General features: G+C 50.6%; 13 protein-coding genes across 32 annotated transcripts in view; 6 read left to right on the top strand and 7 right to left on the bottom strand.

The window, feature by feature from the left end:
* The window catches only part of Vps52 (VPS52 subunit of GARP complex), a 9,858-nt gene extending 7,474 nt beyond the window's left edge, over positions 1-2,384 (bottom strand). The window contains exons 1-3 of the mRNA XM_070023997.1: positions 2,060-2,384; positions 1,177-1,261; positions 108-160 (exon numbers count right to left, since the gene is read on the bottom strand). Of these exons, the coding sequence (XP_069880098.1) occupies positions 108-160; positions 1,177-1,261; positions 2,060-2,149 (228 nt within the window). The 5' untranslated portion in view covers positions 2,150-2,384. The remainder of the gene's footprint in view (positions 1-107; positions 161-1,176; positions 1,262-2,059) is intronic.
* A 109-nt stretch (positions 2,385-2,493) lies between these two features.
* On the top strand, positions 2,494-7,214 carry Rps18 (ribosomal protein S18). The gene is made up of 6 exons (XM_070023998.1): positions 2,494-2,588; positions 3,071-3,169; positions 6,387-6,473; positions 6,553-6,654; positions 6,880-6,971; positions 7,102-7,214. The coding sequence occupies exons 1-6, from the start codon at positions 2,586-2,588 to the stop codon at positions 7,175-7,177; spliced, it is 459 nt and encodes a 152-aa protein (XP_069880099.1). The 5' UTR covers positions 2,494-2,585; the 3' UTR covers positions 7,178-7,214.
* Positions 7,215-8,179: 965 nt separating this feature from the next.
* Positions 8,180-9,719, top strand: B3galt4 (beta-1,3-galactosyltransferase 4). The gene has a single exon (XM_070023995.1). It carries the CDS (start codon positions 8,320-8,322, stop codon positions 9,451-9,453), a length of 1,134 nt encoding a protein of 377 aa, XP_069880096.1. The 5' UTR covers positions 8,180-8,319; the 3' UTR covers positions 9,454-9,719.
* Positions 9,720-9,975: 256 nt separating this feature from the next.
* Positions 9,976-17,760, bottom strand: Wdr46 (WD repeat domain 46). Its single transcript, XM_070023994.1, has 15 exons — positions 17,624-17,760; positions 17,329-17,532; positions 17,139-17,219; positions 16,884-16,996; positions 16,681-16,768; positions 16,495-16,556; positions 15,892-15,996; positions 15,634-15,784; positions 15,378-15,513; positions 14,698-14,797; positions 11,124-11,437; positions 10,879-10,973; positions 10,602-10,697; positions 10,359-10,472; positions 9,976-10,241 (listed from the first exon to the last, which is right to left on the bottom strand). Exons 1-15 carry the CDS (start codon positions 17,690-17,692, stop codon positions 10,134-10,136), a joined length of 1,836 nt encoding a protein of 611 aa, XP_069880095.1. The 5' UTR covers positions 17,693-17,760; the 3' UTR covers positions 9,976-10,133.
* Positions 17,761-18,025: 265 nt separating this feature from the next.
* Positions 18,026-19,343, top strand: Pfdn6 (prefoldin subunit 6). Its single transcript, XM_070023385.1, has 5 exons — positions 18,026-18,122; positions 18,273-18,423; positions 18,651-18,721; positions 18,806-18,930; positions 19,122-19,343. Exons 2-5 carry the CDS (start codon positions 18,360-18,362, stop codon positions 19,249-19,251), a joined length of 390 nt encoding a protein of 129 aa, XP_069879486.1. The 5' UTR covers positions 18,026-18,122; positions 18,273-18,359; the 3' UTR covers positions 19,252-19,343.
* A 1,116-nt stretch (positions 19,344-20,459) lies between these two features.
* Positions 20,460-29,400, bottom strand: Rgl2 (ral guanine nucleotide dissociation stimulator like 2). Of its 5 annotated transcripts, none has more exons than XM_070023984.1 (18): positions 29,294-29,400; positions 28,865-29,061; positions 27,511-27,594; positions 26,583-26,761; positions 26,403-26,453; positions 26,019-26,316; positions 25,513-25,764; positions 25,318-25,421; positions 25,128-25,212; positions 24,979-25,047; positions 24,726-24,800; positions 22,797-22,829; positions 22,556-22,677; positions 22,372-22,467; positions 22,173-22,284; positions 21,774-22,067; positions 21,244-21,358; positions 20,460-21,136 (listed from the first exon to the last, which is right to left on the bottom strand). In XM_070023984.1, the coding sequence occupies exons 2-18, from the start codon at positions 29,018-29,020 to the stop codon at positions 20,928-20,930; spliced, it is 2,334 nt and encodes a 777-aa protein (XP_069880085.1). In that variant the 5' UTR covers positions 29,021-29,061; positions 29,294-29,400; the 3' UTR covers positions 20,460-20,927. The 5 variants fall into 5 exon arrangements, with proteins under 5 accessions (XP_069880085.1, XP_069880084.1, XP_069880088.1 ...); XM_070023983.1 differs by having other exon boundaries at positions 29,287-29,389; XM_070023987.1 differs by lacking the exon at positions 28,865-29,061 and having other exon boundaries at positions 29,287-29,379.
* Positions 29,401-32,607: 3,207 nt separating this feature from the next.
* Positions 32,608-39,078, bottom strand: Tapbp (TAP binding protein). Its single transcript, XM_070023993.1, has 8 exons — positions 38,873-39,078; positions 37,940-38,110; positions 36,835-37,095; positions 35,460-35,858; positions 34,794-35,135; positions 34,621-34,710; positions 34,466-34,500; positions 32,608-32,785 (listed from the first exon to the last, which is right to left on the bottom strand). The coding sequence occupies exons 1-8, from the start codon at positions 38,907-38,909 to the stop codon at positions 32,774-32,776; spliced, it is 1,347 nt and encodes a 448-aa protein (XP_069880094.1). The 5' UTR covers positions 38,910-39,078; the 3' UTR covers positions 32,608-32,773.
* A 167-nt stretch (positions 39,079-39,245) lies between these two features.
* Positions 39,246-42,695, bottom strand: Zbtb22 (zinc finger and BTB domain containing 22). The gene is made up of 2 exons (XM_070023992.1): positions 42,615-42,695; positions 39,246-42,010 (listed from the first exon to the last, which is right to left on the bottom strand). Exon 2 carries the CDS (start codon positions 41,932-41,934, stop codon positions 40,030-40,032), a length of 1,905 nt encoding a protein of 634 aa, XP_069880093.1. The 5' UTR covers positions 41,935-42,010; positions 42,615-42,695; the 3' UTR covers positions 39,246-40,029.
* A 647-nt stretch (positions 42,696-43,342) lies between these two features.
* Positions 43,343-48,595, bottom strand: Daxx (death domain associated protein). 3 transcript variants are annotated; one of them, XM_070023990.1, is made up of 8 exons: positions 48,436-48,595; positions 47,323-47,605; positions 46,338-47,166; positions 46,009-46,223; positions 45,502-45,742; positions 44,877-45,348; positions 44,475-44,700; positions 43,343-43,586 (listed from the first exon to the last, which is right to left on the bottom strand). In XM_070023990.1, exons 2-8 carry the CDS (start codon positions 47,551-47,553, stop codon positions 43,527-43,529), a joined length of 2,274 nt encoding a protein of 757 aa, XP_069880091.1. In that variant the 5' UTR covers positions 47,554-47,605; positions 48,436-48,595; the 3' UTR covers positions 43,343-43,526. The 3 variants fall into 3 exon arrangements, with proteins under 3 accessions (XP_069880091.1, XP_069880090.1, XP_069880092.1); XM_070023989.1 differs by having other exon boundaries at positions 48,402-48,489; XM_070023991.1 differs by having other exon boundaries at positions 46,338-46,968; positions 48,402-48,489.
* Positions 48,596-70,573: 21,978 nt separating this feature from the next.
* Kifc1 (kinesin family member C1) lies at positions 70,574-89,757 on the top strand. 3 transcript variants are annotated; one of them, XM_070023982.1, is made up of 11 exons: positions 70,574-70,866; positions 79,587-79,724; positions 79,912-80,011; positions 81,254-81,307; positions 81,410-81,469; positions 81,671-82,068; positions 82,717-83,493; positions 84,046-84,336; positions 84,430-84,503; positions 84,626-84,701; positions 89,562-89,757. In XM_070023982.1, exons 2-11 carry the CDS (start codon positions 79,698-79,700, stop codon positions 89,604-89,606), a joined length of 1,902 nt encoding a protein of 633 aa, XP_069880083.1. In that variant the 5' UTR covers positions 70,574-70,866; positions 79,587-79,697; the 3' UTR covers positions 89,607-89,757. The 3 variants fall into 3 exon arrangements, with proteins under 3 accessions (XP_069880083.1, XP_069880081.1, XP_069880082.1); XM_070023980.1 differs by lacking the exon at positions 70,574-70,866 and adding an exon at positions 74,713-74,853; XM_070023981.1 differs by lacking the exon at positions 70,574-70,866 and adding an exon at positions 74,713-74,853 and having other exon boundaries at positions 79,584-79,724.
* Positions 89,758-90,383: 626 nt separating this feature from the next.
* Positions 90,384-96,135, top strand: Phf1 (PHD finger protein 1). Of its 4 annotated transcripts, none has more exons than XM_070023975.1 (15): positions 90,384-90,817; positions 91,544-91,723; positions 91,805-91,886; positions 91,995-92,090; positions 93,043-93,143; positions 93,251-93,399; positions 93,520-93,615; positions 93,776-93,844; positions 93,960-94,083; positions 94,192-94,259; positions 94,416-94,523; positions 94,644-94,833; positions 94,920-95,014; positions 95,263-95,340; positions 95,510-96,135. In XM_070023975.1, exons 2-15 carry the CDS (start codon positions 91,565-91,567, stop codon positions 95,796-95,798), a joined length of 1,704 nt encoding a protein of 567 aa, XP_069880076.1. In that variant the 5' UTR covers positions 90,384-90,817; positions 91,544-91,564; the 3' UTR covers positions 95,799-96,135. The 4 variants fall into 4 exon arrangements, with proteins under 4 accessions (XP_069880076.1, XP_069880078.1, XP_069880075.1 ...); XM_070023974.1 differs by having other exon boundaries at positions 90,392-90,817; positions 95,260-95,340; XM_070023977.1 differs by lacking the exon at positions 94,644-94,833 and having other exon boundaries at positions 95,510-95,668.
* A 101-nt stretch (positions 96,136-96,236) lies between these two features.
* Cuta (cutA divalent cation tolerance homolog) lies at positions 96,237-97,822 on the bottom strand. Of its 2 annotated transcripts, XM_070023978.1 has the most exons (7): positions 97,731-97,749; positions 97,595-97,648; positions 97,116-97,324; positions 96,915-96,974; positions 96,758-96,803; positions 96,598-96,647; positions 96,237-96,456 (listed from the first exon to the last, which is right to left on the bottom strand). In XM_070023978.1, exons 2-7 carry the CDS (start codon positions 97,634-97,636, stop codon positions 96,330-96,332), a joined length of 534 nt encoding a protein of 177 aa, XP_069880079.1. In that variant the 5' UTR covers positions 97,637-97,648; positions 97,731-97,749; the 3' UTR covers positions 96,237-96,329. The 2 variants fall into 2 exon arrangements, with proteins under 2 accessions (XP_069880079.1, XP_069880080.1); XM_070023979.1 differs by lacking the exon at positions 97,595-97,648 and having other exon boundaries at positions 97,731-97,822.
* Positions 97,823-99,787: 1,965 nt separating this feature from the next.
* On the top strand, positions 99,788-132,947 carry Syngap1 (synaptic Ras GTPase activating protein 1). 8 transcript variants are annotated; one of them, XR_011372215.1, is made up of 20 exons: positions 99,789-99,970; positions 103,157-103,278; positions 105,681-105,786; positions 111,989-112,080; positions 112,532-112,653; positions 114,519-114,672; positions 114,785-114,883; positions 117,373-117,996; positions 118,095-118,239; positions 118,440-118,584; positions 120,039-120,275; positions 120,416-120,617; positions 120,812-120,990; positions 121,627-121,668; positions 122,014-123,085; positions 123,467-123,640; positions 125,796-126,007; positions 127,143-127,233; positions 128,049-128,128; positions 131,005-131,085. XR_011372215.1 is itself a non-coding variant. In XM_070023967.1 (19 exons), exons 1-19 carry the CDS (start codon positions 99,904-99,906, stop codon positions 131,149-131,151), a joined length of 4,026 nt encoding a protein of 1,341 aa, XP_069880068.1. In that variant the 5' UTR covers positions 99,788-99,903; the 3' UTR covers positions 131,152-132,947. The 8 variants fall into 8 exon arrangements, 7 of the variants coding, with proteins under 7 accessions (XP_069880068.1, XP_069880069.1, XP_069880071.1 ...); XM_070023967.1 differs by lacking the exon at positions 128,049-128,128 and having other exon boundaries at positions 99,788-99,970; positions 125,802-126,007; positions 131,005-132,947; XM_070023966.1 differs by lacking the exon at positions 128,049-128,128 and having other exon boundaries at positions 131,005-132,947.
* Positions 132,948-133,197: the final 250 nt, after the last annotated feature.

The raw sequence follows: 133,197 nt of genomic DNA, 5'->3' as shown, positions 1-133,197 counted from the left end.
ACACACACACACACAACACCAAGGTGATATCACAAGAACAGGAGATTTTTTCCTTCGTTTAGGAGAGAAGGGAAAGGGGTACTGATTAGTATAATGAAGAGCCTCACCGTTTTAAGAGCTTCCTTTACTAACTCATCCTCCAGATTTGCCTGAATATGAACTGTAAATAGAAGTTTATCACAGAGTCAAACACCACAGTTCCCTCTCCACCCTATTCAGCATTTGCACACCAATCCCTGACTTATTCCTCCTGGCCGGAGGCCTCCATGCCTCTCAGATTATAGGTAAAGTCCTCTTAAGACTGACTTGGTTTCCGGCTGGGAAGATGGCTTAGTGGTAGAGCGCTTGCCTTGCATGCATGAGGCCCTGGGTGCGATTCCTCAGCACCACATAAGCATAAGAAAAAAAAAAAAACTGGAATGGGGCTGGGAAGGTGGCTCAGTGGCAGAGTGCTTGCCTTGCATGCATGAGGCCCTGGGTTCAATTCCTCAGCACCACATAAGCAGAAAAAAAAAGCTGGAAGTGGCGCTGTGGCTCAAGTGGTAGAGTACTAGCCTTGAGCTGAAGAGCTGAGAAACAGCACCCAGGCCCAGAGTTCAGCCCAAAAAACAAAAGAAGACTTGGTTTCACTTTTGTTTTGTTTCAGTTAGTCATGGCCAATCACAAGTCAAAATTTTTAAATGGAGAAACTCTGCAAATAAATAATTGGCACTTTAAATTTCGGCACCATTCTGAGTAGCTTGAACTCTCATGTCATCCCATTCCATCCACTTGGAATGTGAATCATCTCTTTGCTGAGTGTATCTATGCAGGCTATGCTATTAGTCTCTTTGTTAATCCCTTAGTAACCTTCTAAGTTATCACATCAGTTGTTTACATATGGGAACACTTATGTCCAAATAACCCTTCCTTTACTTAATAATAGGCCCAAAGTGCAAGAATAATGATGCTGACAAATTTTGTCACAGTATATTGTCCTAGCTGCTGTTTTGATACTAATCATTATTGCTCATTTCTTTGTGCTTAATTTAGAAATTAAATGTTATCATAGGTATATGGAGAAACAGTATAGGGTTTGATGTTATGGGCCATTTACTGGGGATCTTGTAACAAATTCCTTGGAGGGAGTATCTGGGAATATTCTATACTCTCCTCCCACCCCACATCATCACTTACCATCCACTTCATCCAGGATAAATTCATCAGAGGTGATGTCCAACTCTCCAAGTTGCAGTGGCTCTTGGAGCCCAGGACCAGCCCCCTGAGGACAGATTAATGGAAGAAGGGATACAGAGAGAGAGGGAGGGGGGGAGAGGGAAGAACAGAGGGGAGAACAGAATATAATGGGATGAGAGTGTTCGTATGGAGAATCAAAGGTACTGAGTAAAAAAAAAAAACTAATTCTTACAGTGCACTCAGTCTACTACTTTGGGCTAATGGATAGAGAATAAAACAAGAAGGCAATTCATTAAGACTTGTGGTGTCCAAATGAGGAAAATTAGGAATTTGCCGAGGACAGTTTAGGACACTCAGACTCCTGTTATCTCATGTGTTCTATTATACCTCTGAGGAGCTTCCAGACTTTCAAGAATTTTCAGCTAACATGGTGTGTATACCTGTATGTCATCTACTCATCCATCTAATCATAACGAAAACCTATCCGGTTGGCCCTAATATCTTCTCACTTTATGGATGTGGAAAGTGGTAGCACAGGGAGGTTATTTTGTTTGCCTAAGACATGCATAGCGTGTAAGTGGCAAAACTAGTCTGGTCCCAGAGGCCATACTCTCTATCTATATTCTCTCTACCACTACAGGGGGAAAAAAAGTGAGTGGGAAATTGAAACTGTGCCCCCGGAACCTGAGTTACAGCCACTTTGGTCCCCGCTGAAGCTCAGGTCCTATTCCAAGGAAAACCATGGCAAGCCAAACAAGGAGCATCGCCGTAGCAGGGGAGCTGACTTCAAGGTGAAGCCCTTGGATCTGAACACGGCAGAGTCCTTTCTGCGGCAAGGATAACCGGACGAGACTACACAGTACAAACAGCCCGGCGCTCTCACCAGCGGGCCCTCCTCCTCCTCCATATCTGCGGTCCCCGCCCGCAACACCAGCTCCCGGGCAGCAGCCGCCATGGTCGCCGCGGCAGCCATTCCCTGTAGCCTCACTTCCGGCAGCTGTCAGTCACGGCGAGTCTGTCTCCCGAGGTAAAACTACAAGTCCCAGAGTTTCTCCTATAGAGCGACAATTCCTAAATATCCTAGTTAAATTGTTCGGTTCCAGTCTTCCTCTTTCAGCTCTGGCCAACCACGCCGGAGAGCAAATGGAAATACGAAAGTCTCCAGCATAGTCTCACACCGGAACCTTTGTTGCCCGCATACCCGGGAACCCGGGACTGAAAGGAGGACTGCACCGGAAGTTGCAACACCCAATACGGATTCTCAGAAGTAAACTCCCGCGGAAGCAGTTTCCGAAAGCGCTTAGCCTAGATGGATCCGCCTCTTCCGCCTAGAAGCTATAAAAGGGATTAACGTCACTTCCGCTCTCTCTTCCACAGGAGGCCTACACGCCGCCGCTGGTGCTGCCGCCATGGTAAGACTGGGATCCGCGCTGGGATCCGGCGACATCGGAACTGGGACAGGGAAGGTTTGCTGTCGGGACATCGAGAACACCATAATTTGAGGGCCTGCAACTTTGTATGTGGAGCTTTGGATCGTACCCCTGGGAAGGAACGACCAAAAACTTTCAGTTCTGGGGAGCAGGGCTCCTGGAAGGGTCACTGCCCCGGCACTTGAACGTTGCCAAGGCTTAGGCGTGTGTGGGGACTTCCGGCCATCGCCACTAAGAGCACACTTTTGGAAACCTCCATTGTGCGTCCTGTTGCCAGTAGTTGGCATTTTCTCACGCTTGAGTGTTTCATGTTCTTGCTGTCTGAGGAGTTGTATGCTAAACTAAGGGGAGGGGATCGGGACCCGTTGTGTGACAAGCTTAACATACCTGTTGGAGCTGGTTGCATTGCCTTAGCGACTTTTTGGGTTGATAATGGTGTCCGACTTCCTCCCCTATACTTCTAGTCTTTAGTGATTCCTGAGAAGTTCCAGCACATTTTGCGAGTACTCAACACCAACATCGATGGGCGGCGGAAAATAGCCTTTGCCATCACTGCCATTAAGGTAAAGCAGGGTAAGGGGTAGAGGTTAAGACACTTCAGTGAAGGCCTAAGGCTCTCGAAGAGGCTAGGTTAGGAGGCCTAAGTCTTATCCAGATCTCCTCTCCCCCTGAGTTTAAAACATCACTGCTTAAATGAATGACTAACCCCCTTAACACATTTGCCATAAAAGGAAAACAGTAAGAGCCAGAGAGTGGTCTAAACCCAAAGCACTTCATGTGGAAAAAAGGAGTATGGTCACCTTACTACATGAAAATTTCCCTTAACTATCAGTTTCTAAAGTCTCCTTTCTAGGTTTATGTTGTCCTTATCCCCCAGTGAATTGTATCTCCTGTGAAATTCCAGGATGCTAAAAATTAGGTGATTATTTTGGGGGAAATTTGCCAACTGATAAGATAATCAGAAGTGAGCAGGGTGTTTCATTGCCAGAGGTGAATGCCAATGCTCTTTCTTTCTTTTTTTTTTTTTTGTCTTTTTTGGTACTGGGGATCGAACCCAGGACATTGCACTTGCTAGGCAAGCGCTTTGCCACTGAGCTACATCCCAGCCCCCAATACTCCTTTCTAGTTGAAATGAGAAACATTTCTACTTTGACTTGTTGCAATGGGTGAATGTGGTATTGGATATTTCTCCTCACAAATCTAATGAATTTCCAGATGGGGAATTGTGGAAGTAGCTGAATGTCTTGTCTTGCCTATCAGTATGTGTGTCCTCCAGGAGGGGTTGACTTCCCCCTAGCTTCTAGTGTGGAACATGCTGTGCAGTTTTAGAGTAAATGGTATTGGGCAGTACTGCTGTTTGTGTCTTGAGCTTACAAGAAACTGATAGTTTTTATAAAGAAGGAACACACTTAAAGTCCTTTTAAGCTGAAGGGGATGCTCAAGAATTAAAGGTGGATTGATCCCAAAACGATGACTTAGAGTGAGGTGTGACAGCACTCCTGTAATGCTAGCACTGAGGCAGGAGGAGGGACCATACTTTCAAGAAGAGTTTGGTCTACATAGCCTGTCTTCATTACTTACTTCTAATGCTATACTGCAGGAAAGACCGCAACCATTCCTTCTTGTACTAGTATTTAGTGCCTATTTACTTGGGGCAAACCAAATGCGTTAGTAGAAAGGATGTATGTTAAGAGCATGTTCGTGCTGCACTGGTCATCTGCCCCTTTAAATTGTGTAGCTATAATGGGTCAACTAAAAATACATAGAAAAGTAGTTGGGGTAGCTTAGTGACAAAGCGCTGCCTAGCAAGTGCAGTGTCTTGGGTTCCATCCCCAGTATACCAGCCCCCTCCCCCAAAAAAAGGAAAAGCAGTTTTATCCGGGTATATATTGCTACATCTCTTGGAGGTCCTAGTGTATTGAGTACTGCAACTTGCTGACTGCGTGGGGACCCCAAAAATGAACATTTCTCTGGGAAAGGTGATGGGAATTGGGTAGAAATTTATATGGGATCAGTTGCTTCTAGAAGTGTTTTGGCAATTCAGGGAGTTGGACTTGGGACCTCAGGGTTGTTAGGTAAATACTCTGCCACTTGAATCATATCTCCAACCCTTTTTGCTTTATCAGGTAGGATCTTGCCCCTCCCTTTTTCCCCCTCAGGCTAGCCTGGAGTCTTGATAGTGTTTAGGGGTGGGTACACCTCACTCATAAATAATCGTTTTGGGATCAATCCACCTTTAATTCTTGAGCATCCCCTCCAGCTTAAAAGGAATTTAAGTGTGTTCCTTTTTTATAAAAACTATCAGTTTCTTGTAAACTCAAGATATAAGCAACAGTACTGCCCAATACATACCTAGGCTACCCTCAAACTGATCCTCAGTCTGTCCTTGGAGTTGCAAGGACATGAGCCACTTCACTTGGCCTGCTATGTTGTTTAAGGATAGTCTCTTTTCCTTTCCCTTCAGTTGGACAGACCACTGCTTTTGTTTTTTGCCAGTCCTGGCACTTGAACTTGGCCTGGGCATTGTCCCTGAGCTTCTTTTGCTCAAGGCTACTAGTGCTTTACTACTTGAGCAACAGTGCCACTTCTAGCTTTTTCTCTTTATGTGGTACTGAGAAATAGAACCCAGGGCTTGGTGCATGCTAGGCAAGCACTCTACCACTAGGCCACATTCCAAGCTCAACCACTGCTATTTATTGGGTTGGAAACATTTGGGGTTTGAATTTTCAGGTCATATTGTTTGAATATAAGTTGCCACAAACACAGTTGTTTTAAAGCAACTTCTATTTCCTCAGCAGTAGGGGTTGAAAGTCCAAAGTAAAGTCAGCAGCACCATACCAATCCCTCAGGAGGCACTGAAAATCCTTCCCTGGGCTGATCTGGTTGTCACCTGAAACCCTTTGCTGTCCTTGGTTTGTAGCTACATCACTGTATGTGGCTGTTTATCTCTAGTATGTGTCCCATCCTCTAAATTCAACAGTCGTATTAACTATTGAACCTAGTACACAATTTCCATTATCCTAGTTGGTTTGGTTTGAATTTAGACAGAAAGGGGTGCAGTGTTGGTATTTACTATTGACATAAGCATTTGTTTGGCTTAGGGGAGAAATTTAACTATCTCTGTGGTGATGGGAAATATTGTCAAGTTGCCTCCAGAACTGTAGACCTGACTTAGTGGCTTAGGCCACCAATTATTTTTTATTTTTTTGTCCGTCGTGGGGCCTGAACTCTGGGCTTGGGCACCGTCCCTCAGCTCTTCAGCTCAAGGCTAGCTCCTTAGCACTTAAACCACAGCGCCACTTCTGGCTTTTTCTGCTTATGTGGTGCTGAGGAATTGAACCCAGGGCCTCATGCATGTGGGGCAAGCACTTTAACACTGAGCCACCTTCCCAGCCCCAGGCCACCAATTTCTAGCTGCTCAAATGGTTGAGGTTTAGATGGTCTCAGTTTGAGGCCAACATGTGCAGTAAAGTCCATAAGACTCCAAAATAAGCAAAAGGCTGCGCTGGGTCATGATGTGAGTGGGAAGAGCATAGCAAGCATAGGACCCTGAGTTCAACACTGGTACCCATAAGCTCCCCTCTCCCTCACTGTTGTGGAACACTTAGTTATCTTTTTCCTTGAGAGCTTATTTGGGATGATAGGTGAGGGGAGACTGGTCTGGGAAGCTACAAAGTGCTGGATTATTGCAAATCCTACCTTTGTGGGATCTTGGAATAATAGGATCATCAAGGAAAGCAATGTTTTTTTTTTTTTTAATTCTAAAATCTCTCATCTTAGGGTGTGGGGCGAAGATACGCTCATGTGGTGTTGAGGAAAGCAGACATTGACCTCACCAAGAGGGCTGGAGAACTCACAGAGGATGAGGTGAGAGCCCTGACTGGGAAGGGAATTGGGACCACCTCTAAAAAGAGAAACCTACATCTCACTTCATACCCTCTGCTAGGTGGAACGTGTGATCACCATTATGCAGAATCCACGTCAGTACAAGATTCCAGACTGGTTCTTAAACAGACAGAAGGATGTAAAGGATGGAAAATACAGCCAGGTATGTGACTGAAATGTTGGGGAATGGGCTTAATATCTCCAATTAACTGCCAGAAAACCAGAAGTGGTGCTGTGGCTTGAGTGGTAAAGCACTTGCCTTGAGCTAAAGAGCTCAGGGATAGCACCCAGGCCCAGAGTTGAAGCCCCAGGACCCACTAAAAACTGAAAGAAAAAGAAATGGGCCCGGGACGTCAGGAAGTAAAATATGCTCCTCATCCAAATCCAGGTTTTGGCCAATGGTCTGGATAATAAGCTCCGTGAAGACCTGGAGCGGCTGAAGAAGATTCGAGCCCATAGAGGGCTGCGCCACTTCTGGGGGTGAGTTGGGGTGACCCGTACCTGCCTGTCGCTACACTATCAGCAGTGATTCCTTGTGCTGTCTTCAATTTTTTTTTTTAATATTTTTCAAGTGTTGTACATACACTGATCTTTCTCTTTTCACCTGCAGCCTTCGAGTTAGAGGCCAACACACCAAGACCACTGGACGCCGTGGTCGCACTGTGGGTGTATCCAAGAAGAAATGAGTAGGCCTTTTCTGTTAATAAATAGTTTATATACTGATGGCTTCTTGCTTTGTGCTTCATTTTTTTTCTCCTGATAGAGGCGATGCTGAACCCTGTTGGTTAATCATTTAGCAGAATATTGCCCATGCTCCATAAAATGGGGTTGTATTAAACGCAGTAGCAAGTGTTTCACATCAGAAATAGCGGAAAGTAAGCCGGGCGCTGGTGGCTCATGCCTATAATTCTAGCTACTCAGGAGGCTGAGATCTGAGGATCCAGGTTCAAAGCCAGCCCGGACAGGAAAGACTCATACCTCCAATAAACCACCAGAAAACCAGAAGTGGCACTGTAGCTCAAGTGGTAGAGCACTCACCTTAAGCTGAAGAGCTGAGGGACAGCGCTCAGGCCCAGAGTTCAAGCCCCACGACCGACAAAAAAAAATAGGGGAAACTTTTGCCAACTTCTATTTCACCTCCAGAGTACTGCCACACCTAAATAATGAGGGGTGCGGGGGAGAGGGGGCTGTATGGGCCTTGAATGCAGCTTTTATACTTCCCCTGGGTATTTATGCTCAAGGCTATTGCTCTGCCACAGCTCTGCTTCCAGCTGTTTGTTCCTCCGGTGTGATTGTCTCACAGACTCACATGCCTGGTCTGGCTTCCAAACAGTATAACCAGAATTACCAGACCTGAACCAGTGGCACCCAGTCTGAAAAACAATACTTTTTATGTGAAAGCTTCCTCCTGCAGCTTGCGAACAGAGCCAACAGTTTGAAGGTGGCCTGGGGGTTGGGCTGCACAGCTCTTGTGGGGATGGGGTTCATAGTAAAACCAGGTTCTGCTTGGGTGAGTTGCCCTGCGTCTAGAATTGGGGCTCACTTGCGGGAAAATCACCCCGATGGATGTACAGTTCCCTCAGGACTAGAGAAGTGACATAAAGCAGAAAGGTGGTTTTCGGGAGCGCCGGCCGCGCCACTTCCGGCACGGGGGGATGATGGGAGTGGGTGTGGCCTGGCAGCCAGTCACGGAGCACAGCCAGCAACGGTCCTGGTGGTCCCGGCCGCGTCCAAGCGCCTGTGGGCACAAGCACGTGCCCCCTGCAGCCCACCCTCATCCCGCTGGAACAGGGCGGCGTGAGCCGGTCTCCGCCCTCCAGACGCCGCCATGCCCCTCAGCCCCTTCCGCCGCCTCCTACTTGCTTCCCTGCTGCTGGTGATGTTGTGGACGCTCTTCGGGCCCTCGGGGGTTGGGGAGGAGCTGCTGAGCCTCTCGTTAGCATCTTTCCTCCCGGCCCCCGCCTCACCAGGACCTCCCTTAGATCTGCCGCGCCTTTTGATCCCCAACCAGGAGGCGTGCAGGGTTCCAGGCGCCCCACCTTTCTTGCTGATTTTGGTGTGCTCTGCTCCAGAGAATCTGAACCAGAGGAATGCCATTCGGGCCTCGTGGGGTGGGCTGCGTGAGGCACGGGGCCTCCGGGTGCAGACGCTCTTCCTGCTAGGAGAACCCAGCAGGCAGCAAGAGAACTACTTGGCCCAGGAGTCAGTGGCCAGGGCGGACATCTTGCAGGCTGCCTTCCAGGACTCCTACCGCAACCTCACCCTCAAGACCCTCAGTGGGCTGAACTGGGCAGATAAATACTGCCCCATGGCCCGCTACATCCTCAAGACCGATGATGATGTTTATGTCAACGTTCCTGAGCTGGTGTCTGAACTGATTCTGCGAGGGGGCCCTCCGGAAAGATGGGACAGAGGTCTGGAACCCCACCAAAAGGGCAACGTTATAAATGAACAGCAGAAAGGTGGCCAGGCCTCAAGGAGAGAGAAAGTGCCTCTCCTGTACCTGGGCCGAGTGCATTGGAGAGCTAGTCCCTCTCGGGCCCCAGGGAGCCGGCACAGAGTGTCCGAGGAGCAGTGGCCTGACACCTGGGGTCCTTTTCCACCATATGCCTCAGGCACAGGGTACGTGCTGTCTGCTTCTGCTGTACAGCTCATACTCAAGTTGGCCAGTGGAGCACCCCTTCTGCCACTAGAGGACGTGTTTGTAGGGGTAAGTGCTCGCCGAGGAGGCCTCACCCCAACCCATTCAGTCAAGCTGGCTGGTGCCACCCACTACCCCTTGGACAGGTGCTGCTATGGGAAATTCCTTCTGACATCCCACAAGTTGGATCCCTGGAAGATGCAGGAAGCCTGGAAGCTACTGCATGGATTACATGGGGAAAGAACTGCACCTTTTTGCTCCTGGCTTCAGGGATTCCTGGGGATCCTGCGGTGTCGGTTCATGGCCTGGCTTCATAGTTGACAATGCTTGGAGCTGTCAGAGTAAGGAGTCACCTATCCAGCCAGCACCAAGACCTCTTTCAGGCCCTAAGGGCTCTTGTTGGCTAAAGCAGATTAACTTCCTCGTACCAGACTGAGTCTGTCTCCAGATAGGAGCTTGGAGTTTGGCTTTCCAGCCCCAAAGATGGTCACCAGATATACAATAATAAAAATCCTGGGATTGTTCCATTTCCTGAGCCAGGGAAAAAGAGGGGCATGTGCTCCTCAATAAAACTTGCTTCTCCACCCTTTTAAGTGCCATGTGTCCTCACCAGAACTCCCAAGACATACCTAGAAAACTGAGGGACCAACCCTGCTGAGTAGGAAGAGCACTCCCCCAGGGACAGAGAGGAGAAAGCACATAATCTGGAGAGGAAGGCCCTGAACAGGCCACTACCACAAGGTTGTGAAGTAGGGAAATGGAGGCAGGACACTGACCCCTCTGGGCCTAGATAGTCCCATGTTGGCAAAGGGCAGTAGAGGTCCACAGGACATTTGAGGCATATTACAAAAACCTTGTTTTCTTTAATACCAGCCCACACAAGGAACCAGTTGTCTACACAGTTGGGAAAAGGGACACATGTCCCCTCATTGCAGGAAATAGTTACTTCCCTGCAGGTGATCTTAGGAAGAGGTTGTTCCCAGGCCACCCTGGAGCCTGGCTCAGCGCACAAATCTGTCCAGTGCAGATGGTCGGGCCCCTGTGGGCTTAGCTTTCTCTTGTTTCTGCTGTTGCTTCTGTTGCTGCTCAAGACTCTGTCTGACTTTGTCCTAGAAACAAGTGAGGGGACACAGGGAGAGGTGACCAGTGGCTGCTAGCAAGATCTGACATATAAGCAGGAGAAAGATGCAGACTGGGAGGCCAGGCGAACCCCAAGGTTCCTTTACCCTGTGCTCCTTGTCCATGACCTTCTTCTTCCTCTTCACCAGACTTGCTGTGGAGCTGCGGCCCTTCTGCTTCAGCTTGGGCTGGAAGGGAGCCTTGGCATCTGGGTCATAACCCTGAGGGGGTGGACAGGAGTAAAATTAGTAACAACTATCTCCTGAGACATAGAACCGGGGGCAAGCCCAGAGTAAAGGGAGGAATGTAGGGTGGGAGAAGGGTCTCGAAGCTCAGGTGCTACTCCATACCAGCCTCTCTATCCGCTCCTTCTTTGCTTGCTCCAAAGAGATGACATCTACCTCTGCCAGAGCTCGGGGGTCCAGACAGATGAGCTCTGCAGGTACCTGAAAGTGTCACAGAGGGACAGGTATGGATTAATGAGCCACAGGAAGGTAACACCAGGAAGGCACAAAGGCCAAAGAGACTGCTGAACCCTATCTCGCCAAAAACCCCAGATATGGGATCACTGAGCTCTCTTTTTCTCCTAGCCTGAACCGAAACACTTGGCTCCAGCAGGTAGCTCACCTTCTCCAACAAGGCCTTCACCTCCCATTCCTGGCGCTGTTTCCGGCTCCTGTATGGGTTATTCTCCAGGCCATCAAAGTTGGGCTCAGCAGCCCCTGGCAGGGAAGGAGAGGAAACCATAAGGAAGAATCTAGTCCTTTAGCTCCAGCCTAACCATGTTCCCTACCCACTCTTGACTGTTTCAGGCCCACATACATTTTACCCAGTTGTCACTTTCTGCATTGTCTGTCCCCTAGCCCACTTACCAGGGACCAGCATGCTGGTGATTCCCCCACTGTGCCCAACTCCCAGCACATCTTCAAAGGAGCAGAACTGAAGATCATGCACATGGCCTGAGAGCCGGTGAGTGAGGTAGGGCTGCTCCAGGGAGGGTGGGCTGGCCTTGCCCTGCCCTGCCCATATGTTGACAACGTCACCCATGCCCGCAACCAACAGTCCCCGCTGGGAAAAGGCCACGTGCCCTGCTCCCTGGGGCAAGGTCCGAGCACTCAAGGGCTGGAATGTCCCTCGCAAGTCAAAAATCTTCAGCTGGTGGTCCAGGCCAGAGGTAGCCATGTATCTGGGGGGAGAAGAGGGAATCAATTCATCTGTCAGCACTAAGGCCTGCAGCCATGTAATTGTAACCTCTCCGTACAGTATTTTCACAATAAAAATAAAAAATAAAAATTTTTAAAAAAAGAAAGTAGCAAAGTACAACTCAGCTCACTGTCTCTGCTTTCCCTGCAACACTGGTTACCAAATCTTTTCCAAGAATAATTCACTATGTAAGTAGATTACTTTCAGAGATTGGAAGTTCTAGTTCAAGTTGTTCTGTGGAGAAGGAAGCTGAAAAGGGGAATTAACCAGGCCAGAGGACGTGTTTGTCAAAGGGCCAATGATTCTTTCCTTAGGCCTCTGTTGTGACCCAGGAAGGGACCAAACAGTTACTGTGAGAGAGATTCACCTTGGAAGTTACCAGGGACCCAAGAGGGCCAGCTGTGTTTCTGACAGGACAACCTGAGCAAAAAAGCCAGTAGTACAGTAGTGCGGAACTGAAGATCATGCATATGTAGTGAAAACCAGGAATGACTGTGGGGTCCAGCAAAACTCTTGGGCAAACCAATGGCTCAACTCCAGGGCAAATACCAGTTTGTGGGAATCTGTAAATGCTGAACCATGAGCTCTGTTCATAAGAATTAATATGCCATTTTCTTAATTCCCAGAAGGCTGGGAATAGTCTGAAAAATATCGATCTCTTCTAGCATTACAGAGATTTAATCAGAACCTAGACTTTCCTGGACCTTGGTTGTTTGCTGCCTGCCTTTACTTTCTAAGCTCAGGAAGTCACTCATCCTAGGAATGTTTCACATGCTGGTGTCTGTAACTTCAAAGAAATCGCTACCTGACTTTCTGCATCTACTACCCTGTCCCAAAATCAATAAAGACCCTTTTAATGGGATCTTGGGGTGTCTGTTGCTAGCGAGAGGGACAGGCCCCCTGGTGCCCCAAAACCAGTTTCACGGTCTGGCTTCTGTCACTGCCTTGTTCCCAGCGCCCAGTCACAGTGGGTTAAGGTGGTCGCAATGGGTTAAGGCGCTTGCAGCAGTTTGCAACACAGGTTCTCCTCAATAAATAACCCACCCCAAGGTAAATACCAGCCCAGCAACTAGATAGCATTCAAGGTCACACTGCTAGACTACTAAATTGCAAATGGCAAGTTGGTCTTGACAAGCCAATCCACTTAGATGCCACTGTAAACTTCAGAAAGCACCTTGAGGAATTGGAAAAGGCCAGCTTCACCCAAAGCCCATGGCCTGCAGAGCCTGCCAGAAGAGCTGCTGATGAGGACCAGGGATAAGCAGAGACAGGCCTAAGATCAAAGACCAGAGCTGTCCAGAATCACAGTGTTGAAAATCCTATGTCTCAGTGAACTAAGTGATCAAGACTTGGGCACAGTGGCTAGCCCAGGCAATCTGTGCACAAATAACAGAAAGCTTAGATAAGATTCTTCACTCTCCAGAGCCAAGCGAGCACAGCTAGGAAGTAAAAAGGACAGAACCAAATCATTTTTCCCAAAGATACAATTATGAAAGCCAAGGGGTCTTAACCTGAAAGGATCATTAAGTTGGTAGCCACCTGCCTTTGTTTGGCAGTACTCTGATTGAACACAGCCTCAGATGGGTTTCTTTTTTTTTGGGTCCAGACGTGGGGCCTGAACTCTGAGCCTGAGCGCTGTCCCTCAGCTCTTCAGCTCAAGGCTAGCACTCTACCACTTGAGCCACAGCGCCACTTCTGGCTTTTTTCTTTTTGCCTATGTGGTGCTGAGGAATCGAACTCAGGGCCTCAAGCATGCAAGGCAAGTGCTTTACCACTGAGCCAACTTCCCAGCCCTCAGATGGGTTTCTTCAGAGATTCACATTAACAGTAACGTTTGAAGATTTTGATCCGTCAGTTGGACACTGGTGACTCACACCTGTAATCCTAGCTACTCACAAGGCTGAGATCTCAGAATCACAGTTTGAAGCCAGCTGGGACAGGAAAGTCTGTGAAACTCTAATCAGCAAACTGCTGGACTGGACATGGCTCAAGTGGTAGAGAAAAAAAAAACAACAAAAAACTAAGACTTCAAGACCTGTAGTTCAAACCCCAGTACTGGAAAGGAAACAAAAAGAGAGAGAAAAAGAGCCAGGTGCCAGTGTAACCCTAGCTACTCAGGAGACTGAGATTAAGAATCATGGTTCAAAGCTAGTCTAGGCAGAAAAAATCCATTGATAAAAGTAAGATGCTTATTTCCAATTAACCACTCAAAATCAGAAATGGAGTTGTGTTAGCTTTGAGCAAAAGAGCTCAGGCCCTGAGTTCAAGCCCTACAACTGACCCTGCCCCCGCCCATCCCCCCCTCCCCCCGAAATGGAGTCTAATATTCCAAGAATAGAGATGGTCATTATATTTTAAATTTTCACCATTTAAAAGACTTCTTGTTTTTTGGGGGGTCTGGTCATGGGGCCTGAACTCTGGGCCTGGGCACTGTCCCTCAGCTCTTTAGCTCAAGGCTAGTGCTCTACCACTTGAGCCACAGTGCCACTTCTGGCTTTTTTCTTTTTGCTTATGTGGTACTGAGGAATCGAACCCAGGGCCTCAGGCATGCAAGGCAAGCGCTCTACCACTAAGCCACCTTCCCAGCCCATAGAGTGCTTGCTTAACATGTGTAAAGTCCTTCAATTCCTCAATACCACATAAACCGAAAAAGTTGGAAGTGGCGCTGTGACCCAAGTGCACTAACCTTGAGCACAAGGAGCTCAGGGACAGTGCCCAGGCCCTAAATTCAAACCCAGGACTGGCAAAAATTAAAAGAAAAAGATATTTTAACAATTACTTTTTCTACTGCTATTTAAGTACCTCTTTGTTGAGCAAAGCCTAAAATATTTATCTTTCTAAGATGACCCCGAATTAGACTCATATCTCCACTCAGGATTAGGAACTGGCACACAGAGGTTAAAAGCTATGTGCCCAGGGCTGGGAAGGTGGCTCAGTGGTAGAGCGCTTGCCTTGCATGCATGAGGCCCTGGGTTCGATTCCTCAGCACCACATAAGCAAAAAGAAAAAAGCCAGAAGTGGCACTGTGGCTCAAATGGTAGAGTGCTAGCCTTGAGCTGAAGAGCTGAGGGACAGCGCCCAGGCCCAGAGTTCAGGCCCACGACTGGACCCAAAAAAAAAAAAAAAAAAAAAAAGCTATGTGCCCACACTTATATGACTGGTGAGTGGTAACCCAGAACCTATGCCCAGCAGCCAAAGTGAAGTCCATGACCCAAATACCTCATCTTCAAACAAGTGACTTACGTGCCTGTAGAATCTACTGCCACAGCCCGGACTGCACCACGGTGACAAAGAATCTTTGCCAGTGGCTCCTTCACAGCTGGACTCCATAAAGACACAGTACCTGGAAAAAAAAGAATTAGGATTATCAACACAACACCTTTGACTATTAAACAGGTAAAGGACCAGGGGTTGGTGGATCACACTTGTAAATCCTAGCTACTCAGGAGACTGAGAGCTGATGATCAAAGTTCAAAGGGAGCCTGGGAAGACAAATCGGAGACTTACCTCCAGCTAGCCAACAAAAAGCTGGAAATGGGGCTTAGTGATAGAGTGCTTGTGTAGCATGCATGAAGCCCTGGGTTCAATTCCTCAGTACTATAAACAGAAAAGGCTGGAAGTGGCACTGTGGTTCAAGTGGTAGAATGCTAGCCTTGAGCAAAAGGAGCCGAGGGACAGTGACCAGGCCCAGAGTTCAAGCCCCAGTACTGGCAAAAACAAAAGTTGACAAGACTCCATCTCAATCTGTGGCTGGGCACATCTGTCATCTCTAGTGACATGGAAAAGCACAAATTGGGGAATTGCAGCCCAGGCTTGGTAGGCCCAAAATAACCAAGGCATAAAAGGAGCTGGAGATGTGGCTTATATGACAAGATGCTTAATCTCAAGGACTGTCCCCCCAAAAAGCAAGCCACAGGACTCACCATTACTGTGTCCAAGGTGGATGACAGCATTGTAAGGGTTCTGAGCCATGACACTCAGCCGTCCAGCCCGAGCATTCAGAGCTGCCACAATCTTCCCCACTGACACATCCAAGTAGGTCAGAAATCCTGTCTCTGACTGAGAACGAGGGAATAACTGAGTTGGGGGGGGGGCTGTATTGTCTTCCCTCTACTGAAGCCCTAGAGGAAAAAGATTCCCAACGAGTGCCATCAGGCCCTATATTCCATAGCCACTCACAGCTGTGGCCAGGAGGAAGTGGAAGGGCAGGAATTCAAGCCGTGTAACTCGGTCACAGCGGCGGATGCAATGGAGCTCGATGCCCTGGTTGTCATAGATGTAAAGCCAGCGGTTCTGAGCAACAGCAAAGAGTGTCTCAGAATGGAGAAACCTGGGGGGAAAAGAAGAGTGGTTCAATGGGAAATGGGATCCCAGGTTGTCACTCAATGGAATGGCTGTTCTCACCCCCCACTGACCAACAACAGAGAAGACACTGACTGGATGTCCCGCACTGCCTCCATGACGTTGATTTCACATGTGAGCTTCTTTGTCACCCAATCGAGGGCAGCCACATGACCCCGACGCCCTCCAAAAGCCAGGTGTCTATTGGAGATGAAGGAAAGGCATGGTATGAATGCAAGGCAGCACTGTGACTCAAATATTTTGAGGTCTTCCTCATGCTAGCTTCTCTCCAGGGAAGAGGAGATGTGTTCCTGTAGATGTTCAATCTCCTCATCAACAATCGAAACACATATGGCACAGCCAGTGAGGTTAAGGAAACATGACAAGTTCAAGAGTCACTGAAGGCTAGGAAAGTAGCTCAGTGGCCCAGCATCTTTATTATGAACAAGACCCTTGGCTCAAGTCCCATCACCACTACCAAAGAAAGAAAGGGAGAAAGAAGGAGGTGGGGAGGGAAGGGGGAGAAGGAGGGGTGCTGGTGGTTCATGCCTGAGATCTGAGGATTGTGGTTTGAAGCCAGCCCAGGAAGTAGAGCTGTTGCTCAAGTGAAAAAGCTAAGGGTATGTACCCAGGTCCTGAGTTCAAGCTCCAGCACTGACACAAAAAAGGAAAAAGAAAAAAGCCAGAATTCAACTTTACCTCCCAGTCTGAGAATAGTTCAGTCTGTAAGGTCCAAACTGTCGAAGATTCAAATTAAAGTGCTAAGAAAGAGTAGAAAAAAGAAAAAAAAAAAATCAAGAAAAGAATGGCTTCCCCTCAGTAAACCACCGTGCTATTCTTTTTGGTGTTGCGCTCATGGACTATCCTCCTCCTCCTCAGACCCACCTTGGCAGCACTTGCAATGTCCACAGCCTCCACAATGTCAGTCTGGAGTATCTTCGCTGTGTCTTCCCCATCCTCGCCTTCTAGAAACCTGAAAGCCAAAATGGAAGGCAGTAAAGCTTCTCAATATGAAATCTGCAAACCAATATATAAATGAGAAGTCATGTAAACTGGGGTGAGCAAGGCCCAGATTAGGGTGGACTCACCCAGGTTCCTCAACAAGCAGCAGTTCAGAACGAGCAGCTCTGACACTTGCCTCTTCTTCCTCAGCTTCAGCCACCTCAAGTTTGCTTCGGGTTTTGGTCTTAGAATGTGGGATCTATAACATTGTTGATGGGAGATAAGTAGAAGTACCTGAGGACAGGCAGAGTCACAGGAGAGCCTCCTGGCCCAGTCTCCAAAGACACTCATCCAAAGACACTCCTCCTTCAACCCATTCCCACACTATAACTGGTCCTCACCTTTTTTGATTTGTCAATACGACGGAACTTCTGGGCCTCCTCCACAGGGGCGGGGGCGGGGCCTGGGAATGGGTCCTGGGCCTGGTGAAGGAAAGTGACAATTAACTAGCAAGTTATGGGTGTCCCCAGAACTCTCACTGTCAAAGCACAAGGCGTCTTGCTTCACAATCTCATCAGGTCCCAGGCTCACCCCCGACAGACTGCGCTGTGGCTTCTTCTGATCACGGGCCTTCCTGGGGACCTGGGGCGTCTTGGAGATCCGAGACTTCTTTGAGACACCACTATTCTTTGGCCTCTGGGGACGGAACTCCTGATTCCTCTTCTTAGCCGGAGGCCCTGGAGAAGCCCCGGTAGCGGTCGGAGTGCTCTCTTCCTCCCAATATCGCCGCGGTTTCTAAGAGCAGATCAGACGCTCTAGTACTTCGTAGCCCACGTCACGAACCTCAAACCCCGCAACTAAAAAAAAAAACATCTAGGGCCTCTACCTTTCTCTTGGCCTGAAGTTTGTCTTTCTTGGGTGGAACATCCTTGCCGGGCGCGGGGGCTGTCTCCATCTCGCCCACCCGAACAACGATCCACGTGCAAAAACTCCCCAGAGCAGTAACACCGTCCGCTTTTGCAAACTTCCGGAAGTCCTCTGGCCTTCACCCAATCAGCGCCTTGCCAGGACTGAAGGCATCCAGCCGCCATCCTGAGTGAGGGCATGCCTTTGACAGGCGGGGCCTGCGCTCCCGAGCTACAATTTACGACTGAATGGATAAAAGGCCAGTCGGTTGCCAGGAACAGGACACAAGGCAGCCTCTTCTTTCAGATTAACTTCATTACCTCACCTAAAGCAGCTCGAGTCCCCTCTCTTTGGTAGAATGACACTCGTTGAACATGTTAGAACTACATTTCCCAGCATCGGTTCATAAAGCAGCTTCAGGCGTGGTCTTTTCCCAGCATTCCCTGTTTACTTCCGGGTTCTAATACAGACGGGAGAACGTGAGTGGGATAGGGTTTGGGTCGGAGGGTTTGGGGAGGTCTGGCTTCGCTCCTGCTGTCCCGAAGCTGGGATAGTGTCGAGATCCAAGGCGAGGAGAGCCCTCGGTGTTTCCAAGGGTCTGCTCCTCACAAGAGCTGTCATTTCTGCAGGCCAGTCCAGAAAAGGGACCTCGGGTACCTTCCTGATCTTCAGACCCAGCGCACCCCTCCCACTCCCCGCAGACTTTCATCCTCGCCATGGCTGAGCTGATCCAAAAGAAGCTGCAGGGAGAAGTGGAGAAATACCAACAGCTACAGAAAGGTAAGGGGCGTGGCCCCATCCCAATCCACTCAGACCCCAGAGCCATGTCAAGATAAAGATTCCTGTCCCGTCCGGGTCCCCGCCTGCGCTTGCTTCTCGCCTCAGTATTCATCCACCGCTGACTTCGTCTATCTCTACTCCCTCACGTCCATTTTCTTCGGGATGGGATTGTGGGGGTCTCTGACACATTTCATGTTCCTAATCACTTTTCTCCCCCAATACCTCAGACTTGAGTAAATCCATGTCAGGAAGGCAGAAGCTTGAGGCACAACTAACAGAAAATAACATCGTGAAGGAGGTGAGAAACTGGGATTCCGGGGGGCGAGAAAGACTTACCTGTGCTGGCTATGGTTCAATCGGCCGTGTTCTCTTCCTCCATCAGGAGCTGGCTCTGCTGGATGGGTCCAATGTAGTGTTCAAACTTCTGGGTCCAGTGCTGGTCAAACAAGAGCTGGGAGAGGCTCGGGCCACAGTGGGAAAGAGGCTGGACTATATCACAGCTGAAATGTAAGTCTGTCCCACCAACCTGTGCTCACCTCACCTATATATTGTAGTTCTCCATCTGTCCCCAGCAGTCCAGTTTCCCCTTCCCCTCCCTTAGACCTCCAGTTTTCCACCAATGACTTTCTTGCCTTCAGCTCTCTCAATGAGCCCCACTAATTTCAATTTTTCTGCTTGTCTTCCTTTCTTCTCCTCAGTAAGCGATATGAATCCCAGCTTCGAGACCTTGAGCGGCAGTCAGAGCAACAGAGGGAGACCCTAGCCCAGCTGCAGCAGGAGTTCCAGCGAGCCCAGGCAGCAAAGGCAGGAGCTCCTGGGAAGGCCTGACCCCCATAGTGGGGGGAGGGGAAGGGAGGGGTGGGAATGAGGCAGCTTTAGGGACTATATTATAGTAGCTAATAAAATTTTTAAACACCTGGCTTTGTTTTCTGTCTGGCCTCTTCAGTCATATTTCCATCCATTCCTCTAGCCCCTTCCACCATAGATATAATACACCACTTACATTCCTCCCTAGGTGTCTTTTTTTTTTTTTTTTCTGGTCCTGGGGCTTGAACTCAAGGCCTGGGTGCTGTTCCTGATCCTCTTTGTGCTCAAGGCTAGCACTCTACTGCTTGAGCCACAGCACACTTCTGGCTTTTTCTGATATTGAAGACAAGAGTCTCACTGACTTTCCTGCCCAGGCTGGTTTTGAACCTTGATCCTGAGATCTCAACCTCCTGAGTAGCTAGGATTACACCAGGGCCCAGCTATCTTTCTTGAATCTAATTTGAATGTTTTAAACCTGCTTTTTCCATATATGACATATATGGCCTTTTTTGGGCCATATTAGGGAACTTAGGGTCTCCTGCTTGCTAGACAGATGCTCTATCACTTGAGCCAAACCTCCATCCCTTGTTTTTGTTAGTTGTGGGGCTTGAACTCAGGGCCTGGATGCTGTCCCTCAGTTCTTCTGCTCAAGGCTAGCACTCTACCACTTTGAGCTACAGCACCATTTCTGGTTTTCTGGTGGCTAATTGGAGATAACAATCTTATGCACTTTCCTGCCCAGCCTGGCTTTGAACCTCAATCCTCAGATCTCAGCCTCCTGAATGGCTAGGATTACAGGCATGAGCACCAGCACCCAGCCAACCCTGACATCTTTTCTTTTCAGCCTCTCTTCCTAGAATATTTTGAATGTGACTTAAAATCCCTTCTAAATATGTGTTGTCCACAAAGGTGTTCTTTATCTTGGTGCTAGAATTGTGTCTTACAAAGGTGACTCCAAGGAAGTTCTTCATAGCCATCATTTTCATCTGGTGGCTTCTGCTTCACATGGGTCTATGAAAGGTGAGAGGCAGTAAGCAACCGAGAATGAAGAGGTCACGAGAGGAATGAACTGTTCTGAGGAAACTATTTTTCATACATTGCTTTGAGCTCCTCATGGGAGTAGAAGACATTGTACCCGTTCATGTTCCCTGGCTTCTACCCTCAGCCAACTCTCCACCCCCATTCCCACGCCCAGCAACCCGTTCAAGGATGTGTTGCAAGAATAGAGATAAAGTCAGGTAGTGTTTTGGTTTATTATCTTAGTGTCACAGTGACAGTAATCCCCAGAATGGGGAAAGGGAAGTATTAGAACCTACTGGCCATTCCTCTCTGCCCTGGGGCTCAGAGCCTCTAGGCCTTTCCTTCCCCTGCCCTACTCTAGGCCTTTCCTTGGCCCTTCACATGCTAGAATGTGGCAGGAATCAGAAACCAGTGCATTTTCCCATATTATCTGTGTGCCACATTCATCAGAGGTGAGGAGCTGCCAAAGGTATCCATCTTGTGTACAAGATTACCCGCTCCCACATGGGTTTATTCTTAGCAGTTTGGTAAACAAGTGGCACTTCACTGCCCCAGGGTAGCTGGCCACCTCTCAGAATTTCTGTCTCATGAGTTACAACTGCCACCTTTCAAGATGGCTCCCCACATCTGGTATGAACACCATCCATGACTTCTGTTAAGTCAACAGGGTTTCCTCATCAGAATAGCGCGCGTGCAATCTTCCTCCCTGTAGCCTTGATCCGGGGAAAGGAGCCTCCTCCTCCCTCACTTGGGGGAGTTCCTGAGGCAGAGGGGCCACTGGCAGAGCCCGGAGTGACAGTAGAGGGCCTTCGCCGCCGTAGGAGGAAATCATGGGATGCTCCATCCATGGCATAGAAGACGTTAGCTGAGGGCGGAATGGTCAGCTCTGCAGGTTCAGAGAAGAGTGTCAAGCACAGTCATCAGACAACTGCCCAGATGTGGAAACAATGGTACCACCCCCCATCCCACCTGCTTTCCCTCCTGCCCTCTGACCTCGCTCCCCTGGTAGCAGCTGTACCAGTTCAAACTCTGAAGCCACGGCAGAATCACGATTGTTTTTCTTAAGGACACGGCTGATGACACTTGGGGCCTTGTCCTGGCTTGTTACCTGGCAGGACAGGAAACCAGAAGAGCAATAAATTGGCCATGATGATCTCTAGTTCCCATCCTTCCAACCTCAGTCACCTACCCAAGCAAAAGAAGGTTACCTGTGTCTAATGCTTTAAAATGAACAGGAAACCCCATATGGTGGCTCCCCGAACCCCATAAGCCAGCCCACATAGTGCCCAGTGTAACAGGGCTGCTTCCCTGTGGGGAAACTGCTGTTGGTCCTGGAAGTCTCATAGAACCCCCAAAATACAAGACATAGCTGTTAGTGCAAAGTAGCCACCAAAATAAAAACAGCTGCTAAAGCCAAAGGTCAGAATTAAAACTAGAATCAACTCTACTTGGCTGCCTAAACCTAAGACAACATTTACACTCCACCCTCCTTTTCCCCCAGCCCCAGCCTCAGGCTCCCTCACCAAGATGCTCTTGTAGACACTGCCATCTTCGCCCAGCTCCATCTGGACTCGGATGATTCGGCAATCAGAGGACCCTGGCCCAGATCCCCCTCCCCCACATCCAGTCCCCCTGAAAGGCCCTTCTCCTGTACCCCCGCTCAGTGGGGAGCCACAGGAGGCTGAGCGGCGGTGACCCCGAGAAGGCCGAGGGGAGGAGGCTGGGGGAGAGAGGTGGCTAGGATCCGTTGGAGTGTGCAAAGAGGGACTGTTTTCCAGGGCAGAGTCCAGAGATGAGACAGATGGCCATTTCATATGCTAGGGTCAAACAACATAGAAACTGTCATGAAGTCAGAGAAGTTAAGGAAGAAATAATCAGAGTCAGGATCAGTGTTGAAATCAGTGATCAAAAGCAGTGCTCACCTGGGCCAATCGGGTGAGCAAAGGAGCAGGGGTTCCAGATACCTCATCGCCCCCTACACTGGGCCTGTCCCAGGCCACAAGGGGGGTGGGGCCTCCAACAGAGCCTAAAACGCTGGAGTGGCAGGAGATGGAGAGAATCAGAGGAAAAGTGACAAATCCCAAGAAATGCCCTCCCCTCCCCAGCTGCTGCCTCCCTCACTCTGTCCACTGTGAGATGACTAGTGTTGGACGGAGCACCCTTGGAGCCGGAGGATCACTGGTTCCAGATGGCTCCACCTCACAGGACACACGGTGACTGGAGCGGGGAGCAATAGACAGAGGTCAGGACCTGCCACCAATCCCAACATCCAGCCCTACAACCCCAACCTCGCTCAGCTATTCACCTCTGAGCCTCCGTCAGCGGCCGGAGTCCCTGGAGCCATTGTTGGATATCAGAGTCAGGTCGGAGGTCATAGCCTCGACATTCATTCTGGAGCCGCCTCAACTCAGAAAGGACAGCAAACTCCTGGAAAAGAGTCCTCAGACTTCAGAAGCCCAAACATAAAGACTCCCAGCTTTCCCTCCCCCTCCCCTTCTTTGGACACTGATGGGACATCCAGCATCCAGTGCATGCAGAACTCTCACCTTTCTCCGTTTGTCAAAATTGATGTAGCCATTCTGCAAAGACCATGGGATAGGAGTGAAAGTGGGAATCCCACGTAGGGTAACAGAGTGTCTCTTCTAATCACAGGGCTCTCTGACTCCTCCAGGCATCCTTTCCCTTCCCCTCATATCTCTCATTTCCAAGCTCTCCACTTCACCTCCCCCCACCCCACCCCACCCCCAGCACTTTTTCTTAGGTTTTTACACTCAAGGCTAGGGCTCTACCACATGAGTCACAGCTCAACTTGTGATATTTTAAATTTATTTTTGTCAGCCATGGGGCTTGAAATCAGGGCCTGAGTGCTATTCTTTTACTCCAGGCTAGTGCTATACCCACTTCTGATTTTCTGGTGATTAATTGGAGATAGAGTCTTGCAGACTTTTCTGCCCAGGCTGGCTTTTTTTTTTTTTTTTTTTTTTGTCGGTCGTGGGGCTTGAACTCTGGGCCTGGGTGTTGTCCCTCAGCTCTTCAGTTCAAGGCAAGCGCTCTACCACTTGAGCTACAGAGCCACTTCCGGTTTTCTGGTGGTTTATTGGAGATAGGAGTCTCACGGTCTTTCCTGCCCGGGCTGGCTTTGAACCGCGATCCTCAGATCTCAGCCTCCTGAGTAGCTAGGATTACAGGCTTGAGCCACCAGCGCCCGGCTGCCCAGGCTGGCTTTGAACCATGATTCTCAGATCTCAGCCTCTTGAGTAGGTAGGATTACAGGCATGAGCTACCAGCGCCCTAGTCACTTCTGACTTTTTTTGGTACTTAATTGGAGATAAGTCTCACAGACTTTCCTGCCTAAGCTGGTTTCAAACAGATCCTCAGATCTCAGCCCCCTGAATAACTACAGGCATGATCACCAGCACTCAGTACTTCACCCTTTATTTCTTTTCTTTTCTTATTCCAAGACAGGAACTCAAACTCAATACCTAACATTTGCTCATTGGTTAGCACTCTACCACTTGACCATGCCTCCAATCTTGTTTCTTTCCTTTTTCGTTCTTGGGTTTTTTTTTTCCCCCCTCAATCATGGGGCCTGAACTCAAGGCTACTCTACCACTTGAGCCACAGCACCACTTTCGGCCTTTTCTGCTTAGGTGGTGCTGAGGAATCGAACCCAGGACCTCATGCATGCAAGGCAAGCACTCTACCACTGAGCCACCTTCCCAGCCCCTGGTTGTTTTTTTTTTTAACTTCACCTTTTAAATTGGAGTTGAGGTAGAAAATGGAGCTAACCTCACAGATGATAAAATGAGACTCAAAGAAGGTAAGGAGCCTGGTACCATCAGTAGCTCAGCTTGTAATCCTAGCTATTCAGGAGGCTGAGATCTGAGGATCTCAGTTTGATGCCAGTCTAAGGAGAAAAGTCCCGTGAGACTTATCTCCAATTAAGTACCCAAAAAGTCAGACACAGAGCTGTGGTTCAAGTGGTAGAACATTAACAATTATCAAAATAATTCAGGGACAGCATCTGGGCCCTGAGTTCAAGGCCAAGGACACACACACACACACACACACACACACACACACACACACACACACAAAGGTAAGGAACTTTTAGTTTTCCAGTATTCAGGAATGAACCCAGGGCTTTTCGCATGTTAGGCAGGTACTCTACTCCTGAGTTATATCCCTTCAATATTTGTTTTAGCAAACTCTCTATGCAGACATTTTTGCCAGGTTCTAAGCACTTGAATACAAATTCATTTGCCTCAACAGACTGCTGTTAGCGTTTCTAGAGACCACGGAAGCCCAAGAGGTTAGGCCACTCACTACAGTAACAAAATCCATCTGGCCCAAGAGCCCAGTTGTCAGCCCCTTAGGCCTTACAGCTGCTTTCTGAAGGGAAGTTTGCTGACCCTAAGGCAAACCTATTACATCATCACAGTGAGAACATTATATACACACATATACACACCTACCTCTAACTCATCCTTAGAGGCTGCATCCAGCATCACAAGATCCTTTAGGAAGGTGCCAAGGTATGGAACCACCCCCTGCAGTCAGAGGTCAGGATCAGACACCCTCTGTCCCTCTACATTTTCCTCCCCACAGCCTCTGAGCACAGATATCATTCTTCTCACCCCTTGGGCCTCATCTTTCAAGCCCAGTCTGTTCTCGTTCATACATACTCCAGACTCTTTCCAGGTCCCTCCCAACAGCCCTGTCACTCACCCCACCCCGAGAGCCAGACCTCGGGGCTTTCTTGGAGTGTGGTTCCAGAGAGGACTGTGGTTTCACTTCCTGGCAATGACAAAGCAAGAAGATATGGGGGGAAAAGTAGGCAAAGGGAAGGCTGAGAGAACCAGAAAGCAGGGTCTCACCTTCATGAGGAGTTCCCGGCTCTGGGAATAATTATCCTCCTCGGAGAAAATCTGGCAGAGACTGGAAAAGACTCTCAGACTATCCCTGGGGAGGGAGAACAGTGGCCCTGAAGACAAGCCTGGCTCAGCCAACCCCTGCCTCAATTCTCAGGAGAACTTCCACCCTCTGTTCTGTGCCATGCCCTCATACCTGGCTGCCTCCCCCCACGCTGACCGAAGCCTGTGGATGGGGCTAGACTGCAAGGCGGACACAACCGCGTAAACTGAAGAAAAGTTTCGGAGCAGTCGGCACTCCTGTGAAGGTCCAAGAGGAAAACTGAAGCTGTGGAACACCCCACCCCGCCTTCTCTACATCATGGTTCCCAACAGGGCAATCTCCTCTCACCTCTGCCACACGGATCCATTTCTCCAGGAGCCGGGCCCTCTGAGGGGGCCGGAGTGGCCGAATGGTCACCTCTCCAGGCCCATCTCCAGTGGGGGTGGCCCCCAGGACAGAGCTAACCACTGCCCCTGCCACCTTGTTGAACTGTGTGACAGTAGCTCGGACAGATGGGCAGAGGTGGGAATGTCCTGGCCGGTCTCTGTGACCCCACAAGCCCCCCAAGCACTGGGAAGGCACCAGGTTCAGAAACAGCTCCTGCAGGGTAGAGGGCAGAGGTTAAAGTTCATAATCAAGTGAGGTGAGCCTTCCAATATCAGGGACATGAGGATCTCAGGTGGCCAGAGAACCAGAGGGTGACAGGATTTGAGGGGTAACAACCCAGGGGAGATGGGAAAAGGTCAAAACAGTAGATGGAGGAGGCTGGGAACTGGATCAGGAAGGGTTAGAACCAAGGGAAGGATCTAGAGTCAAGGAGAGGCTAGTAAGGGGTCAGGGTCATGGGGTCTCACCGCATCTAGCAGGGTCAGCTGTTCGGCCAAGTGGTCAGCGAGGAACACCAGGACATCCGTGGGGTCAGCAGGGGGGTCGCCAGGGAGGGCCGGGGGCTTAGGAAGGTCAGGGGTGTGGGGGTCCACCCGGGACCGGAGGTTGCGGATGAGGTCAGCGGTGCCCTCCCCAACACCCTGCCCTGCTGCATACCCTGTCCGAAGCAGGAAGCTCTCAAGCCGGTCAAGTTGACCCTTGACCTCAGAGCCAAAATCCTCAGGGTGAGAGGCCAGCCAGGTTGACAGTACAGAAATGGCTACCCTGGGAGAAAGGGAATCAACCAAGAGTCAGAGGTCCAGATGCAGCTTGGGCAGAGGGGACTGAGATGCAAGTCAGGAGTCACTCACCCTGTTGTCCTCTCTAGCTCATCAGGAGGATGAGATTCAAGAGCTTCCAGCCTGGAGAGGGGAAGACAATCTACCTGTGCATTTTCCCAAACCTCCTATGGTTCTGACTGCATTGCAGGAATGTTCCAGGTTTAGGATGTCCAGAAACCTCCACGACCCTTAGTCCCTTATGACCCTAACCTGTCAACCACAAGCCCAAGCAGGGCAGGCGTAGAGGTGAAGGCCCGGTGGGTGGCCAGGAAGGCTGATATGAAAGTCACGTCAGTCCCTGATGTCCGGGTATCCAACAGGTGTCTGACCAGGGCCTCCAAAGTGCCAGCCCGGAGCCGTCGAGAAGATCGTGGAGGAGGCATGGGGGCCTGGAGGACACAGAAGACTGGTCACTGTCCGTTTCTTCTGAATATCTAGAACAATCCCAGATCTAGAAGCAGATCTAGCTCATTTTGTTGAGATTCAGAGAGGGTAAAGGACCTGGCTTAAATCTTAACATGGCAGAATCCTGAACTCCAGAATTCTTTTTTTCTTCTTTTTTTGCCTTTTGTCAGTTGTGGAGCTTGAACTCTGCTGGGCACTGTCCCTGAGCTCTTTTCTTGAAGGCTAGTGCTCTACTACTTGAGCTATAGCACCACTTCTGGTTTTCTGGAGGTTAATTGGAGATAAGAGTCTCACAGAGGGGCTGGGAAGGTGGCTCAGTGGTAGAGCGCTTGCCTTGCATGCATGAGGCCCTGGGTTCGACTCCTCAGTACCACATAAGCAAAACGAAAAAAGCCGGAAGTGGCGCTGTGGCTGTAATGGTAGAGCACTAGCCTTGAGCTGAAGAGCTGAGGGACAGCGCCCAAGCCCAGAGTTCAGGCCCCACGACCGGACCCAAAAAAAACAAACAAACAAACAAACAAAAAGTCTCACAGATTTTCCTGCCCAGGCTGGCTCTGAACTGTGTTCCTCAGATCTCAGCCTTCTGAATAACTATGATTACAGGTATGAGCCATAGGTGCCCAGCTCTGAACTCCAGAATTCTAACCTAGCACTCTGGCCAAAAAAAACAGCCAAAGAAAGAGAGCTAGGAGATGAGGGGGTCAGAGGTGAGAAGCCAGTGTCATGATCTCACCAAAGGATCAAGAGGCCTATATTGGCGGCTTGTGACAGTAAAGGTGGCTCCATCTTCCTCCTCATCCCAGACAGACACAGGAGCCTGGAGAAGCAAAGAAGGGGAAGTCAGACAGTCCAACCCCATCCCACACTGTCACCAGCCCTCTATCCCCGGCCCTTCACCTCCCTCTGTGGCCCTCACCTGTGATGGCAGGGGGCAATACCAGCGAGTGCGAGGGGTGGGGGGGGCTGATGACCCCAGGTCTCCCCCCCTGGGGCCCAGACAGCCCCCCCCTAGACGCCTCAGAGCCCGGTGTAGGCGAGGGGGTTGCAGTAAGGGGTTCAACTGAATGCAGGAACCCTTTTCCTGGAGACCCTCGAGCCCCCTCCCCCCCAGAGCTGAGCCCCAACACGGCAGAGAAACAGGGTGCAAAAGCTGAAGAGGGAAGTTAGGCCAAAGGCAAAGAGACCTTGAGTAGCTGAAATCTCAGGCACAAGCACAGTCACAAGCCCCACCCTTCCCCACCCAAACCTGACAAGCCCCAAACTTAGTCCTTCCCCTTGAGTGTTCTGGGGTGAGTCTTCCACTATCTCAGCCCTGGGGACCCCCTGAAGGTAGCGGCTCCAATCCCAGTACAAGGAGAAGGGGAAGTGAGGATGATGTTCGCTGGTGGGATAGACTCAAAGTCACGTGGTCCTAGCCCTTCCCCTGACCGATCCCGAAAAACCAGCCCTGCCAGTAATCCAGCGCTTCACCCAGAGTCTAGACCCTGGAGTCCTGGGCCTCTAGGTCCCGAATCTAACTTCCAGCTTCTCCTTAGGCTTTAAATCCTGCCCAAACCATCACTGTTTTTCCCTGAGGACTCAGATTACTACACTCTACCTAGCTCAGAAGGGATCGTCCCTCCACGGTGCAAAGCCTTGGCTTCTAGGCCTTCTAGCCCCAAGGGCTGGGGGGGAGGGGGGAGGGGAAGGAGGAGGGATCACGAAATCGGAGGGTTCCCTCCCCAATCCCAGAGTCAGAGGAGCCGGTTACTGTGGAAACAAACCCCTCCCCGCCAAACAAAAACGAGGAGGGAGACCGGGACCCGAGACACCACAGCCGCGAGGCTGGCACGCCGGCAGGCTGGGGCGGCCAGGGCCGCGCAGGCACAGCGGGCCGGACTTGAGGCCGTCGCAGGGCAGCTCCTGAGTCACACTGACTCAGAGACCCGGAGAGACGCCAGGACCCGCAGCAGCCCGGCAAGATACTCAGTGACAGGCGCAGATAGAAGCCAGGCAGGGAGGAAGAGATGGTGGGACCCAGACACACCGAGGGCAGGTGAAGAGTCTCCGAAATACGTAGACCCCATGTCCCACCACCCGCGTCTCACCTCTTCTTCTTCCTCCTCCTCTTCCTCCTGCCCCCCGCCCACGGCCCGGCCACCTGGGTCCCCACCCTCTTCGGGGTCTCGGCTCCGGAAGCTGCTCAGCACGACTCCCCCGGGGGGGCTCGTGTCCAGAAGCAGCCGCAGGGGCCGCGGGAGCATGGCCGGGTGGAGGAATCAGCGGGGTCGGGCCATGGGGGCGCCTGGGGAGAGACGGGGGCGAGGGGGTGGAGAGTCAGGCAGGCGTGGGAGCGCGGGGGCAGGGAAGGGACGCGGGTGGGTGTCTAGGTAACCGGATGGGAGTCCTGCAGGAAGGCCGGGGGAAGGAGGCGACACAGACATGGAAAACGGGGGCCCTGGGTGCATTGGAGGGGTAAGGGGAGGGGGGTCACGGCTACCGGAACGGGCAGGGTCACCCGGTTCTCTACCTCTGACCTGCTCGGTAGGGGTGGGGGCAGCGCGGGTCCCGGGCCGCTGTCCCCGACGATCTCCAGCCCCCGGTCGAGTCCCCTCCACGGCTTCTCCGCACCCCCCTGCACCCCCTCCCGGCGCCGGGCTCCCGGGCCCTCCCGCCCTTTCCGCTCCCCCCCTTCCCCGCGTCCGCCGGCTCCGAGAGCGGGAGCCAAAAGGGGAAGGAAGTGAGGACAGGAGCCAGGGCCGCAGACTGGGGGAGCGCTGGACGGCCCCGGGCAAGGACTGGGGCGCCGGGTCCCCATCTCCAAGTCCCCCAAAACACACTCAGGGACTCTAGAGCCCACGTCACTCAGCACTGAAATGGGACAGAGATTCCTGTTCCCGGGGAAGGGCAGGAGCAGAATTTGACATCCCCCCCCATCCAAAAAGAACAAGACGAAAACTCCCGCGGGAAGCGCTTTATTAAGCAAGCGAGGACCCCGTTATCCCACGCGGAGAGGTTACACAGCCCATCCCCAACCCACGAGTGCAGCGGACCGAATCCACTCCGGGCTTTCAGCGGAGCCGGAGGCCCCGCCCACTCGCCTGGGGGCGTGGCAGGAAGTCGCCACTTCCGGCTCAGGCTCTCGGACCTGGCGCTGCGGGGTTTCCGGCGCCTGGGGCCTAGCGGTTCTCGGATTCCGGGAGGAGGAGCTCCTGGGGCGGCCGAGAGGTCTCCGGGAATGCCGGGGTGGCAGGAGGTGACCCGGTGCCCTGTCCACTCACCGCGCTTGGAAAGGGGGTAGGATGAGAGACTCGCTCGGCAGCACAAGAACTCCACGGTATGCCCACACGACTGGCCCGGCGTGGTGTCGGTCCCAGGCCGCGCCGCCGCCCGGTACCCGGCGCTGTTGGTGACGCCCTCCAGTGGGCGCCCGGCCGCGAGACGGACTAGCTGGGACCAGCCTTCGAGAAGCCCAGTCCGGGAGGGAAGATGGGCCGTTGACGACTCACAATCACTTAAATAGAACCCTGGTAAAACCTCCCCAGAAGGGCAAGAAATCCGGGAGCCGGTGATCTCAGGATCATGGTTCGATGCTAGCCTGGGCAGGGAAGCCTGTGAGACTTTATTTACAATTAACTACCAAAAAGCGGAAGTGGGGTTGTGGCTTAAGTAGTAGACCATCAGCCTTCAGTGAGGAAAAAAAAAAAAATTAAGCGGTGCCCAGGCCCCACTACTGGCACAAAAAAAGGGGGGACAGGGCAGGGAGAGAAGGAAATGTCTTGGGCCCAGAGAGGGCTAATGGGCTAGGCATAGGGAAACAGCATTGAGACTCCAGAGGCAAGCTGCAGGTTTCATTGGGAGAAAAGAATAGCTGTCCTCTGAGAGGAAGTTTAGGGGGGCACTAGATAGGATTGGAGAGTTCAGCAGTGGTCAAAAGGAATGGATTTGGCCCTACGGTATCTGTTCTCCAGGTGTGTTCTCTGTCCTGGAGGTCCCTAGACTACTTCAATAAGACCTTTTAAAACAATAGTAAGGGCTGATGGAAGGGGAAACAAAGGAAGAGGCTACAATGCTTGATAAGAAATGTACTCATTATCTTGCCCATGTAATTGTAACCCCTCTGTACAGTATTTTCACAATAAAAAAAATTTTAGGTAAAATAAAAAAAAAACAATATTAAGGGCTGAGATGTAGCTCAGTGGCAAAGTGCTTACCTGTAAATACAACTTCTTGGGTTCAATCCCCAGTACCAGAAAAAAAGAAAAAAATTCCCCAAGAGTGTATGGTATGCCACAGGTGCATGATATGTGTTGATACCACAGTTTTCAGAACGAATGCAAAGTGTATTCTTGTGATTTAAACCTTTCTCAATTTCAAGTACCACCAGAGACCACGATCAATGTAAGCAACAAAGAGCCGGCTTATTGCAAGCTCGAGCTTGGTCCTCCGCTCACATGGTAACCGGTGACGCTAAGAGGCCCTGAGCATAGAATCAGGGCCGTTTTTATAGTATTGAACAAACAAGGAACTTTTACATAAGAAATTACATGATTGGTTAACATTTACATTTAAAGCCAGCTAAACTGGGCAAATAATGATTGGTTGATCTTTACAGAAAAAATGTCCTTGGTCCATAGCTGGACCGAAAAAGGTTACGAGAGACACCCGGACCAACAGAATGCATGGCATGTCTCGCCCCGGGCTCTGAAGAATGGGTTGTTTAGAAACTCTTATTAGTCCTAGGTGGGTGGGGGGGCAACACCACTTGGGGGCTAACACCTGCCTTAAGCAAATGCCAGCTATGGCTCCAAGAATTGTGCATGGCTTTTTGTCATAAATTCCTAGCATTGGGGCTAAAATGGATCACGAGTCAAGTCGCAGAACTGAGATAGAGTGTTAAACAAAAATGGAGTTGCTTAGGTTTCTTAAAACATTATATTTCTTCCCTAGGGCCTTACTGCCTCGGCCTCCAGGAGGGGCGTTGCAGCTGTGGGGATAATTCTGAGGACTTTGCCCCCTTGGTCAGGGCTGTAAACCCTTTGAAGTCTTTTACTAAGCAACTCTAGGCTCCCAGGCTGACATTCCACTACTAAGTAACTAAAACCAGTCACAGTTAAAATCATACAAAAACCATACAACCATCCAGTACAAAGCAATTCATACAGAAGCAAAAATGGCTGTTAGGTGCTTTTATATATATATATATATATATATATATGTTTTTTTGCGTTCTTCACAAGTTTTAGTACACTATCAATAGTTCTCACATAATTAAAAACTCTTTATTTATTTATTTTTTTTTTTGCCGGTCATGGGGCCTGAACTCTGGGTCTGGGCGCTGTCCCTCACTCTACCACTGGAGCCACAGCGCCACTTCCGGCTTTTTCTGTTTATGTGGTGCTGAGGAATCTGAACCCAGGGCCTCATACTTGCAAGGCATGCACTCTACCGCTGAGCTACCTTCCCAGCCAAACATTCTTTTTTTTTTTTTGGGTCCGGTCGTGGGGCCTGAACTCTGGGCTTGGGCGTTGTCCCTCAGCTCTTCAGCTCAAGGCTAGCGCTCTACCACTTGAGCCACAGCGTCACTTCCGGCTTTTTTCTTTTTGCTTATGTGGTGCTGAGGAATCGAACCCAGGGCCTCATGCATGAAAGGCAAGCACTCTACCACTGAGCCACCTTCCCAGCCCCTTAAAAACTCTTTAGACTGATAAGAGGTCCTAAAACAGAAACAACCACTGCCCTAGTGCTTTAAAAAAGTGAATGCCAGATTGTGTCTTAAAAAAATCCAGCCACGGGGGGAGGGGGGAGGCTGGGAAGGGATGTGAAGGGTAAACAAAGGAGGAGGCTGCAATGCTTGGTAAGAAATGTACGCATTATCCTGCCCATGTAATTGTAACCCCTCTGTACAGTATGTTCACAAATAAAATAAAATTTAAAAAAAAATCCAGCCACTCGGAGGGAATTTGTGGATAATGGCAGAGATCACGGTGGCTTCTATAGGATGATAGTGAGTGCCTTCACTGTGTTTTCTGGAAGAGAAGGAAGAAGGAAGTGAGGGATTTGGAGTTTCAAATGGTTTGAAGTGCTCATAGTCAATCTAGTAAGATCAGTGGGATAATGGTGGGACAAACCTTTTCTGCCCGAGGTATATGGGAGTACATTATCTCTTGCCTTATCCAAGAGATAGACTTTATTATTTAAGCGATCCAACCGCTGGCTGAGAGCTCCACACTCCAATGTGCTAGCCCCTATACAGGCAGTCAATGCTACCTCCAGGATGGTAGCCCCATAGGGATAGTCTCAAGTACAGTATGCTGACAGGCTGGGGATGTAGTTCTGTGGAAGAGCACCTACCTAGTATATAGGAGAGTCTGGATGTGATCCACAGCACCATAGAAAGTAAAGGAGGAATGGAAGAAAGCCAACACCTGAAGTGTGAGGATTCACAGAGACCTGGTGGATCACAGTCCAAATCCAGTCCAGACATGGGGCTGGGAAGGTGGCTCAGTGGTAGAGTGCATGCCTTGCATGCCAGAGGCCCTGGGTTCGATTCCTCAGCACCACATAAGCAAAAAGAAAAAAGCCGGAAGTGGTGCTGTGGCTCAATTGGTAGAGTGCTAGCGTTGAGCTGAAGAGCTGAGGGACAGCGCCCAGGCCCAGAGTTCAGGCCCCACGACTGGATGCAAAAAAAAAAAAAAAAAAAAACAAATCCAGTCCAGACAGAAAAGACTGTGAGAATCCATTCCCAGTTTATCAACAAAATACTAGATTAGAGGGGTAGCTAAAGTGGTAGAGTATCAACCATGAGTGAAGAAAGCCAAGAATGGTCATGAGACTCTTGAGTTCAAGCCGTATACTGACACTACTTATGGTAAAGAGAAAACCAAAACCGTTTCTTCTTTTGTAATTTTTTGGTGATGAGCTCAAACCATGGACTTCATATATTCTAGGCAAGCACTCTTCCATTGAACTATACCACCGCCTTTATAATTTGGGGGCCTCACACATGCTAAGCAAGTGCTACCACTGCACCAGCCTTCTCAGCCCCTACCTGTTTTTTTTTTTTTTTTTTTGGGGGGGGTCCGGTTGTGGGGCCTGAACTCTGGGCCTGGGCGCTGTCCCTCAGCTCTTCAGCTCGAGGCTAGTGCTCTACCACTTGAGCCACAACGCCAATTCCGGCTTTTATTGTTTTTGCTTATGTGGTGCTGAGGAATCGAACCCAGGGCCTCAGGCATGCAAGGCAAGTGCTCTACCACTGAGCTACCTTCCCAGCGCCCCCTACCTGTTTCTTTTAACTTGATCTTTTTTTGTTGTTGGAGATGATCTCTCTATATATCCCAGGCTGACCTTAAGCTCAGGATCTTGCCTTAGACTCAAGTGCTGGGATTATAGGCATGTGATATTATGCCTGACTCTTACTTGTTTAATATTACTAACTAGATTGTTTCTGTTTACATGTGTGGTTTGCATTATATTTCCATTAGACAGAACTAAGTAATTTTTAAATTCCTTCATCCAGGGAAACTAAGATGCAGATGTAGCTTGCTTACGAGGCCCTACAATTAGAATGTAGGGCAGGATTTAACCTAAGTCTGTGGGAAGTCGTAGTCTGGGTCTGCCCGCCATACCAGCAACCTCCCTCCCTCCCTGGGTGAGTGTTGGAACAAGAACAATATGAGGCCAGAAGATAAGAAGTGGAGCCCTGTTACCTTCTCTGAATCCTTGCACATGGTCAGGTAGGCGGCTGTAGAAATAGATGGAGAGGAGATAAGATTCAGAAATGGGCAGAGGTGGGTATATCTGCTCCTAGAAGGGGAGTGTCTACAGTGGGGAGGATCATGGTCACGGTGGGGTTCATACTCACCAACACAACCCAGAGCCTTGATTAGTCCAAGGAGGAGAAACGCTGACAGGAAGAGGCCTATACCATCCTCAACGGAGGGCCCAGACAGGCCTGACAGAGAGAAGGTATGAGAGTGAGCATCCTGTCTTCATCCAAAGGTGCCAGCCTGATGCCACAGTGTTCCTAGCTCTTACCTGCCACTTTCAGAGTGACCTCTGCACTGCGCCCTGATGCATGAAGGCTGGGATGACGTACTCGACAGGCGTAACGTGCCCCATGCTGCTTAGTGGTGACTGGAAGTGGCTGCAGGTATGCAGAGAGACTGACAGAGCCATCCGAATGATGATGGAGAGATGAAAACCACCTCTGCCCTTCAGCCTTCACAGCATAGCCCTCTGGACCACCCCGGAGCTCCCACTCCACCTCCAGGCCTTTAGAGGGGTAGAAGTGGGACACCAGGCAGATCAACTCTGGGGGTGCCTCCCCCGGGGCAGCCCATACAAGGGGTGCTGGCATGAGGGACACTTTGGGAGGCTCTGAGGAAAGAGTAAGAAAGGAATATGAGAAGACAAATCCACATAGTCCTCCCTGTCTGCCCTCTGGCTTTCCTAAAGTAGAGGTAGGAGGGTTTCCTCTGAGGACTGGGAACCACTGTCTCCCATTGTTGCTTCATAGGAATCCCCATGCCAAAGTTCCCTAGATTCCTACGGACACTCAAATTCCTGCCATTCTCCCTCTGGCTTCCCATGGTCCCCATTTATGTCACTTAGGCACCCTGGTCTTCATCCTCCTTCATGCTCTGGTGGTGTCCTAATCCCAGTCCCCCCCACTCCCTGTAGAAATTTCTGTGCCCCACTTACTGTGCATAGAGAGCTCCAGGGTGACCTGTCCTTGAAGGTATGGCAGGTGAACTGTGGCTAGGTAAGTGCCTTCCTGAAAGGGTTGCACTGCTGGCAACCAGAAGGTGCCATTCCCGGTCCAAGGGCCCCAAGGCTCATCATCATCCCATGCAGCAAATGCCACTGCTCCCTCCTGGGCTGCTGGCATTTGTCCACCTAGTCCAGGAGTTGCAGCCAGGAGCAGATGACCTTTACCCATGTGCTGGCGTCGCCACTCCAGGCCAAAGGGAGGGGGACCTGGGGGCAGAGATGCAGCAGCCTCGAGGGTGGGGGGCATGTAAGAGAAGCTCAAGTCCACTACTGCATCTTGTCCCAGCTGGACTCGAAGGGCAGGGGTGTGAGAAAGGACAGTCAGCACCACTTGGGGACAGGAAAAGAGAGAGGGGAGAGAAAAAAATAGAAATGAAGTTACAGAGTGGATCAAACTCCAATTTACCCACTCTACAGAGGATACTTCTATTTCTGATACTTGTCATCTCTGAATGCTCCCTGAAAATGTCCTTTTCTCTGGCACTGAGTGGGAATTTACGTGGCTCGGTGTAAGCAGACAGGTCTAGGGGTGAATAGGAGCACTAAGGGTACAGCCCTTAAAGCCTGCTTTGAACACTGTCCATTCAAGCTCTGGGGATGGTAGGATCTGAGAATATGGTTGGTTGGTTTTAGTTTTGGTGCCGTATTAGGCTTGAACTGAGGGCCTGGGTGCTGTCTCTGAGCTTTTTTGCTTAAGGGTAGTACTCTATATAACTTGAGCCACAGCTCCACATCCAGCTTTTTTGGAGGTTCATTGGAGAGAAGAGTCTCATGGATTTTCCTGTCCAGGCTAGCTTTGAAATGATCCTCAGATTTCAGCCTTTGGAATAGCTAGGATTACAAGTGTGAACTACCAGCACCCAGCTTAGTATCTGTCTTTTATAGTTGGAAAAAATAGACTCAGAGAGAAAAGTACATTCTCACCATCACCTCACAGTGAGTAAGGAGTGCCAGAGATCTAGATATCCAGGTCAGATATACTCCATTTCTGCATTAATTGCCCACTGCCACTCTGGGTTCAGAAAAGCCAACAAGTCTGGTTTTTGAAACAGGGTGAACTACTAGGTGCCTAGCAAGATACAGATCCCAGATCCCCATTGCTTGGTCTTTGCAAAGCCACACCTTATAGAGGACCTCGAAGCCCCTCCCCCAAACCACTGTTGGTTTCGAATTATACTGTTAAGGAGAAGTAAGGAAAAGAAAACTGAACCCCAATTGGAGAAATGACTTGCTCAAGTCCAGACTTGAGTCCCTGGCTAATCTGAAGCCTTAGAATACATCTGCATCTATCTTCCTTCCCAGCTACCTGTTGCCTTGGTGATGGGGACAGGCTCCTGCTGAGGTTCTGGCTGTGGTTGTAGGAGAATGGAGAGGCTAAAGACCGAGCTAGACATGCTGACCATCAGCCAAGCTCCATTCAGAGCCTGGGGGCAGCTCTGCTCGGGTGTCAGGCCTCTGAGCCAACTCGAAGAGGCTGGCAACGGGAGGAAGCGGCTTATCTCGCAGTGTGGAGCTGGGGTACTCCTGGGGTACCGTCTGAAGGCAGCCTGCAGGGTGCCTGTAGGGTCTGAGAGCAGAAAAGGAAGTAGAGCTGTAAAATGAGTCCGGAAAGGGGCTGGAAGGATAGTGTTCAAAAAAGCTCAAATAAAGACTACTAAAGTTCATTGGTAATCCCAATTTACTTTACTATGATTACTACTATTATTTTGGTGCCAGTACTGGGGCTTGAACTCTGCCTCATTCTCTCAACTTGTTTTTCTCTGCTCAAGACTAGCACTCTACCACTTGAAACACAGCTCCACTTTGTGCTTTTTGCTGGTTAATTAGAGGTAAGAGTCTTACAGAGGGGCTGGGAAGGTGGCTTAGTGGTAGAGCGCTTGCCTTGCTATGCCTGAGACCCTGGGTTCGGTTCCTCAGCACCACATAAGCAAAAAGAAAAAAGCCGGAAGTGGCGCTGTGGCTTCTTCAGCCTTGAGCTGAAGAACTGAGGGACAGCGCCCAGGCCCAGAGTTCAGGCCCCACGACCGGACCCAAAAAAAAAAAAAAAAAAGTCTTACAGACTTTTCTGTTCTGGCTGGCTTCAAACCGTAATCCTCAAAACTCAGTCTCCTGAGTAGCTAGGATTATAGCTGTGAACTACCACAGCCCAGCTTAATCCCGATTTATTTATGGAGGGGAAATTCCAGAATCAGTGAGAGATCTAAGAGGGGGGCTGCCCCTTGATCTTCAGCAATGGGGAAAAAAAGTTTGTGTCATCTAGGCTGAGGATGTGGTTCAGCAGTAGACCACTCAGCTATCATTCCCCAGGCCCCAGGATCCCCCACTCGCACGTTGGGAAAAGTGGGGTGGGGCAGGGGGGGTGAAGACCTATCCTTGGAGGCAAGGGGTGGGGTGAGTCCCGGAAGACTCACCTTCTACGTGGAGGTAGAGTTTAGGGTCGAGGTCCGGCCTGGGCGGTGGGCCCTGGGGTCCGGGACGCAGCAGCAGTGCAGCGGGTCTCTGGGCCAGGCTACCCCTGCCGGCGTCCTCCACGAACCAGCACTCGACCGCCGTGTGTCCTGCCGAGGCGGCAGTCACCAGGCCTGGGGGAGAGGACGCCCGTGATGCCACGTCCGACTACCGACCCCCCACGTCCCCAGAGGGCCCACCGCCCCCGCCAGCATTCCCCCGGTGGGCCCACCGCACCCGCACGTCCCACAGGTGGGACCACCTGCCCCCCGCCTCCCCTCGATGGGACCACAGCCCCCGCGCCCCCCCCCGTGGGCGCACCTGCGCCCCGCGGTCCCCCAGTGAGACCATAGCCCCAGCCCCGCGCGTCCCCCCGTGAGAGCACCTGCCTCCCACGGCCCCCCGGTGAGGCCACAGCCCCGCGGAGCCCCGCCTCCCCTCGATGGGACCACAGCCCCCGCGCCCCCCCCCCGTGGGCGCACCTGCGCCCCGCGGTCCCCCAGTGAGACCATAGCCCCAGCCCCGCGCGTCCCCCGGTAAGAACACCTGCCCCCCACGGCCCCCCGGTGAGGCCACAGCCCCACGCGTCCCCTGGATGGGTCCACCTGCGCCCCGCCTCCCCTCGATGGGACCACAGCCCCCGCGCCCCCCCCATGGGCGCACCTGCGCCCCGCGGTCCCCCAGTGAGACCATAGCCCCAGCCCCGCGCGTCCCCCCGTGAGAGCACCTGCCTCCCACGGCCCCCCGGTGAGGCCACAGCCCCGCGCGTTCCCTGGATGGATCCACCTGCGCCCCGCGATGCCCCGGTGGGACCACAGCCCCGCGCGTCCCACGCAATGGGACCACTACCCGCCTCCCCCACACCGGCTACAAGACAAGTCTCCCGCTTTGCTCACCCAAACCCACAGCCAGGAGCAGGGCGGCGGGCTCCATGTCGCGGGCTCCTCTCCACTACCCCAGCCTCCCCTTCCTCTTTCGCTTTCCCTTTCGCTTCCACCCAGGCCGAGGGAGGGGCCGCGCCGCGCCAGGCTGCGCTCGGGGCCGGGTGAGGGCGAGCCCAGGCGCGTGCATCCCCCACGGGCCACCCGGAGTCCCCAGTCTCCCCTCTCCACCCCTTCCCCACCGAGTCCTCCCAGCTCTTCCCGGAGCGCCTAGCCCCTCCCCGCTCCTAGACTCCTCCCTCGGGTCTCCTCCCAGCAGCACTTTTCCTTCAGCTTTCTCCCACCAGGGCCTGGTCCCTAGCAAACAGAGGGGTTGTCAGAAGCCAAGTGAAGTGACCAATAAATATTTTAATCACTGTTTAAAAAAAACCTAAAACCTGTACTACAACTTTCACTCCCTTCTAATCTACACCCATTTCCTCGGGAGAACTGAGTTGGGAAACCCCAATGGAGGTGTGTAAGGTGATATACAAACAGGGGTGTATCATGTGGGAGAGGATAGGTTCCGTGAGACTCAGGAGGCCTGGGCCCCGGCCAGGGAGCCGGTGGCTCACACTTGTAACCCTAGCTGTTCAAGAGACTGAGATCTGAGGATCACAGTTTGAAGCTAGGCCAGGCAGGAAGTCCATGAGACTCTTATGTCCAATTAACCACAAGAAGCCATAAATGGAGCTGTAGCCCAGTAATATAGAGCTAGCCTTGAGCTTAAAAGCTCAGGGATAGCACCCAGGCCCAAAGTTCAAACCCAGGACTGGCAAAAATTAAAAAAAAAGGCCTTCTCCCACAACACAAACACAGACTTCAGGTACAGACTACTACAACCTGACTCATGACCCTGCAACTCCAGGATGCTCCAAACACCCCCTCCCACTCCTCTCTCCATGTTTCCCCTTCTCTGTAGAGCTGGGGCTTTGGGCTATAATGGGGATACCTTGGGAGAAAGGGGCTGAGTGGAATGAGTTGTTGATAATGAAACATGGTTTCCTCTCCAGAATATGTACAAGTCCATAGCGATAGAGGAAGACAGTGTGATGGGAGATCATCCAGGGATCACAGCACCCCTGGAGTGGGCTCCCCATTCCCTCTTCCCCAGAAGTTACCCCAATCGTCAGTCAGTTCGCTCCTCCACCTCCATTGAAACCCATCTCCACCTTGTGGACACTTGGTGGGGACCAGACACCACGTCTGTTGGGTGGGGGTGTGGCCCCACTTGCCTCATCGCCACTGGCCCCACCCCCTCCAGAGGACTCTCTCTTGGGTTGTAAGGTTGGCCCTGTGGACACCCCGGGGCCAGGTACGGCCCCAGCTCCACCCATTCGGTGCCTTCGCTCACAGTGTCCCCGGTGACGCATGAAGCTATCTCGCCACATGAACTTCTTGGCGCAGACACCACACTCGTAGGGCTTGAGACCTGTGTGTGTCTTCATGTGCTCTGTCAGATGGTGCTTCATTTTGAACTTCTTGTTGCACACGGGGCAGTCAAAGGGCCTCAGGTTGAGATGCATGTTCACATGCCGATCGCGCATGCTCTTGTGGGAGAAGGCCTTCCCGCAGTGGCACAGAAAGATCTTATTTCCATCCCCACTTCCCGTCCCTCCTGGTGCCCCGCCATTGCCACCTGGCATGCCCAGGCCTGCTGTTGATGTGCCCCCAAGCGTCACAGCCCCATGTTCTGCTTGGTTCCCTGGCGGCTGGCCTGGAGCCTGTGAGGAGGAGGAGGAAGATGATGGGAAGACCAAGATCTGGTTGCCCTGCATGTCCAAAGGGAGGAGGGGTCGTGGAGGGTGTGTGGGGACATAAGAAGAAGGGGTGGGCCCCCCTGAGTCATCCAACCCTGCCCCAGGACCCCCACTCTCATAGTGACCAAAGTCATTGGAGGATTCACAGAAGTTGACCTGCTCCTCTCCCTTGTCTGGAGGCTCAGTCAGGGTTCGGACATCACTGATACTGAGAGTAGCCTCAGGGCCTCCCCCTGATAGAACCCTAGAGCCACCCCCCAACTCTTCATCCTCATCATCCTCACAGGTCAGCACCAAGTCTTCCTCCTCTTCCTCCTCCTCTAGCTCTGTGTCTTGGGGAACCAAAGGTGCTGGTGCAGGGCAATTTCCACCCCGTTTAACATACACCCAGTGTTTCTGTGGCACGATGCTGGTAGGTGTATAGGCAGGCCTCCGGAGCCCAGCCCCAGGGACCACTGCCCCTCTCCCATCCGTGCCATCATCACACAGTTCATCTGCCTCCAGCAGCAGCTTCCCAGAAGTGGCAGCCCCACTACCAACCACAGGGGCCGGGAATACTGGGCCACCTCCTCGCCGCTCCCCACTGCCTACTGCAGAAGCTGCAAATGCCTCTTGGGAAGAAGATGAGAAATCAGTAGACTCCCGAGGGCTGAAGTAGTTGCTGCTGCTGGGAGACTGATTCTCACTGGCCCGGCTGGAGGTATGGGAGCGCACAGAGCCCATGCTGGCAGGGGCCACAGGGCCCCCACTCCCTGATGGGACACCAACACCAGGTACAGTGACAGAGGTGGCTGCAGTAGTAGTGATGGTGGTAGTGGCTGAAGCTCGGCCTTCTCGGAGGAGTTCAGTGCACTTGTCCACAATGTGCCACATTTGGAGCACAGATCCCACAGTGAGGAAGTTGACAATGTCAGCAGCAGCCATGCTGAGCCGGCCAGTGTAGGCAGAGGCTAGGACGGTCTCAAAGGCACCAGGATCCATGACACTGGGTAGTGAGATGGAGGTCATGCCCTTGAGTAGGACCTGGTCGTGGAAGTACGGAGAAGAGGCAGCCAGAACAGCTCGATGAGCCCGAAACTCCCGTCCCTGCACTCGAATGGACACATCACAGAGTTGGCCCTGCAACCGTTGTTGATTAAGGGACTCCAGGAGAGCACTGGTCACCTCTGGGAAGGACACGTGTACCACTGCAGCTGCTGGCAGGGGCAGTGGGGGTGGAGCCAGAGAGAGGGGCAGGGGGAGTGCTGCCCCACTGGGTGACAGAGGAGATGGCTCCATGTTGTGAAAGGAGAGGATTAACCCCCCCCCCCCAGCCACAGGAACAAAGGAAAGAGAAGGGCGGCCGGGGGGGTCTCTGGGGAGAAAAAAAAAGAGAACAACATTTTGTAAATGTCCACTACAGTTCAAAAGCATATTCATACCACTCTTCTAAGTAACTTGCCATAACAAGGATAGGTAAATGCCTCAACCCCATTTGACAGGTAAGTAAACTAAGTCTGAGAAAGATTAAGCTTATCCAAGGACATTCAGCTATCGAGCGGCAAATCCAGTGATCTTTCCCTTAGAGGTTAGAAATAAGGCGCTCTTAGGGAGCATCTTGGAATTACACCCTATTTACCATTTGCTTGACTCCGACTTTTCAAAATCCACCTTTGGGGTGATTTATACTCTTGACTTGGGAGGGTGGCAAATCTGCTCCTCTACTGGAAACCAGCCCTGATTCCATTTCTTCTAATGTGATGCCCCCCAGCGATGTCACAGACCACGCCCCCTCACCCACAGCGCACCACTAACCACGCCCAAGAAAGTCCGCCCCGCCCCGCCCCAGGTCATTTCGACCCGCCCCTTGTCTACCCCCCGCCTACACTGGACCCCGCCTCCCCTGCCCCGCCCCGCGCGCTACCACGGCCTTTTCTCCCACCCGGAAGGTGCCCCCAACCCCGCGCGTCCCCGCTTACCGGGCCGCGCGCCCCGGGGCCCACCCCCCCGCCCCTCACTCGGCGGCCAGAGCTGCAGCCTGGGCCCCTCCCGCCGCCATCTTGCGCCGACTCCCTCCGCCCGCCTCCTCCACTCCTCCTCCTGCCCCACAGACATTAAAGGCAAAGGCAAACACCCCGCCCGTGCAGCTGCGCAAGATTCTGCCGACACAGCCACTTCCCCTTTAAGGAATCATCGCCTCATTCCACCTTAAAGGTACCAGGTCCCCTCTTCCACTGTGGGCCCAGAACTTGGTTTGGTAGAAACTTTCATTCCCCTTTAATTCCGTAACCCTGCCTTTTCCCACCGGCGACGGGTTCTGGCCTTTGCTCCTCAGGCCCCGCCTCCAAGCTGTGGCCTCCAGCTGATTTGCAGGATCACATAACCCCATGCTCAGCCTCTTTAACATTCCCCCTAAAGCCCCACCTCCTTCCTCCGGGCCTGGATTGGCCAAATAATCTTGAGCCAGCCCCTGATTGGCCTTTTCATTCCTAACCCTTGAAGAAAAGTAAAGTGAGTTAAAAGAAAGCCAAAGCACTTTTCTTTTTTTAAGAGCCTGATGTAGGGGACCAGACCCAAGGGCATTTTAAGGTGACGCGATGACACAAGCTATGAAGGATAGTTCCCAGGCTGCTCTGGGACCTGGGTTATCCCTAAACTAGGGGAACAGCTGAAATACAACTGTAACCACAGAAGGACAAGACAGGAATACAATAAGAAAAAGTTTTATTATTTATTGTTTCTGTGTAAAACTTAATCTTAAGCTTTTGATTTTTTAAAGAAACCACCAAAAAGAATTAGATCAGTCCATCCCTTCCTCAAATTTATTTGCTTTCCACCATCCTCCAAATGCTATCCAAATCATTCTGGAAGGCAGGGAGAGTGGGAGGGAACTAATCAGAGTCTGAGAGCACGATGATTTCTTCTGGATCACACTGTGTGGCCACACTCATCTGCAGAGAAGTGAAAGACAGAATCAAAGAAGTCGAGAGTGGGGGCTGGGAATGTGGCTCTGTGGTAGAGTGCTTGCCTTGCATGCATGAGACCCTGGGTTGGATTCCTCAGCACCACATAAGCAGAAAAAAGCCAGAAGTGGCACTGTGGCTCAGATGGTAGAGCGCTAGCCTTGAGCTGAAGTGCTGAGGGACAGTGCCCAAGCCCAGAGTTCAGACCCCACGACTGGCAAAAAAAAAAAAAAAAAAAAAAAGTCAAGAGTATAGGCAAAGGAGAAGAAGGAAGCATGTAAATAAATTAAAAACTGCCAGACACTGGTGGCTCATGCCTGTAATCCCAGCTACTCAAGAGGCTGAGATATGAGGATCTTGGTTCAAAGCCAACCTGGGGAGGAAATTCTATGAGACACTAATCTCCAACCAACCACCAGAAAACTGGAGTGCTAGCCTTCAGCAAAAGAGCTCAGGGACAGTACCTGGGCCCAGAGTTCAAGCCCCATAACAAACAGACCAAAAAAAAAAAAAAAAAAAAAAAAAAAAAAAAAGCTGGGAACTGGTGATTCACACCTGTAATCGTAGCTATTCAGGCGACTGAGATCTGAGGATCTTGGATCAAAGCTAGCCCAGGGAGGAAAATCCATGAGACTCTTATCTCCAATAAACCACCAGAAAACTGGAAGTGGCATGTGGCTCAAGTGGTAGAGTGCAAGCCTTGAGCTGAAGAACTGAGCGGGATGGTGCCCACGCCCAGAGTTCAAGCTCCACGACTGACAAAAAAAGAAAAAATGTTTAAAACTAAGGTGGGAAAAACGGAAACAAGATGTGACAAGTGTTCCAGACAGAGGGCCTGAAACAATGAATGGTCAAGAAAAAGACTACCCCTCTTACCTTATAAGAACTGGGTTGAAGAGCTTGTGATTGGGGAACTTGGGACATCTGGGCTGGAAAAGGGCTGCAGAGGGAGCTGGTCACCAGGCCATGGCTAGGAGAGTCCACCCTTGTAGAGGAATCAGCAACTGGAACCATAGAAGCCAAGGGGGAAGGTGGACTAGGCAGGGTACATACTGTCTTCTTCCCATTCTTCTCCTGTAATGCCTTTTGCTCTTCCACAAAGCTAAGAATAAAATGCAAACACATGGAGGGATGTGAGAAGCCTAAATCTAGGAGAGTATCCAATCTCTCCCAGAAGCCTCAATCCTTCAATATTCCTCAGAAAGTCCCCTGAAATCCCTTCTCTGCTTCCCTTTTCCTCCACCTTCTCTGCTTCCCTTTTCCTCCACCTGTTGTTACCTGTTTCTTAATGGTCCTATTCCTGTTGGCTTCTCCTTGCGAGATTTCTTGCAGGGAGGACTGGAATCTCCCCAAGCATGAGGAGAGACACCTCCATTGAAGGATGTGGAGGAGACCATGGCTGCCCCATTCTCCAAAACAGTACTGAGGACATCCTCTGATTGCTTTCTAGAAGAGGAAATATCCTTTTCCTCAGGGGAGGGGGTGGTATCCACTGGTAAAGCTTCAATTTCTAACTCAAAGAGCTGAGACTTAGGACTCTCTTCCTCTAGGGGAAGCTTTTCATACTGTTCTCCACTGCTTTCAGCATCTATGCTGGAAGGATTCAGGGGTTCTTCCAACAGTGAAGCAGGTGACGCTGCGAGTTCTTTATTTTGCAGTTCTTCTGAAGACCTGTTGTTCTCTTTGCTGGGTTCCACGTTTTCAGTGGAGGTCTGTGATGGTGACATTGGGCTTTTGTCTCTACTATTACCTAGGAAAGAAGAAAAGAGGAGAGGAGTGACATGAGGACTGGGGGAGGGAAGAATACTACTGCAAAGGAACTAGGAGTAAGAGGAGAAAGGAAAGAATCTCAACAGGTACTCATGCTCAACAGAGTAGAATTGACAGATGTTCCTCTACAAACCTCCTCTTTCCTCCTCCTCCTCTTCTTCTTCCTCCTCCTCTTCTTCTTCCTCTTCCTCCTCCTCTTCATCTTCCTGACATTCCTGTATCTGTTCTAGATCATCTTCTTCTTCGGAATCTGTGGCTTCTTCCTCTTCCTCTTCTTCCTCTTCTTCTTCCTCATCACTTTCTTCATCTTCCTCATCATCAGTGTCAGCCTTGGAGGTAGGAGGGCATTCTTGGGATGCCATTCCACTAGGGCCCTGAGAGACAAAGGAATTTCTCTAAGAAATCCCTTGCCCCAGAGTTTGGTTCTTATATTCCTTCTGTGCATTCCCCCATCAAACACCCTGGAATCTCTGGTGGTCAGAGACAGAGACAGACAGAGAGAGAGAGAAAGTGTGTGTGTGTGTGTGTGTGTGTGATGTGTGTGTGTGTGTGTGTATGTGTGGTGTGTGTGTGTGTGTGTGTGTGTGTGTGTGTGTGTGTGTGTGTGCAGGCAGATGGGGAAACAGTCTCCTGTCCACACCTCACCAGAATCCAAGGAGGCTTTGGGGGAGTCTGGAGATTGGGAGGAAGTGCCTTGGGAAAGCCGAGCTCTTCGCTTCTGTCTCTCCCCCTCCTCACTTTTGTCTTGCATCACTGCATATTTGGAGATGACTTCATCCAGTCGGTTCATTGCTAAGTTTCGGTTTTCTCGAAGGCGCCTGGCCAAAGCAGGATCTGAAAGTGCTGGGTCAATACCTATGTGGAAAAACAGAACACTCAGCTCAAACCTGAGAAGGGACTAGGGCAATGCCCCCTCTGCCACACATCTACCCTAAAGAGTTATTGATGGGCATCCCACTAGCCTCCTACCTGGCCTATAGTCATCTGTGAGGTGACAACCAAAGTTGTAGATGAGATCAAGGTGGCGGCGCTCTTGTAACCTAACACCAACATCCCGGAAGGCATCCTGAGCCAAGAGCTGAAGCTGCTGTCGAGGAAGGCCAAGGCTGTGCCGAGCAGCTGCCTTCTCTACTGCTCGAAGCACATCTCTATAGTCAGGGAAAGTATCCAGCCCTGGCTTGTTGATGAGCCGTTCGATGCGCCTATTAACCTCTGGATAGCGGGTACCCCGGTAGGGTATTCGCTGCTCAATGACACGGCCAGTCAGAGAAGAGCAGTCTTTCAGCTCACACAGGCGGCCAAAGAGGCGGATAAGCTTCCGCTTCAATCTGGCCTCTTGCAGGTATGTGGAGTCTGGATCATCCAATTCTGACAGATCCAACTCCTTTTCCTGTAGCCGCTTGATCTCTGCCACATAGAGTGCCAGCAACTGCTCCAAGCGCTGGATCTGCCGTCGGGAACCACGGGTCCTTGGGGCCTCAGAGGCAGAGGCTTCAGCATGTGTGAGGTTTGAGGAGTCTGTGGGAGGGTTATTCTCAAAGGGCTCACTGGAAGTGGTAGCAGGAGGGGCCAGGTTCAGCTTCTTCTTGGCAGAATGGGCCTTAAGAACAGTGCAGAGTTCATTGATATACACATACAACTTAGCTGGCCGACTCCTGGCCCGGGAGAGGACCCGGGAGAGGATGTTGCAGAACTCTGCTGAGGCCAAAAACAGAGACTGGGCCCGCTGCTGCCGGTTAGAGAGGAATTGGACCACCTCAGGGTGGTCCGCTGTCTGCGTCTTACACAGTTCAAGGAACTGCAGAGTTCAGGGAAAAGAAGGGGGAAAGAGACAAGGGAGAGAGTTGAGAGAAAGAAGGTAAGCTGGGGTTAGTGGGGAAGACAGGACCAGAGAGCAAGCCAGTCAACCATCCCCCCTCCCTGGAGTACAAGAATCTCCTCCCGTGAAGCTCACCTCTTCAAACAGCTTCTCATTCTCCAACTTGTAGCATTTCTTGCTGCCAGAACTACTATTTCCTTCAGCTCCAAGGGGCTCAGAAGAACCAGGGGCTTCTGCCTGCGGTGAGCCAAGGGCTTCTGCCTGAGGTGAACCAGGACTCAGGGGTGGGTGGGAGGGCCCTGGCTGAGCAGCTGCTTCATCTTCATCATCATCATCCAGCACAATGATGCTGTTAGCGGTGGCCATGGGGGATCAAATTCCCCCGAGGGAGGAAGTGTTGGGGATTTCAGATTTCCTGCTAGAAGGGGATGGGGACCTCAGAAAGAGCCCCTCCAGCATTACCCCATCCCTTTGTAGTTTATGGTCCTCTTGGGTTTCAAGCCCAAAGGTGGACATCCTCTCACTGCCCAGTTTCAGCAACTACTTCTTTGTGCTTTTCCGGTCCTTGAAGTGTAGGATAGTAATGAGCCTCCCAAACCGTAAGTCCCCACCTCCTACTCCACCCCCCCATGTCGATTTCCGGTCTTTCGGTTCCTTTTCTCAAAGTTGGTTTTTACTCCCAACCCTAAAACAAACTCTCAGACTGCAACCCAAATTCCCGACAAGCCCTTCCACACCCCCTATCGGTATCACCTCTCACGCTTGCCCCCCTCCGCTCTTAAACCAGGAAAACGCTCCACATTCCACCCCATAAATTCACTCCCAACTCCAAGACTCTCGGAAGTTCCCTCCAAACAATCCGTTCTCCTTACTGTTAAGGAGTATTATTTCACCCTCCTGACGGCTCCCCTCAAACCCGGCTTGAGGCTGGAGATTTTTCATCTCAAGTCCCCCTCCCTGTCACCCCACCCTATTTTCCTCATTTTTTCTGACTTGTAGCCGACCGGGGGCCTTCTTCTGGACTCTTCCTGATTCCTCTTGATACCAACCCAGTCGGGCCGCGCCGGTGTTCAGAGCTTCCCGCCAAGTCCCCTCCCCCAGTTCAGCCCCAGGCCACCCGGCTCCCTTTCGGACACAGCAAGGTACAACAGCTTACACCTCAGACTCAGCAACCCAGCTTTCTCTCCCAACACCTCTCCCTCAATCTTTCTCACCCCTCCTTCGCTGTCCACACGGTCTGGTCCCCACCTCAAAAACGGTCTCTCAAGGCGACCCTCGCGGCTGGTCTCAGAACCTAGCATGTTCTCTCCGCCTTCCTTTTCCTCCCTCCCACCGCAGGCCCCAGTACGGACCGGAAGTCCCAGTTTCCGCCTTTTTTGAACCAGGGTGCGGCCATATTGTCGTACGGCAAACAGTCACCTGTGGCCGGAAGTGGGATTGGGCCCGCCCACAGCATCTGAGGTTTTCTTCCTGCGGATTTGTACGGGGTGATGTTTGTCCCCGCCGGCGTCCCGTAGTAGTTTAAGGCCGCCATTTTCGCGTACGGTACTGGCTCCGCCGAGGCTCGTTCCCATAGGCTGAGAGGCTTTTTTCACCCGGTACTTCCGCGACTTGGCCAATCAGAAACTTCCTACCTCTGACCCACCCGCCCGTGAGTCAAGTGCTAGTAGGACGGAACCATGTTTCCGAGGAGGGGAGGGGGAGCCAAGCAGGACGGATTCAAAAGGACTTGGTCTTTCTAAGGCAATGCGGGACTTTGGGGAAAGGAAGGAAAGTAGGAGGAAGGAAATGAGACACTTTCCTTCTCTTGGGTGCCGGCGAGGCTTCCGGCCTTGCTTTCCTGCGCCGCAGGCTCCCTTTCCCACCCTTCTCCCCCGGCGCTTACTCCTTCTCTCTAGGGCCGCGCGGGGCCGCTGTCCAGCAGCTGCCTCCAGCGACGGGCGCGGCGTCTCCCGGAGTCACACCCGTGTGCAGAAATGAGTACGAGCCGCTACGAACACGCGTTATTATGGCTATTATTGACTTGCTGTTCAAGCTCCAGAACTAAAGGCCGACCGAGCCGGTGGGGGCCTGAGAGGTTGGCCCTCCGCTCTTCTCTGAAGGGTCGGCGGCGCTGGCCAGGAGGCCCTTCTTTATCCCGAGGGATCCAGGGTCCAGGGCGGGCACTGGAAGGGGTGGGGGCCTCGTGGAAAGCCCGTGAACATGGTGAGGGCTGAGAGATGAAGCGCACAAAATACCGGGGGTCACCTCCTCTTCTGGCAGCGCTGAGGAAAGAACGGGAAGAAGCCGATGTGATGGTTGGGGGTGATGGTGAAGGTGCGGGGGGGGGCTAAAGGGTTTCGTGGAGGCAAGGCTGGGGCCGCCCGTGATCAGACGAGGAAACCAGCAAGGTGAACGCCTTCCTGGTCTCCAAGAATCCCACCTCTTGCATCCTTCCACATTCCACAAGTGGTGGGCACTTTGCCAGTTTCTAGGAACTCAGAATCTCTCACATTCCAGCCGTTAGCTTCAGAACCTGAAATGCTCCTTTCTATGAAAGAATCTCACATCGTATCTCCAGTGGTCTAATTAGAGAACAGAACTCTACAAAGGGTGTTACAGGGATTTAAGAGATAGGAGGGATTTAATTTCCTCATCCCCAAGTTTCCCAAATGGGTCTTCGAGTAAATCCTTGCGGTCAAGGTTCCCTTCTTTTACAATAGACTTTCTCTCCCCACCCCTAGGCCCCAGGATCTTTCTTTTTTTTTTTTTTTTTGTCGTCAAGATGATGTACAGAGGGGTTACAGTTACATAAGTAAGGTAATTACACTTCTTATAGAACTTATTACCCCTTCCCTCATTTTTCTCCAACTTTCCCTTCCGCCTCCCCCTCCCCCTACTCACAGTAGACTTTCTCTTTGGGGTCAGGGCTGGTTCCACCACTGGGGAGGGTGAGACATAAATATTGTCTGGAAGCCGGGCGCTGGTGGCTCACACCTGTAATCCTAGCTACTTAGGAGGCTGAGATCTGAGGATCGTGGTTCAAAGCCAGCCCAGGCAGGAAAGTCCGTGAAACTCGTATCTCCAATAAACCACTTAGAAAACCGGAAGTGGCACTGTGGCTCAATTCGTAGAGCCCTTACCTTGAGCTGAAGAGCTGAGGGACAGCCCCCAAGCCCAGAGTTCAAGCCCCACGACCGACCCCCCCCCCAAAAAAAAGGCATTGTCTGGAGTTCAGCCTGGACTACACATCAAGACCTCCTCTCAACTAAAAAGCTGAGGTAGGGAGTGGGCACCACAGGTGGAACGGGAGAAGGAGGAAATGAATGAGCCTCAATTGTTTTTTTTCTTTTTATCTGAGACTTTCACGCATTGGATTGTGCTCTACCATCTGAGCTACATCTTCAAACCCAAGGGTGGATTTTCTTGCCTGAGACTGGGACTCAAACCTGGTATCACTCATTGGTGACACTCTGCCACCTGAGCCACATCTCCAACCCTCAATTGTCACGGGAACTCAGGGCCAGGGTGCTGATCCTGAACTTTTGTGCTCAAGGCTAGCACTCTACTACTTGAACCATAACTCCACTTCTGATTTTTTGGTGGTCAATTGGAGATAAGAGTCACAGACACCAGGCGCAGGTGGTTCACGCCTGTAATCCTAGCTACTTGAAAGGCTGAGATCTGAGGATCAAGGTTCAAAGCCAGCCCCGGCAGGAAAGTCCGTGAAACTGTAAGCTCCAATAAACCACCAGAAAACCAGAAGTGGTGCTGTAGCTCAAGTAGAGCTGAAGAGCTGAGAGACAGTGTTCAGGCCCAGAGTTCGAGCCCCACTACTGACCAAAAAAAAAAAAAAGAGTCACAGACTTTCCTACCCAACCATAATCTTCACATCTCGACCTCCTGAGTAGCTAGGATTACAAGCATGAGCCACTAATGCCTGGCAAAATATGATCTTTTAAAAAACAAATTTTGTGTGTGCCAATATTGGGGCTTGAACTCAGAGCCCAGGCTCAAGACTAGAGCTCTACCGCTTGAGCCACAGTGCCACCTCAGGCTTTTTTCTATTTGTGTAGTACTGAGGAATCAAACCCAGGGCATTATGCATGCTAGGCAAGCACTCTACCGCTAAGCCACATTCCTAGCCCTGTCCCTTAGCTTTTTCACTCATGGCTGGTGCTCTACCACTTGAGCCACATCTCTACTTATGCTTTTTTTTCCAGTTTAATTAGAGATAAAATTTTCAGACTTTCCTGATTGTCTGCTTTTGAACTGCAATCCTTAGATCTCAACCTCCTAAGTAGCTACAATTACAGGTATGTTACATCAGTGATCAGCTCTGTTTTATACTTTAAAGTACTTACCAAAAAAAGGGCTCTGAATGTTCTCAGCACAAGGAAAATTATAACTGAGGTGATGGATATGTTAATTGCCAAAATTTAATCAGTGCACATAATATGCATGGGTCAAAGTATTACATCCATTCATATCCATGAATGTGTAAAATTTTGTGTTATTTTGTTCTAAAATACGTAAAGTACTTTTTCAAAAATGATTACCCAGCATAGAGGTACAGAAAGGGTAGTAAACTACAGCCATAAAGCTATCCAAGTGTCCCAGAGCCCCCAATAGTCTTGTTTTCCTCCAGTCTCCCATCTCACCTCAATGGCAAGGAGAGAGGATGTTTGTACGGAGGTTGTCACAATTCCAGTTCCTCTTCCTCCTGAGGTGTCCTCAGGAGCCAGTCCCCAAACTTTGCCCATGGTAGCAGCCACAGCAGCTTGTAAGTAGCCTCTAGCATCAGCAGTGACAGGAAGAGGACCAGGAAGATAAAAAAGACTTTGTCCAAGGCGCGGCGCAAGGGACCCCTAGGAGGAGTGGGAACCTGGGAAAATGCCAAGAACACATCCCCTTCATCCACACCACCTTCCTCCTCTGCCATCTTCCCCCTCTATCTGACAGCTGCTGGATCAGTGAGGCTGAGATGAAAGCCCTGGCTCAGCACTGCCAGGATTAAGGGGCGTGGCTGGACTGAGTCCCACTCCAACCCAGCCTGACCCTAATTCCAGCCCTGTGGAAGAAAGACCTTGGAAACAATTATCATCCCATATGATGTGAAACGTCAACACCAAATGATGAAGATTGCTCAGCTTGACCATAATATCATTCTGAAGTTTGAAAACAGTAAATGCAACATGGAGACATAAAGTGGAGATGTCAGTTATTATAGGTTTTCTAGGCTTATGTGTCAAAGTTCCTGTAGATAAGAGAGTGAAGTCAGGGCTAGGACCATGGTTCAAGTGGTAGAGCTCCTGTTCAGCAACCACAAAGCCTTGAGTTCAACCCCAGACTGCCGGGGGGCAAGTCAGCCAAGGATCTAATGCTATTTGGGATTTACAGTGGTAGTCCTAAACCAGGAGGTTAGTTCTATAGTTCAGGGGTGTGTGGGGGTGGTGGAAGTTAGAATAATAAAACAGCATTCCTTTCCTAATTTCTAGTCGCTGTGGTGCTGGGGCAGGATTATAACTGGACAATAGGAACCCCAAAAGTTTACAAAAAGTGAAAGACCATGACTATTCAGAGGGACAAGGATTGGGGCTGGATTTAGAGAATTGTGAGGACAGAGGTGGTGCATCCTTGGTCCCATGAGATTTTGCTGGTGGGATACATAGTGGACAATAGTTGTGGCACCTGAATTTATGCTAATGAAGAGACATAGAGGGCTGGAAAGGTGGCTCAGTGGTAGAGTGCTTGCCTCGCATGCATGAGGCCCTGGGTTCGATTCCTCAGCACCACATAAGTGGAAAAAGCTGGAAGTGGTGATGTGGCTCTAGAGGTAGAGTGTTAGCCATGAGCTGAAGAGTTAAGGGACAACACCCAGGCCCAGAGTTCAGGCCCCACGATTGACAAAACAACAAAAAAAAGAGACAGAGTGGGATCTCTAGATAGCCTCAGCCACCAAAACAACCAAGGGATTTGAGGATTAGGAAGTTGAAACTCTCAATCTCTAACAAGTCCAAGGGAATTTAAGTGCAGTGGTTGAAGATCAAGCTCTGTAAAAGCTCTTGAATAGTTTCAGGCACTTGTAGCTCATACCTATAATTGTAGCTACTCATTAGGCTGAGATCTGAAAATTGTGGTTCAGAACCAGCCTGGGCAAACAAACCCACAAGATTCTGATCTCTAATTAACCAGCAAAAAGCCAAAATTGGAGACATGGTTCAAGTGGCAGAGTATCAGCCATTAATAGAAAAAGCCAAGTAAAAACATGAGTCTCTGAGTTCAAGCTCCAGTACAAGCACACACACATACATGCAAAGTGTTTGTTTTTCTTTTCACGTGAGGCTGTGATATAGATAAGTGGTAGAGTGTGTGCTTAGTATGCAAAAGGCCCCAGACTTTCCTGCTCAGGCTGGATGCAAATTGTGATCCTCAGATCTCAGCCTCCTGAGTAGTTAAGATGACAGGAGTGATTCACCAGTGCCCAGCTCTCCCTTAGCTTTTTGCTCAAGGCTGGTGCTCTTCCGCACCTGACTTGAAAATATTTTGCAATCAACTAATGAACCAATGTTAAATGAAAAGCTTACAAAAGTGATATTTCTCAATAGTCCCAAGACACAGGTGTGTTCAGAAGTGTCCAGAGGTGACCAGAGGTGGTTGTGTACTCCTCTGTCTCAAGATTGGTTGGGTGGAGTCTTGTTCCAATGGGAGTCATTGACTCCTGGCAGAAGGTCTGCCCTTTCCTGGCTGCCAAGATGGCTGCACATTGAGTGAGTGCAGGGAGTATGGCTCAGGGCAAAGGTGGAAGAGTCTGGGATATCTAGCCTTTCTCCTGTGAGCTAGAAATAAGGATACTGGGTCTAACTGGCACCATCTTAGCCATGTGGTGGATGATAGGGAATTGGGTTTAACTGGAGCCATCTTGTCTTCATGGTAGAGGCAAGGAAGTTCTACCCCCAGATGATGAGCATGCCTGAGTTCCTAGAGGCAAGGCGGGGACTTGGACAGCAGGTTATTGGACCTGTCAGTCCTGTACCTTGAACTTGGGGGATTCTCCAGTTCCTGTGACCCTGACCCCTGCCCCTGCCCAGATTTAGGCCCAGATCAGCTCAGGTACCATTACACCATGCTTCATATCTCCTGGCTTGTCTCTGGTCACCATGGAGTCCCACTTCAGCTCTCCACTGGAGCTGAATTGGCTTGTTGGTATTGTTTTTGTTATTTCTTTCCTCTTTAGCATGTTTACTAGCTGTGTTATAATGTATTTGCGTGCTGCAGGCCTTTGTAACAACTGGTGGCCTGCAGCCTGTCAACTATTAGGCTCCAATATTCTATATTTTGTTTGTTTGTTTTTTTTTTTTGTCGGTCGTGGGGCTTGAACTCTGGGCCTGGGCGTTGTCCCTTAGCTCTTCAGCTCAAGGCGAGCGCTCTACCACTTGAGCTACAGCACCACTTCCAGTTTTCTGGTGGTTTTATTGGAGATAGGAGTCTCACGGTCTCTCCTGCCCGGGCTGGCTTTGAACCGTGATCCTCAGATCTCAGCCTCCTGAGTAGCTAGGATGACAGGCGTGAGCCACCAGCGCCCGGCTCAATATTCTATATTTTAAAATGTGCCTTTTGAGATGATTTACCTTACAACAAGATCTGAGGATCATGGTTCAAAGCCAGCCCGGGCAGGAAAGTCTGTGAGACTTTTATCTCCAATAAACCACCAGAAAACCATAAGTGGTGCTGTGGCTCAATTGGTAGAGCACTCGCCTTGAGCTGAAGAGCTGAAGGACAGCCCAGGCCTAGAATTCAAGCCCCATGACTGACAAAAAAAAGAGAGAGAGAGAGAGAGACAGACAGACAGACAGACAGAGACAGAGAGACACAGGGGGAGAGAGAGAAAGAAAGAAGAGAGAGAGAGAGAGAGAGAGAGAGAGAGAGAGAGAGAGAGAGAGAGAGAGAGAGAGAGAGAGAGAGAGAGAGAGAGAGAGAGAAAGGAAAGCCAAGGAAGTAGCGAGATTCTTTGCTTGGAGATGGAAGAATGCAGTTGAGTCCCCCAAAAGGGCAGTTTTCTTAGTACTGGGATCCTCCTCTATCCCCTGGCTTTGCTCTGATTGTTTATGTATGTACCACCTCCCAGCTCTTTTCACTGGTTAAGCAGGCATCTTGGGAAGAAGCATTTGAGCAGAAACCTGAGGCACTATGGGAACAAGAAGTACCATGATGGTACAGATGTAATCTGCAGTGTTATGTCTGCCATGCTTTATCCATATCTACCTAACAACTCCCTTCTTTTTCTCAAAGCCAAACCCTCTAAAATGATTTTCCTGTCCATTTTTCTAGGTACAAGTGATTTTTTTTTCTGTGAAGTTAATGATGCTTGAACATACCAAGTTCCTTGCTTGTTTTCTCCCTCCATCAGGCCTGGACCTAGTTCTGTACTAGTACTTTTTGTGTGTGTGTGTGTCAGTACTGGAACTTGAACTCTGGGCCTAAGCACTAGCCTTTAGCTTCTTTGCTCAAGGCAGATACTCTATCACTTGAACCATAGCTCTACTTCTGGCTTTTTAGTGGTTAATTGCAGATAAATGTTAGGTATGTGGAGGGGAATGGCTCCTTCCCTATTGTTCTCCCTGAATACACACTTGGTCCCTTCCCCAGAAGTCCTTGCCCCCACTCAGGTAACTGGCACACTTGGGGGCAGTAGGAGATTCCCCCAGGCTCTGAGGTCTTTGCTGCAGCCAGCCCCTCATATATCATTTTCCATCATTAGGTCCCGTTTTTGCCTCTGGCCCCTTTGCAGCCTTTCTCTTGCCTCTTGCCCCTTGCCTCTTCCCCGCCCCTTTCCCTTCTCTTTCGCTTCCCCTGCATCCCTTGTACCCCCTGCACACCTCCATCTTGTGTAGGCCAGCAGTATGCTCTCCCTCCAGTAAACTCTTTTCTGCCTGCACCATGTGGCAGTCTCCTTTCAGTGAACCTTTTAATAAGAGACTCATGGATTTTCCTGTCTGGTCTGGCTTTGAACCGCAATCCTCAGCTCTTAGCCTACTGAGTAGCTAGGATTACAGGTGTGAGCCACTGGTACCCAGCAGAATTGGTAGTTATTTTAATATTCTTTTTCTTACAAAGGAACACAGAGTTGTCCAAGTTTTAGATACATCTCCTCAAAACAAGCATCTGATGTTCTTCCAGTTTCTCCCAGAGATAGTCTTCATCTACAAGACATTTTTTATATAAGGAAGAATAGAATATGTGTGTGTGTGAGAGAGAAAGAGAGAATGAAAGCTCACTGTTCTCTGCCTTGATTTTTTTCACCAAGTATTTAGAAATCAAGCATTTAAAGGGTTATCTCCTTTTTAACCATTGAACCAGCATTTCAATATAGGGGTAAATGACACTATTCAGTGCCATTCACCATTTGATGAATAATTAAGTTCTGTTCTTTTGTCGGGGCTTGCACTCAGGGTCTGGGCACTGTCCTTGAGCGTCTTGTGCTCAAGGCTAGCACTCTACCACTTGAGCCAGTTCAGCCTTTTTCTGTTTATGTGGTACTGAGGAATCAAACCCAGGGCTTCATGAATGCTAGGCAACCACTCTACCACTAAGCCACATTCCCAGTCCCATGAACCACAATCTTCAGATCTCAGGCTCCTGAATAGCTAGGATTACAGGTGTGAGCCATTGGTCACCTGGCTAATTGAGTTATTTTTAAACAGTATCTTACTAAGATAAGTTGCAGTGCATAGCTTTTTTTTTTTTGGGGGGGGGAGGTCTGGTTGTGGGGCCTGAACTCTGGGCCTGGGCTCTGTCCTTCAGCTCTTCAGCTCAAGGTAGTGCTCTACTACTTGAGCCACAGTGCCACTTCCGGCTTTTTTCTTTTTGCTTATGTGGTGCTGAGGAATCAAAGCCAGGGCTTCAGGCATGTAAGGCAAGCGCTCTACCACTGAGCCACCTTCCCAGCCCATGCAATGCATATCTTTGTCTACCATTTGTCATTAGAGTGATCACACATATAAATGTCTAAATTGTTCCTTGTTTGCTTTTGTTTTTGTGCTGGTACTGGGGCTCAAATTTAGGGCCTCACACTCTTGCTTGGCTTTTTGTTGTATTGGTTGTGGGGCTTGAACTCAGGGCCTAGGCACTGTCCCTGAGCTTTTTTTGCTCAAGGCTAGTGCTCTATCATTTTGTTATTTTTTTTTTTTTGGGTCCGGTCATGGGGCCTGAACTCTGGGTCTGCGCTGTCCCTCAGCTCTTCAGCTCAAGGCTAGTGCTCTACCACTTGAGCCACAGTGCCACTTCTAGCTTTTTTCTTTTTGCTTATGTGATGTTGAGGAATTGAACCCAGGGCCTCACGCATGCAAGGCAAGCACTCTACCATTGAGCCACTTTCCCAGCCACTGCTCTACCATTTTGAGCCACAGCTCCACTTCTGCTTTTTGAGCAATTAAAATCAAAAGTTTCATGGGGACTTTTCTGCCTCGGCTGGCTTCAAACCTCAGTCCTCAGATCTCAGCCTCCTAAGTAGCTGGGAGGATAGGCATGTGCCTTCAATGCCCAATTTTCTTGCTTGGGCTTTTTTTCCTGAAGGCTGGCACTCCACCACCTGAGCCACACCTCCACTTTCAGCTTTCTTTTTTTTTTTTTTTTTGGTCCCGTCGTGGGGCCTGAACTCTGGGCAAGGCAAGTGCTTTACCACTGAGCCAACTTCCCAGCCCCCCACTTTCAGCTTTCTGCTGATTGATTTGAGGTAAGAATCTCTTGGGCCAGTTGCCAGTGGTTTGTACCTATAATCCTAGCTACTCAGGAGGCTGAGATCTGAGGATCGCAGCTCAAAGCCAGCCTGGGCAAAAAAGTCTGTGAGACTCATCTCAAATAAACCACCAGAAAACTGGAAGTGGCGCTGTGGCTCAAGTGGTAGAGTGTTAGCCTTGAGCTGAGTTCAAAAAGAATCTCTTGTGTTTGCCTGCCCTGACCATCTTTTTTTTTTTTTTTTTTTTTTGGTGAGGGGGTCCAGTCGTGGGGCCTGAACTCTGGGCCTGGGCTCTTCAGCTCAAGGCTAGCACTCTACCACTTGAGCTACAGCACCACTTCCAGCTTTTTTCTTATGTGGTGCTGAGGAATCGAACCCAGGGCCTCCTGCATGCAAGGCAAATACTCTACCACTGAGCCACCTTCCCAGCCCCACCCTGACCATCTTCAAACCTCCATTCTCACATCTCAAGTTCCTGAGTACCGAGGATTACAAGCCTGAGCCACCAGTACCCAGCTATACATGAAGTTCTTTTAACCTTAATAAGTTTTACTAATGTATTTTCAGTCCATGGCTAAGCATCTGATAGCTCTGTTTTTGGAGCTAGCTAGGTGTTGTTGAGTGAACAAGAGTTTCTGGCCACATATCTCATCATACAGAAGTCCAGCTCGAGCTTATTTGCTGCCAAGACTCCAAGACTGAGAGTCTAGTGTACAGGGTTTTCTGAGACCTAGCACAGGAGCTAGTACAGTGCCGCTCAGCCTCCATGAATTGGCCAAACTAAGTCAAAAGTCAGTCCTGATTCCAGGAGTGCAGAAACAAGTTAGGGCTTGCACAGTGGAGCGCAACTGTAATCCCTGCTACAGAGGTGGAAACCAAAGTGCAGAAATGAACTCTACTTTTTGGTGAGAGTCCACTAGCTACCAAGGAACCTAATGAAAGGCTGCAATAAGAGCACTTAGTAAAAGAATTCAGCCTGGCACCAGTTGCTTATGCTTGTAATCATAGCTACTCAGGAGGCTGAGATCTGAGGACTGTGCTTCAAAACCAGCCAGGGAAGGAAAGTCCATCAGACTCTTTTCTTTGGGGGGGGGGGGGAGGGTCCAGTTGTGGGGCCTGAACTCTGGGCCTGGGCGCTGTCCCTCAGCTCTTCAGCTCAAGGCTAGCGCTCTACCACTTGAGCCACAGTGCCACTTCTGGCTTTTTTCTTTTCGCTTATGTGGTGCTTATGAGGAATCAAATGCAGGGCCTCATGCATGCAAGGCAAGCACTCTACCACTGAGCCACCTTCCCTGCCCTCCATCAGACTCTTATCTCCAATAAACCACTAGAAAACTGGAAGTGTCTCTGTGGCTCAAGTGGAGTGCTTGCCTTGAGCTGGGACAATGCCCAGGCCCAGAGTTCAAGTCCCAAGACTGATCAAACAACAACAACAAAAAAAACAGAAAAAGAAAAAAGAAAAAAAAACATATTTGTTAGTACAAAAAAAATTTAAAGAAAAAAAGTATGTGCTAGTCTCAACTGGATAGCACAATGTAGGTGCAGCACATGGGAAAGGGAGGCTGGAGGATCATGAGTTAAAGGGCACCCTGGTCTGTGGTGTGAGACACTGTGTTTAAAAAGAAAGAAAGAAAAAGAAAGAAAGAAAGAGAGAGAGAGAGAGAGAGAGAGAGAGAGAGAGAGAGGGAGGGAGGGAGAGAGGGAGGGAGGGAGGAAGGAAGGAAGGAAGGAAGGAAGGAAGGAAGGAAGGAAGGAAGGAAAGAAGGAAGGAAGGAAGGAAGGAAGGAAGGAAGGAAGGAAGGAAGGAAGGAAGGAAGGAAGGAAGGGGGCTGGGAAGCTGGCTCAGTGGTAGAGTGCTTGCCTTGTATGCATGAGGCCCTGGGTTCGATTCCTCAGCACAATATAAGTAAAAAAAAGTTGGAAGTGGTGCTGTGGCTCAAGTAGTAGAACACTAGCCTTGAGCTGAAGTGCTAAGGGACAGTGCCCAGGCCCAGAGTTTGGGCCCAATTACCTACAAAAAAAAAGAAGAAAATAATAAAAAAGAAAGAAACAAAGCTGGTCTGGAAAAATATATGCAGTTTAGAATTTATTTTTTAATCTATAAAAAGTACAAACTATAGGCACTTTTTTCTTCTTTCATCATAGCTAAATCCTTCAAAAGCTAAAAGAATGAGTAATGCCCCCAAATTGTACTTCCAGACTGGGTAGATTGTGACCACCCCAGAGTAATGTCCAACACATGGAAAGATAGCAAAAACAAGCCTCTCAACTGGTGCTCTTCCCTGGCAGGTCCCTAACTTAAAGCTAGGTTAGGTAAAAGTAATTTTATTCTTGTTTTAAATGTATACAGGGAAAACATTCATTTTATAGAGTCCTTTCCATATAGGGCTAGAACATTCTCTCAAATACCCAACTAGGGAAAGGAGAGAAAGGTTAGCAGTTACAGAAAATGGGTAGAATCTCACCTCCTTCCTGTTCTAGCTCTGTGGTATGATGAAATTATATAACCTCTTTGAATTGGTGTTCCTTTGTCCCTAAAAAGTGAAGCTGATGATATCTACTTTGAAGGACTGCCTTGAAAAAAAAAAAAAAAAGGTGACACTTACCAAAGGCAAATTTTGCTGGAGGTCTGGGGCTTACAACTGTAATCCTAGCCACTCCTGGTCAAAAATAGACGTGGAGCTGCAGCTGAACTGTGAAAAAGCTAAGACAGCACCCGGGCTCTGAGATCAAGCTCTACTATTAACACAGGAAAAAAAATATTGATGGGCTGTGAAGGTGGCTCAGTGGTAGAATGCTTGCCTCGCATGCATAAGGCCCTAGGTTCGATTCCTCAGCACCACATAAGCAGAAAAAGCCAGAGGTGATGCTGTGGCTCAAGTGGTAGAGTGCTAGCCTTGAGCTGAAGAGCTGAGGGACAGCACCCAGGCCCAGATCTGGTTCAGGCCCCACAACCGACCAAAAAAAAAAAATATTGATGACAAATTTTTTATTTTTTTGGTTGGTTTTGAGGCTTTTGAACTCAGAGCTTGGGTAGTGTCCCTGAGCTTTACTGCTTAAGGCTAGGGCTCTACCACTTTGAGCCACAGCACCACTTCTCATTTTATGGTGGTTAATTGGAGATAAGAGTCTAATGGATTTTCCTGCCCAGGCTGGCTTTGAACTGTGACCCTCAGATCTCAGCCTCTTGAGTAGCTAGGATTACAGGCATGAGCCACCAACACCTGTTTTTGATGACCAACTTTGTGACAACACTCTCAACATTGGAGTAGTGGTGAACAGAAATTAGATCTCTGCCTTCCTGTCGCTTAAGGCCCAGCTGAGAATACCAATGTTGGATAAGATGTGTAATGACGAAATGGAAAGTGAGTCTTGAAAGAGGAAAGAAAATGTGCCACAAGAAGGAAAGACAAAGCCCGGCACCAGTGGCTCATGCCTATAATCCTAGCTACTCAGGATGCTAAGATCTGAGGATCATGTTGAAGTCAGACTAGCTAAGAAACTCCATGAGACTCTTTTTTTTTTGGTGGATGTTGGGACTGAAAACTCTGGGCCTGGGCACTGTCCCTCAGCTCTTCAGCTCAAGGCTAGTATCCTACCACTTGAGCCACAGCGCCCTTCTGGCTTTTTCTGCTTGTGGTGCTGAGGAATCCAACCCAGGGCCTCATGCATGCAAGGCAAGCACTCTACCACTGAGCCAACTTCCCAGCTCCATGAGACTCTTATCTCCAATAAACTACTCAAAAAAGCCAGAAGTGGCGCTGTAGTTCAAGTGGTAGAGCAAAAGAAGCTCAGGGACAGCGCTCAGTGCTGAGTTCAAGCCCCAGGACTGGCCAAAAAAAAAGGAAAGATAAACAGGGATGTCAAAGCCAGCCTGGGAGACAGCAAAGACTCTGTGAGATGTGGCTTTTACAAGAAGTTAGCCCAGGGGAAAGACAGGACAGAAAAGCACTGCTGCTGATTTATATAGATCAATTACAATAATAGAAATAAACTTCCTAAGATCATAGCTGGACACAGAGTTACAAAGAATGTCAAAGATGAAGCAAACAAGCAAGCAAGAAAAGAAACATCTTTCAATAAAAAAGGACACACAGTACACTTTCAAACTGTCAAACTGTTTTATAATAACAAGCCTGCCTGTGGAGGATTAGTGGGGTGAGGATTGTTCCCTCCCACAAGAGGCAGGAGGGAATGAAAGTTGGGAATGGGAGCTAACATTGTCTCCTAGCCTTGAAGTTTTCACAGGCAGCTACTTTAAGGGAGGCTAGGGTTATCCTGGGGAGGTAGTGGCCTTGAGCTGCTAGAAACAGTGTCTTTGTTAGAAATTTAATCATTAATATCTAAGGGTGAGGCCCTAGGAGAAAGGCCCAGAGGAGACAAAACAGAAATCTGTCAGAACAGACTCTCTCATTTCATAATTTTTATGCTTACATTTTAAAAATCTAGATATTTTAATTAACATCAATTAGTTGTATAAAAGAATATATTATGTTTAATTAATTTTTTTGTCATTCATGGGACTTGAATTCAGAGCCTAGGTGCTTTTCCTGAGCTTTTGTGCTCAAGGCTAGTACTCTATCACTTTGAGCCACAGCAACACATCTGGTTTTCTGGGGGTTAACTGGAGATAAGAACCTCATGGCCGGGCTGGGAAGGTGGCTCAGTGGTAGAGCGCTTGCCTTGCATGCCTGAGGCGCTGGGTTCGATTCCTCAGTACCACATAAGCAAAAAGAAAAAAGCCAGAAGTGGAGCTGTGGCTCAAGTGGTAGAGTGCTAGCCTTAAGATGAAGAGCTGAGGGACAGTGCCCAGGCCCAGAGTTCAGGCCCCATGACCGGACCCCCCCCCAAAAAAAAAAAGAACCTCATGATCTTTCCTGCCAGGGCTGGCTTCGAACCATGATCCTCAGATCTCAGTCTCCTGAGTAGCTAGGATTACAGGCATGAATCATTGGCACCCAACTTATATTTATTTTTGGGGGGTGGGGATAGCATCTTACTACGTAGCCCTGGCTAGCACCAAACTCATGATCTCCTCCTTCTGTTTCCCAAGTGTGAGATTACAGGTGTGCATTATCACACTTGGCTCTATATTTTAACTCTATTAAGAATTCTGATTATGCCGGGCACAGGTAGCTAACGCTGATGATCCCAGCTAAGGAGGCTAAGATCTGAGGATCATGGTTTGAAGCCAGACTGGGCAGGAAACTCTGTGAGACTCTTATCTCCAATAACTACTCAAAAACAAAAAAGCCTGAAGTGGCTCTGTGGCCCAAGCGGTAGAGCGCTTGCCTTGAGCAAAAGAAGCTCAGAGCCAGCACCCAGGCCCAGAGTTCAATCCCCAGGACCCAGGGCGGGGGCGGGGGGGGGGGGTAGGGTGGGGGGAATCCTGATTATCTTTTCATACCTTTTGAAATATAACTGAGTTGGTCATGATGGCTCACTCCTGTAATCCCAGGTATTTAGGAGGCAGAGATTAGAAGAATCAGGCCGGCTTGGGTAGAAAGTAAAACCTCTGTCTCAACAAATAGGCTGGGTGTAATGGTTTACATGTATAATCACAGCTACTTGAGAGTCACAGGAAGGAGTATATCAGTTCATGGCCTGTCTAGACAAAAATGTGAGACTTGGATGGGAATATGGCTTAGTGGTAGAGTGCTTGCCTTATATTCATGAAGCCCTGGTTTGATTCCTCAGTACCACATACACAGAAAAAGCCAGAAGTGGCACAGTGGCTCAAGTGGTAGAGTGCTAGCAAAAGAAGCTCAGGGACAGTGCCCAGGCTATGAGTTCAAGCCATAGGACTGGCAAAACAAAAACAAAAACATGAGACCATATCTGAGTAATAAACCACAAGGGCTGGGCAACATCACAAGGTCCTGAGTTGAAATCCCAGTACTACCAAAGGGGAATAATAAGAAATATGTATGAGACCAGGTGCTGGTGGCTATGCCTGTAATCCTAGCTACTCAGGAGGCTGAGATCTGAGGATCAAAGCCAGCCCAGGCAGGAAAGTCCGTGAGACTCTTATCTCCAATAAACCACTAGAAAACTGGAAGTGGCGCTGTGGCTCAAGTGGTAGAGTACAGGGACAGTACCAAGCCCAAAGTTCAAGCCCATGACTGACAAAAAAAAAAAAAAAAAGAAAGAAAAAGAAAAGAAAGAAAGAAAGAAAGAAAGAAAGAAAGAAAAAGAAAGAAAGAAAGAAAAAGAAAGAAAGAAAGAAAGAAAGAAAGAAAGAAAGAAAGAAAGAAATATGTGTGAATAGAAATATGTGTGAATATGTGCACACATGACTATCCATCTATTGCTTCAATCAGCTGGTTGGGGTTCCACTCTACCCAGATGTGTAGACAGGAGAAGCTCTTCCAGTGACCCTGGGCATATTTTTGTAATCATTGGGAGCAGCAGAGGTAGAAAACAGCAAATAGTAACAGGTGGTGCCCTCTAGTGTAGTACAGGCCCTGGGGGTCCATCTCTTAGCCCCCAACAGCAAAAAGTGTTATGGGCTATGGTGCCTCGGGTGTGGCCACCTGCAGACTTTATACCCACTGTGTCTAGCATTCTTCCTATGCCTGGCCCATAGTCAATTTTATTTTATTTTATTAATTATTTATTTATTTGGGGTTTTTTTTGGGGGGGGCGGTCATGGAGCTTGAACTCGGCCTGGGCACTGTCCCTCAGCTCCTCAGCTCAAGGCTAGTGCTCTACTGCTTGAGCCACAGCACCACTTCTGGCTTTTTCTGCTTGTGGTGCTGAGGAATTAAACCCAGGGCCTCATGCATGCAGGGTAAGCACTCTACCACTAAGCCACCTTTCCAGCCTCAAGACTTTTATCTACAATTAACTGCCAGAAAACCAGAAGTGGAGCTGTGGCTCAAAGTAGTAGAGATCTAGACTTCAGCAAAAGAGCTCAGGGACAATGCCCAAGCCCACAACTGCAAAAAAAAAAAAAAGTCTCACAGGCTTTCCTATCCAGGCTGGCTTTGAACCACGATCATGAGATCTCAGACTCTTGGGAAGCTAGAATTACAGATATGAGCCACTGACATCTGGTGGCTTTGGAAACTTTAATACTAGGGGCTGGGTATGTAGCTTAGTGGTAGAATGTGTGTCTAAAATGCATAAGATCCTAGGTTCAATTCCTAGCATGGCCAAAAAAAATCTGTTTTACATCTTAAAATTTATATTCAGTTATTCAATGCTATTAGCCAAAATTCACATGCTCAGCAGCCACATATGGTTTGCTGTACAATATTAGACAATGCAGATATAGAATATTTCCATCACTGCAGAAAGTTCTATTGGACAACACTATTATGGAACATAAAATGAGCCATCTGGATCTACATATTTCAAAATGTAGGTCTCAGAAATATAATGCTGATTGAAAAAAAACAAGCAAGTGCAGAAGGATGGTTAGAATATCCTTGCATTTAAATAAAGGTTGGAAGGAATGGATGACATTGCCTCTAGGGTAGAGGAGTATGTGGATGAGGGGTGAAGTGAAGAGACTTCACATATGTTCCATGCCCTTAAATCCTCCCTCCCTCCTTTCCTTCCTTCCTTCCTTCCTTCCTTCCTTCCTTCCTTCCTTCCTTCCTTCCTTCCTTCCTTCCTTCCTTCCTTCCTTCCTTCTTTCCTTGTCTTCCCTCCCTCCCTTCCTTCAAAATCCAAGCTTCTTCTGTGTATGTGGTACTGAAGAATTGAATCCAGGGCTTATGCATGCTAGACAAGCACTCTACCACTAAGAGACATTCCCAGACCCTCTCACACTGTCTCTACTAATTTTTTTTTTTTCTGTGTGTGCTAGTAATAGGATTTGAACTTAGGATTTTACCCTCTCTCTTAGGTTTTTTCACTCAAGGCTGGTCTCTACCACTTGAGTCACACCTCTACTCCTGGGATTTAATTGGTTAACTGGGGATACGAATGTCTCAGGGAAGTTGAGTGCTAGTGGCTCATGCCTGTAATCTTAGCTACTAAGGAGGCTGAGATCTGAGGATCATGGTTCAAAGCCAGCATGGACAGGAAAATCCATGAGACTCATCTCCAATAAACCACCAGAAAACTTTTAAGTGGTACTGTGGCTCAAGTGGTAGAGTGTTTGCCTTGAGTTCAAGAGACAGTGCCCAGGCTCAGAGTTCAAACCCCATGACCAAAAAAAAAAAAAGAATCTCTCAGAGGCTGGGAATGTGGCTTAGTGGTAGAGTGTTTCCCTAGCATGCATGAAGCCCTGGATTTGATTAATCTGTACCACATTAACAGAAAAGGCCGGAAGTGGCACTGTGGCTCCAGTAGTAGAGTGCTAGCCTTAAGCAAAAGAAGCTTGGGGGGGGGGGGGGGCAGGGAGAGCTGGGAAGGTGGCTCAGTGGTAGAGCACTTGCCTCATATGCATGAGGCCCTGGGTTCGATTCCTCAGCACCACATAAACAGAGAAAAAGCCGGAAGTGGTGCTATGGCTTAAGTGGTAGAGCGCTAGCCTTCAGCTAAAGAGCTGAGGGACAGTGCCCAGGCCCAGAGTTTAGGCAGGAGGAGGAGGCGGAGGCGGAGGCGGCAGCAGCTTATGGACAGTGATCAGGCCCTGAGTTCAGTCCTCAGGACTGATAAAAAAACAAAAACACAAAAGAGTCTCTCAGATCTATGTGCCTGGGCTGGCTTCAAATCTCTATCCTGTTTCATGTGGAAATAAAAGCTGTTAAGTGTGATCTAAAGTCTTAACAATACTTATAACAAGGGCTGGAAATGTGGCTTAGTGGTAGAGTGCTTGCCTAGCATGCATGAAGCACTGGGTTCCATTCTTCAATACCACATACCCAGAAAAAGCCAGAAGTGGCACTGTGGCTCAAGTGGTATAGTGCTAATCTTGAGCACAAGAAGCTCAGGGACAGTGCCCAGACCCAGAGTTCAAGCCCCAGAACTCGGGGAAAAAATAAAAAAGAGTGGGCTGGGAAGGTGGCTCAGTGATAGTGCGGCTTGCCCTGCATGCATGAGGCCCTGGGTTCGATTCCTCAGCACCACATAAACAGGAAAAAAAAGGTGGAAGTGGTGCTGTGGCTCAAGTGGTAGAGTGCTAGCCTTGAGCTGAAGAGCTGAGGGACAGCACCCAGGCCCAGAGTTCAGGCCCACAACCGGACCCCCCAAAAAAAAATTTAAAAAAAAAGAATACTTGTACAAAGGAGGCAGAAGCAGACAAATATAATGTGAACACAAAATTAATGACAATGTTAACTCATAAGTAATATTTGAGACATATTAAAAATGCAGGCCCATGTCTGGGAATGTGGCTTAGTGGTAGAGTGCTTGCTTAACATACATAAAGCCCTGGGTTCAATTCCTCAGTACCACATAAACAGAAAAAACCTGCTGTGGCTCAAGTGGTAGAGCTCTAGCCTTGAGCTGAAGAACTGAGGGACAGTGCCCAGGCCCAGAGTTCAAGCCCCATGACCACTAGCACCACCACCACCATCAACAACAACAATAAATAAATAAAAGAAGCTCAGAGACAGTGTCTAGGCTCTGAGTTCAAGCCCCAGGACTGGAAAAAAAAAAAAAAAAAAGAGTTCAGGCCCATTTGGGTGCTGGTGGCTCATGCCTGTAATCCTACTCAGGAGGCTGAGATCTGAGGATTGAGGTTTGAAGCCAGTCCAGGCAAGAAAGGCCTTGAGACTCTTGCCTCCAATTAACCACCAGAAAACTAAAAGTGTGTTGTAGCTCAAAGTGCTAGAGCACTAGCCTTGAGCAAAAGAGTTCAGGGACAGTGCCCAGGCCAAGTTCAAGCCCCATGACTGATCAAAAAGTAACAAAAGAGGCCAAGACACTAGTGACTTATGCTTATAATCCTTGCTACCCAAAAGGCTGAGATCTGAGGATCATAGTTGGAAGCCAGCCCAGGCAGACAAACCGGAGACACTCATCTCCAATTAACCACTAAAAAGCCAGAAGTGGAGCTATAGGTTCACAAATGAGCAGAAAAAAGTCAAAGGAGAATTCAAGGTACTGAGTTCAAGACTCAGTACTGACACACACACAAAATTTTCAAAAATGAATTTCCTGGTTGCTGAACACGTGGATGTGGTGTTGGGAGGATGCAAGGAGGGAACCTCTTCCCTATTTCCTACCTCACCCGAGACCCTCCCATCTGGTGGTTTGTCTGTGTCATGTGCAGTAGCCTTCATAATAAACTCATAAACATATGGGGAATGTTTCCCTGTTGAAAACTGAGTCCAAGGAGTGGGCAGTGGAGATTGATTTACATACAGTCCGTGGAGAGCAGACTCAGAGACAATCTGCCACTTTTTAATTTTATTTTTTTGTCATAGGGTTTGAACTCAGGGCCTGGGTGCTATCCCTGAGCTCTTTCACTCAAGGCTAGCGCTCTACCACTTTGAGCCACTTCTGGTTTTCTGTTGGTTCATTGGAGGTAAGAGTCTCACAGTCTCTTCTGCCCAGGCTGGCTTTGAACCACAATCCTTAGATCTCAGCCTCTTGAGTAGCTAAGATTACAGGCATGAGCCACCAGCACCCAGCATTCTGCCGCCAATTTTGATTGATACCTGAAGTGGGGACAGTCTTGTGGCACTATGCCCTTAACCTGCCTGGCCAAGAACAGAATTGAACAAGAGGATACCTAGCTTTCTGAGAACAGCAGTGAGTGGGAAGGAGTCTGTGCACATTCAGCCATGAGAGTGTTTTGTGTTACGTGAGATTGTAAGAGGAGAGAAACAGTTTTGTTTTTCCTTTTATGGTTGGCTAAGGGAGTGCCTATGTGAGGTTCATTATAGTTTTGTGGGGGTTTTTTGTCGGTCATGGGGCTTGAACTCTGGGTTTAGGCTTGGGTGCTGTCCCTGCTCTCCTCAGCTCAAGGTGAGTGCTCTACCACTTGAGCCACAGCGCCACTCCCGGTTTTCCTGCCTGGGCTGGCTTTGAACTGTGATTCTCAGATCTCAGCCTCCTGAGTAGCTAGGATTATAGGTGTGAACTACTGGAGCCTGGATGAAGGTTTTTTTGTTTGTTTTTGGTTGGTTGTGGGGCTTGAACTCTGGGCTTGGGCACCATCCCTCAGCTCTTCAGCTCAAGGCTAGCGCTCTACAACTTAAGCCACAGCACCACTTCTGGTTTTCTGAGTGGTTTATTAGAGATAAGAGTCTCATGGACTTTACTGCCTGGATTGGCTTTGAACTGTGATCATCATATCTCAGCCTCCTGAGTAGCTAGGATTACAGGTGCGTGCCACTAGCCCCCCACTGGCTGAAGTTGTGTGTGTGTGTGTGTGTGTGTGTGTGTGTGTGTGTGTGTGTGTGTGTTTCTTTTTGTTGGTCATGGGGCTTAAACTCTGGGCCTGGGCCTTCAGCTCTTCAGCTCAAGGATAGTGCTCTACCACTTGAGCCACAACACCACTTCCAGCTTTTTCTGTTTATGTGGTACTGAAGAATCAAACCCAAGGCCTCATGCATGTGAGGCAAGCACTCTACCACTGAGCCACTTTCCCAGCCCCCTGGCTGAAGTCTTTAATCATTCCAAAACAGAGGGAAAAATAGGGCTGGGGTAAGGTTCCAGTAGCAGAGGTCCTAGGGAGTGTGATTTTTTTTTTCTTTTTTGGGGGGTCCGGTCATGGGGCCTGAACTCTGGGCCTGGGCTCTGTCCCGAGCCACAGGGCCACTTCCGGCTTTCTTCTTTTTGCTTATGTGGTGCTAAGGAATCGAACCCAGGGCCTCAGGCATGCATGCAAGCTCTACCACTGAGCCACCTTCCCAGCCCTGTTCTGGCTTTTTTTTTTCTGCTTATGTGGTGCTGAGGAATTGAACCTAGGGCTTCATGCATGCAAGGCAAGCGCTCTACCACTGAGCCACCTTCCTAGTCCCGGGAGTGTGAGTTTCTGAGTTGGAACCTCAGCACTGCCAGAGAGAAAGAAAGAGAGAGAGGAGGAAGAGAAAGAGGATGAGGGGGTTATAAGAAAATGTGGCATTTGGAGGAATTTAAGTTACTGGGAGAGTGGCTCCAAACCCCAGGACCATGTGAAAAAAAGAAAAAAAAAAACAACAAAGAATAGGATCTGAATATGAGAATGGACTTGGACTTGTTCTGAATAGTGCAATCAGTTGGCATGAATCGCAAAACCAAAATGAAAGGAAAAAAATATGCAAGGCAGGTTGTGTGTGTGTGTGTGTGTGTGTGTGTGTGTGTGTGTGTGTGTGTGTGTGTGTGTGTGTGTGTGTGTGTGTGTGTTGGGGGGTCGTATGCTTGTAATCCCTGAATCCCTGTAAGGAAATGTAGTCACAAGGGCATCAGAATAAAGAAAGGACAGAAAGGGAATTCAACAGACCAACAGGCTTTATTTGGGAGTGAAGCCTGAGAAAGGCAACCAAATCTTCTTCAGCCTGGCTGAAGGGAAAATAGCATTCAACCCCCCCCCGCCCCCCTCCCCCACCCTCTTGTAACTAGGGTCTCTTTAAATATTAGGCAGAAAGAGTGAAATCGGGTGAGATGGAGGCGGGGTGGATGAGCAACTGTTATTTTGACTGAGGAATTTCAAGGACTTAACAGCCTCTGTGTTAGTCAGGGAGATTAGCATCAGATGTGGCCTTGGTCATAGGTTCTCTTTCAAGACAGGTGGTACATTTGTTCAGGGGAGAAGGGAGGGAAGATGACTCAATGGGGTCAGCCGCAAGGGCTGTTCTAAAATATGGCTGTGGAAGCTGGGCGCTGGTTGCTCACGCCTGTAATCCTAGCTACTCAGAAGGCTGAGATCTGAGGATCATGGTTGAAAACCAGCCGGGGCAGGAAAGTCTGTGTGACTCTTATCTCCAATAAACCACTAGAAAACCGGAAGTGGCGCCGTGGCTCAAGTGGTAGAGTGCTAGCCTAGAGCTGAAGAGCTGAGGGACGGTGCCCAGGCCCAGAGTTCAAGCCCCAAGACCGACAAAAAAGGATGGCTGTGGCGGTGAAGTGAGTGCTTTAAGGTAAGTCACTTTCTATCATTCCCAGCTACTCAGGAGGTGGAGCCAAGAGGATTTGAGAGCAGCCTGAGTAAAGGTAAAAAGACTGTCACAGAAAAAAAAAAAAAAATGAGAGGAGGGGCTGGGAATGTGGCTTAGTGCTTGCCTAGCATACATAAGACCCTGGGTTTAATTCCTCTGTACCACATAAATAAAATTAATTTTTAATTTTTTTTTTTGCCAGTCATGGGGCTTGCACTCAAGGCCAGGGCACTGTCCCTGAGCTTCTTGTGCTAAAGATTAGCGCTCTATCTTGAGTCACAGGGCCACTTCCGGCTTTTTCTGTGTATGTGGTACTGAGGAATGGAGGCCAGGGCTTCATGCATGCTAGGCAAGCATCCTAACACAAAGCCACATTCCCAGGCCCCCAAAACAGTTTTAAAAAGGAAAAAAATATCCAACTAAATGGCCCAATTTCTGGCTTTTTGGTAGCTAATTAGAGATTAGACTCATTGTCAGTTCTTTTTTTAATTTGGTTATGGATGTGGGGCCTGAACTCTGGGCCTGGTCGCTGTCCCTCAGCTCTTCAGCTCAAGGCTAGTGCTCTACCACTTGAGCCACAGTGCCACTTCCGGCTTTTTTTCTTTTTTCTTATGTGGTGCTGGGGAATCAAACTCAGGGCCTCATGCACGCAAGGCAAGCTCTCTACCACTGAGCCACCTTCCCAGCCCAAGTCTCATTGTCAGTTCTGCCTAGGCTGGTTTTGAACCTTGATCTTCAGATCTAAGCTTCCTGAGTAGCTGGGATCACAGCCACTGTTACTGGCCTTTTTCTTTTTCTTTTTCTTTTTTTGCCAGTACTGTGACTTAAAGTCAGGAATTCCCCGGGCCTGGAGTTCTTGCTTAGCTTTTCCGCCCAAAGCTAGTTAGTACTCTAACACTTAGGCCACATAAGGAATTTCCAGGACTACTTCTCAGAATTTCCAGGACTACTTCTCAGGCGTGTGTGTGTGTGTGTGTGTGTGTGTGTGTGTGTGTGTGTGTGTGTGTGTGTGTGTGTGTGTGTGTGTGTGTGTGTGTGTGTGTGTGTGTGTGTGTGTGTGTGTGTGTGTGTGTGTGTGTGTGTGTGTGTGTGTGTGTGTGTGTGTGTGTGTGTGTGTGTGTGTGTGTGTGTACTGTGACTTAAAGTCAGGAATTCCCCGGGCCTGGAGTTCTTGCTTAGCTTTTCCGCCCAAAGCTAGTTAGTACTCTAACACTTAGGCCACATAAGGAATTTCCAGGACTACTTCTCAGAATTTCCAGGACTACTTCTCAGGCGTGTGTGTGTGTGTGTGTGTGTGTGTGTGTGTGTGTGTGTGTGTGTGTGTGTGTGTGTGTGTGTGTGTGTGTGTGTGTGTGTGTGTGTGTGTGTGTGTGTGTGTGTGTGTGTGTGTGTGTGTGTGTGTGTGTGTGTGTGTGTGTGTGTGTGTGTGTGTGATTTGCCCATCCCAGACTTGAACTTAGGGTCGAGACATAGTTCCTGAGCTTCTTTTGCTCAAGGCTAGCATAGCACTTTACCACTTGAGCTACAGTGCCACTTCCAGCTTTTTCTTAGTAGTTTATTGGAGATAAAAATCTCACAGACTTAGCCGGGCGCTGGTGGCTCACGCCTGTAATCCTAGCTACTCAGGAGGCTGAGATCTGAGGATCGCGGTTCAAAGCCAGCCCGGGCAGGAGAGACCGTGAGACTCCTATCTCCAATAAACCACCAGAAAACCGGAAGTGGCGCTGTGGCTCAAGTGGTAGAGTGCTCGCCTTGAGCTGAAGAGCTGAGGGACAGCACCCAAGCCCAGAGTTCAAGCCCCACGACCGACAAAAAAAAAAAAAAATCTCACAGACTAGGCTGGGAATGTGGCTTAGAGTGTTTGCCTAGCATGCATGAAGCCCTGGGTTTGATTCCTCAGTACTACATACACAGAAAAAGCCTGAAGTGGCATTATGGATCAAGTGATAGAATGCTAGCCTTTAGCAAAAGAAGTTCAGGGATAATGCCCATGCCCTGAGTTCAAGGCCCAGGACTGGCAAAATAAACAATCTCGCAGACATTTTTTTTCTTTTTTTTTTGGTCATAGGGCTTGAACTCTGGGCTTAGGTGCTGTCCCTGGGCTCTCCAGCTCAAGGCAAGAGCTCTATCACTTGAGCAACAGCACCACTTTTGGTTTTCTACTGGTTTATTGGAGATAAGAGTCGCATGGACTTTCCTGCCTGGGCTGGCTTTGAACTGCAATCCTCAGATCTCAGCCTTCTGAGTAGCTAGGATTGGTGTGAGCCACCTGCGCCTGGCTTCACAGACTTTCTTGAATGGGCTGGCTTTGAATGTGATCCTCAGATGCCTCCTGAGTAGCTAGGATTACAGGCATGAGCCACCAGCGCCTGGCTTCAAATGGGTTTTCTGCACCAAATGAGAGAAATAAATTTCATTCTTTAATCTTTCTTATTTTTCCTGGTCTAACATTTAACTTTGATAATGTCTGCTATAGTTTCTTCTCAAAATTCATGTTTCAGTTCCTCCCTTCCCATCCACTGCCTTTCTTCAGTATTCTCCTTTATTTTTCTTCTTCTTTTTTTCCTCAAGTCCCTGCTTTTTTGGGGTTTCTCTAAGATATCAAAGTTTAGGGAAGGAGAGTCTACAATGGATTTGAAAATGAGCAGTTCAAGTTCCACACCTGTCAGATATCCAGCTGTAAAATAAGCCCCTGGCAGATCTTTTTGTCCCTGTCATTCAGTCTCATAAATAAAATCCTGCCTATGTCTGGATTGGATGGAAACTCAGATGCATAAATTTGGTAGAACTACTGGACAAAGTGGTACATTATTCACATGGCTAGGTGATTGTTTTTGTAATTAAGATTGGTAGATGCTGTGTGTGATAAAATTGCTTGGACTTTGAAGCTAATGTAATCTAAATCTATATCTAACCAGCTCTGTGCTCTGATGCTTGTTCCTTTCTAAATCCTTCTCATCTATCTTTCAGAAAAGACATGCAAAACGCAGGTCCAAGGTAAGAACTAAATTAATAGTTTGCCATTGTAAAACGAGATAATGCATATACACAAAAGCACAAAATGCGTCATAAGTGGCGCGGAAGACTCTTCCTGGGTTCGAGACTGTGAAAGTAGTTCGCCAACACCAATGACAGCACCCACGCTTAAGATCACAGGTGGCAGGAGAAACAGGGCTGTAAACAAACACCTCGAATTTCCACCCGCCGGGCTTTCATGAAGCCCCAACTTATGCCTAAGGTTTCTAGATTTAGTGAGAAATGGCCAAATGATCCCCAAAGTGGACAGACCCGGCAATTCACGTTAGCTCTAATTACTAGGACCACCAAGACGCGAGAAGCCACGCTCTGGCGCCAGTCTGCTCCGACCCCGACACAGTTTAGACTTGCATGCCCCATCTCAGCCGCCAGGAGGCGCTCCCGCAAGGGCTTCGGTTTGCGCACGCGTAATTCCTTTTCTCCAGGAATCCCTCCCTCCCCCTCCGCCTCCACGCCAGTTACGTTACGACCGAGCGGCGTTCTTGACGCATTTTCTGACGTATCGAGCGGCGACGTAAATCCAGTGCGCTCACTGCTAAAGGAATTGGGAGGGGGGGGGGGAGGGGGGTGGAGGAGGAGGGAACCGGAAGTAGATTTAACCCGTCTGTCTCCTGGACACTTACTAGACCGGAAAGAGAAGTCGCAGGCTAGGAGGGTGTGGCCTCGCGAGGCGCAGGGAGCTGCCATTGGCTCTTGTTGGAGGCGACAAAGACGATTGGCCCCTGCGCGCAGAGCGTGGTAAGAATGGGTAACGGCGGTTGAAATTCAAAAGTGGCGGGTGTGGCGCGCGGCCGGTAGCCGTCAGAACCCGCCGCGCGGGTACTCTGTGTCACTAGCGGACGAGAGAACGTGGGTCCCAGGAGCCCCGGTGTCCTTTCCCCTTCCATTGCACCACCCGGCGTGTGCGGGTCGGAGGTGGACATGGAGCCCCAGGTGAGAGCGGGCGGCGAGTGTCGCCCATTGGGGGGGGGACGACGGGCGGTCGTCGCTGCTCCCGCGTTTGGGACTCCAGGCGGGGCCTGGGTGGAAGGCGAAGGTCTGTGCGGCCCCGCGGTCGTGGAACGGGCAGAGGAGGCCGTGTGGACGGGGGGAGCAACCCCGGCAGGGCTTGGGCGGCAGGACTTGGGCGACGTCTTTCTGCCCGTCCCCAGCTTCCATCTCGGCCGTCCCCGTCCCACTTTTCCGCGCCAGGATTGACCATTTCGAATTCTCAGGCCCATCTGACAGGTTTCCGCTTTTGGTGTGAGAAGTGAGGGTTCTCTTTTAGAGAAATGGTGTCCAAGGCTGGATCCTGCGGGTGTCCTTTGTGTTGGCTGATGTGTGTGTAGGTGATACTGCCTTGACCTTTGGCGCCAGTAAAAGTCCCGTCTGCATCCTTTGTTTACTAGTTTTTCACGTTTGTATTCATCCAAAGTAAAGATTCAACCTGAGACTTATTGTATTCTGGCAACCAAAAAACAGGGCTGTGTGATGTGACAATGAAAAGTAGTAAAATGAAAAGCCTTGCCAGATCTATTCATTAAATATCTATGAAAAAACTCACTTTTTTAGACATTGATAAATTTTTTTCTTCACGTGATATTTTATTCAAGATCACTTCAGACGGGTTATTAGATGTGACTGATTTTAACAAGTTCTATTAGATTTGTATTATATGTTCTATTCATAGTCTTTTGTGAATCATTGCCTTATTGTTTAAAGTGATGGCCTATATTGAACTTTGTATAGGTACATTCCTGGTTTTATGACAAAATAGAACCTTTAAACTGTCCCAGACAAAAAATAATGGCTATTAGAAGTATGTTTTGTTTTTGCGTGAGTTACTGTTACTATATTTGTTTATTGTAAAAGTAGGTGTGTAGCATTCAGTGCAGTTTTTAAAAGAAGTAATTTAACAATACCTGTCTGTTGTGAGTACCCCTGGGGCTTGAAGTCAGGGCCTGAAATCTGTCTCTGAGTTTTTTTTTTTTTTGGGGGGGGGTCCAGTTGTGGGGCCTGAACTCTGGGCCTGGGCGCTGTCCCTCAGCTCTTCAGCTCAAGGATAGCACTCTACCACTTGAGCCACAGCACCACTTCCAGCTTTTTTTCTTTTTGCTTATGTGGTGCTGGGAATCGAACCCAGGGCCTCAGGCATGCAAGGCAAGCGCTCTACCACTGAGCCACCTTCCCAGCCCCTGTCTCTGAGTTTTTGTGCTCAAGGCTAGCGTTCTGCAACTTGAGCACAGCTCCACTTCCATTTTGGGGGTGTTTAATTGAAGATAAGAGTCTCACAGCCTTTTCTGCCCAGGCTGGCTTCAAACTGCCATCCTCATACTTGATTTGCTAAGATTACAGGCATGAGCCACCTGCATTGGGATCTCCTGAGCTTTTTTACTCAAGGGTATCACTCTACCACTTGACCCACAGCTCCACTTGCCACTGGCACCTTGGCTTCATTAAACATTTCTTAAGTACCTACTGATTGCCCGGGACAGTTGTAGGTACTAGGATGAAGTAGTAAAGGAGACAGAAGTCCTAGCTATCAATGAGTATGCAGAGACAGCAATAAATGCAGTAAGTTGTATAGCTCTATTAAAAGGTGTTAAGAGTTATGCAGAAAGAAAAAAAATAAATTATGTTAAGAGCAGAAGAGGAAGCCAGCTGACTGGATAGTATTACATAGTGGTTTCAGTAAGCCCCTTTAGAAGGAGAGAACTGAGTAAATAATTGGAAGTGGTGAGGGAGGGAGAAAAGCAATTGGATGTTGAGGGAAAGATCATTCCAGGCAGAAGTAGTCTATTACAGTAGAGATCTCAAAGAGTTTGTATCAAGGAGGCCAGTATGGCTGGAATTAAGTGAACAAAAGGAAAAAGTTGTGCAAATGATCAGTTTGCTGCTGCTTTTTTGGGGGTGGGGGTGGGGTGTTAATGGAACTTGAACTTGGGCTCTTATACTTGCTAGATGGATGCTCTACCTTCCTCTTGATCCATGCCTCCAACCCTCTTGCTTTTGTTATCCTTTCTCCCCGTAGAGTCTCAAATGTATGCCTCAAAGCCAGTCTCGACCATAGTCCTCCTATTTATGATTTCCTTATAGCTGGGTTGACAGATATGCTCCCTAGGTCCAGCATTTTCCTAGTAAATATTTTGCCCAGCCTAGCTCACACTTCAGTCCCCTCCTCACGACCTCCCAAAGCAGCTGGAATTGTAGGCAAGAGCCTATAATCTGATAACTGGGCCTGGCCGTTATCCAACTTTAAGTGGAGATGTTGAGGAGGCACTAATGTGTAAATTCAGAAGTGAGGTCTAACCTGGAAGTACAAATTTGGGAACTCAGTATATTGATATTTAAAGCTGGAAGAACACATAGTGAATATACATATATAAAAAGCCAGTGGTTATGGTATGTTGTTGCACATCTGTAATCTCTGTACTCAAGAGAACAGGCAGAGCTGGCTAGTTAGGGCATGCCTGTCATCCAGCTGTTTGGGCAGCAGAGGCAGGAGGATCATAAGACTAGGTCATGGGGCTGGGAAGGTGGCTCAGTGGTAGAGTGCTTGCCTTGCATGCATGAGGCCCTGGGTTTGATTCCTCAGCACCACATAAGCAGAAAAAGCCGAAAGTGGCGCTGTGGTTTAGCGTGCTAGCATTGAGCTGAAGAGCTGAGGAATAGTACCCAGGCCCAGAGTTCAGGCCCCATGACTGACCAAAAAAAAAAAAAAAAGGCTGGGCACAATGACTTAAGCTTGACATAAGCTGCTGGAGAGAAGGAGATTGGGAGAAAAACAATCCAAGGGCAAATGGGGCAAAAAAAATTTAAGACCACATTTCAGCCAATAAAAGGTGGCAAGCTATTTTATACTTGTTATCTAGGAATGGTAAATAAGAGGATTCCAGTCCAAGCTGGGCTAGGTATAAATAGAAGACCCTATTAGACATACAATGAAAACAAAAACGCCTGGTAGCATGGCTGAAGTAGTATACCTGCCAAGCAAATGCATAGACCTTAGTTCACAACTTAATGCTGACAAACAAAAAGAAATTAGTTAACTGAAAATTTGGGTCAGTTGATGCGGGGAGTGGGGGGATGGGGGGGTGGGTTGTGGCTTGGGCTAAGGGTCTTATGTTCTTGTTTGACTCTTTTGCTCAAGGCTGGTGCTCTACCATTTAATCCACAAGACCATTTTCAGCTTTATTGCTAGTTAATTAAAGATAAATCTCATGGGTTTGCTTGTCTGGGCTGGCTGCGAACTGTGATCCTCAAATCTCAGCCTTTTGAGTAGCTAAGATTGATTGTAAGTGTGAGTCACCAGCACCCTGCTTAATTGAAAATTTTTAATCAAAACCACATCAACCATTCCTTCTATGATATGGGTAACAGGACTAACTTTGACAGACACCTTGGAATTTTTTCTCTCTCTACTGCCTTCCAACTCCCAAGCCAACTCCTAGTTAGATCAATACTTGGTTGCAGGCAATCCAGCTCCTCCTGTTCATCCCTCAGAGCCCTACTTTACTCAACTGCTTCTCCTCTGCTTAGCTGTCAAGCTCTCCTGAGTTCCATGAGAATTAAGTCTCAATGCCTGAAGGCATCCTTTGCACATAGTGAATTAAATTATGTCTGTATACTCAAAATGCTAAAAGCTGTGTACATCCTTGAGAGTGTTGAAAAAATAGGTCATTTTCCTGTAGAGCAATTATCTTGTAGAACTCGCTTGGAAAGGCTGCCTTGGGAAAGAAGGGACTTAGATGTTCATTACTTAGTTCAGTACCTAGATCAGTGCCTGGCACACAGCATATGTTCAGTAAATCTCTGTTGAATGAAAACTGTGGACTCTTACTCAACCTCCTGAGTAGCTAGGATGATGGGCTCTACCATCCAGTTACATTCTTGTTTGTGTGTGTGTGTGTGTGTGTGTGTGTGTGTGTGTGTGTGAGAGAGAGAGAGAGAGAGAGAGAGAGAGAGCGTGAGCGTGTGAACATGCACACATGCACTTGCACCAGTCCTGGGGCTTGAACTGATCTCAGCCTCCTCAGTAGCTAGATTACAGGCGTGAGCCACAGGCACCCGGCCCATCCCTTATTTTAGCTCCAGTTTAAGCCTGTTTCATAGCTGTACCATATGCATGTTTGAGTTTTTACTTTCCAGAAGTGTCCATTTTTCTCTGCTCTTCAAGTCCTACCCTAAAAGTTAGTTGAAGTCCCGCAACTGTCTAGTTTTTACCATAGAAGGTGTTCCCCCTTTTATGTCATGTCTTACTACTTTTTTTTTTTGTCGGTCTTGGGGCTTCAACTCTGGGCCTGGGTGCTATCCCTCAGCTCTTCAGCTGAAGGCTGGCACTCTACCACTTGAGCCACAGCACCACTTCCAGTTTTCTAGTGGTTTATTAGAGATAAGAGTCTCATGGACTTTCCTGCCTGGGCTGGCCTTGAACCGTGATCCTCAGATCTCAGCCTCCTGAGTAGCTAGGATTACAGGTGTGAGCCACCAGTGCCTAGTGATGTCTTACTTCTGACTGTGCTAATTGGTTGACACACTGTCTGCAAGTCTCAGCTTTTGGCCTAAATGATGCTTAGTTAATGCTTATTGATGAGGATGTTGAGAACTAAGGCTGGAGGTTCAAAAAGGGAGTTTATAGGATATTTGGGCTTTGGGGTATTGTCTTAAGTGTCTCTTTTTCCCAGTAGAGGTCTGCCTTGTTAGAAGTGAAGGGGAACGTAGAACTGAAGACATCCCTGGTGAAGGCCTCGTCCCGATTACCTCTCCCAGGAAGCAGGCTCAAGAGGGGCCCTGAGCAGATGGAGAATGCCTTAGAACCTGCGAAGGTGAGCTGTGTGTACAGAACTGCACATGGTTGAGAAAGAAAATATGAGTGTGTGTGTGTGTGTGTGTGTGTGTGTGTGTGTGTGTTGTAAGAGAGGCAATAGGGAGAAGAGGAGGGGGAGGAAGAGGAGAAGAGTACAGATAAATAAAGGAAGTTGATCATAGGCCTTGTCTTTTATCTTTTTCCAGAAACGGACTCGAGTTCAGGGTGCAGCACCCAAAATGAACATATCCCGTCCCAGAGCACCCCCTCTCAGCACAGCAGCACACACACAAAGCCAGACTGCAGGTGGGTTCTAGGGATGGACAAGGACCAAAGCCATGGGAGTACACTGCTTTTCTCCTGGCTCTTTTCATTTTTTCTTTTCTTTCAATTTCACTCTTTTTTGGGGGGAGGGGGAGGGGTCAGTCTTGGGGCTCAAACTCTGGGCCTGGGCACTGTTCCTCAGCTTAAGGGTAGAGTCTGCCACTTGAGCCACAGCACCACTTCTGGTTTTCTGGTAGTTCATTGGAGATAAGAATCTTATGGACTTTCCTTCCTGGGCTGGCTTTGAACTGTGATCCTCAGATCTCAGCCTCTTGAGTAGCTAGGATTACAGGTGTGAGCCACTGTTGCCTAACTTCAATTTAACTGTTTTGAGTAGGTATATTTCACTTACTTCAAAATTCCAAAGGCACAAAGATTGCTTTACAGTGGATGTGTTGTCGTATCCTTCCCCTCTCCCCCCATTTCATTTGCCCTGGTGGGGCAGCTGTGTGTCCTTGTAGGGAGAGTTTGTGTATTTGAGCAGATATGGGCATTGTCCCAACTTATTTTCACACAGATAATAGCATACTTTACACAATTCTGCTCTTTTTACTTATTTCCATCCAACTTGATTCTTCGTGTAATCAGTAATTTCTGGTCTTAGGAGGGACATCATCGGGAGCCTTCCAGTACTACAGGACAGTTAGAAGTTACCTTATTTCTAGATTTAAAAAATACTTCTGCTGGGCTGGGAATGTGGCTTAGTGGTAGAGTGCTTGTCTAGCATACATGAAGCCCTGGGTTTGATTTCTTGGTACCATATAAACAGAAAAAAGAAGTGATGCTGTGGCTCAAGTGGTAGAGCACTAACCTTAAGCAAAAGAAGCTCAGGGTCAGGTGCTGGTGGCTCACACCTGTAATCCTAGCTACTCAGGAGGCTGAGATCTGAGGATCACTGTTCAAAGCCAGCTCGTGCAGGAAACTCCATGAGACTCATCTCCAATAAACGACCAGAAAACCAGAAGTGGTGCTGTGGCTCAAGTGGTAGAGCGCTAGCCTTGAGCTAAAGAGCTGAGGGACAGCACCTAGGCCCAGAGTTCAAGCCCTATGACCAACAAAAAAACAAAAAACAAAGGAACAAGCTCAGGGACAGTGCCCAGGCCCTGAGTTCAAGCCCCAGGACTGGCAAAACAACAAAAAAAACACCTTTGCTGCTCCTGGCTCAATCAGTATATACCACCTCAGTTATTGTTCTATTTTTTCCTCTCTCCCATCTCTGGACAGCTCAAAAAGTTCCCAAGAGGACAGGACCCCGTTGTTCCACAGCTTTTGCTTCAGGTAATAATGCTTAGAAGCTGGAGCTGAGAAGGAGTGAATATAAAGAGGATGGTAATAGAGTCACAAATTCAATAATTCTTATTCAGCTCCCCAATTTTCTAGTGGTAAAGAACCAGAAGCCAGTACCTGCTGTTCCTGCTGTTCCTGCCCAGAAGCCTGCCAGTAGGTGACAAATCTAACAATTGGGTGAGAGGCTGGGATAGGGAACAGGAGATGGTGAGTGCCTAGGAAAATCCATTTGGTCTTTTCCTGTCTCGAGGGTAAGGACATAGATGTGGTGTCAGGTGTGGAGGCCCTGAAAGCCAGAGGGAAGAGGACAGAGAGCCAGGACTCCACCATTTGTCTTTTTTCTGTCCATACCAGCATCAGCTGCTCCTGTCGTGGGAGTGAAGAAACCCGGTAAACGTCCTGCCTGGGACTTAAAGGGTCAGTTATGTGACGTGAATGCAGAACTGAAACGATGTCGTGAGAAGACTCAGACACTGGACCAGGAGAACCAGCAGCTGCGGGACCAGCTCAAGGAGGCCCAGCAACAGGCCAAGACTCTGGGGACAGAGCGCAGCACCCTAAAAGAGGAGCTGGCCAGAGTACAGGCTCAGGCTGAGCAGGGCCAACAGGAGCTGGGGAGTCTGAGTGCCCGTGTACTGGAACTGGAAGAACGGCTGGGCACGCAGGAGGGCTTGGTGCAAGCGCTCCAGAAGGAACAGTTGGAATTGCAGGAGGAGCGCAAGGTGTTGGCAACCCGACTGGAAGAGCAGGAGGTGGGGGTCAGATTCTCATAAAGTGCTAGCTCCCATTGCCTAGCAGAGGTCATGTACCCTCCCCTTCCAGGTCCCCCTGAAGCTCTTTGGGCTCAGAACTCCCGACTACCTATCACCACCATTATGTCTGTGCTTCCGGGCTCCACCCAGTCACTCCTGCCTCCACCTCCTTCCACTCCTCTCTGTGCTTCCTCTGTGTTCATAGTTCTCACTAGGATCTGTTTCTTCCCCTTGCCCTCAGTTCCCCTTTTTCTCAGATCCCCAGCCCTATTATAGATCTCTGAAGTACCCTCCCACTCCTGTGTCCATGTGAGTCCTTGGTGAGCTTCAAGTGGATTATTTGCACTTTCATATGATTCAAGTCTAGTTTTTTGTACTTTGAATATGTGCTTCACTTTTTTGAATATTCTTTTTGTGCTCCATTCTTAGTTTACCTGTTCTGTGGAGTGTCAGCCTAGCTATCATCTTTGTGCCTCCTCTAGATATTTCCATAGCACTCCTCTCTCCTAGTACTGTGAGTCTGTTTCCTTCTGTTTACTAGTCTACACAGTCCATGGGGCTATATAGGAACCTACTTCCACCCTTTGCCCCACTTGGCCACATGACTTGGTTGCATCTCACTCTCTGTGTCTATTCTGTTCTGGGCAGAGGCGACTGCAGACATCTGAAGCAGCTCTGTCAAGCAGTCAAGCAGAGGTGGCATCTCTGCAGCAGGAAACTGCAGCCCAGGCGACCTTACTAGCTGAACGCGGAGACCGTCTCCATGGGCTAGAGATGGAGCGCCGGCGATTGCACAACCAGCTTCAGGAACTCAAGGGCAACATCCGGGTCTTCTGCCGGGTCCGCCCTGTCCTCACAGGGGAGCCCAGTCCATCCCCTGGCTTCCTCCTGTTTCCCCCTGGCCCTGCTGGGCTGTCTGATCCTCCAACTCGCCTTAGCCTTTCCCGGTCTGATGATCGACGTGGGACTCTGAGTGGGGCTCCAGCCCCCATTACCAGACACGATTTCTCCTTTGACCGGGTATTTCCACCAGGAAGCAGACAGGATGAAGTTTTTGAGGAGATCTCCATGCTTGTCCAGTCAGCTCTGGATGGCTATCCAGTTTGCATCTTTGCCTATGGCCAGACAGGCAGTGGCAAGACCTTCACAATGGAGGGTGGGCCAGGAGGAGACCCCCAATTAGAGGGGCTGATCCCTCGGGCACTGCGACATTTATTCGCTGTGGCCCAGGAGTTAAGTGGCCAGGGCTGGAGCTACAGCTTTGTGGCAAGCTACGTAGAAATCTACAATGAGTCTGTCCGAGACCTGCTAGCCACTGGGACCCGAAAGGGCCAAGGAGTGTGTGAGATTCGTCGAGCAGGACCAGGAAGTGAGGAACTTATTGTCACCAATGCTCGATATGTCCCTGTCTCCTGTGAGAAAGAGGTAAGGACCCATGAATACTTGAGATTGAGGATGGGGATGAATAGGTAGGGAACCATAGGGGCAGCGGGGGGGGGGGGGGGGGGGGGGCAGGGGGGAGGGAGAGGGAAGGAACTGGAGAAAATTGACCAGTAAGTTGTGAGGACTAGGAGTAGGAAGGAGTGATATAGTTGCTGAAAGGCTGAAAGGGCAGATCTGTAAGATGCATTATCAAGTCTTGTTTCCTGCTACAGTCCATGCTCAGTTTACCTGAGCCATGTCAGCCTCCTAGCTGTTCCTCAGTTATTAGTGACAGTCCTAATTCAGGAACTTTGCCTGAATGCAGTCAGGCCATCTGGGTTGTTTGTCCTGTCTAAACTTACACATTCCCACACACCTTCATATACTATTCCTCTATACTCTTATCCTTTAGCCTTCTCAGATATGTTGTCTATTTGACTTGCTTATTTTGTCTCTTCACTGAATAGAAAAGAAGTTCCAGGAGAGCATGCCTTACCTGGCATCATTATTTGATCACTTCTTGTCTCTTTGTCCCTTGTTGCCCTTGGTCTCTAGGTGGAGACTTTGTTGCATTTGGCCCGCCAGAATCGGGCTGTGGCTCAAACAGCCCAGAATGAGCGATCATCTCGTAGCCACAGCGTTTTTCAGCTGCAGATCTCTGGGGAGCATGCTGCTCGAGGCCTGCAGTGTGGGGCTCCCCTCAACCTTGTGGACCTGGCGGGGAGTGAGCGACTAGACTCTGGCCTAGCCCTTGGCCCTGGGGAGCGGGATCGTCTTCGAGAAACACAGGCCATTAACAGCAGCTTGTCCACACTAGGGCTGGTCATTATGGCCCTAAGCAATAAGGTGGGTCAAGGGCAGGTGGAGTAGGAAGCTGCTTCTGATGGGCTGTGCAGAACCTGGCCCTATCCTAATAACAGTCCTCTTCAACCTTTCCAGGAGTCCCATGTGCCTTACCGGAACAGCAAGCTCACCTACTTGCTACAAAACTCCCTGGGCGGCAGTGCTAAGATGTGAGTGGAAGGGACAGATGGAAGGGATTTAGTAGGAACTATAGTGGAGAGGGGTATTGCTGGGGATCTGTTTAATCTTTGCTGAGCACTAATGTTGGGTTGGGCTTCTTCTTTCTCCCTAGGCTTATGTTTGTGAACATTTCCCCCCTGGAAGAGAACGTCTCCGAGTCCCTCAACTCTCTACGCTTTGCCTCTAAGGTGAATTACCACTAATCCTAGGCCTAATCAGGACCCCTGACTGATTGTAGGCTTCTCTATTCCAAGTCCTGTTCTTTGGGTTGCGGGAGGTAGGGGAAACACATTTATCCAGAAAGGATTTATACTTGCTAGGCATATGGAGGACTGCCCACCTGGTTCCATTTTTAGTTACTGGCTTTTGAATTGAGTTTTTTTAGAATAGATAAATAAAGCCAGGCGCAGGTAGCTCACGCCTGTAATCCTAGAGGCTGAGATCTGAGGATTGTGGTTCAAAGCCAGCCCAGGCAAGGAAAGTCTGTGAGACTCTAATCTCCAATTAGCCACCAGAAAACTGGAAGTGGTGCTGTGGCTTAAGTGGTAGAGTGCTAGCCTTGAGCTGAAGAGCTCAGGGACAGCACCAGCCCCAGAGTTCAAGTCCCACAACCGACCAAAAAAAAAAAAAAAAAACCCAAAAACTAGATCACAAAAACAAGCTATGAATGCATGTTCTTATTTCCCTATCCTGTACATATGTACTTCTGAACATTTCTTTAACAAAACAACTCCAGAATTACTCCCATCACCAGAGATGACCAACCACATTATTTTCAGGTTTGGGTAGGGTACTCTGTAGATATACCAAAATTTATCCACCAGTTCCCTCTACTGGTCACTTGGATTGTTTCCACATTTTTTCCCTAATACAAACAAGGCCACATAGACTAATCTTGTACATGTGTTATTTTGTGTTTTTTAGTTACAACTTAACGATGTAGGCAAATAATCCTTGAAATGGAGAATTACAGGTTTTTCAGAGCATTCCAAATAATGTGAATTCAGGTTACAAACCCTGCAAGAGACAGCTCATGGCCATGAATTTTCAAGGAGACTCTGTGTTCCCTCCACTGGAGTTAAGCAAGTCAGAAAGTTTTCTTACTGTTTGTCTTGGCAGAAGGGTGATAATGGTGAATTTCCCCACCCCCACTCCCCCACCCCCTTCCCCAGGTTACCCATTTCTTGAGGGTAGTGTCCTTTTTTTCCTCCAGTACATTTTCTTTTTTTTCTTTTTTGTGGGTCCAGTCGTGGGGCCTGAACTCTGGGCCTGGGCACTGTCCCTCAACTCTGCAGCTCAAGGCAAGCGCTCTACCACTTGAGCCACAGCGCCAGTTCCGGCTTTTTTCTTTTTGCTTATGTGGTGCTGAGGAACCGAACTCAGGGCCTCATGCATGCAAGGCAAGTGCTCAACCACTGAGCTACCTTCCCAGTCCTAACAACATGAACTTTTGTGTGTGTGTCTGTATACTGGTCCTGGGCCTTGAACTCAGGGCCTAAACACTGTCCCTGTGCTCTTTTGCTCAGGGCTAGCACTCTATGATTTTGAGCACAGCTCCACTTCCAGTTTTCAGGTAGTTAATAGGAAGTGAGAGTCTCACAGGGACTTTTCTGCCTGGGCTTGTTTCAAACCTCTATCCTCAGATCTCAGCCTCCTGAGTAGCTAGATTACAGGTGTGAGCCACCAGTGCCTGGCTTAGAGTACATTTCTTTTTGGACAATGTCACTCCTTCCCTAATGTGAACTTCTTAATATTCCATACTAAGCAGCTAAGTTTCTGAAATGTCTCAAATGTCTTTTATACATTGAACTTGTTCAAGTCAGGATACTCATTATTTGCTTGAAAGATTTATTTTTCTCCCAACTCTTAGGTCATTTATTTGTTGAACTAGATCATTGAATATATAGTATTCTGAATTTTGGTTAGTTGTTTTCTCTTCCACTTATATCTTTTTGCTAATAATTAGATTTAGAGATTTATTAGACTTGAAATTCTAGTTCATTCAAATTTCTTGGCACAGTATACATCTGTTGTGTCTTTTCAGAAAGCACCTAATATCTAGTTGTTTTGCTTTAATTTTTATTGTTTTTTAAATTTTATTGTAAAGATACTATACAGAGGAGTTTGTTACATGAGTAAGGTAATGAGTATATTACTTGCCGAACATTGTTACACCCTCCTTTGTTTTTTTCCTACTATCCCTTCCCTCCTCTACTTCTCCCCCACCCCCCTTTTTTTTTTCTGGGTCATGGGCCTTGAACTCTGGGCCTGGGCACTGTTCCTCAGCTCTTCAGCTCAAGGTTAGCGCTCTACCACTTGAGCCACAGTACCACTTCTGGTTTTCTGAGTGGTTTATTGGAGATAAGCATCTCACGGACTTTCCTGCCCAGGATGGCTTTGAACTTCGATCCTCAGATTTCAGCCTCCTGAGTAACTAGGATTACAGGCATAAGCCACCAGGCACCCTGCTACTTATTTTTATTTATTTTTTATCAGTTGTGGGACTTGAACTCTGGGCCGGGGCGCTCTCCTTTAGCCTCTTTGTGCCCAAGGCTAGCACTCTACCACTTGAGCCACAGTACCACTTCCAGTTTTCTTGCAGTTAATTGGAGATAAGAGTCTCACAGCTGGACGCTGGTGGCTCATGCCTGTAATCCTAGCTACTCAGGAGGCTGAGATCTGAGGATCGCGGTTCAAAGCCAGCCCGGGCAGGAAAGTCCGTGAAACTCTTATCTCTAATAAACCACCAGAAAACCAGAAGTTGCGCTGTAGCTCAAGTGGTAGAGCCCTAGCCTTGAGCTGAAGAGCTGAGGGACAGCGTTCAGGCCCAGAGTTCAAACCCTACCACCGGAGGGAGAAAAAAAAAAAAAAGAGTCTCATAAACTTGCCTGCCTGGGCTTGTGATCCTCAGATCTCAGCCTCCTGAGTAGCTAGAATTACAGGGGTGAGCCACCAGCACCTGGCTTGTTTTACTTTTAATAATATCAGAATTGATATCAGAATTGAGTGTTGTCAGTCTGATCCATCCATTTAGAGTTTTGTGGATTTTGTCGGTCTTATTGGGCCTCAGTGCTCTTCAGCTCAGGGTGAGGGCTCTACCACTTGAACCACAGTGCCACTTCTGGTTTTCTGGTGGTTAATTGGAGATAAAAGTCTCACAGACTTTTCTGCCTGAGCTGGCTTTGAATCATGATCCTCAGATCTCAACCTCCTGAGTAGCTAGGATTACAGGGGTAAGCCACTAGCACCCAGCTTAGAGGGTTTTTAAGTGAAGATTTTCTAATCTCAGCTTTATCTTTATTGTGATTTTTTTTTTTATGAAGAATGTTCCCTTGCCATCTGCAGGCATACCTGAAAGATATTGTGAGTTTGGTTTTACACTACTACGATAAACTAAATATAGCAGTAGAGCAAGTCATGAACTTTTGGGTTTCCCTGTACATACAAGAGCTATGCTTGTCCAGGCACCAGTAGCTTACATGTATAATCCTAGTTATACAGGAGGCTGAGATCTGATGGTCACAGTTTGAAGCCAGCCTGGGCAGGACAGTCCATGAGACTCTTATCTCCACTTACTACCAAAAGCTGGAAGTGAAGCTGTGGCTTAAGTGGTAGAGAGTAGGCCTTGAGCAAAAAAGCTCAGAGACAGCACCCAGGACCAACACAAAAGCAAACCAATAACAAAAAACTTTATTGCCAAGTAGCACTAGTGATCACCTAAAACAACTGGAGAAAAAAGTTGAGTGTCCTCAGGGTTGAGTGCAGGGTTATAAGTCTCAAACTTATAATTTGTAAATAGTGCAATAAAATGAGCCATGCCTGCATTTAGTTGCTCTGAAAATTAGTCTGTGTAGAAAAAGAAAGGTAGTTCAGGGCTGGGAAGGTGGCTCAGTGGTAGAGCGCTTGCCTTGCATGCATGAGGCCCTGGGTTCAATTCCTCAGCACCACATAAGCAGAAAAAGCCAGAAGTGGCACTGTGGCTCAAGTGGTAGAGCGCTAGCCTTGAGCTGAAGAGCTGAGGGACAGTGCCCAGGTCCAGAGTTCAGGCCCCACAACCGGCAAAAAAAAAAAAAAAAAAAAAGAAAGGTAGTTCAGGCTTGGAAGTTGGCTCAATGGTAGAGTGCTTGCCTCGCATGCATGAGGCCTTGGGTTCGATTCCTTAGCACCACAAAAGCAGAAAAAAGAAGGAAGTGGTGCTGTGGCTCAATTGGTAGGGTGCTAGTCTTGAGCTGAAGAGCTGAGGGACAGCACCCAGGCCCAGAGTTCAGCCCCCACGACCAACAAAAAAGAAAAGAGAAAAAGAAAGGTAGTTGAATTCTTCATTGATTGTTGTCCAGGTTATTTTAATGTTTGTATACTTGTAGTGGGGCTTGAACTCAAGGCCTGTGTCTGTCACTCCTCTTTTTTAGCTCTACCACTTGAGCCATACCTCCAGTTCAGATTTTCAGAATTGATTTGATTCCAATTTACAGCAGCTCCAATGGTGACCTATTGAGTTTTTGTGGGGAGGTGTTAATCATTACAGATACTCAAGTATTCATTTTCAATGCTTTGCAGTTGTTCTTTCTAGCATTGATTGCCTTATCTTTGGCAGGTATGAGCCCCTTCTAGTTGACTCCTGTTAATTCATGTGTTTTATTTTGGGCCTTCTAGGTATGGAAATCAGAGTCTTACATCCCCAACCCTCCTATGTCCTTTAAACAGGACCCCAATTGCTTTCAGACTTGTGATGATCCATTTTCTAAGGAGCCTTAGTTCCTAAATAAGTGGTGTTATTTTGTCTAGCATAAGTATTTTACGGAGGGCCTTTGAGGTCTCTTTGAGGTCTCGTTATCGCTCTCTGTTCCTTTGTCCTGCATTTCTTCTGCTCTTTACTTCCTCCAGAGTGGCATAGAACTAATCATAAGTGGAACCAGCTTGGATATACTTTCATAGCCGTTATTTCAGTATTCTAGAGGGTAGCCCTAGCATTGGGGGTGGTACAACTTGGGGAATTTGTTCCGATTACTCTGCAAACATTTTTACCCTGTATAATCCCTTATCTTCAGGTGAACCAGTGTGTTATTGGTACTGCCCAAGCCAACAAGAAATGAAGATGGATCTAGATCCTGTGTATGTCTCTGTGTTTCTGGGGGAGGGGAGGGGTCTGAAGGACTGTGCCGAGAGCTTTATGTACTCGGGCTTATCAAATAAAGAATATTTGTAATTGCTTTTTAAATAAAGATTTTATTAGTGGTTGTAGAAGGCAAAGGTATTTTTCCTATCTGTAAGGATGGAAGGTGTGCAGGACTCGGGCCTTTATCTCTTAAGTGGGTCGCCACAAGGAGTGGGCAGTAGCCAGCCACACTCCCTCCCCACCACTGGCCACCCGGGCCGGTGTGGGACGTCGGGGGCCAGAGCGCAGGTGAGACGAGGCGCCCCCACCACTGCCGGCTCGTCCCTCCCGCCCTTTCCCTGCCTCACTGTTTGAACCGCTCGGGCTCTGCCCGCCTGCTGCCCATTGGTCAGCTCTCGGCGGCGTCACCGCCTGGGCTACTCGCCCTCAACGCCCTTCCACCGCTCTGGAAGCGCCAGGCGGGACGGTCTTGGGGCGGGCGCGCCAGCTCGCCAGCTCCGTCCTACGGCCTCCGGCTGCCGGCCGCCGCCCGCTCCGGGCGGAGCTGTCTTCCCAGGTGCCGCGCGCGGGCGGGGCCACGCGTGCGCAGAGGCGAGGGGGCGAACTTGCCATCGAAAGGGCGGGGCAGGGGCAAGGGGGGGCACCGGGAAGGGTGAATGGAGGGCGGGGCCGCGAACTCGGGCGGGGGCGGGGCCTGGGGCGCCCACGGACGGGGCGGGCGGGGCAGCGAGGTGCCGCGCGGGGGCATCCCCTCTTGCCCCGAGGGCGAATCTCCCGCCGCGGCAAGGGGCTGCGAGGATTCCCTTTCCCGCCGAGATCGCCCGCTCGCGCCCCGGCTGTGGAGGGGCAGCCGCAGGCCCCGCGCCCTCCAGGCCTGTTGGAGGTGAGGGAGGTGGTGCCCGCCCCTCCCTCCGGCTCCTCCTCCCCCAGCCCTCCCCTCCCATCACCCTCCCCTACCGGTAGGTCCCTCCCCTCCCTCCCCCTGCCGCCTCCTCCTGCCGCTGCCGCTCCTTTGGCTGCTGCGTCATACGCCCCAGAGCCGCCGGGACCGAGGGGCTGGGCCTGGGGACCCCCCGGCCTCCGCCTGCACGCCCCCCGACGCCCGGACGTGCCCTTCCCGCGCGGAAGGCTCGCTCCGCTTTCCCGCGTCTGCCCCTGCCCAGCCCCCGGCGGCCCCAGCTGTCATCGGTAAGAAGGCGGCGGGAGGCGCCCGTGTTTGCGGGGGGCGGAGGGGGGAAGGACAAGGCGCCGGGGGTCGGCATGCAGGGCGCGGGCCGGCGGCCTGGGGTCCGGACCCGGCCGACCCAAGTCCCTTCTCAGACTCGCCTTCTCCGGGAGTAGAGACGGGGACTGGGACACGCCCCCCTCCCGGGGCACTCAGGGAAGTTATCAAACCCAGGGCAGGAATCCTCGAATTTGAGGGTGACCTGACATAACCTGGCACTAGGGTGATTGTTCTGAATGAGACAGGCAGGCCTGAGGAGACTGCTGTTTCTACTCTAGAAAACATCTCCAGAAAAGCTCCAAAACACATTTCTGGGAAACAGAGAAACCCAATTATGATATCTCCAAACAGCTGGGGCAGGTGATATGATACCCCAAAACAGATGAGGAAGGTGAATTGAGTGGTTGCTTCTGCAACCATCATTTCCCCTAAGATCTCAAGGCCAGAATTTAGTCCCAGGAGATCTCTGGAAGCTGAAAAACTAGAGAACTAGACTGGGGAGGAGGTTAGAGTTGGAAGAGCTGCAGTCAAGGACTGGAGTGACCAGTAGTTTCTCACCCAAGTGTCTTAGAGCTTTGCAGACTGGGAGTGCAGATGTTTGGTCCTTGATCCTTGACAGAAAAATAGGCAAAGGGAACAGGGAAGCTTACTTGACTTCCATAACCTTCTTTCCATCTCATTCTGGCTAGACCCCCCCTCCCCAGGATGCAATGGCGCAGCCCCCCCGGCTGAGCCGCTCGGGTGCCCCCTCTCTTTGGGACCCAGCTTCCCCAGCTCCCACCTCAGGCCCCAGACCTCGACTTTGGGAGGGTCAAGATGTGCTGGCCAGATGGACAGATGGGCTCTTGTACTTGGGTACCATCAAGAAGGTAAGTCTAATCTTTCACCATCTCCCGGTTCTCCTTATCTAATTCTGGTCCTCACTTCATTCTTGTGCTCACCTATTCCAGGTGGACAGTGCACGGGAGGTGTGTCTGGTCCAGTTTGAGGATGATTCCCAGTTTCTGGTTCTTTGGAAAGACATTAGTCCTGGTGAGACCCTAAAAAACCTGAGTGTGTATAGTATGGATACTAGAAACCTGGCTTGGGTGACACACTGGAACTTTAGGGCAGCCATGCTGATACTGTGTTCCTTTACAGCTGCCCTCCCTGGGGAAGAACTCCTTTGTTGTGTCTGTCGATCTGAGACTGTGGTCCCTGGAAACCGGCTGGTCAGCTGTGAGAAATGCCGCCATGGTAAGAAGACTGGACACCTTTATGGTCCTTTGTTTTGGGGGGAGGGCAGTCCTGGGAATTGAACTCAGGACCTGAGAATTGTACTCTCAAATTTTTGCACAAAGTTGGTGCTCTACCACTTAAGTCATAACTCCACTTCTGGCTTTTTGGTGGTTAATTGGTGATAAGAATCTCACAAGCTGGCTGGAAATGTGGCTTAGGGGCATGAAGCCCTGGATTCGATTCCTCAGTACCACTAAACAGAAAAAGCCAGAAGTGACGCTGTGGCTCAAGTGGTAGAGCGCTCGCCTTGAGCTGAAGAGTTGAGGGACAGCGCCCAGGCTCCAGAGTTCAAGCCCCACAAACGGGGGTGGGGGGTGGGGGGTGGGGGGGAACCAGAAGTGGTGCTTAAGTGGTAGAGTGCTAGCCTTGAACAAAGGCAGCTCAGGGACAGTGCAGGCCCTGAGTTCAAGCCTCTGGACTGGCAGGAAAAAAAAAAATCTCAGAAGCTTTCCTGACCAGGGTGGCACCAAACTGCAATCCTCAGATCTCAGCCTCCTAAATAGCTAGGATTACAGGTATAACCACCAGGACTCAGCTCAATGGTCCAGTCTGCCCTGGACCTTCTGAGTTGCCATTAGCCCTTCCCTCTAGCACTATTCCCCCATCCTAGTCTGAGTTGTCAGACCACAGATCTGGCCAGTCTCCTTAACCTGTGACCTCATCCCCTTCCAGCATAGGGGGAGACAGCCATGGAACGGAGGTGATGTAAACTTTGCAGGCAGGTGGTATATCACATCTTTTCTAATCATCTGACCTTGGACAACACCCTTAAATCTCTAGGAACCTCAGTTCTCTCAGTCAGGATAATGCACTCAACCCAGTAGGACCATAGTTAAGGATTAATGAGACAAGACTGTTACACAATATGCAGCTCAGTAGGTGGTCCACTATCAATATTGTCCTTATTCAGCTTATCACCAGGACTGTCATGTTCCCAGAGCCCCAGCCCCTGGAGAAGGAGAGGGCACATCCTGGGTCTGCCGCCAGTGTGTCTTTGCGATTGCCACCAAGGTAAAGGCATCTCTTTGTTGCCCCTTCCTGTGGGAGTCTTCCACCCACAGCCTCTCTCAAGATGCCTCTCCCACCCCTGAGTCCTCCCACCTGTTCTTTCTCCACAGAGGGGAGGTGCCCTGAAGAAAGGTCCCTATGCCCGGGCCATGCTGGGCATGAAGCTCTCCCTTCCATATGGACTAAAGGGGCTGGATTGGGACGCTGGACATCTGAGCAACCGACAACAGAGCTACTGTTACTGTGGTGGCCCTGGGGAGTAAGTATGAAGGGTAGCAAGTTACGGAATAGGTGACATGGTAGTAGACCTGGAGGAATGGTGAATGGGCAGGGTGAGGGGGAAGACACTTTCTGGAGCCCACTAATTGTTTCTCCTTAGGTGGAACCTGAAAATGCTGCAGTGCCGGAGCTGCCTGCAGTGGTTCCATGAAGCCTGTACCCAGTGTCTGAGCAAGCCCCTCCTCTATGGTGACAGGTGAGGCCAGAGCAAGGTCCCCTGGAGCTGAGGATGTCCTCCTGTTGTGTTCTGTCCTCAGTTCCCAACCCCTGCAGTGTTTCCTCCTTGCTTGTAAGTTCTCCAGGGCATATATAGGTTGTCCAAGTAAGTTGGGGTTTTCTTCCTTTTCCATGTGCAGGTTCTATGAGTTTGAATGCTGTGTGTGTAGGGGGGGGCCTGAGAAGGTCCGGAGGCTACAGCTTCGCTGGTAAGCCAATTGGGCACGGGCTCAGCATTTCACCCCAATGCTCCTACCTCCCACCTTAGGACTCCTTTGGCTTCTGTCATGTTCTCATGGCCTTGACAACTCCATGTTTCTCCAGGGTGGATGTGGCCCATCTTGTACTCTATCACCTCAGTGTTTGTTGTAAGAAGAAATACTTTGACTTTGACCGAGAGATCCTCCCCTTCACCTCTGAGAACTGGGACAGTCTGCTCCTGGGGGAGGTAAGGGGTAGTAGAGCTTTTGGGCATCGGGGTGGACAGACAGAAAACGTCAAGAAAAGTAGGAGAGAACCTCCACTCTCCGGACTCAGTTCACTTGCCTTTTCCCAGCTTTCAGATACCCCCAAGGGAGAACGTTCTTCCAAACTTCTCTCTGCTCTCAACAGCCACAAGGACCGGTAAGTTGGAGGGTTGGGAGAGCCAGCAGGGAGGCTCAGAACACTGGATGTCTGGGAAGGGAAGGGCCAGCTTCAACCCACCTGGAGGACTAAAGAATGGCAAACGGACCCCTTTTCTATAGCACTTACCTTATATCATTTCTCTCCTTGCCCCAGTTTCATTTCTGGGAGGGAGATTAAGAAGAGGAAATGTTTGTTTGGTCTCCATGCTCGGACCCCTCCTCCTGTGGAGCCCCCCCCTGCTGGAGATGGAGCCCCTACCAGGTCACTGGTCTAGCAGGGATGGGGGAAATTCCCAGGATAGTCTGGAGGGCAAATGTATAGAGAGGGGGAGGTCTTGGGATGTCCGGGAGGGGGCTGGGGGGATAAGGAGGCCTCTTACAGCTTCCCTTCAGGGCAGGGCCCTGGGGGAGGGGTCTCAAGTCCCCTGGGGAAGCGACGGAGGCCGGAGCCAGAGCCCCTGAGGAGGAGGCAGAAGGGGAAGGTGGAGGAGCTGGGGCCACCCTCAGCAGTGCGCAATCAGCCCGAGTCCCGGGAGCAGAGGGAGAGGGCTCGTCTGCAGAGGGCACTGCAGGTACAGGGGCGGGGGAATTCAATGGGGCAAATGGCGGGGTATGGGAAGGAACCAAGGAAGATTTCTCAGTCTTCTTCTTCTTCTAGGCCTCTGTGTCACCACCATCTCCCAGCCCTAACCAGAATTACCAGGGCAGCAGGGGCTATAACTTCCGGCCCACAGATGCCCGCTGTCTGCCCAGGTCAGTGTTTCTATGCTTCCCAACAGATGTGTGTTATTTTCACCTTCTAACTCTTGTCACCTAGAATTCTTTTTCCTCTCCCCTTTGGCTACATGTTTCTTGTTCTATACGGGCTTTTAGAGTCAATGTCTAGGAACCAGTGTTTTGGGGGTAGGGGTTACACTGGGGTGTTTGGATTCTGCCATTCCAGGGGGAGAGGATTTGTTCCTAACCTCCAATCCTGCCTTTCATCCTCCCAACCTTAGCAGCCCCATTCGGATGTTCGCTTCCTTCCACCCTTCTGCCAGCACCACAGGGACCTCTGGGGACAGTGAACCCCCAGACAGGTAAATTTGTCCCTCATTACCCGTGACTTCTCCACTTCTATGATCTTAAATTCCTTTACCTCAAACCATTTCTTCTGATTCTCATGTGTGCCCCACCCCACCATTTCTGATTAGTCTTCGTCCATGTCTGTCTAACTAGACTTAATTTAATATTGTCTTCTCTTCCTAGGTCGCCCTTGGAACTTCACATTGGCTTCCCCACAGACATCCCCAAAAGTGACCCCCACTCGATGATTGCTTCATCTTCCTCAGTCCCAGCCCCCTCCCCAGGTCTTCCTAGACATTCAGCACCCCCTTCTCCCCTGTGCCATAGTTTGTCTCCTGGGACTGGAGGAGGAATCCGAGGTGGGGTTGGCTACCTATCTCGAGGGGACCCTGTCCGGGTCCTTGCTCGAAGAGTAAGGCCTGATGGCTCTGTGCAGTACCTTGTTGAGTGGGGAGGAGGGGGCATCTTCTAAACAGCCTGCCCCTGCCCACCTCCCCATTTGCACACATCGGCACTTTCATACCCTGACCTCTGACCTCACCTACAGCTGGGATGTACCTGGAGAGATAGGGGGTAGTTCTCCCTACTGCCCAGGCTGGAATCCAAAGGGGGATAGGGAAGAGACTCTCTTCTCTACCCACTTCATGATTCCTGACCCCCCTCATCCTTCTTCCTATTCCTTTTGATGTTATTTTGTTACAGCTTTTTAAATATTTTTAAAAATTATTTAACCCCTGGGTGCAAAGACTGAGGAGGGGGGATGATAAAGGATCCCAGATTCTCTATGACTGAAATAAAGAGAAATAAACTAGTGGCTGAGTCATTCTGAAAGATAGAACATAGAGACTAGAAGGACTTCTGATTTTTTCTGAACTAAATGCCCATCTGTGACAAGGAATAAAGGTGAAAGTCAGAGAAAACCAGGGACAGGATTTATTGAGGGCCCAGTCACTCCATGGAAGTCAGAGGATAATGAAGTGTATGAGAGAATCGAGGACAGGACTCATGGTAGGACTGTGCTGGAATCAGAAACGGACTCTGTGACCTGGCGCACCCAGTGCAGGTATGGAGAGTTCCCCTGCTCTACAGGCAATGCAATTACTTCAGCCACTTCATAAGGGTGCACAGACCTGCAGGACGATGGGGAAAGGATTATTCAAGTGTTTATCTAGAGGAGCCCAACCCCTCAAGCACAAGCCCCAGACTGTCCAGCAAATCCCTCCCCAGAGTCCCTACATACCCTTACCCTATAAATCTCAAAAAGTTCTTACCGAACGAATTCTGTCAAAGCTGGGACCAAGGAACTTTGGGTTTTAATCATCTAAATGGCAAAGGTAAACATGGCTGAATCAAGAAGTGGGATTGATCTCAGGACCTAGCGACAGGGGCCAAAGGCAACTGGGAACTGTTGGATGGGGGGATGTTTCTCACCATTAGCACCTCACTGTCTTCCTCAATTTTTCCTTTCCATTCATAGCTGAAGAAACCATAGAAAGAGATAGGGAGAAAGTCTTGGATTTTCCCCCAGGAAAAAGGCTCCCTCCCAGTCAGCCCAACTTAGGTTAGCAAAGTAACTGCTAGGACTCACATGGATGTGATCTGAGGGATGAGGTTGACACAGGCTGCTAGGCGCTTCTCCACCACAGCCCTGAGGGTAAAGAGAGAGTTCCATTCAGAGTACCTAGTGACTCAGAATTTTGCTCTGGTAGCTGAGACTTCCAAAGCTGGACAACAGAAAGCCACCTCCCCTCCCCAATCTCCCTTCATGACCTTTTTCTGAAGTGCCCACCTGGCGATCTCCTTGGCGACTTTCTCATTGGGGCAAGAGACGAAAGCTGCAGAAACTGATCCTGGAACATAGCTGGAGCCCGAGGCCTGAGCGGGCTGGGACGGGGAGCTTCCTGAGGCCATGGACAACAGGGCTCGGGGTAGCAACAGGAGGCGGGAAGCCACAGGTAGCAGCGCTGGCATCCAAAGAAACGACAGGAGCAGAGTGGCCTGAGAACAGGGGACGAATTCAGTCTCTCTTTACAATGATCCCAAGAAGTCGTAAGCCAAGATGCCTTCTCTTGGACACACCCAAAGCTTTTGCCCTCCCTCATCTACATCCCAAAGGGAAATGTTACTCTACACCTGGGAAAGAAACTTGGGGCTAGAGGACCAAACGTCGGCGCTCACGGACACCTCAGCGGCCCAGCCTCTAGGCTCTTTGGGTGCAGATAGTGGTCCCGACGTCTAGGACCGGAAGGGGCGAGGCAGGGCACTCACCCCTCCGCCGAGCAGGACCGTGGGCACCCGCCCCCACCACATGCAGCCTTTATGCTGGTAGAGAAAGGTTGATATCAAAAGCCACAGTTAACCTAGAGAAAGGACCCCACACCCGGGAGAGGCAGCCTTTTCTTACCTTGGCGGCGGCCACGTGATAAAACAACGCACACCACGTGACAACAGAAGCAGGACCAGAGTCTCTACAGCCAGCCAATCCTGGCCTTCAAGTGGCCCGGATTGCCCCGCCTCCTTGGGAGGGCGGAGCAAAAGACTCCTTAGCCAATTGGCAGTCGGATCTGCGGAGGTGCGCGGAAATGGCCCGCCCGTTTCCGTGAAGCAGGAAATCGCTAGTTGCTGGCTGAGGGGAGCCGCTGCGGCGTTCCACTGTCACGTGACTGGGCCGGTTTCTCTGGCGGCGCTACCTCGGGGAGTGACGCGAGGAGACCAATGGCAGGCTAGCTCTGGAGGCCACGTGACACGAGAGCTGGCGCTGGGGAAGGGGGGCTGGAGACCCCGCAGACTCGATGCGTCAGGCTGTGGAATGGGGAATCATCCCAAACCCCAGGATGTGCCTAGTAACAGCCCCCCTTACAATGGTTAGAGGCCCTAGAGAGTGTGGGGATCTGCAAGTACAGATCCTGCGACGTGAAGAGTGCCCCCTACCCTTTCAGCTGTACCTTGGTTTGGGGATGAACAGGGATGATCTGAGGAGGAACCAGCTGTCCCTGGGTAGGGGGCAGTGATTAGGCAGGAATAGTCATGGCATGACAATGGCTAAGATGAGAAACGATGCATTTTTAAAAGGACAGGGACAACTCTAAACTGGGATGTCGCCCTCAGCCCTCATCACTGAAAACCCAAAGCTTGGGACAGACTGGTGAATCGAAGGAAAGGAGAGAGGAAGGTTGCAGATTGGGGATAAGAGTAATGGCATCTTCCCTATCTATTCTATCCCCAGGATTGGTCCACCTCAGAGCATTGGGTATCCTTTCCTTAACCCATCCCCCAAGGAGTCTGGACTTGCCCTACATAACCTCCCTGGGGCCCAAGCACATCCAGTGACCCAAAAATGGAGAGAGGGGCCAATGAGAGGCTAGATAAATGAGAGGAGACAACAGGGGAGAGAGAAAAAAAAAAGGTTGTGCAAGTATTCCCCTTCCCTCCAAAGTCTGGGGTCTCTGGTGTGGTGGGCATCTCTGAGAGTTTCTAAGAACTCTCTGGAGTTGAGTGACTAGGGGTCTCTCTGAGATCTCTGGATTTGGAGTTGGTGATCTTTGTAGAGTATTGCAGTATTTGTGTTGGAATCTTGACCCAGACAGAGTCTCTTTCTATGCTGTTTTAGGGTTTTCTTTGTTTCAGGGTCCAATGGTCTCTCACTCACTTTGAGTTCATTCCAATTTTATGAGTTTCAGGTCTCTTGAGTCCTCTATCTCTGGGCCACCTGAGTCTTTCCCCCAGTCTTGAGTTTCTGTCCAAGCCTTTGAGTTATCTTAGTGTATTGTTTCTTTTCTCTAAGATCTGAGTCTGGGGTCTCTCAGATCTCTTCCTGTGTCTTGAGTTCTAAAATCAAATTCTGGGTCAGGATCTTTCTAATCTGAGTTTTATCTTTTTCTTTGAGTCTAGGTCTCAGGTCTTGATTCCTAAATAACACTACCCCCTGGGTCTGCAGTCTAAGATTTCTGTGACTTTTAGAACCTTTAGAGACTGGGTTTTCAGATTTGATCTTTAACTCCTTTCAGATGTGTGGGCGTGCATATTCTGGGGTCTTTTTTTTTTTTTTTTTTTTTGTAAACAGGTCAGCGATGTCTTTTCCTCTAGATTTTGGGACTGTGTCTCAGATTAGCCTGTTGTGTATGGAGGGGGAATGAGGTATCTGATTCTGGGGTCTGTTGGTCTCTAGGTCTGGGGTCTGCATCTTCAAGAGTTTGCTCTCCAGTATGTTTGAGTCAGGGGTCTCTCTCACTGTCTCTTTCTCTCTCTGGGTCCCACTGGGTAGGGGTGGGGGCTGCAGAGTCTCTCCCTCCTCCTCCTCCTCCAGCTCTCTTCTCTCTCGCTCGCTTCCCCCGCCCCCCTCTCTCTCTCTCCCTCTCTCTCTCTCCCTCTCTCTCTCTCTGCTGCCGCTGCTGCCGTTGGCTCTTATTCTCCTCCTCCTCCTCCTCCTCTCTCCTCCTCTCTTCTCCTCTCTGTTCCTCTCTCCTCCTCTCTCCTCCTCCTCCTCCACCACCTCCTCCTCCTTCTCCCCCTTTCTCTCCCCCTCTTTCTCTCTTCTGTTTCTCCCCGGTCCCCCGCCCCCTCCCCCCCCAGGCCTGATGAGCAGGTCTCGAGCGTCCATCCATCGGGGGAGCATCCCCGCGATGTCCTATGCCCCCTTCAGAGGTACGGTGGTGGGGGACAGGGGGAGGGCCAGATTGGGGGAAAGGAGGGGGAGGGGGAGGGGCAGGGGGCGGAGGAGAGCCGGGGCCAGGGAGGGGAGGGAGCGGCTGAAATGGAGGGAGAGGGGAGGGCTGGGAAGGCAGGGGTGGGAGCTTTGGGGAAAGAGAGATTGGAGGCTAGAGGGATAGGGGCAGGTAAGGGACTGAGGGGCCAGGAAACAGGCCTGGAAGGGGGTTGAGGGGAAATTGATGAAGGGGAAAGTGAGAGCCAGAAAGGGGTGGGAAGGTAGAAAAATAGGGTTGGGGGAAGAGCTGCAGAAATAATTTGGGGGTGGGAGCTAAGTGGTGAGGAAAATATCAAGGAAATAGAGGCACAGTGTTAGGAGAGAGGCTAGGAAGGGGGAATGGAAACAGGGGTGAAAAAGAAGCCAAGAAGATAGGGGGAAGACTATGGTAGGGGGCTCAGAGAATGGTAGGGGTGAGGAAAGGAGAGGAGGATGGAGAGAGAGAAGGGGCCAGATGGAGAGAGAGGGTGGCAGTGGGGGGGGGATGGAGGGTCCAGATGGAGGGAAGAGAAGAGAGAGGGAAAGGGTTGGGGGAGGGGAGACCAGGGCAAGGGGAGAGCCAAATTATGTGTGTGTTTGGGTGGGGGGGGGAAGGGGGTGAGAAGATACAAGTAAGATTGAGTAATGGGAGTAGGGGGCAGGTTAGAATCCTGCCCTGGACTCTGACCCTCATTAAAGCCTCTGACACGTGAAATGCAACCCACGGGGGCTGGTCTGCTTCTTCATTTTGCCACCTTTACCCCATCCCCCTACCCCATCCCTTTCCATTCCCCCTCCCTTCTTTGGCTGTCCATCATCTATATCTTTCCCCCTATATGATGTCCGTTCCTTATATGAGTCCCCCTCCTGTCCTTCCCCCGTATTAGTCCCCTCCCTGATGTCCATTCTTTCCCTTCCTCTTTTCTGTCTAGTAGCCCATTTAACACCTATACCACCTCTCTACTCACTGCTAGACCCCCGTGTCTTAGCCTCCCCCTCCACTAAGGCCTTCTCATTTTCTCTATTCCATGTCTGATTGAGCCCTTCTTGTGTACTTCCTTGTCCCTAGCATTTTCCATGCTTCCCTTTCTTTTAGACTCATCTTGTTATTTGTCCCCTGGCCTACCCTCTATCTCCTACTTCACTCCCATCTTATCACCAAAGTCTGTGCCTACTCACTTTCCCTTAATATCCTAGCCTTCATCACCATTCCTCTTGACTTCTCTGTTTTCTGGGTTTTTGGAGATTTGGGGTGCAAAGATATTGAGGTTTTGATGGTTGAACAGTAGCTATAAGGGATCTCTATCCCTTGTGGAACTTCTTGTTCTAGTAAAAAGAATTCCCCCTTCTCAGCCATGTTCTTCTGTCTCCCAGGATCACTGTCATTCTTCCTTAAGTCCAGTGTGTGTGCACATGTGTGTGTGTGTGTGTGTGTGTGTGTCTATGTGTGTTTGTATGTTTACAGAGTTGTTCCTAAACTAAGTTCCCTGGGTCTCTCCCTGTTCCCAGGAGAAAGGTATCCCCCTGAAGTTAAACCTGCTTTCCTCAGCTGCAGATCTGAGTCAACTAGCCTCTTCCACTATGATTATGTATAACAACAGATTTTATCCTCTGGGTATACCAGGTGTCTGAGGGCAGAAGGCCTGTTGCCTGCACTGTCTGTTGTCACACAATCTAGGTATTGCTTATCTTCGTATCTAGAGAATATGAGTTTCTGAGAGTTAAGACTGTGTAAATTTTAACGTATTGTGCATTATAGGTATTTATGTCCTGGGGGTTCATCTCTCACTCTGACCTGCAAGTTGGATAAATGTGACAGACATGATTGTAGACAGAAAGGGGCTGTAATTTTTCCAGAGCTCCTACTCTAAGCAGGGGAATGTTGCTCAAAGATGACTTATTTTGCCATGTTAAATGTCCCACAAAGGTAACAGAATTTGATTTTTATCCCTCAAGACTCTTACTCTGATACCTTAATCCTAATTTCTGTCACTTTGATGTCAACAATCTATGTGCCTTCTCTCTAACTTCCACAGGGTCTGTAACTGTGATGTGTGACCAATGAATTTAAAGGAGAGGTGATTTGCAAGGAAGAAGAGCAGGGCAAAACAGCAAGGATGGGGAAGGGGCATCCTAGGAGCAAATCTGAGCATGAGTGACCCCTGGCCTACTGTTCTCTGTTTCATCTCCAACTCTTAGGGTCATCAGGCCTGGCTTTTGCATTCTTCTCTTCACTCTTTCTCCCTCAAGCTGTTCACTGTGCCTGGGGAGGTTCTTCACTTGTGGAGTTGGCTTCCATCCTGTCAATGGAGAACACAGGGAGGGAGGGTAGGACTGAATCTTCGATGGAATAGGGAAAGAGACCAATTTGATCTCTAGTCATTGAAACCAGATTATATTGCCCACTTTCTTCCATCCTGACACCTCTACAGGTAGATGCTAACAAATGCCATCTTCTCCCTATCACTGAAAGAAACAACTTTCCCCCAAGGACTAGAGGAGGAGGGCACAAGCAAGGGGAGGCCCTGAATCTTATGTCCCTGACACTGTGAACAGGCAAGCCCCTCCCCTACTTCATCTCTTGTAGTTGTTTAGCTTTACAAATCTCATGACCCACCCCCATTCCTTTTCACAGCTGTATAGCTTTCCTCAATCTCTTACTTCCTAGAAGATTGTGGTCCCCTCTTCTAAGTCCATCTTAGGCAGTTTTTTGGATGCTCCTCCTCTTCCCAGACACCTGCCACCAACGTCTATGTGTTTTTTCTTCTGCCAGTTTTGCTGCACCTCCACTTTTTTTATTTTCTCCAAGAGGCTGGAGAACTCCTTTACTTCTCTCTACCTCCAACTGTATTCCCATCATGATATAATTTCCCTCCCAGAGCCACCCCTCTGTACTCTACACAAAGTCTACAGAGCCTCCTGTGATTATGTGATTCCCCTTCTTTCTTTTTCCTCAGATGTAAAGGCTTGTCTTCTGTTCCTCTAAAGTTGCCAAGTGCCTCAACCCTCAGCTGAGATCTCTTGGGGGTACGGTGGGGGGGTGGGATTTCCTCCTTCCACCTTGTGGACTCTTCTTGCCAATTTAGGCCTCTGCTCCTAAACACATAGAGCCTCCCTTACTGTTTCTGTGTGTCTCTGTCCCCCAGATGTACGGGGACCCCCTATGCACCGAACCCAATACGTTCATTCCCCGTATGATCGTCCTGGTTGGAACCCTCGGTTCTGCATCATCTCGGGGAACCAGCTGCTCATGCTGGATGAGGATGAGGTGAGCAGGGTGAAGAGGTTGGGGAAAGATCACTGGGTAGTGTGGGAGCCCTCATTAGTTAAAGGGGAAAGAGATGCAAAACAGGTAGAAGCATTTGCAAGTGGAGGAAGGTTGCTGTTGAGGTTTGGGTTGGAGTATGATAAAAGGGACAGTCATTCTTTTACCTTGGCCAGAGGATCTTTGAGAATCATTGACAATGTTGGGGAGATGTGATCCTGAAGATTTTGAGATGCCTCCCATTTCCATCCATCTGTATAGTGGGATAAGTTAGAATGGGGAAGGGAAATTAAAGAGCTGGGAGAAATAGACAGGCCTTCCCTCCAAAGTGAGCCTAGGACCCCTGACCTCTTGCACTGAGCAAGAGCCATCACACATCACTCTTATTCTTTCCTCATCATGAGAGTGCAGAGAGGGATCCAGAGTACAGGGTAAGTAGGAGAGTGGGTTGGAGGGTACTAGGAGAGGTGACAGAGGTACCTGGATCTGGGCGTGGCTAGGGATGAAGACTTCAGGTGCATGAATGGGTTTAGAGAGACAGGAGAGCTGTCCCTGGAACTGGTTGGACATCAGGAAGGAATATAATTATGCAGGGAGATGATGCCTGTGGAGGAGGAGAACTGGGAATATGGGGAATTGGCTAAAAGAGTAGGACTGAGGTAGGGGCAGGAACTGGTGAAGCACATAAAATAAGACTGGGGAGCCGGGCACTGGCGTGGCTCATGCCAGTAATTGTAGCTACTCAGGAGGCTGAGATCTGAGCATCATGGTTCAAATCCAGCCCAGGCAGGACAGGCCGTGAGTCTCTTATCTCCAAATAACTATGAGACAACCAGAAGTGGTGGTGTGGCTCAAAGCGGTAGAGTGCTAGCCTTGAGCAAAATGACCTTAGAGACAATATCTAGTCCCTGAGTTCAAGCCCCATGACCACCACCAACAAAAAAAGACTGGGGAGTCTGGCGTGACCATGTAAGATTTTAGAGCTTGGAGGTTCTAAAGTGGGAGTAGAGTCAGCAGTATCAGGTCCATCAGAGGAAATAATATGCACCTGTGAAGGGTGGATGCTCTCCAGTGTGATTCAGGTATTGAGGATGAATTCTAGAGAATGGTAGGGTATACTGAAAGCCCAGGAAAGTGGGGGGAGATGTGCCAGAAGGCTATTGGGGAATAGTGTGGTAAGGGAGGCAGGGCTTGACTTGGAGTAAGGACTCCTTAGACTGTAAAGGGTCCTGGGGGTGGGGATGGGGAGGTGGAGTGGTGGTAGGGTGAAGAGATGGCTGGGTCAAGGGCTTCCAAACCACAGAGTAGTAGTTGTGTAGTGGAGGTCATGGCGACTGAGGAGTCTTAAGCTGTAGGCACTGGAAGGCATTTCAGTGATTCACTCGGGGTCATCAGCCTTGAGCAGGGATTTGGAGTCTACAGGACAAACTGGGGAAATCTGGAGACTGCTGTAAGGACAGTAGGTAGGGGTCCCATGCAGAAAGAACGACAGAGAGGGGGACAGAGAGGACCCAGTGCACAGTCAGCAGAGGGACAACATTAATGGCCAGTCTGCAGTAGGAAGGTGGGGGAGCAGAGGGGATGGCACTGAGATAATGAGCTGTATGTAGAGCCCCAGGGAATTGTTCAGTGGATGCCTTGAGGGGTAGGGGCTGGTGGCTGGCATGTGGGTGTGTGTGTGTAGGGGGGGTCCTTAGATACTGTGGCTCCTGGTAGGGGTGGAGATTGGGAAGAAGATGCCCTGGGGGAGTTGGAGGTGAGGAAGAAAGGAAAGGTAATGACTGAGGGAAGAAGGGAACTGCAGTGTGGGTGGGAGGTGATGGAAGGAGATGAAAGGGTGGGGGGAGGTGACCAGGCCCTCTAGGGGGAGGGGAGGTTGGGTCCCAGTCTGGCCGCAAGCCGGGGCCGTGGGAGGGAGACAAGCTGTGGATCCTGATTATAAATGCAGCTTCTGCTACCCCCGTGACAGGCTCGAGGGAGAGAAGGGGGTTAGGGAGGTGGGAGGTTGGGAGGAAAATGGGGAGAATGGACGAACTGAAGGTCAAGGGGAAAGTGCATTCTGCAGGTAGCTAACTCCTGAGGACTTCTGCGGGAAGCGCTGAAATAGGGTTTGGGAGAATTCTCTTAGGCAGTTTCCAAAGAAATGGCAGGAGAAAAGAAGTGGATGAGACGGTGGGGTGGGGGGTAGGGGGTTGGGGTGGGAAGCTGGAGAAGGAGAAGGGAGGAGAAGGGAGAGGAGGCAAAGAGAAATCTCCCCACCCAGAGACACCTGAAGAGTGGGCAGGGGCAGGAGGTGGCAGGCTGGGTGGAATGGGGCCCGCATTCTGTGGAGGGTTGTGGGGGAGGGGGGAGAGGAGGGACGACACGGGCCAGTGAGGTCTGACCCCCCCCCCCGCATCCCCTAGATACACCCCCTTCTGATCCGGGACCGGAGGAGCGAGTCCAGCCGCAACAAACTGCTGAGACGCACGGTCTCCGTGCCAGTGGAGGGGCGGCCCCACGGCGAGCATGGTACGGCGGCCGAGTAGGCTCTCGTGCCCCGGACAGTGGCGGGGACAGGGCTGGAGGTGGACGGGGGAAGGCCGGGCGGGGGTGGGGGGGGCGGGAGGGGGCGGAGGCAGAGTCTCCGCCTCCTCCCGGAGAGGCGGCGCCCACCCAGTCGGAGCTGCGGGGCGGGACCGTGGCTGTGCCTGAGGCCCCAGCGCGTCCTTGCTCTGCTGCGCTCCCATTTTCCTCTCCAGCAGCGAAGTTTGACTGTTTTCCCGGTGCTTGTAAAAATAGTCTCCTTAGATCTTCAGCTTTCTGTTAAGCGTGCCTGCCCCTGGCCCTCCCGTCCATTGGTCTGGGATCTTGGAGAGGATGACCTACTTCCTGCCCTCCCTCCAGACCTCTGTCCCACCCCCCCACCCTCATGCTCTGAATTCTTCTTCTAGACCTTCAGGCCGGTGGCCCCTCCCTCTCTTCTTATCCCCCCCCCCCGCCCTTTTCCCCCCTCTTCTCATCAACTGCTTCTATTTTCTGCAGTTGAATCGCCCCCTTTTTCTTTTTCACTTCCCCGATTTCTCTTTATTTTCAAGGTACCCTTTCTTGATTTCCCAGTGCCTTCCCCTCTGTTCCCAGCAAACTCCCATCAGACCCCATTTCATCTCCTTTCTGTCTGTCTGTACAGCTATCTCAGTCTGTCTCTCCAACTCTCTCCCTCTCTCCATCTGTCTCTTCCTCTCCCTCCCCCTTTCTACCCCCACCCCCCTCTTTAGTCATTTAAAAAAAGATTTTTGTCTTCCTGAGAAGTTCGCTTAAAAGGTTTCCATGGGAACAGTGAGGGGAGATGAAGGCAGAGAACAGAGATCTGCAGCCAAGGTGCAGAGAGACGCCCTCAGGCCCCGGAAACCCCCTCGCCACTGCCCCCTTCTTCTGAATTTCCCTCCCAGGACCCTAGATTAGGTCCTCCATCTCTCCAAGCCCCAAGTGATCCCTTTCTCCCACCAGTTTCCCCTCTCCCCATGGATCCAGGCTTTCTAGTGGCTTCCTTAGACAGTCAGTGGCTTGTCCCTATCCCTTGGCTCCCTCTAGGTAATCCAGGGTTCACTGCCCCAGGGGCCAGCTCTGGGACCTCGTGTCACTGTCATGGAAACCTCTGACCATGGGGGGTGGCGGGTAGGTAGCATATCTCTTGTGAGGCAAAGCCAGGCGGTGGTGCACTGTGTGTAGAGAGTATGTGTGATGTCTGTCAAATCCGAGCATTGGTGTGCATGGATGTATGTCATGTCCCTGTCTGGTGCTTGTGTGTGGACCTTTGTGCCCAGGCCAGAATGGCACCAGCTGGCAGAGCGCTGGTTTATCATGTGCCCTGTGGTTGACCACTCTGCCCACATGTTCTCCATCTTTCTCCTTACCCTGAGTCCTCAGAGTCTAGGGGGTCTGTTGCAGGGGTCTATGGGTCTTGTGTTTTGGGGGTGGGGGCACAGGTATGTTTGGAGTCGAGATGGTATGTGGACATTGCTGTGTTGGGGTCCTGTAGAGGACAGAAGGGGCTCCCGGAGCATGCATCTAAATGTACATATATGCATTTATACCTATATACATGCATATATGCATATATATGGGGCAGGGTTTCGTCCGAGTTGATAGCTGGTGAACGTTTGCGGTCTTGAGCGCGAAGTGGACCGTGTAGAGGACATGGCCAGTGTGCAGTGGTCACGGGGTCGTCGGGACCCTTGGGGGCTCTGATCTGCGAAGGTGTTTGCCTGCCGAGGCTGTGGGCTTTCCAGACGGGAGAGGTCGCAGGACCTTTGAGGGGCATTGGAATCGGGGCTCCTCCTTTGCTGGGTGGAGCCGCAACCCCCAGCCCTCGCGGGGCTTTTTTTATTTTATTCCATTGTATTTGTTTATTGGTGAGGAGAGGGTCCTGCTCAGAGACGATGGTGGAAGGACCAGTTGGTTTTGGGGGTCCCCATGTCCCCCTCCCCCGTCTTTCTCGTGCTGTCTCTGGGCGACGGGGCTCGTGACAGAGGCGGCCACGGCAGCAGCGGTCGCCTAGCAACGGCGGCGGGGCCCGGGCAACGGCGGCAGCGGCGGGAGCGGCGGTGGAGGGAGCCGTTCCCGCGGCCGTCACCGCGCGGCCGTCCGGCCGTCCCGGGCCCCGCCGCCGCCCCCACCGCGTCGGGCGGCGCGGTTCGCGCCGCCCCCTCTCCCTCCGCACCCCGCCCCTCCCCCGCGCAGGGGCGGGGCCCTTCCCCCACCGGGGACACCCTCGACCCCCCCGGGGGGCGGTGCGAGGTAAGGGCGGGGCCTGGCGGGCGGGGGGGGGCGCCGCGCGCGCGTGGGGCGGGGGCGCGCGTGTGCGGGGGCGCGGGTGGGGGGGTGGGGAGGCCGCGGCGGCGGCGGCGGCGGCGGCAGCTGCTCCCTCCGCATGTTCTCGCTGCATCTTCCGAGTGGGGGGAGTTATGGTAACCGGAGGGGGGGCCGCGGAGGTGGGGGGGGTCGGCACGGCCTCGTGGGGGCAGGTTTGTGAGCGCGCGGGGGCGGCGCCGGCTTGTGGGGGTCCTGGAGCCCTGGCTGCAAGGGGCGCCCCTGAGTGTGTGTGTGTGTGTGTGTGTGTGTGTGTGTGTCCGTGTCCGCGCGTGCGCGCGCGCGCTTATGTGTTCGCGTCCACGCTCCTGTCCCCCATGTGTGTTGGTGCCATGTGCACACGGGGCCCAGCTCCTCGTGCCCACTTGTGCAGTCAGTCGCGTGCAAGCCTGTCCGGTCTCATCCTGCCTCTGCCGGTTTCCTGCCTGAGGGTCTTTTGGGCCAGCACTGCCTTGTCACCTCTGACCCTGAACATGCATGTCCCTGGTGGAGGCTGGCCTCCGATTAGCCTCGTGTGTGTAGGAATGTGTGGCTGGCTGCATGAGCAGAATTTTCCGTGTCCCTGGTGGCAGGTGTGTGTCTTTGCATGTGTTCCTGCATTTGCCCTAGTATCTGTGTCAATCCCAGCACTGGTGTCCAGGGCGTGTCTGGGTGTGGGTGGTGTGTGAGTGGTGGTGGGGAGGAGAAAGTGTGAGTGTGTGTACCTTGGAATCTTATGGTGCATGAAAGAAACACCTTTGGACTAGGCAGGTGTGAACCCCTCCCTGGTCCCAGAGTGGGAACAGAGAAGCTCAAAAAGAAGAGTGGGGTAAAGAAGAAAAGTGGGGAGAACAGGGCAGAGGAGGAATGAGAAAGGCTTCCAGAGACTCAGGGAGAAAGAATTGCTGGAGAATGGGGATGTGAGAGAGAGCTGAGCCAGACTTAGAAGAGAGGAGAGGATAGGCTTAAGATGGGGAACTGGGAGGCAGGGAGACGAGACAGTTGGGCCTTTCTGTAAAGTGTTCTCTAAGAAGGTGGGGAGATGCACGAGGCCTTGTAGAATTAGTTGGAATCTGGAGGCTACCCAGGCATAGGGGCTGGCTCAGACCTGTCAGAGGAGAGATGGTAGAGCTCTGCTCCCTTTCCATCCCTATTCTTCATCCTCTGGCAACCTTTCTCCCCTGGCTCTCCTTGAGAGCTGCCAGCTGGGCATGGAGAAGAAAGGCAAAAGAGAAGGTTAGGGATTTGGGGGATTGGAACGCAGGGGGGAGATTCTGTGGGTGATGACAAGATTAGAGACATTGGAGAGGCAGGAGTCCAAGTCCTTGCTGTGTGTGTGTGTGAGAGAGAGAGAGTGCAATTGTATGTGTATACAGGGTGTGTACATGTGTGGGTGTATGCACAATGCCTGTGTTACGGGTATGTGTAGGTGGCTGTTATGCATGTGCATGCGTGTATACATCGTGCGGATGGGACACAGAGACCCAGCATTGCAGTCAAAGCTTTTCAGGTTTGTTTTGTGTGTGTGCATGGCTATGTGTGCTGTGTTATTAGTTTTGTGTGTGTGCATGGCTGTGTGTGCTGTGTTATTAGTGCATGCAACACTCATAACAGGATGTCTTGTTTTTTCATTACTCTGCACCCCCCACACACTTTTTCTCTTGTTTCTGCTATTCTTTGCTGCAGTGAGAGTCTTTGTAAGCATATGTGTATGTGGCCTATGTACCTGCGACTTATGTGTGAGTTCATAGATCTTAGCTCCTGGTAATAGGTATAAGGTATATTCCAAGAACCAAGCAAACCAATTAGCAATTTCTTTTCCCCATGTTAATCCTTTCATTCCAGAGCAGAATTTTAGTAGATTTAAAGTTGGATTTTATTACCCTTTATTAGAGATGCTGTATGTGTGTGATGCTAATGGCTGAGCAAGGTTCCCTGAAATGACAGTGAGGCAGCCATACTTGAGAAATGCAGAGAAATGGACTGGAAAGAAGTGCTGGGCCCTTGTATGCATTGCTTACCGTATAGCAGAAGGATCAATGAAACACATCTGCTCTTCCCTCTCCCCCCCCCACCCCGACCCCCAGCAATCTCAATGCAGGTGTTAGAGTTAGGGAAGAACTAGGGAGAAAACGGGGACTGTCCTGTGAGAGAACCCATGTGTTAGTACTTTTCATGGGACTGGAGGGTGTTTGTACTTTCAGGACACAGGGATTCCTTTATGTGGTTGAGATTATGGTCTGGAGATTGTGCAGGGATTGGACATGGTATATTCAAGGCTGTGTCTGAGGAGTTAAACTTGTATTCCCTTGTTTGGGGACTTGAGTTGTCCTAGAGTTTACATGTTAATGTCTGTGGTGTGCTGTCCACATGATGGCCCAAAGGATTTGGGCCATAAAACCCACGCCAGTAGCTCTCATGTAGGTGTCAGACTTCAAGTATGTACTCCTTTGTTGCAGTGGTCACATATGTCTAAGCATGTGGGGATGCATGGGGCTCAGGGTCTTAGAATGTGAATTCCTGTTAACCCTATGTTCACAGTTGTCTGTATGTCTCTGGAGCACATAGATCCCTATTTATTTTAGTATTGTGGCTCTAATATACATGCACCCCTCACAGCTCAATGTTTCTGTGCTTTCTACAAGTGCTCCTGAGAGACTGAAAGAGTTCTTGTGTCATGGCATCCAGATTTTGTGTGTAAACCAGGGTTTGCAGGTCAAAGGAAGAAGAGGACTGACTGTAAGGCAATTTGCAATTCTGGAAGCAGTGAAAAATGTAACATGGTCCTCCCTCATTCTGTTTAGGAACCTAGAGGGTTAACAGGCAGCTCTTCCGGTCTTGCCCCCCCCCCCCAGCCTGTAGCTTCTTGTTGCTGTGGAGATAGTGGCCCCGCCCCTGATGCAGCACCTGCCCCCCCATTGGCTGCAGTGGTGACTGTGGGGCTGAGGGGGGAGCCCAGGCCTGGGCAGCCATTCTGGAGCTGGAGCCGGAGCTTGGCATCCCCTCACTTTGATTCTCCTCCAGCCAGCCCCTCGGCCCCTATAAATTCCCTGGCAGCAGAGCCTCAGCTTCCCTCTTCCGAGAGCTGCCATCCTTCTAGACTCTTAGCTGGCTGAGCTTCATCCGCATTCATCTCCCCTCCTCCTCTGCTACCTTTATTTGGGAGTCCCCAGAACCCTGACTGCCGGCTCTGCCCACTCCCCGGCATTCTTTTCTTTCTCCTTCTTCCCCTTCCCTCTGGGTCCCTGCCACTGCAGTGCACGTGGAACTGGCTTTTTCTCCATTGCCCCATCTGCCCCTTCCTTGGGTTTTCTGTCCACAGGCTTCTCCCCCTACCACTCCTCACAGGTCCTTTTGGAGACTTCCCCCTCCAGTCCAGGGAGGGGGTCATGAGAGGCAGCCCTGGCCTTCCCCATAGTCAGGGGTCCTGGGAGGTGGGGGGCAAATGGGGGATGTCCCCACTGGGAGAAGAGGAAAGACTGCCCACAGGCAATGACCTTTAACCCATCTTGATCTCCCAGCTAGTCCCTCCTGGGGGGATGGGCAGCAGGGACTTAGCCTCCCTGGGTCTTCTGCTAGCCTCCATTACTGGGGTTTTACTGATCCTTTTGGCCATGTCACCTTGCTGACTGGACCCCAGTCATGGGCTTACGGCCACCCACCCCATCCCCCTCAGGGGGCTCTGGCTCTGGTTCCTTGCCCCCTCCTTCCCACCGCCAGCCTCTCCGTCGCCGCTGCTCTTCCTGCTGTTTTCCAGGGGGTAGGTGAGGCCAGAGCTGAGGGGCTGAGGGAGGGAGGGGAGTGGGTTGGGGTCAGGGTGGCGAACAGCCCTTCCCCTAGGACCCCTCCCCAACTTTTCCTTGGATCCTTTCCCCCCCTCCAGAATACCACTTGGGTCGCTCGAGGAGGAAGAGTGTCCCAGGGGGGAAGCAGTACAGCATGGAGGCCGCCCCCGCTGCACCCTTCCGGCCCTCGGTGAGTGAATGGAAGTGCTGCCAGATGTAGCTCAGCTGGGCCTCCTCCCCTCCAGCCCCAGCTGGAGTCTAAGGATTCTGAAAAAGGGGGCAGGCAGGAGGGAGAGGGAGAAGGAGAGGGAGAGAGAGAAAGAGAGAGAGAGAGAGAGAGAGAGAGTCCCTGCACCTCTTTGGTTTCCCCCCTCTTGGCTCTGCCCCCTGCTTCTCGGACCAGCCCTCCCACCTTCTCCAAGCTGGTGTGTGTTTGTGTATTTGCTTTCACCACACGGCAGGCACGCACCCGTGGGAGCAAAGAAGACAAACTGGTATCAGGGCTCCTATCCCTCTTTCCTTGCCACTAGAGACTTTCCTGTCTTCCATCCCACTACCTTCCAAGGACTCTACTAGAAGAGGATGAGTAGGTAGAGAGCTGGTCCTACCCCAACCCACCCCTATTCCCATTTCCTCCCCAGCAAGGCTTCCTGAGCCGGCGGCTAAAAAGCTCCATCAAACGCACCAAGTCACAACCCAAACTTGACCGGACCAGCAGCTTTCGCCAGATCCTGCCTCGCTTCCGAAGTGCTGACCATGACAGGTACAGGGGCTGCAGCATGTGGGATAAAGATACTTGTGATATAGGGGTTCTGGGGCACAGGGTGGGGGAGAGGGGCAAGAGAAGACTACCTGAATACAAAGGCTGAAAAGCTTAGATTGGTTGAGGGATGTCATGGATGGTCAGGAACAGGCCAGAGGGAGGACAGAGAGGAGCCAGGCTAGGCTTTGAGCATCAGTAGGGTGCAGAGAGAGGACCCATAGGGATAAGAAAGGGGGTGAAGGTGAAGTGAAGGAGGGTGCCTCAGGCTAACAGAAGATAGGCTCTAGCCCAGGATCTAGGGACATGTACAGAGGGACAGAAAGAAGTGACAAAGCCAGCCTAGAAAAGGAATCTAAGGATGGGAGGGGGGAAAGGTGTGAGGGAAGGGGCCAGCAGGTTGGAGTGGGGGCAAGGGTCATGTTAGCAGGGAAAGTCTAGGGCTCAGGGGCCTCATCAATGGAAGGGGGAAGGGACAGTGAAGAGGAAAACTGGGGAGGGTAGGCTAGGACAGGTGTGCAGGGTGACAGAATGAGGAGCAGAGGTTGGGAGGGGTGAATTTGGCTCGGAGAAGCACCAGTCCAAGGGCCACTGCCCTGAGGCTGAACTTCAGACCTCTCGCTGTGCTGTCTGCCTCTGTTATCTCCTTCTTGCGGTCACTCTCTGGGTTTCCCCCATCCAGTCACTTCCCTGGGGAGAACCCTGTCCATTTCCCACTCCCCACCCCTTTCACGGCTAGTTGTCCCTGGAATTGGGCAGGTAGGGGTTAGGGATAAGGTGAATCACACCTTTCCCTGCCCCCCCCACCCATGTCACCAGAGCTGGATTTGGGACCAGCAGGGGGTGAGGGCATGGTATTCCTGGCCGCGGGGGTGGGGGGCCGGGGGAGCGTGGCGCTGACGGCAGCCAGTGCCTGTGATGACGGGGCTGCTATAAATAACTTCATGGAGGCTCCCACACCCAAGCTCCCCCTCCTGCTTCCCGACTGCTCTCCACTCTTCATCCCCTACCCATCTCCACACGCTTGTTCTGCTATCCCCCCCCCCCATTCTGTTCCCCCAGCTCCATTTACCTTCTGCTCCTCCGCAGTGCTGTGTGCATGTCGGCTCTCATCTCTGTCCTGTCCATCTCTCTCTATTGGCCCCTCCTTTGCTTCTTTTCACTCTGTCTTGCTGCACATGCCTTTTCTCCCCTTAGTCTTTGCCCTTCCTCTCCTTCTTCCTCCGTTCCCATCTCCAATCTCTGACCTTCAGTCTGCCCCTTTCTTCCCATGGCTTTCTTTTCTTTCTTCCATGTCTTTCCTCATTCTCTCATTCTCTGCTAAAATTTATCTTCTTACCTTACTCATTCATTCATCCATCCATCCATCCATTCATTTTTTTCTATCATGAAATGTTGGTACTGTGTGTCAGGTCCAGGCAGACCATATCATATCTTCTGTATTACTCCAGTTTGTTTCCATTTTTACCTTATATTGAGTCTCTGGTTTTCTGGGGTCAACTAGAGGCCCTACTTAGTCTAGGCCCTTTCTTTTTTTTTTTTTTTTTTTTTCATTTCGTTTTATTCTTCCTACACCCTCCCTCCTTCTTTTTCTGCATTGCCCAATTCTGAATTGATGTATTTCTGGGTGTCCCTAGTCCTTTCAACTCCTTAGTGAGGGTAGGGGTGTTCCAGGTTTCTCTCATGCCCCCGTGACCTTTTCCAGAGGAGGCTGGGTTTTCTTTCTGTGAGTTCGAGTCTGTGTATGGAGGGGTTCAGGAGGTCTTCTCTGCAAGTCTGCACTCCAGAGCCATGTGATGAGGCAGGGCTCTTGAGTGTGTAGGGAGAGTCGTGTTCCTGATCCTCTCCTCAAACTCCCCACCTGCCAGGGCCCGGCTGATGCAAAGCTTTAAGGAGTCTCACTCCCATGAATCCCTGCTGAGTCCAAGCAGTGCAGCTGAAGCCTTGGAGCTTAACTTGGATGAAGATTCTATTATCAAGCCAGTGCACAGCTCTATTCTGGGCCAGGAGTTCTGTTTTGAGGTACTTACTGGGTCTATCCTAGCCTCTGGGCTAGGATAGGCCTGGGAGGAAGTAATGGTGGGAGCCACCTCTGCTCTGGAGCTTGAGCTCTTAATTCTACACCCCTTTCTAGGTGACAACATCATCTGGAACAAAATGCTTTGCCTGTCGGTCTGCAGCTGAGAGGGACAAATGGATCGAGAATCTACAACGCGCAGTAAAACCCAACAAGGTATTGGAGAGTAAGGAGACATGGATAGTATGTCTAGGACAAAAGACAAGCCACAAAAGGAGGCTGGAGGTCTAATTGGCTAAAGGAAAGGGTTTTCATTCTTTTTTTTTTTTAATTGAGGATTGGACCCTGAGGGCCTTATACATGCTGGGCAAACTCTATCACATGTGCCATTCCCCTAGCCCTTTGATTTTTATTTTGCATTTGGGGACAGGGTCTCTCCACCTTTGCTGTTTCTGGGCTCAAACTTGTGATCTACCTGCCTCTCATCAGCTGGGATTGATTACAGGTGTGCCACTGTCCTTGAATCCCTTTTTTTTTGTTGTTTTTTTTTGGTGGGTCGTGGGGCCTGAACTCTGGGCCTGAGCTCTGTCCCTCAGCTCTTCAGCTCAAGGCTAGCACTCTACCACTTGAGCCACAGCACCACTTCCAGCTTTTTCTGCTTATGTGGTGCTGAGGAATCGAACCCAGGGCCTCATGCATGCCAGGCAAGCACTGTACCACTGAGTGACCTTCCTAGCCCTTCTTTTCCTATCCAGACTGCTACCCGACCTCAGGATGTTTACCTCCTATAGGAATCCTAAGTGACTGGGCTCTGATTTGTCAGCTGTGATCCACCTTTTTTGCAGGCGGTAATGCCTCATTAACATCAGACAGGTGGTCGCCCAGCTCCCACTTGCACTGTTTTTTTTGGGATCCACAAAATTCAGCTGGTCAAGTCTTCGTACCCTACTTAGTTTCCTCTTTGTAAAATGGGTGGGAAGGGAGTTGGACTGGATGACCTCTCAGGTCCCTTTGGCACAAACATTCTACAAATCTGTGGCCTTCCTAAGACTTTTATTTCCCAGGAGAAATGCCTTCAGTTTTGTCAGCTAGTCTCCCTCACTCAGTTTCTAGCAAGCTCACTCACAGTCCTAATCTCCCTCCTCTGGGAGGGGGGCAGGAGGGGATTCTTATTTTTCAAATGGTAGTCTATTTGGTCAGTGCTAAGGTTTGAATTCAGGCTCTTGTGCTTGCTAGGCAAATGTTCTACCATTTGAGTTACACTTGCAACCTTAATGCCCTTCCTAAGAATGTTTTTGTGAATTTTGGGTTTTTTTGGGGGGGGGATCAGTACTGGGGCTTGAATTCAGGATAAGCAAACACTTTACCACCTGAGCCACAGTTTCTTTCTTAAAAAATTCTACCTAAGTAAGGTGAGTCACACCTGTAGTCCTAGATAACTGGGAGACTGAGCTTAGGAAGATTGAGGTTCAAGGCCACCCCGGCCAGAAAGTTCAAGAGATCTCAACTAATAAAATGTTAGATGTAATGAAACACACCTGGAAGTGTTCCAAGCTGGCCCAGGCAAAAAGAGTGAGGATCATATAAAAATGGGGAAAAATAATGAAAACATAAAGGACTAGGAGCATGGCTCAAATGGTAAGAGTACCTGCTGAGCAAGCAAAAGGCCCTGTCTGCCTCCCCAGTAAAAAATTCTACCTAAGCTGAGTGCCAGTGGCTCATGCCTGTAATACTAGCAGCTTGGGAAGCTTGAGATCTGAGGATTGTGGTTCAGAGCCAGCCTGGGCAGGAAAGTCTATGAAACTTTTTTTTTGGGGGGGGTGGGGGTGAGGGAGTCGGTAATGGGGCTTGAATTCAGAGCCTGAATTCTGTCCCTGAGCCTAGTGATCTACTACTTCTGCACCACTTCTGGTTTTCTGGTGGTTAATTGGAGACAAAAGAGTCTCACAGGCTTTCCTGCCCAGGCTGGTTTTGAACTGTGATCCTCAGATCTCAGCCTCCCGAGTAGCTAGGATTATAGGTATGAGCCATTGGCGCCCAGCTTCCATGAAACTCTTACCTCCAGTTAACCACCAAAAAGGCCAGAGGGGAGCTGTGGCTCAAGGAGAGTCCTTTACCTCTCCCAGCAATCCTTGGACATCTTTGGTGCAGGGGTGAGGAATGACTGGGTGGGCTGTAGGTCATATGAAGCCCTTCAAATCATCTGGCACATGACAGGACAAACAAGTACATTTCTTGACAGCTTCCCAAAGTTTGTTTTCCTGTACTGATAATTTTAAGTGGCCCACAAATGATGTTATAATATCTAAATGACTTTTGACAGAAAAAAGGTTCCCTGCCCCTGGATAGCTAGATCCATCTAGTTTTTTGCCTCCTACATGGTAAGCTTTCTTCTGTACATCTCTATCTCCAGATCGCCCTCTCCATATAATAAAGCCATTAGCCACTGGACTAAGGGTACACCCCAATCCAGTACGCCCTCATCTTTATTTGATTGCCTCTGCAAGGATCTTATTTATGAATGAGGTCACATTCACAGGTTCTGGATGGACATAAATTGGGGAAGGGGGGAGAAACTGTTCAACCCAGTTTCTCAGCCTTAGGATGGCTCTCTCCATCCCACTTTCTCACTGTCTCTCCTCTTTTGGTCTCTCTGTCTTTCTGTCCCTTTTTCTTTTATCCATCCTAACACCTCCCCATGCCAGGACAACAGCCGCCGGGTAGATAATGTGCTGAAACTATGGATCATAGAGGCCCGAGAACTGCCCCCCAAGAAGCGCTACTACTGTGAGCTCTGCCTGGATGACATGCTATATGCACGCACCACCTCCAAGCCTCGCTCAGCCTCGGGGGACACCGTCTTCTGGGGCGAGCACTTTGAGTTTAACAACCTGCCGGCTGTCCGTGCCCTGCGGCTGCATCTATATCGTGACTCAGACAAAAAGCGCAAGAAGGACAAGGCGGGCTATGTGGGCCTGGTGACTGTGCCAGTGGCCACCCTGGCTGGGCGCCACTTCACAGAGCAGTGGTACCCTGTGACCCTACCAACAGGCAGTGGGGGATCTGGGGGCATGGGGTCAGGAGGGGGAGGGGGTTCCGGGAGTGGCTCAGGGGGCAAGGGTAAAGGAGGTTGTCCGGCGGTGAGGCTGAAGGCACGTTACCAGACAATGAGCATCCTGCCCATGGAGTTGTATAAAGAGTTTGCAGAGTATGTCACCAACCATTATCGGATGCTGTGTGCAGTATTAGAGCCCGCCCTGAATGTCAAGGGCAAGGAAGAGGTTGCCAGTGCACTGGTTCATATCCTGCAGAGTACAGGCAAGGCCAAGGTGGGTACTGTGCCTTCAGGGAAAAGTGGCTTGGGAGTCAGCAGTGATGCGGGGGACAAGGAGGACTGGACTGACTCTTGGGTTTTTCTGGGCCCCAGGACTTCCTTTCAGACATGGCCATGTCAGAGGTAGACCGGTTCATGGAACGAGAGCACCTCATATTCCGCGAGAACACGCTCGCCACTAAAGCCATAGAAGAGTATATGAGACTGATTGGTCAGAAATACCTCAAGGATGCCATTGGTATGGCCCACCTCCAGGCCCCTTCCCAAACCCACCAGATACCTTTCCCAACTTCAGACGCAGATTCCCCACTCCTCGTGTTACCCTCAGTCACAGGATCCTAGTCTCCAACCGCTTGACTTTGCCATTCTCCAAGCCAGGGACCCTTGTCCCTGCCCTTGGAGAGTGTGACTACTCCCTGTTGTGTCCCCACCCCCCAGGGGAGTTCATCCGTGCGCTGTATGAATCCGAGGAGAACTGCGAAGTAGATCCCATCAAATGTACCGCATCCAGTTTGGCAGAGCACCAGGCCAACCTGCGAATGTGCTGTGAGTTGGCCTTGTGCAAGGTGGTCAACTCCCATTGGTGAGACTGGGAACGCTGGGCTGGGGGGTTGGGGCAATTGTGTGTTCATCTGTTCATCCATCTGTCCATCCTCCAAGAGGACTGAGCACCAGTTATGGGCAAAGCATTATTCTGGGTGCTGTAGAGCAGACAGGTGCATAGGCCTGGTCCCTGCTCTCTCAGAGGAGCCTACACCAGAACGAGTAGGGACAATTGAGATGCACAACAAGGGAAAGAACCACTACTATGTTAAGTGCTGAAGGAGGGTCCTCTGTGCAATGCCAAATCTGCAAAGGCAGGGCTTTGAGATAAGGAAGAGGTGCCTGGGACTAGGTTTTTAGCACTGGGTTTGCTTACGGTGGGCAGAGAGATTTCTGAAAACCGTGGGACAGGCACATAGATGAGGGTAAGAAGACCCAGGAGCTTGCAGGGAGTGACAACTAAAAGAGGCTTAGTGGAGTATGTGGTTCATAATGGATGTGGAATGGGAGATGTGTGGACAGAGAATTAGTTAGAATCTGGAAGGTTCTGGAGTCTCTTTTGTAGGCCAAGAGATGTGACTAAAGGTGTTGGGTACCAGGAAAAAGCAGGATTGAGAAAATTAATCCATCAGTAGAGGTAGCTGGTGGGTGATCAAAATTAGAGAGTAGGGAGAATGAAGTCCAGGCTGTTGGGGGCTGTGATTAATAGGTCAGGCATAAATATCATATCTTGAGTAAAGATGGTGACAGGAAACATAGAAGGAGGCTGTTGCAAGGACCAGCTGAGAGATGGGTGGGGAGCTTTCAGTGGATTGGAAAGGAGGGGGCCACGTCTGTGGGGAGTCAGAGATGACTCAAGAGGCCATGAGGCTGGTGGTTGGGAGACCGGTGGCCTCATTGACAGAACCAGGAAAGTCAGGAGGAGGAGCCAGTTGGAGGTGTGGGGGCGATGGTGAGCTCCTTTTTACACTAGTCAAGTTTAAGGTGTCAGTGGGACATTGAAGTGGTACTGGGGGCGGGGAAGAGTAAGCTCTGAGCCATTCCAGGGACTGGGGATCATGCCTGGGGCACATCCATCCCCATTTCCCTGGAATCCAGAAGAGTTGGGGGGTCCGAGCTCCCTGTATCTCAAGTGACCCTCCATCTCTCTCCCATCTCTGTCTCTCCCTGGTGTCTGTTTTTCTTCTCCTCCTCTCCTTGTCTTTCTCACCCACCCCTCTGTCACTCTCCCACGTGTCTCTTTCCCCTCACCTTTCCCCCTCCATTTCTCTCTCCAGAATCTGTCTGTCCCCTCTACCATGGTCCTCTGCTTCCAGCAGCCTTGCCTCTTCCTCCTGCGGTCTCTTTCTCCCTGTCTCTCCCACCTCTGTCTCCACACCCTCACCTCCTGCCACCCCCTCAGCATGTTCCCTGGAAGCTGAGGGTCTCTGGGGCTCAGTCCCGGTCTCTCTCTTTCTCTTTCTCTCTCTCTGTCTCCCCATCCCTTCCCCCCAGCGTGTTCCCGAGGGAGCTGAAGGAGGTGTTTGCATCTTGGAGATTGCGCTGTGCAGAGCGGGGCCGGGAGGACATCGCGGACAGACTCATCAGCGCCTCGCTCTTCCTGCGCTTCCTCTGCCCAGCCATTATGTCGCCCAGTCTCTTTGGGCTCATGCAGGAGTACCCAGATGAGCAGACCTCACGAACCCTCACCCTCATCGCCAAGGTCATCCAGAACCTGGCCAACTTTTCCAAGTGAGGGAGGCTATAGGCAGGGTGGGGTCAGGCTGTAGGGGGCAAGAAGGGTCCCCTGAGTTCCCAGAGACCCTGAGACAGGGCTGGGTGTGAGACCTTCTGCACCTGTGTGACCTCTACTGTCTGGATCCCTTGGCCAGGTTTACCTCAAAGGAGGACTTTCTGGGTTTCATGAATGAGTTTCTGGAGCTGGAGTGGGGTTCCATGCAGCAGTTCCTGTACGAGATCTCCAACCTGGACACGTTGACCAACAGCAGTAGCTTTGAGGGCTACATTGACTTGGGCCGCGAGCTCTCCACACTGCATGCCCTACTTTGGGAGGTGCTGCCCCAGCTCAGCAAGGTCAGCAAATGCCCCCTTTGCCCCATCCCAGGCACTTTTATTGACACCTGAGGCCTGAGAAACTGCCCTCCATACAGATTTCTCTCCTTTGCCCATTCCCTGAAATGTTACCAACACGACTCTAGCTCAGACACCCTCTGTGGCCCTCTTAAACCTGGTCACTCAGCCCCCAGGTAACAGCCTTGCCCTTCTAGGAAGCCCTCCTGAAGCTGGGCCCACTACCCCGGCTCCTCAATGATATCAGCACAGCCCTGAGGAACCCCAACATCCAAAGGCAGCCGAGCCGCCAGAGTGAGCGGCCCCGGCCTCAGCCTGTGGTGCTGCGGGGGCCATCGGCAGAGATGCAGGGCTACATGATGCGGGACCTCAACAGGTGAGTTGGGACCTCCACCCCTATATCCTGGGATCCCTCACCTGTTCTGGATACGTCTCACTGGGCCCCACATGCATCTTTGTAGGGCTTGAAAGGGGAAAGGCAGCAAGTTCTCGGGGAAAATGGTAAGAAGACAGGTTGCAGGCAGTGGGAAGCCTTCAAAGCCAGAAGGAGCCAGAGCCTCAGAAGTGCTTGGAGCTTAGCTGGAAGCCCAGGGGATGCCCATTGCAAGCTCTCACTTGCCTTGGTTTTTCTGCCTGCCCATGCCTGTCTCCAGACCGAGCTTTGGCCAGCACTTGTTTCAGCCATGTAGTTTCAAAATAGCCCCTATCACGGTGGGGCTTGGCAAATAAGCGCCCTCCCCGGTCCCCGCAGAACCTTGCAGAGCCTCCCTCCACGATCCAGCCCTTAGACAAGCAGCAGCTGGAAGCCTGCTTAGGGGCCACTGCATCTGGTCTGATAGGGTGGGCCTGGGCCTCAGCGGCTGTTCCTTATTTGATGATCACCCTGCTGTTCCTCTGCTCATGTCTCTTCCTCCATGATGCTACACCCATCCCACTATTCTGGCCACTCCTTCCATCCATCCATACCTCTCTCCATCTGTCTGTGCTCGCCCCTCTTCCCATCTCTCTCCAGCTCCATCGACCTTCAGTCCTTCATGGCACGAGGCCTCAACAGGTGAGGGGCTCTCCCCTCCCCAGCCCTCTCTTGCTCCACTGGCCTTCGCCCTCCTCCTCTCCTCTCCTCAGTGCACCTCATCTCCTCCATATCTGCCCAAACTGGCCCTCATCCCTTCTCCTGCTGTAGTTCTCACCCCTGTCCTTGGAGGGGGCCTTGTCCTTTCCCTTTTCCCCCCTGTCCCCTCCTGCATCCCTGCCTGCCTCTTCAGGGCTGCCACCACCAGCTCTGAGCCCTGCCCTGGGTCCCACTTTACACTCCAGGCCTTTACCAGACCACAGCAGGCTCAGGTGCCAGTAGCCCTGGACTTACCTTCTGCTTGTGTGTCTCCTTCCCTTCTGACAGCTCTATGGACATGGCTCGCCTCCCCTCCCCCACCAAGGAAAAACCTCCCCCGCCGCCACCTGGTGGGGGTAAAGACCTGTTCTATGTGAGCAGGCCGCCACTGGCCCGGTCCTCACCAGCATATTGCACAAGCAGCTCGGACATCACAGAGCCAGAGCAGAAGATGCTGAGTGTCAATAAGAGTGTGTCCATGCTGGACCTGCAAGGTGATGGGCCCGGTGGCCGCCTCAACAGCAGTAGCGTTTCCAACCTGGCAGCTGTTGGAGACCTGTTGCACTCAAGCCAGGCCTCACTGACAGCGGCCCTGGGGCTTCGGCCTGCACCTGCTGGACGCCTCTCCCAGGGGAGTGGCTCATCCATCACGGCAGCTGGCATGCGCCTCAGCCAGATGGGTGTCACCACGGACGGTGTCCCTGCCCAGCAACTGCGCATCCCCCTCTCCTTCCAGAACCCTCTCTTCCATATGGCTGCTGATGGGCCAGGACCCCCAGGGGGCCACGGAGGGGGTGGCGGCCACGGCCCACCCTCGTCGCATCATCATCACCACCACCACCATCACCACCGAGGTGGAGAGCCCCCAGGGGACACCTTTGCCCCATTCCATGGCTATAGCAAGAGTGAGGACCTCTCCTCCGGGGTCCCCAAGCCCCCCGCCGCCTCCATCCTTCACAGCCACAGTTACAGTGATGAGTTTGGACCCTCTGGCACTGACTTCACCCGTCGGCAGCTCTCACTCCAGGACAACCTGCAGCATATGCTGTCCCCTCCCCAGATCACCATCGGTCCCCAGAGGCCAGCTCCCTCAGGGCCCGGAGGTGGGAGTGGTGGGGGCAGTGGTGGGGGTGGCGGGGGCCAGCCGCCTCCCTTGCAGAGGGGCAAGTCTCAGCAGTTGACGGTCAGCGCTGCCCAGAAACCCCGGCCATCCAGCGGGAACCTATTGCAGTCCCCAGAGCCGAGTTACGGCCCCTCCCGTCCACGGCAACAGAGCCTCAGCAAGGAGGGCAGCATTGGGGGCAGCGGGGGCAGCGGTGGCGGAGGGGGTGGAGGGCTGAAGCCCTCCATCACCAAGCAGGTAGGTGAGGGTAGGAGGGAAGTGGTGGGGTGGGCGAAGAGCTGGGAGGGAAAGAGGAAATGGGGTGATGGGTAGGGAGGCCACAAGCATGGGGTTTTCTTCCCTCCTCTGGTTCTTTAAACAAAACGTAATTGCCTGCAATGTGCCATGTGCTTATTAGGCACAGTGAACACAAAAATGCCTGCCCTCATAGTACTCTGCCTCCAGAGGGAAGATAAAACCAATTATTTCCTTCCCTAGCATTGCGAGGGGAGAAGGGTTGACTATGGGAGTGGGTCTGGGGCTATATCAGTTGCTGGCTCCATTTTTTTCTCTCTAAATGCATCCTGCCTTTTCCTTCCTTTCTGCTGTCTTGTCTGCCTCTACCTTGCCGTGCCCCAGCATTCTCAGACGCCATCCACGCTGAACCCCACGATGCCAGCCTCTGAACGAACTGTGGCTTGGGTCTCCAATATGCCTCACCTGTCGGCGGACATTGAGAGCGCCCACATTGAACGGGAAGAGTACAAGCTCAAGGAGTACTCGAAATCCATGGATGAGAGCCGGCTAGATAGGGTACGCTGGCCCTGCCCTCCCTCCCTCCAGTCCTAGCTCCCCTTTTCACTTTAGTCCCTCCAAGCAAAACATACAGGCTCAGATAGTTATGGTGAAAAGAAAAGGACCTGGTTCCATTTTGAGAAGGCTTCAGGTCATTAAGGGAGACAAGATGACAATCCATTTAAAAAGTGATTAAACTCTATTTTGTGGGTTATGTACAGTATAGACTGGAGAGAAACATGTTGTAATTAGGCTTGCTGCCATGTTCTTCCCCAGAGACAATCTTACCCCTACTTCTGGGACTGCTCAGGAAGGGAAATTTTCCTTCACTAGCAGTGGGAGCTACTCAGCTCAGCCTGGCAGAGGCTGTGCAAGCAATGGCTGGGGTACCCAATCACTGACCTATGAGTGTGGGTGGCAGAGACTCAGTGGGTGTGGGTTACATGATCTAAATTGGTACAGATTCCTCAATGGGATAAGGACTCTACAGAATCTTGGTTGGTGGGAACTGAGGGCAGATAGTCCTAAGAGTCTTGAGGCATCTGCAGGTAATTTGCAGGAAGGGCCTGGAAAAGGGTGACTGCAGGATTAGGTCATATATAAAAAGCCTATGACTACCATGTAGCGTTTTAGGAAGAAGTTGGAGCATAGGTAATGTTGCACTGACTTAATGGACTTGGTCCAGCGAGTTCAAGAGCAAATGAAGCCCCAATTCTCCAAGGCACCTATCATAAACAGTGAACTCACATCTCTCCTCTGCACCCAGAAGGGGGTTGTTTATATATTTTTCCCCTTCACAGAATGGTAAAAACCTCTCAGGTTCTTCCTCCAGTCTCTACTTCAAATAAGGGAGGAAAATTGTTGAGAAGGCGTCAGACTAGTTTTCTCCAATAGAACTTTGTGCAGTGATGAAAAGTCCTGTCATGTGCACTGTTAACAATGCCGGGCGCCGGTGGCTCACGCCTGTAATCCTAGCTACTCAGGAGGCTGAGAGCTGAGGATTGCGGTTCAAAGCCAGCCCGGGCAGGAAAGTCCATGAAACTTTTATCTCCAATAAACCACCAGAAAACCAGAAGTAGCGCTGTAGCTCAAGTGGTAGAGCACACTAGCCTTGAGCTGAAGAGCTGAGGGACAGTGTTCAGGCCCAGAGTTCAAGCCCCACGACCGACAAAAAAAAAAAAAAAAAAAAAAAGAATGGTAGCTACATGTGGCTAGTGGCTATTGTATTAGATGTGTGACTTGTCATGATTCAAGAAATAAATTATTGGGTGCTGGGAAGGTGGCTCAGTGGTAGAGCGCTTGCCTTGCATGCATGAGGCCCTGGGTTCGATTCCTCAGCACCACATAAGCAGAACAAAAAAAGCCAGAAGTGGTGCTGTGGCTCAAGTGGTAGAGAGCTAGCCTTGAGCTGAAGAGCTGAGGGACAGCGCCCAGGCCCAGAGTTCAGACCCATGACCGGACCCCCCCCCCAAAATAAATAATTTAACTTTGAAATAACTACATGTTGCTTGGTGGTGAGGCCCTGGGTTCAATCCCTAGCACTGGAAAAAAAAAAAAAAAGCTACATGTGGCTTGTGGCTACCATATTAGGCAGCACATAGAGTCTATAGGAAATATAAAATAATTCTTGTAAACAAAAATTGAAAAAAATACTAAAATGACTGAGTCCTTTTGGCTGTGGAACTCCAGGGTTCTATTTGCAGTGGTATTCCTAGATTTTCAGCCTCAGAGCCCCTTGATGACCTACAGTCCCCAGGACACTTAAGAAAAGTCACATGTAGGATATACCTATCCCTGCCCCACTCCAGTCCAGTGTCCTTTCTTCCTATCTCTCTCCCACATACTCAATCTCAGCTTGGAGCTGATGAATCCCTCCATCTTTCATTTCTAGGAACATTTGCACAAGGTGTGTCTAGGTGGCTCTGTGCTGAAAAGCATGTGCAGGCACAGATACACCTGTTAGGGTGTGGGTCTGTAACCTTGTTCCATCTTGAGTGAGCCTCAGCATCCTGCTGGGCCTTCTCTCAAGCATGCTGAGTATGGTCCACAGGAAGGGAGAGGATTTGATGCTCCTCCATGCAGTGGCTCTCGGGGGTAGACGAGGATAGGGACTGGTTGGTGGGGTCAGGGAAGGGCGCCCCTCATAGTGCGGGGTCATGTGCCCGGCGGGCAGGTGAAGGAGTACGAGGAGGAGATCCACTCACTGAAGGAGCGGCTCCACATGTCCAATCGGAAGCTGGAAGAGTATGAGCGGAGGCTGCTGTCTCAGGAAGAACAAACCAGCAAAATCCTGATGCAGTATCAAGCCCGACTGGAGCAAAGTGAGAAGCGGCTGAGGCAGCAGCAAGTGGAAAAGGACTCACAGATCAAGAGCATCATTGGCAGGTGAGGGGCGGCCCGGGGAGGGTGGCAAGGGAGCGTGAGGCTGAAAGGAGCAGGGACTGGGCTGCTTTTCCAGATCCCTGCCCGATTCAGGGGGTCCCATCAGGCTCTTCCAAGGAGTCGCCGCTTATCACCTTGTGGGGAGAAACCTGCTGATGAGTAACTTCTGAAGCCCTTGGGATATGTAGCAACCAGTGTCTGGCTGCAGCCTAGGCCAGAACTGCCCACAGGTTACCTCTCAACTCGGCGTGTGAAGCTCACCCCAGAGCAAAGCAGGGACCCTAGTCACAGGAGCCCTGAGTACTCCAGGACAGAGCTCCTTCTCCAGCCTTGGCAAAGGGTTTCATCAAAAAGCGTCTTTGCGACTGTGCTTGTTTCTGACTCCCCAAAGTAGGCATCTCATCAAGGGGGGGTTAGTTATCTTGAAAATCAAGGGTGGAGAATTCAAACCTCACTCTAAGCAGAGCCAGCTTCATTTTGATCCCTTGTAAATGTTGGAGTAAGAAATAGAATGGCTTGGGGCTGGGAAGGTGGCTCAGTGGTAGAGTGCTTGCCTTGCATGCATGAGGCCCTGGGTTCGATTCCTCAGCACCACATAAGCAAAAAAGCTGGAAGTGGTGCTGTGGCTCCAGTGGTAGAGTGCTAGCCTTGAGCTGAAGTGCTGAGGGACCGTGCCCAGGCCCAGAGTTCAGGCCCCATGACTGGCGAAAAAAAACCCAAAACATTTTGGTACCTGTTTTTTTTACTGATAGCCTTCATATGACCTTCAGAATCTTCACCAAAGGCAGGGAAAGCTGGGCATACTAATTATGGAGACCAGTCCTGGGCCCTGGGCAAGGGGTATCTTGGGATGTCACTGGAGGTAGAAGCCAGGTGTTCAGCCACAGAGGTTCTACAGAGGAAGGAGGGCTGGGGTGTTTGGGTGTCAGAGGTCTTTAAGGACAGAAGTCTGTCTTCAGTAGGGAGACATGAGGGTCTCTAAGAGGAAGGTGGAGGACCCTGAGTGACAAAGGAGTCTTCTGGGTAACAATGGAGATTCTGCAGGAAGGGGAGAAGGATGTCTGAGGCAGTCAGGAGTTTCATGGGCAGGAGCCCAGCCTGTGCCCGCCACTAACCCCACTGAAGCCCGTCCCTTCAGGCTGATGCTGGTGGAGGAGGAGCTGCGCCGGGACCACCCCGCCATGGCTGAGCCGCTGCCTGAACCCAAGAAGAGGCTGCTCGACGCTCAGGTGGAAATTACAATGTCATTTATCTTCTCCGTGTCCCATCCCCATCCATCCCACTGTCCTTTGTGCACTCACTGCACCAGCCACCCCAGCCCCATCACATCCGTCTCCCATTGTCCTCCGTTCGTCTGCCGGCTGCTCCCCCCATGCAGCCCCTCAGTGACCCATCTTCATTCCATCATCTGTGCCTATGTCACTCCTGGCAGTGTCAGCCCCACCCCGTGCCTTCCTGCCCGTCTTCCCACTCCTGTCTGCATCTCAGGACCTCCTACCAGAACCTCAGCCTCTGCCACGTTCTCACCTCTTCTCTGAACCGCTGCTGTGCCTTTGTTCGCTCCTGTTCAAGGCAGAGTTCAGCCTCTCTAATCTGTTCTTGCTGGGCTAGAAGGGCTAAAAGTTGCTCTTTGCTAGAATGAAGCATGGGGCAGTCTGAACTGTAGTGTCCTCAAGCCCTTAGAGACTTGGAGTCCCCATCACCTCGCTTCTTCTACCTCCCTATAGTCTGACTCCCTGGAAGCTCTGATATAGTTTCCTCTTCCCAACTCTTCAGATCCCGAGGGCCTCCTATTAACCCCTTTCTTCAGTGCCTAAATCCACCCCTCTTCCTTTGGCCTTCTCTGGCCTCCCGCTCGACTCACTATCGGGCTCCCTGCTGCTACCCTCTATGCTTCCCAGCCAGCTTGGTGGCCTCTCCCTCCTTGCTGTCCCCAGATCCTGTTCTTCCCTACCCATGACTCCTTCCTCTGCTCTGACCACCAGGCCTCTCTGTCACTACCACGAAGGCCCTGACCCCATGACCCCACTCTCTCCCCCTGCAGCTCCTCATCAGGTAATTCTCCTGGTTCCGCTTTGACCACGGGCGGAGGACACTGGGGGAGGTGACTCCGGACCACTGCAGGTTGGTCATGAAGCCTCTCCCCTCTCACTGCTGCCTTCCACACCCAGAGAGCGCCCTCAGACCCTACCCTCCTGACACCTCCTCGTAGACCCTCCCATGGCACCATCAGAGCGCACTGGCTGATGCCCCCACAATCACCCTGTGATGCTTTAGTACAAGTACTGAATTTCACCCAAGCTGGACCTAGCACATTCACAGGTCCCACTCTTCCCTCCAAACCCACACCTCCTGATTACACCCTTCCCTTCCTCTACCTCTCCAATGTATGTCTGTCACCCCCCATTTCACCAGAGCGTCCTTGGGGGTGGGGTGCTAGGGTGGGTTCAAAAGGGTGGAGGAAAATGATGGGTTGAGGGGCCCTGGCCAATAGGGGCTGTCCTGACTGCAAAAGGTACGTTGGGATTTCCCCTTCCTTCCCTAACCCTGGTTTTCTACCCCTCCTTCTTCCTGTTCCTTTCCTTTTACTCTTCCCCATCTTAGAACTGTGAGGCAAAAGATAGTTGTGCTCATGCTCTTTCCCCACTTAGTGAGAATTGGGAGTGGGAAGTTTGAACTCAGGGGACTTAGGAGGAACAAGAGGGAATATTGGACAGCTGTTAGGCTATGGACTAGCCTGGGTGCCTGAGAGAAGTGAGGTGAGGTTATCTCCCTTGATCCCGTCAGGGCTCAACAGCCATGCTGGTTCCCAGGCAGAAATGCCAGGAACAGCATGGTAAATGACCTTCTATTCCTGTCAGAGCTCATGTCCAGGTTGCTAATGAACTCACTCCCCCTCTCCCACCATCCCATGGCCTTGCTGCCTATGTAATCCTACCTTAAAAGCCAGTAAATGGGAACTTGTCAGCCACAGCTATCATTTCTGAGATGCTTTATTTCTGTGGGATTGATCTGCAGTGGGCAATGGCTCTTTGCACTGTAATTTTAACTCTCTGCCTGCCCAGCCTCTCTGTCAAAGTAGTTAGTGATCTGTAAACAGATGCTAAAAGGCACCAGGGGACTTCATCATTTAAAGGACTCCTGCAGTGAATGCTTTTGTAAAATGAATAATGGCACCCTAATTTATCTACTTTCTAAATTTAGGTCCATGGGGGTGTAAGGGGCATGCCCATGTGCCATCATGAGCAGACAAGTAGAGGGAAGGAAATCTGAGGGTTCCTTCCCCTGCTCTCTTGCCATATATACTCAGGGTACTCTAGCCACATATAATCTCTCCCATCTCTCCCACTGACTAGCAGAGCATGAGATAATCAGGGAGCTAAGAGAGGCAGCCTTGCTTAAAGACAAGAGTTTAGGTAACCTTCTAGGTGCATCTTTGATCTTGGATGGAAAGGAAGAGCTGCCCTGGGAGCCTTTGTGTCTTTTGGAAATGATGGTCAGAGATAACTATAGGTTGTCAGGCCTAACTAAATACCCTGTGGCCCAGGAATTTAGACATTTGTTCTAAACCACTTCTCCATCTCAACCTTGTAGTTCTGAGCCTGAATTGTAAAAAGCCAAGTTAAGTGCCAGAAGTGTGCTTAAAGACAAGAGTTTAGGTAACCTTCTAGGTGCATCTTTGATCTTGGATGGAAAGGAAGAGCTGCCCTGGGAGCCTTTGTGTCTTTTGGAAATGATGGTCAGAGATAACTATAGGTTGTCAGGCCTAACTAAATACCCTGTGGCCCAGGAATTTAGACATTTGTTCTAAACCACTTCTCCATCTCAACCTTGTAGTTCTGATCCTGAATTGTAAAAAGCCAAGTTAAGTGCCAGAAGTGTGGGGACCTCAGGTAGCTTTCTTCTCTCCTGGCAGAGGAACAGAAGAGTTTTCTGAGGGCAAGAACCAGGAGTTGATACAGGGAGAGATAGGAGGTGGTGAGAACCAAGGGTGGGCGTGGGGTCTGGCACCCCTCACCCTCCAGCTGTGAGGCCAGAGCTAGGGAATGAAAGGAAGGTGGGAGTGGAAAGGATCAGAGCCAGTTTTGGCATTGTATGAATGCAGAGATTGGGGCCTTGCTGTGTTCCTGCAGAGGTTCTCAGTCACTTCCATAGAATGTGGGAGAGGCTCCCTCTCACAAGATTTTCCCTTCCCACATCACTTCCCTGACCCTTCTCACCCCAGTTAAACCTCTCTCATTTGGGATGTTATATTTGAGAAGATGGTCACTCTGAATAAGTGACAAGACCGAATGACAATGTCTGTTTAATGAAATGTATGTCTTCAAAATATATACAGTAAGTAGAACTTCACGGATAAGGCCTTTTCCACTCAGGCCCTCAGGGAGCATGCTTTAATGAGTAGATAGGCTTGAGAAATCTGTTTGCTGGTTTAAGTTAAATGTCCCCTCCCACAGACACATTTCCACCACTAATTTGCTTAGCACACCCTTTCTTCACAGATAAAGGAAAACTCAAGCCCAGTTTCTGTTCAAATTATGAAAAAAGTTCCAAATCCACAGGGGTTTGGATTAATGAGGTTTTGCTGTACTGCCGCCCCTGGTTCCTCCATGTAAAGTCCTACATGGGATTGGGGGTGGGCAGGGAGGGGGGTCCCACAAGGGGGAGGGGGGTCAGGGCAGGGGATGATAAATAGGTGAAGCTAGTGGGATTAGGCTGGGGGGGGGAGGGGTGACAAGGGAGCTTGCTGCTTCTGAGTGGTTTCATGGAGTGACTCTGGGGTGAAGGCTTGAAGGAGTCTGGGGATGAGATTCCCTGATCCCAGAAGATACTGCAGGTGAGAAACAAAACAGAAGGATTGTGGGGACTGTCCTAGGAGGAGGGGGTGGACATGGCTGTGGAGTAGGCTGGCTGTGGGGGAGGCTACTGCTAGGGGCTAGCATCCAGGTCCCCGCGATGCGTCTCAATAAGTCCGCGCTCCCCTCTTTGGTGTCTTGCAGGAGAGGCAGCTTCCCCCCTTGGGTCCAACAAACCCGCGTGTGACGCTGGCCCCACCTTGGAATGGCCTGGCCCCCCCAGCCCCGCCCCCCCCACCCCGGCTGCAGATCACGGAGAACGGCGAGTTCCGAAACACCGCAGACCACTAGCCCACCCAGCATCACAGACCTTCTTCTCCTTCCCTGTGCACCCCATCCTGGAACAGCACCAATTACCAGGACTGGACACCACTGAGGGACAGCGGGATTGCCTCCCTGAATGCCTCCTCGAGGGACACCAATCCCTCCCACCCCCCACTGCACCATTTCCAGGAGGGAGAGTGGGGACCCTCAGCCGCCCTCTTTTCCTTCCTGTCGGGTGCTGTCCCCTGACCCCCAGGGACCCTTGCCCTAGGATACCACCTACCCCACACAGACCCCTTCACTCTGGGGTGCTATCCCCATCCTCTGCCTCATTGTTCCCCTGAGCACTGGGGGACAGACCCTCACTCCCACCCTGGGGGTGTGGCACCTCCAAACTTTCAACTTCAGGGTGATTTTTTTAGCAGTAACCAGAGCTGACAATCTTAACTCCCCTCCACCGCCCCATTTTGGCCTCCCCTGCCCCCCTTGTTATGGGGAGGGGACCCCGGGTGAGGGGACCCTATTACCCCTTGATTTCTCAGGAGCGTCTGGGGGGGGCTCAGCACGCACAAACTCCTTCTCCTACCACTCTTAAATTTACTCCCTCCCCACCCAGAACCCAGATGGGGTGGAGGGGGCCACCGGGGCAGGGAGGGGGCGGCAAGGAGGGAATGGGAGTTGTCTCCCCTTCCTTCCACACCTGATCTGCTCTCGGCTGGTCCCAGAGCGGGGTGAGGGGGCTTATGCCCCCCCCTCCCCCAGTGTGTTGGGTGGGGTGGAATTGAGGTTAGGGTGAGGGGTTAGGGTTTAGGAGGGTGTGTGTGTGTGTTGAGGACAGTCTAGTTGATCTGCCCTACCAGGCACACACACAGTCCCTCTGCCCCTCCCCTCTCTCTTCTTGGTCTCTACTCCCAGGGGGAGGGGGGAATTTACTCTAGGAAAAGCCATGTCTCTCTCCCCCAGGGTGGGGGGACCTGTGTTAGAGGAGGGGTGTTGGGGGGCCCCTTTCCATGACTCTGTCCCCCCAGGGGGAGGTAGGACAGGGCTGGGCTTCCCTCTCATCCTCCCCCTGCCCCAGTCTCCTTCCACCTCCCTCTTTCCCGCCAGCCTCACAATTTTTCGGTGTTTCTCTGTACATAGCTCTCTGGCGGGATAGGGGAGGTAGGATGGATGGGGTTCAGGGTGGGTAGGCCATGGGGAGGGAGAAGCCCCTCCCTGGCACCCCCTCTTCCCTGACTGCTATCCCCTACTCAGCCTTGCCCCCTCATTCCTTCTTGCGTTTGGTATTGAGACTCTTCCTAGACTCCATCCTTCTTTCTTTTGTATGGACGGTTCCCCTTCAGACCCTTCCCCCAACATACATACACCCAGCCGGGGCCAAATTTATACTTATATAAAAGTTGTAAATATGTGAAATTTTATCCCTGTGCCCTTTCCTCTGCTTTCCCCACACCTCAGGCCCTGCCTCCGGACCCCCCTCTTCCTCTCTTTGGCTGTTGTAATTATCTGGGGTTTGTACTGTACATATCCGGGGTGTGTGTGTGTGTGGGCTGGGGGCGACCCCTCTGTACAGAGCTTCCTGGCCCCCTCCTCCCCCCCGACCCTCCGCTTCCCTTCCCACTCAGCACCTTAAGAGTAGGAAGATGCTCTTCCTACCTATTTTATTTTGTTTTCTCGTTCTCCCTCCCTAGCCCACTCCCGTCTTCTCTGCCCCCCCCCCCCCACTTCTCCCTTTTCTCCACTCCCAGCCCCATTTCCTTTTTTTCTGGAGTGTGTGGTGAAACAGAAAAAATCATGTTTAATAAACGGAGATTGTTCTTTTATTGCTGTGCTGACTTTCTTAACCTGGGGTCTACAGACGGACCAGAAGGGTATCAGAGTATTATTTTTTGAGAAGCCGACAGCCTGGGAGCAAAGCCATATGCCCCTGCCTGATGCCACCATCGCTCCTCAGGCCGCGAGATTTGTTCTTAGAGCAGGAATCTGCCCGGGCCAAACTAACCCTAACTCTCCCCCCCGCCCTTCCCCCCAATGCTTCACGTAGCCCCAAGGAAGCTGAGGATGAACACACCA

The sequence above is a fragment of the Dipodomys merriami genome, unplaced genomic scaffold (assembly GCF_024711535.1).
Source record: "Dipodomys merriami isolate MVZ:Mamm:240054 unplaced genomic scaffold, mDipMer1.0.p SCAF_16, whole genome shotgun sequence".
Classification (NCBI taxonomy): domain Eukaryota; kingdom Metazoa; phylum Chordata; class Mammalia; order Rodentia; family Heteromyidae; genus Dipodomys; species Dipodomys merriami.
The sequence above is the reverse complement of the archived record's forward strand: the minus strand, read 5'-3'. Positions and strand labels throughout refer to the sequence as shown.

Bases quoted from the DNA above. Each gene is read 5' to 3' on its own strand.
- Rps18 (XM_070023998.1), top strand. The intron at 3,170-6,386 runs GTAAAGCAGGGT...CTCTCATCTTAG, and splicing joins TTGCCATCACTGCCATTAAG to GGTGTGGGGCGAAGATACGC. The intron at 6,972-7,101 runs GTGAGTTGGGGT...TTTCACCTGCAG, and splicing joins GGGCTGCGCCACTTCTGGGG to CCTTCGAGTTAGAGGCCAAC.
- B3galt4 (XM_070023995.1), top strand. From the start codon at position 8,320: ATGCCCCTCAGCCCCTTCCGCCGCCTCCTACTTGCTTCCCTGCTGCTG.
- Wdr46 (XM_070023994.1), bottom strand. From the start codon at position 17,692: ATGGAGACAGCCCCCGCGCCCGGCAAGGATGTTCCACCCAAGAAAGAC. The intron at 15,997-16,494 runs GTAAAGTTGAAT...CATCTCCAATAG, and splicing joins AACTATTCTCAGACTGGGAG to ACACCTGGCTTTTGGAGGGC. The intron at 14,798-15,377 runs GTGAGTCCTGTG...TTTTTTTTCCAG, and splicing joins CCACCTTGGACACAGTAATG to GTACTGTGTCTTTATGGAGT.
- Pfdn6 (XM_070023385.1), top strand. From the start codon at position 18,360: ATGGCTGAGCTGATCCAAAAGAAGCTGCAGGGAGAAGTGGAGAAATAC. The intron at 18,722-18,805 runs GTGAGAAACTGG...TTCCTCCATCAG, and splicing joins AAAATAACATCGTGAAGGAG to GAGCTGGCTCTGCTGGATGG. The intron at 18,931-19,121 runs GTAAGTCTGTCC...TCTTCTCCTCAG, and splicing joins GACTATATCACAGCTGAAAT to TAAGCGATATGAATCCCAGC.
- Rgl2 (XM_070023984.1), bottom strand. From the start codon at position 29,020: ATGCTCCCGCGGCCCCTGCGGCTGCTTCTGGACACGAGCCCCCCCGGG. The intron at 26,317-26,402 runs GTGAGTGACTCC...CCTTTCTCCCAG, and splicing joins GAGCTAGAGAGGACAACAGG to GGTAGCCATTTCTGTACTGT. The intron at 25,048-25,127 runs GTGAGACCCTGC...TGTCATTGCCAG, and splicing joins GCCGGGAACTCCTCATGAAG to GAAGTGAAACCACAGTCCTC.
- Tapbp (XM_070023993.1), bottom strand. From the start codon at position 38,909: ATGGAGCCCGCCGCCCTGCTCCTGGCTGTGGGTTTGG. The intron at 35,136-35,459 runs GTAAGTGGGGCA...CTCTTTCCTCAG, and splicing joins CCTGGAGCTCTCTATGCACA to AGCCTCCCAAAGTGTCCCTC. The intron at 34,501-34,620 runs GTGAGTATGAAC...CTATTTCTACAG, and splicing joins CAAGGCTCTGGGTTGTGTTG to CCGCCTACCTGACCATGTGC.
- Zbtb22 (XM_070023992.1), bottom strand. From the start codon at position 41,934: ATGGAGCCATCTCCTCTGTCACCCAGTGGGGCAGCACTCCCCCTGCCC.
- Daxx (XM_070023990.1), bottom strand. From the start codon at position 47,553: ATGGCCACCGCTAACAGCATCATTGTGCTGGATGATGATGATGAAGAT. The intron at 46,224-46,337 runs GTAGGAGGCTAG...TTTTCCACATAG, and splicing joins CACAGATGACTATAGGCCAG to GTATTGACCCAGCACTTTCA. The intron at 45,743-46,008 runs GTGTGGACAGGA...TTTGTCTCTCAG, and splicing joins CCTCCTTGGATTCTGGTGAG to GGCCCTAGTGGAATGGCATC.
- Kifc1 (XM_070023980.1), top strand. The intron at 84,337-84,429 runs GTGGGTCAAGGG...CAACCTTTCCAG, and splicing joins TTATGGCCCTAAGCAATAAG to GAGTCCCATGTGCCTTACCG. The intron at 84,504-84,625 runs GTGAGTGGAAGG...CTTTCTCCCTAG, and splicing joins CTGGGCGGCAGTGCTAAGAT to GCTTATGTTTGTGAACATTT.
- Phf1 (XM_070023974.1), top strand. From the start codon at position 91,565: ATGGCGCAGCCCCCCCGGCTGAGCCGCTCGGGTGCCCCCTCTCTTTGG. The intron at 93,400-93,519 runs GTAAGTATGAAG...GTTTCTCCTTAG, and splicing joins TACTGTGGTGGCCCTGGGGA to GTGGAACCTGAAAATGCTGC. The intron at 93,616-93,775 runs GTGAGGCCAGAG...TTCCATGTGCAG, and splicing joins CCCCTCCTCTATGGTGACAG to GTTCTATGAGTTTGAATGCT.
- Cuta (XM_070023978.1), bottom strand. From the start codon at position 97,636: ATGTGGTGGGGGCGGGTGCCCACGGTCCTGCTCGGCGGAGGG. The intron at 96,804-96,914 runs GTGAGTCCTAGC...TGGTTTCTTCAG, and splicing joins ATCCCTCAGATCACATCCAT to CTATGAATGGAAAGGAAAAA. The intron at 96,457-96,597 runs GTAAGAACTTTT...ATCGTCCTGCAG, and splicing joins GCTTTGACAGAATTCGTTCG to GTCTGTGCACCCTTATGAAG.
- Syngap1 (XM_070023966.1), top strand. From the start codon at position 99,904: ATGAGCAGGTCTCGAGCGTCCATCCATCGGGGGAGCATCCCCGCGATG. The intron at 99,971-103,156 runs GTACGGTGGTGG...TCTGTCCCCCAG, and splicing joins GTCCTATGCCCCCTTCAGAG to ATGTACGGGGACCCCCTATG. The intron at 117,997-118,094 runs GTGGGTACTGTG...TCTGGGCCCCAG, and splicing joins AGAGTACAGGCAAGGCCAAG to GACTTCCTTTCAGACATGGC.